The sequence below is a fragment of the Magallana gigas genome, chromosome 4, assembly GCF_963853765.1.
Source record: "Magallana gigas chromosome 4, xbMagGiga1.1, whole genome shotgun sequence".
NCBI lineage: Eukaryota > Metazoa > Mollusca > Bivalvia > Ostreida > Ostreidae > Magallana > Magallana gigas.
Window position 1 is genome coordinate 9,864,812 of NC_088856.1, and position 144,179 is coordinate 10,008,990.

The 144,179-nt window shown below is 33.3% G+C and overlaps 3 protein-coding genes and 2 long non-coding RNA genes across 8 annotated transcripts; 2 read left to right on the plus strand and 3 right to left on the minus strand.

Annotated features, from left to right (window-relative positions):
* The first annotated feature begins 5,343 nt into the window (after nucleotides 1-5,343).
* On the plus strand, nucleotides 5,344-57,858 carry LOC109620982 (uncharacterized). 4 transcript variants are annotated; one of them, XM_066081232.1, is made up of 5 exons: nucleotides 24,784-24,845; nucleotides 26,073-26,131; nucleotides 26,351-26,646; nucleotides 47,845-48,348; nucleotides 57,010-57,858. In XM_066081232.1, the coding sequence occupies exons 2-5, from the start codon at nucleotides 26,100-26,102 to the stop codon at nucleotides 57,471-57,473; spliced, it is 1,296 nt and encodes a 431-aa protein (XP_065937304.1). In that variant the 5' UTR covers nucleotides 24,784-24,845; nucleotides 26,073-26,099; the 3' UTR covers nucleotides 57,474-57,858. The 4 variants fall into 4 exon arrangements, with proteins under 4 accessions (XP_065937303.1, XP_065937304.1, XP_034306274.2 ...); XM_034450383.2 differs by lacking the exon at nucleotides 24,784-24,845 and adding an exon at nucleotides 25,763-25,973 and having other exon boundaries at nucleotides 26,073-26,260; XM_034450382.2 differs by lacking the exon at nucleotides 24,784-24,845 and adding an exon at nucleotides 25,763-25,973.
* On the minus strand, nucleotides 40,827-43,566 carry LOC136274432 (uncharacterized). Its single transcript, XR_010712754.1, has 2 exons — nucleotides 42,892-43,566; nucleotides 40,827-41,123 (listed from the first exon to the last, which is right to left on the minus strand). It is a non-coding gene; the product is annotated as an uncharacterized lncRNA (long non-coding RNA).
* Nucleotides 57,859-58,337: 479 nt separating the features above from the next.
* On the minus strand, nucleotides 58,338-62,053 carry LOC105329777 (universal stress protein in QAH/OAS sulfhydrylase 3'region). The gene is made up of 4 exons (XM_011431195.4): nucleotides 61,837-62,053; nucleotides 60,699-60,794; nucleotides 59,812-59,918; nucleotides 58,338-58,793 (listed from the first exon to the last, which is right to left on the minus strand). Exons 1-4 carry the CDS (start codon nucleotides 61,922-61,924, stop codon nucleotides 58,599-58,601), a joined length of 486 nt encoding a protein of 161 aa, XP_011429497.3. The 5' UTR covers nucleotides 61,925-62,053; the 3' UTR covers nucleotides 58,338-58,598.
* A 775-nt stretch (nucleotides 62,054-62,828) lies between these two features.
* LOC105329790 (uncharacterized) lies at nucleotides 62,829-68,417 on the minus strand. The gene is made up of 5 exons (XM_066081234.1): nucleotides 68,232-68,417; nucleotides 68,040-68,101; nucleotides 67,597-67,835; nucleotides 63,342-63,492; nucleotides 62,829-63,044 (listed from the first exon to the last, which is right to left on the minus strand). The coding sequence occupies exons 2-5, from the start codon at nucleotides 68,098-68,100 to the stop codon at nucleotides 62,932-62,934; spliced, it is 564 nt and encodes a 187-aa protein (XP_065937306.1). The 5' UTR covers nucleotide 68,101; nucleotides 68,232-68,417; the 3' UTR covers nucleotides 62,829-62,931.
* A 621-nt stretch (nucleotides 68,418-69,038) lies between these two features.
* LOC105329778 (uncharacterized) lies at nucleotides 69,039-73,211 on the plus strand. Its single transcript, XR_004596894.2, has 5 exons — nucleotides 69,039-69,138; nucleotides 69,578-69,658; nucleotides 70,508-70,525; nucleotides 71,391-71,459; nucleotides 71,842-73,211. It is a non-coding gene; the product is annotated as an uncharacterized lncRNA (long non-coding RNA).
* Nucleotides 73,212-144,179: the final 70,968 nt, after the last annotated feature.

Sequence of the window (144,179 nt, forward strand, 5' to 3'; positions counted from 1 at the left end):
TGCTATAATTGATAGACATTCATATGAATATTAATAAGATAGCAACATGTTGATAATCATTCATTAGATATAAATAAAAGATACAAAGTAAATCGTTTCTGGCCAGTCTATACCCTTTTTAAGCGATAAACGTGATGATATTTTCCATTCCGTTCCGTTTTCCGTTCCGCGTTTTAGCAACACCCATACATATGTTTTTCCGTATGCAGAAAAGGATTACGGTAGTTAAGATCAGCTAAAGGAATTCATTATTGTGTTTTAATTGGATTATCATTATGATGTTGACCAATTTAGGTAAGCATAATACATTTAGTAGCAGAAGCACAATATAATAAGATGCCAGCATGGGATTCCTGCCAGCATACATACGCATGTATAAAAGTTCTACTTTCACTTTCTAAATGTAATCTCCCTTTGACAGCATACTGTATCATCATCTTTTAATATTTAAATAAGCTTATCATCGTTACCTATCCTATCGCATTTGTAAAGTTTCTGTCATTTTAGTTGCAAAAGTTATTTTTTTCATTTGTCAGACTGCATGCACTGTTGAGTTGACCCCATATTGACCCTGTATAAACAATTTCTTATTAAATTTGTGTATTACATATGTAAGTAAGTGTAGACACTTATATTTTTTATATGAGTAATAATAGGAAGGAAGGAGTATTTCTTTCTTAATGTATTATAATGCATCAAATACAATGTAGGTCATGACCTTATTGGACTGTTCTGACCCCATGAAACAGGAAAATACAAAATATCTTCTAAAGTCATTATGATGCATCAACTGGTGTAAAGTACATTAATGACCCCCAGGTGTTGTCTTTAAACCCCCCCCCCCCCATCCCCCCCGCCTTTTAATATGAAATAGGAAATGATATGATACACTGTATATTTTGTTAACTTCTGAGATCTGAGATCCTCATCCCTAAACCGTTTAATTATTTTTGCTCTTTGTGTCATTGCGCGTAAAATTGTATTGTAAGATTATGCCCCCTTGGAGACACCCTGACATTTTAGAACTAGAAATAATAATGTATTTTATCTTATTCATATGTTATACAGTAGTGTTTGATCCATGTGGGTAATTCCTAGCCTAATGATGTCACTGCTTTGTTTAGGAGACTTTACAATTGCCCCAAATAGGTGAATACACATGGAAGTGATGCATATAACACTTTGTTTATAAATCTTAAAAATTGAATTAAGCAATTTCCAAAATGTTAATGTGAATCACGAGAGAAAAAGCAATCAAGAAATGATTTAAAATTTGCTACTGTACACATGTAAGAATGTATTAAGAAGACTGAATCTTTATAAGCAGGTTAGATTTGGGGGGGGGGGGGGGGGTGAATGTGGAGTATAAACATTTATAATTTGAATCATTTATTGTTATTAATTAATTTTAACTTGTCAATGAATACTACTTATTGATCCCAAGGTAGAAATATGACCTCTGATCGTATCTCAATATATCATTTGTCAATTATGCAAGGTGTAATGTAATTTTTTTTAAGAATAACATTTTTTACCAGTTTATAAAAGTTTTTAGACACCCAAATTATATTTTGATTTTAATAGATTATTCGACAAGGAAGGGGGGGGGGGGAGAACAGTTTATATTTGAGTTTGTTTGGGAGTGGGGGTTCCAAGTCATATATTTGACAATTTTTTAATGTAATTTAAAATAAGACTAAGCCATACTACAGTCATGAACATGAATAGTATAGAACAAAACACAAACTAATACATGTACATGTATATATACATAGGAAGTATTACAAAACAGATGATTGATCTATATCTGGGTTCTTAAATTGAATCATATATCATGTACATATTATATTATTGTTTCTTTGTTCAAGGCATTTAAGATGGTATGTAGGTCATGATCCCAAGTGCTCTTCCTGAAATTATCAAATATCATAAAAACCATTGAGATCCCCACCTTAATCCAAAGATATTATTCCTTCTTAGGTCATGCAGGCGCATCAGATCATTATGGCATGTAAGTCATGACCCTAAGGGGTCATCCTGACCCCCTTAAAATCAGAAATTGTCAATTATCTTTAAATTATTGATGTTTGATGATCCTATCTCTATTTAATCTTTATTAATTATTAAGTCTCCTGCATGAAGTTTGGAGACTTATTGTTTTTGTACGGTTCTTAATACATGTAGTATATATTCTTCATCTTCTTTTTCTTCTTTCCCACTCTGAACTTGTTTCTCAGAGATGGCTGAACATAATTGTACAAAACTCTAGGATGTGATAGGCCTGCAAATCTAGTTGTGCACACTGGTTTGATTTTTCTCATTTTGGGTTAGACAACCACTTTTCGGGGGGGGGGGGGGGGGGGGGGGGGGGGGGGGGGGGGGGGTGTCAAAAGGGCGGGAGTCTAACATTGAACCTTGTAGGAAGAATCATAGACTCTATTGTAAATGGTAACTTGAAAACGGACAAAGATAATAATATAGGGTTTTCATAATCATATATTGGCTGTTACTGGCAATATATAGGGTTTATTAGATCTGACCCCTGGGGTCATCCCCACCCCCCAGGAATTTGAAATTACCATATATCTCAGAAACTGTTATAATCATGACCCCTAAACCATATATATTCATGTTTCTGATGTCAAGGGGCATCAAATGTTATGTAGGTCATGGGCCCTGTGGGTGGTCCTGACGCCCTCAAACAGCAAGTCCCTTAATATCTTCAAAACAGTTGAGATCCCCACCCTTAAACCATATATATTCTTGTTCCTTGTGTCAAGGGGCATCAAACGGTATGTAGGTCATGGGCCCCGGGGTTGGTCATCACCCCCCTTGAACAGGAAGTGCACGAATATCTCGAAAACGGTTGAGATCCCCACCCCTTAACCATATATATTCTTGATCCTTAAAGGGCATCAAAAGGTATGTACCGGTAGGTAATGGGCCTCAGGGTTAAATTTAATTTTTCAAAACCGTAATGCACATCTATGGAACAGTTCCTTTCATATCCCAAGATATGATGTGTCTATCCATTAAATCATAAAAGGAGTTCTAGGATCTATGTTTTTTTTTAAGTGATAAACGTCAATTTTCTGCTACATTTTGACTCCCTGGATGAAATTTAAATTTTGAAAACCTTACTGCACATCTATAGAACAGTCCTTATCATATCCCAAGATATGATTGTCTATCCATTAAATCATAAGAGGAGCTCTTGGATCAATGTTTTTTTTTTTTTATTGATAAACGTCAATTTTCTGCTACTATTTGACTCCCAGGATGAAATTTAAATTTTTAAAACCTTATTGCACATCTATAGGACAGCCCCAATTATATCCCAAGAGATGACGTAGCTACTCCAAAAGTTGTAAGAGGAGTTCTGGGAACCATATTTTTTTTGCCAAAAAACGTCATTTTTTGTTGCCCACTGATCCCCTTAATTAAAAAAAAAATTCTGGAACCTGATCATGCCTCAATATGACACCCCCAATCATATTCTAGAAGATCATTTGGCTACTGCTTAAAAAAAATGACGTTTTTTAAACCAGTTTTTTTGTAAAAAAACGTCATTTTTTAGCCATTAAATGACCCCCGGGACAAAATTGAAAATTCCGAAACCTTATTGCGCATCTATAGGATACCCTAAAACATATTCCAAAAGATGATTTGTCTACTTTTGAAAATGTAGGAGGAGTTCGAGGAAGAAGGTTTTTTGTGAAAAAACGTCATTTTTTACCAATTATTTGACCCCCAGGACTAACAGAGAATTTTTGAAACCTTTTTACAAAACAACATGATACACCAAATCAAACTCCAAGAGTTCAGTTTGCTGGTTTATAAGATGTAAGAGCAGTTTGAGAAAGTAAAACGTGACAGACGGACGGACGGACGGACGGACGGACGGACAGACGGACGGACGGACGGAACAGGGTAACAACAATATACCCGAACTTTCTTTAGAAAGTGCGGGTATAATCAATGTATCGCTTACCCCTCCCCCCCCCCCCCAAAAAATGCATTATACTAAAGGATGACTGCACTTAGCACCATATTTTGAGGATTTTTTGGTCGCTTCTGTTCCGGTTTTTTTTCTTAACCTAATATTGTTTATTTTATAAAAGAGTCTTGTAAATTCCCAACATAAATTAAGATTTTAGACTGTGATACAATAAAGTCATACTATGTTTTTCTCCTTACATTTTTCGAAAAAAAGATAATTTTTGATTATCTGCCCTTGATCGAACATTAGATTGATATCAAAATACATGATAATAAGAGGTGGAACTGACATTATCAGAATGATACTAAAAGTAGACTAGCATGAATAACAATGCCAAGTCTAAAAGCTCACTCTTTTAGATCACTCTTTCACCATGGCCCGTATTATTCTATATGGTACACGTAAACTATTTACTATGGTTTCAACAATAAGACCACGCCCAGAAAACTTTAAAACTTTACGGGGTATGGTCACAGTTTTGGTCAAAAATTATTTTTCTTATTTTAATTTATACAATGTTTCAGTAAGGCATTTTTAATAGGCAGCCAATTTGAGTGTCATTCGTAGAGGTAAAGGCGATTGACAGAGCTTGCAATTCTTTACTTTATTAACAAAGATTTTGTTTGCATTTTGCATGCTGAAGTGAAAATTCCAGTTTTTAAGACCTAAAATAAATGTGTTACACGTAAGTAACTGTTTATTTATGGTTAAGATGAATAAGAAGATAGACAAGTCAGCTTGAAAAAGATTTGTTACTGGTATATTGAATCATATTAATCTTCCTTTGACATAACTTAGACAATGCACAACTACTGTTATAAACCGAGAACAATAGAATAACAGGATCTGACTATGTATGAGGTCAATAGAAAAGTGTGCGTACTCATTATCGTATGGAGATTCAAGAGATCGTGATGACCCCGCCTATGAAAACAAATTCAAACAATATAGTATTGAACGCAATATTACGTAACGTTGCAGTTTGGATGTAGGCCATTTCTGCAATTGAAAAAACAAGTCTTTAAAAAGTTTATTTTCTCGCAAATATTGCATGTCCCGAAGTGTAGTCATTGTTTTAGAAAGAATTGACCATGTAGATATAAAGAAGCGTATAACCTGAATGGCCCAGGAGACCTAAAGTCCTTCAAGAACAAACCAAATGCAATTTAAAAAGATAAAGTATTGATTGCTATCGTATATTAAATTAAATTCTATTTGAGTCAAGCGTTTTTGGACTTGGTTAAATTTTTTTTTTTTAAAAACATACCAGGCTTTAAATTGTTTGGTATCAGACACTTACCACATTGAAAAAACTCAGTATACTGTAATGAAAAGGTAGTTCAAGTCAATACAACAACTGAATGCGTTCCTGTTTAAAGATCATGTATGCGCAATACATTTGTACTACTGATATATGTGTCAGCCGGTAATGACGTTATGAAATTCATGCTGCCATTAAAACACCGGTAAGTTCTGTAATTCCTGTTCAACAAACGAATTTTAAAATGCAAGACTATGTGTAGCTTCTAAACTGTATATGTACGGGAAATTCAGGCTGTAGAGCTTTAGTTTCATTTATGCAAAAACTCTATTGGTCGATAGTCAATAAATGTCACAGTGAACAGCAATAAAAAAAGACTTGTAATACCGCTCCTCTGCAAAACGATATTTCATGAAAATCAAATCTCTCTCTCTCTCTCTCTCTCTCTCTCTCTCTCTCTCTCTCTCTCTCTCTCTCTCTCTCTCTCTCTCCAATTTCTGCATAATTTTATTCCTTGCATTTAACTTCACTGTGTTTTGAAAAAAGGATTTATTTCTATTAACTACAGATTTTCATAGAGAATTGAATGTTTATTAACACATAGCTATCTTAGCAGTGAATGTTTCGCTGATTCGTAACAATTGTATTTGGTTTAATTTGTCAAACAAAGCAGAGCAAAATTCGATTGTCCTTAAAACAAACCAAACAATTTTCAACAGAAATAGATGTACATATCTAGCAGAATGTCACTTTTGCGCCAGTTACATGTTTTAGACATAGCCAACTTTAAGATTCCATACATCATTTTTGCATTTAAAGACTACCGGAATCATGAATGAAAAATAAAATCTCAAAAGTTTCTTCTCATTTTTATGTAAATTTCTTTAAAGTTTTTGTTTTTAAGTACTTTTATTAATACGAGATATAGTATGCCGCATAAGCTTTGTTTTCTGATACATCCATATAAAAAGATCCTAAAATTTATTATTTTACAAGTAGTTTTCAGGCCTAGGCGGCCACTTAAGTACAAAAGCCTAAATATGGACCTTTTGTTTGCATTTTGAGCTTCATTTTGAACTCCATATTTTACCCTGATCTTAAACTCCTTTAAAAATGTAACCTTTGGTAAAAAGTGACCTGCATGCAATGTACAATGCAATGTAATAACAAAAATTAATGCTCGCACGACCGTAAAAGAGCATAGGTAATTATTTTATTTTACATTTTTACTAAATGAACAAACATATATATATGAACATCATTCTCATGTCTTTTTTTTATTGATAGTGTCAGGGGGGGGGGGGGCTTCACAATTTAAGTTTCATTCACACTAAATTTGAGTAAGACAACCTTAGCAGTTTCGGAGAAGAAACACGGAGATGGACAAAACAGGGATCACAGTAGCTTACCTGAGTGACTTACTAGGTACAAGTAACCATATATTGATCATAAAAGTTTTACACTAAGTACAATAAAGTGTTTATTTATTTTCTTTCAGGTTAGTCTTCACACTGTGTTTTGTGATAATTCAATTAGGATTTCTTATATATTTCACTTCGCTTATTGATCCAAACTATGGAAAGGATAGCAGAGTACGTTTCAAAAATAAATATACCGAAACTCAAAGACTTAAAAATATACTTCATGGGATGCAGAAACTGTTGACTTTGGTACACAGGAAAGCAAACGTTGGAAACAGCCGGGAGGAGTCTTGTGATATTGAAACAGCTCTATTATTTTTGAAAAACAATAATGTGTCCGAAACAGTGTTCACTAACACATTTGAAGGTATTTATTCACCTCCAGAGGCACTGTACTTTATATTGTATATCCATAAATCAATAAAAAATTTTCGTGAAAAAAAAACAGCTCATAGAAATCACCATTTGATTTCTTCTATGCAGGTCTTTAACTATTAATGGTATGTACTGCCAATAGTATTTGCTTTTGCTACAGCTAACTATTTAATAAGATATCAGCATATTTTAAAGCATATCCCCATTACACAAATTATTCAAGAACCAATTTTAAGCTTGTATTTATTTTCAGATGTCACACCTTTAGGGGGTACAGACTGGGGCTTTAGAACACACATACCTTGTTCAAACAAATCCTCAGCGGTTAATGACGCCGGTAAGGAAGTGCCTCGGAGACAGTTTATACCTTCGTGTTTCAATGATTACGTGACATTAGAAGTGAGAGAAAACTTTAATGAGTCTTTGCCATTATTTAAGTTTCCTGATACGTGTCTCAAAAAAATTATAGATAAATTTTGTACCACACCTTTCTTAGTTCCAAATATTATACACTATATATGGTTGGGAAAAGGGATATTTGATTTCATGTATTTTGTAAGCATCTTAAGTGGACATAAAAAACAACATCCTTGCTTAATATTTCTGTATTACGACACGTTACCCTCGGGTGAATGGTGGAATCTTTTACTCCTGCATGTGCCTAATATCATACCAGTAAATGTGACTCCTCCATCAGAAATATCAAACCAGAAGATCCTGTATGTACAGCACAAGTCGGACATACTTAGGCTTCAAATTCTCACAGGTATAATTGTATGACTTTATCACGTGATGTTGTTCCAAGAACTTTTTATGTTTTAAGAATTTATGACATTGGTCATCCACAGTACCTGTACACTGGAATATTCAAACTTTCAAATAATCACTAATGCATGTAAGTAAAACATCCACTTTATATAAGTAAACGGGTTTTCTATGTATTTCAGGAAGGCAAAATTATTTTCTTGGGTACGCGTGGAAATAAAACAAATTTAAATGGATAAACCGGACTTTCTAAAATTTGAACATATTTGTTGACATTCGAAGACGTTTTATAGTATTCCTGGATTGACAAGTGCCACAAAAGTAGTGAGCGCAAGAAACAATGTTTTTTTTTCAACAAATGATATACAGGATACAGAGTTATTTTCGCCGCGTGTAGTGTTTGCCCTTCTACACTTGCAAACAATTTCGTCCCATCTTTAATTCACCCAGGCACACTGGTGTTTAAAAAAAGAGATAATTTGAGACAACGAGTGCGAAAGGAGTGAACATCAAACGTGGGCGAATAATTAACTGTCGGGTTTAACTCTGAAAACATTGACCAAAAATTATGCTTTGTACAGAATTAATTTTTTTAAATCCATCAAACTTTTAATAGAAAAAACTGCTAGATTCATTTATCAATGAGTTATAATAAAACATTTCCATGGTATGAATACATGCATTACCAACCCAGAAGTCAGGACCATCATTAATTTTTTAAGAAAAGAAAATTTCAAACTTATACTTTTGTTGTACAGTTGTTCTTTAAAAAATTGGTATCCAAAATAAAATTCATTTTAGATCTAAGAAAGAACATGGTCATTTGCGTTTTTAGGTTTTGCATAACCGTTAACACTTTATGCAAACATTTATATAACATAAAAAGTACCAAGCAGCTATCACTTCAGAATTGTTTTTCAGAGTATGGAGGGATTTATCTTGATACCGACCAACTGCGGTGATTATCGCTCGTAAAAACTCGGCATTTATCAAAAAATGGATGGACAGCTACTCTGCTTACAAGCCAAACGCATGGGGAGAAAACTCGGTAATAAATGCAACCAAACTGGCCAAACAGAACCCGGATCTCATTCATACAGAAAAACATTACTGTTCATTTTATCCACATCCTAACTATCTATCTAAGCAAAATTACAAATGGTCACATAGCTATGGACTCCATATATACAAGCCAGGACGTGTGGAACAGTTGAAACAGTTAAACTTCTCCAGCATAAGAAAACTGAACAATACGCTTGGGGCTGCTTTCCGGTTCGTTCTATTTGATAATAAAGAACTATGTTTGTAATTTTCAATTTATAATTTTCAAACTTTCAAAGCACACATATACAACTTTTTATTACTATTCAAAAGTGTTTTGTTAGAGCACAATCTATGTGATTTTAAGTGTACCGATATGATTTGTATGAAAATTAAACACGATTAAATGTTACAAATACTAAATAAAATATCATCCTTTTTTTTTTATAACAATACAATTGTTTTGATAAAATTCATTTGACTGATGGATTTTTGTAATTCAATAAACAACTATTAAGTATGTAATTTGTTTTCATTGGTATTTTTTTTATCTTGAGTCAATCTTGAGAGGCTAAACGAGTAGTTTTTATGTTGGAAAATTGATTTTAAGTGTACTTAAAATGCTTTATATATATATATATATATATATATATATATATATATATATTGATTTTTCAATTTTGCCTTACGAGTTATCGTACTTTTTAATAACTATTATCAAGAAGTAGAGAATGCTCCAAGTGGCCACGTAATGTTGGTGTCATCGATGAAATTAAAAGCGGGAATTCTAGCGCTGATTCACTTTCTTTCAGGACGCTGCACGGGTAACACCTTTGAATACTGATTCTGTTCCTTCGGACCATTTCCTTAAAAATCCACCACCTTCCCTCCACCTTTTCAGTGTTAAATTTTTTATATTATTTTCTTTATTTTTCTTCTTTTTCATGCATGTATTTTTTGTAGGTGTACAAAGCGTTTTCAGACCACAAGGAATTTGTTTGACGATATTACGTAACCAATTTTCGATTTCAGTTTCTCAATACCGTCAATTAATAAAATTCATATTCGTATATGATTATTAATTACTATTCGGAAATTAATTATAATTACATCATATTAAGATTTTAAGATCAAATGCAGAATTGTGACATAATTCAATTAAATTTCAATTGTAGTATTACGTAATATTATTTTACATAATTTTACACAATGTGTTACAATTAAAGTCACGCTGATGGCAAAAAGCAACATATACAATGTCTTGTTTTAGTTATATATTATGTATCGAAAGATGGAGGTGATGGTCATACGTCAAGTAAACTACATAAGCTATCGCCCCTTCATACGGAAATCAATTATTATGAATAAAGAGACAATCATAACACGGAGTGCATAGTTCGTAGTTGTAACGTTATTCAGACATCATATAGTGTTCCGACACTAAACGTGTAATCACTGCTCGTTGGTTGAAAATCAGAGTCCAATAACTAGTCAAAATTTAGTCGTGATTAAAAACAAGGTCTACATTACATGTACAGCATTACCTCAAAACAAATATAATTGATACAGAAAATGAACGAAAGCCATGTAATGAATTGATTCAACATCACCCAAAGCAAGCGAGGGTCTGAAGTTTAACTAAGACGGATCGGAGTGGGCTTGATATACAGATAGTAGAACGAATGAACGTAATAGTATAACGATTTAATTTTAATTATAATATTAACTTACCCCCATAAAAACTTAATTCTCATCCTCCTCATTACATTTTCAAGGGTGTGAAACTTGTATAAAAGGTGACGTTCACTTTCACAAAGATAATAAGATTAAACGCCTCTCTCTCTCTCTCTCTCTCTCTCTCTCTCTCTCTCTCTCTCTCTCTCTCTCTCTCTCTCTCCTTCCTTGAAAGATAAAACTCTGCGCCATCCAGTCGCCTTTAAGGTCAAGATCTATTAAATGAAAGGTGCCTACAGGTTTATGAAACTCAAAATGTATATATATTTTTAATAACGCTTCATAACAATATTTTTGTTTCATAGGGTATACCGGGGCTAAATGTTTTGGTAGATGCAATGAAAAATCATGTTTAAAACAACCATTTTCTATGAAATATGAAGGATAAAAGTAACAAATCTCGGAGTTTTGTTCATTTTTGATTAATGAAATATACCTAGAATGCCTACAGTCTCTCCAAAAATGGCAATAAACAAGCTCTTGACCTCCTCTTTAAAATGATGTCAAATTAAATATAGGTACCGGGATTACTTTTCCCATGATTAAACATAGAATGTCAAAATATTGTATTATTTTATACATAATTCCTTTGTAGCCGTAAAATACGGGAAAAGATTCATCAAACCAATTATGACGTCGATCATAATGGTTCTAACACCAAAAAGACAGTCTGGAATCATTTACTAGATCTTGACCTTAAGTTATATTTCAGTTTCCTCTCTGTTTAAGCTTTTTCCTACGTATTGGAAAAAGTTTCCTTAAACAGTGTATTTTGTTTGTTTTATATGCATGTATGATTATCAGAAGATTTACATTCTAATCAAATGCACTACTTGTATAATTTCATAAGAAAAAATGATGAGTAGGTTTTCTCCAGCGATGGTCAAAAATTTAAAATGTCCCTGCACGTTCTCACTTGAACATGTTTATTTATTTCGCCATAAAACTGACATTTTTACAAGGCCTTTTTCAATTTGAAAACGCCGTATTTGAAGAAAGTCGATAAAGCAACTCAATTTAATGTTATTACAAATATTCTTTTGCAGAGGAGACTTTGTTACAAGTAGCTATTTTTATTCTAATGAGGTAAGATAAGTAACAATATTTGCATGATTATAATGACATTTCTCTAAAAGCTTGAAAGAGTAATACCGGTATTTGAACACTCGGTTGAATTTACGATTTTGAACCAAAGCAGGGTTATTAATGAAGTCTGTCACTAATACGTACATTTGTAAAAGTAATACAGCTGGTAAATTGAAAGAGAGCAGATTAGGCCAAACACTTTATCATTACATGTAAATTACTCTCCGACATTTTCCAATTTTCTATAGATAATGGTAGTCTACCTTCTAATTTTCTTTTGCTATGACTTAAACAGTGCTTCAAGTTCGTCGCTATTTTCTTTCATTTTCACAACTTATGTGAACTGTGCTTTGAATGCATTCTGATGTTGTACTAGCTTAAGGGTTGAATTACAAAGTACGTTTAGTAATCGACTTTACCTTCCAATCACAAAATTCATTGACCCTCTATGTTCTGCCTCTAAAATTATAATTTTATGTGTTCAGTGTGACTTTACTAGTGTCTTCATCCTTAAAGATGACTTGCGAGATACAACACAAAATTGATTATTCAGCGGAGGTAGTTTCATTTTATTAGGCTTTAGGCCAGTCAGACTGATAAAGCTGTCTGTTATTCAATCAGCCAGGAAAGATGAAACTTGTGTGAAAGCATCCTCAGGTAGTGTAAATTCAAAGTTGTGAAAATCATGACCCCTTGAGCTAGGGTGGGGCCACAATCGGGGGTCGAAGTTTAACATAGGAATATATAGAGTAAATCTTTAAAAATCTTCTTCTCAGAAACTCATCAGCCAGGAAAGCTGACACTTGTGTGAAAGCATTTTCAGGTAGTGTAGATTCAAAGTTGTGAAAATCATGACCCCTGGAGCTAGGATGGGGCCACAATGGGGGGTCGAAGTTTAACATAGGAATATACAGAGTAAATCTTTAAAAATCTTCTTCTCAGAAAATAAGCAGCCAAAAAAGCTGTAACTTGTGTGAAAGCATCCTCAGCTAGTGTAGATTCAAATTTGTGAAAATCATGACCCCTGGGGTTAGGGTGGGGCCACAATGGGGGGGGGGTCGAAGTATTACATAGGAAAATATAGAGTAAATCTTTAAAAATCTTCTTCTCAGAAACTAATCAGCCAGGGAAGCTGACACTTGTGTGGAAAATTCTGAAGAAGTGTAGATTCAAAGTTGTGAAAATCATGACCCCTGGGCTAGGGTGGGACCACAATGGGGGGGGGGGGGGGTCGAAGTTTAACATAGGAATATATAGAGTAAATCTTTAAAAATCTTCTTCTCAGAAACTAATCAGCCAGGAAAGATGAAACTTGTGTGAAAGCATCCTCAGGTAGTGTGGATTCAAAGTTGTGAAAATCATGACCCCTTGAGCTAGGGTGGGGCCACAATAAGGGTCGAAGTTTTACATAGGAATATATAGAGTAAATCTTTAAAAATCTTCTTCACAGAAACTAATCAGCTAGGAAAGCTGAAACTTGTGTGAAAGCATTTTCAGGTAGTGTAGATTCAAAGTTGTGAAAATCATGACTCCTGGAGCTAGGATGGGGCCACAATGGGGGTCAAAGTTTAACATAGGAATATTTAGAGTAAATCTTCAAAAATCTTCTTCTCAGGAACGAATCAGCCAGGAAAGCTGAAACTTGTGTGAAAGCATTTTCAGGTAGTGTAAATTAAAACATTGTGAATGTCATGACCCCCGGGGGTAGCGTGGGGCCACAATGGGGGGGGGGGGGTGTCGAAGTATTACATAGGAATATATAGAGTAAATCTTTAAAAATCTTCTTCTCAGAAAATAATCAGCCAGGAAAGATGAAACTTGTGTGAAAGCATCCTCAGGTAGTGTACATTCAAAGTTGTGAAAAGCATGACCCCCGGGGGTAGGGTGGGGCCACAATGAGGGTCGAAGTTTTACATAGGAAAATATAGAGTAAATCTTTAAAAATCTTCTTCTCAGAAACTGATCAGCCAGGAAAGCTGAAACTTGTGTGAAAGCATCCTCAGTTAGTGTAGATTCAAAGTTGTGAAAATGATGACCCCCAGGGGTAGGGTTGGCCGCAATGGGGGGTCAAAGGTTTAACAAAGGAATATATAGAGTAAATCTTCAAAAATCTTCTTCTCAGAAAACAATCAGCAAGGAAAGCTGAAACTTGTGTGGAAGCATCCTCAGGTAGTGTTAATTCAAAATTGTGAAAATCATGACCACCGGATTTAGGGTGGGGCCACAATGGGGGGGGGGTCGAAGTTTTACATAAGAATATATTGAGTAAATCTTTAAAACTCTTCTTCTCAGAAACTCATCAGCCAGGGAAGCTGACACTTGTGTGGAAAATTCTGAGGAAGTGTAGATTCAAAGTTGTGAAAATCATGACCCCTGGGCTAGTGTGAGGCCACAATGGGGGGTCGAAGTTTAAGATAGGAATATATAGAGTAAATCTTCTTCTCAGAAACTCATCAGCCAGGAAAGCTGAAACTTATGTGAAAGCATTCTCAGGTAGTGTAGATTCAAAGTTGTGAAAATCATGACCCCTAGAGGTAGGGTGGGGCCACAATGAGGGTCGAAGTTTTACATAGGAATATATAGAGTAAATCTTTAAAAATCTTCTTCTCAGAAACTCATCAGCCAGGAAAGCTGAAACTTGTGTGAAAGCATTTTCAGGTAGTGTAGATTCAAAGTTGTGAAAATCATGACTCCTGGAGCTAGGATGGGGCCACAATGGGGGTCAAAGTTTAACATAGGAATATTTAGAGTAAATCTTCAAAAATCTTCTTCTCAGGAACGAATCAGCCAGGAAAGCTGAAACTTGTGTGAAAGCATTTTCAGGTAGTGTAAATTAAAAAATTGTGAAAGTCATGACCCCCGGGGGTAGCGTGGGGCCACAATGGGGGGGGGGGGGTGTCGAAGTATTACATAGGAATATATAGAGTAAATCTTTAAAAATCTTCTTCTCAGAAAATAATCAGCCAGGAAAGATGAAACTTGTGTGAAAGCATCCTCAGGTAGTGTGGATTCAAAGTTGTGAAAATCATGACCCCTTGAGCTAGGGTGGGGCCACAATGAGGGTCGAAGTTTTACATAGGAATATATAGAGTAAATCTTTAAAAATCTTCTTCTCAGAAACTAATCAGCCAGGAAAGCTGAAACTTGTGTGAAAGCATTTTCAGGTAGTGTAGATTCAAAGTTGTGAAAATCATGACTTCTGGAGCTAGGATGGGGCCACAATGGGGGTCAAAGTTGAACATAGGAATATTTAGAGTAAATCTTCAAAAATCTTCTTCTCAGGAACGAATCAGCCAGGAAAGCTGAAACTTGTGTGAAAGCATTTTCAGGTAGTGTTAATTAAAAAATTGTGAATGTCATGACCCCCGGGGGTAGCGTGGGGCCACAATGGGGGGGGGGGGGGTGTCGAAGTATTACATAGGAATATATAGAGTAAATCTTTAAAAATCTTCTTCTCAGAAAATAATCAGCCAGGAAAGATGAAACTTGTGTGAAAGCATCCTCAGGTAGTGTACATTCAAAGTTGTGAAAATCAAGACCCCCAGGGGTAGGGTGGGGCCACAATGAGGGTCGAAGTTTTACATAGGAAAATATAGAGTAAATCCTTAAAAATCTTCTTCTCAGAAACTAATCAGCCAGGAAAGCTGAAACTTGTGTGAAAGCATCCTCAGTTAGTGTAAATTCAAAGTTGTGAAAATGATGACCCCCAGGGGTAGGGTTGGCCGCAATTGGGGGTCAAAGGTTTAACAAAGGAATATATAGAGTAAATCTTCAAAAATCTTCTTCTCAGAAAACAATCAGCAAGGAAAGCTGAAACTTGTGTGGAAGCATCCTCAGGTAGTGTTAATTCAAAATTGTGAAAATCATGACCACCGGATTTAGGGTGGGGCCACAATGGGGGGGGGGGGTCGAAGTTTTACATAGGAATATATTGAGTAAATCTTTAAAAATCTTCTTCTCAGAAACTCATCAGCCAGGGAAGCTGACACTTGTGTGGAAAATTCTGAGGAAGTGTAGATTCAAAGTTGTGAAAATCATGACCCCTGGGCTAGTGTGAGGCCACAATGGGGGGTCGAAGTTTAAGATAGGAATATATAGAGTAAATCTTCTTCTCAGAAACTCATCAGCCAGGAAAGCTGAAACTTATGTGAAAGCATTCTCAGGTAGTGTAGATTCAAAGTTGTGAAAATCATGACCCCTGGAGGTAGGGTGGGGCCACAATGAGGGTCGAAGTTTTACATAGGAATATATAGAGTAAATCTTTAAAAATCTTCTTCTCAGAAACTCATCAGCCAGGAAAGCTGAAACTTGTGTGAAAGCATTTTCAGGTAGTGTAGATTCAAAGTTGTGAAAATCATGACTCTTGGAGCTAGGATGGGGCCACAATGGGGGTCAAAGTTTAACATAGGAATATTTAGAGTAAATCTTCAAAAATCTTCTTCTCATCAGGAACGAATCAGCCAGGAAAGCTGAAACTTGTGTGAAAGCATTTTCAGGTAGTGTAAATTAAAAAATTGTGAAAGTCATGACCCCCGGGGGTAGCGTGGGGCCACAATGGGGGGGGGGGGGGTGTCGAAGTATTACATAGGAATATATAGAGTAAATCTTTAAAAATCTTCTTCTCAGAAAATAATCAGCCAGGAAAGATGAAACTTGTGTGAAAGCATCCTCAGGTAGTGTGGATTCAAAGTTGTGAAAATCATGACCCCTTGAGCTAGGGTGGGGCCACAATGAGGGTCGAAGTTTTACATAGGAATATATAGAGTAAATCTTTAAAAATCTTCTTCTCAAAAACTAATCAGCCAGGAAAGCTGAAACTGGTGTGAAAGCATTTTCAGGTAGTGTAGATTCAAAGTTGTGAAAATCATGACTTCTGGAGCTAGGATGGGGCCACAATGGGGGTCAAAGTTTAACATAGGAATATTTAGAGTAAATCTTCAAAAATCTTCTTCTCAGGAACGAATCAGCCAGGAAAGCTGAAACTTGTGTGAAAGCATTTTCAGTTAGTGTAAATTAAAAAATTGTGAATGTCATGACCCCCGGGGGTAGCGTGGGGCCACAATGGGGGGGGGGGTGTCGAAGTATTACATAGGAATATATAGAGTAAATCTTTAAAAATCTTCTTCTCAGAAAATAATCAGCCAGGAAAGATGAAACTTGTGTGAAAGCATCCTCAGGTAGTGTACATTCAAAGTTGTGAAAATCATGACCCCCGGGGGTAGGGTGGGGCCACAATGAGGGTCGAAGTTTTACATAGGAAAATATAGAGTAAATCCTTAAAAATCTTCTTCTCAGAAACTAATCAGCCAGGAAAGCTGAAACTTGTGTGAAAGCATCCTCAGTTAGTGTAAATTCAAAGTTGTGAAAATGATGACCCCCAGGGGTAGGGTTGGCCGCAATTGGGGGTCAAAGGTTTAACAAAGGAATATATAGAGTAAATCTTCAAAAATCTTCTTCTCAGAAAACAATCAGCAAGGAAAGCTGAAACTTGTGTGGAAGCATCCTCAGGTAGTGTTAATTCAAAATTGTGAAAATCATGACCACCGGATTTAGGGTGGGGCCACAATGGGGGGGGGGGGTCGAAGTTTTACATAGGAATATATTGAGTAAATCTTTAAAAATCTTCTTCTCAGAAACTCATCAGCCAGGGAAGCTGACACTTGTGTGGAAAATTCTGAGGAAGTGTAGATTCAAAGTTGTGAAAATCATGACCCCTGGGCTAGTGTGAGGCCACAATGGGGGGTCGAAGTTTAAGATAGGAATATATAGAGTAAATCTTCTTCTCAGAAACTCATCAGCCAGGAAAGCTGAAACTTATGTGAAAGCATTCTCAGGTAGTGTAGATTCAAAGTTGTGAAAATCATGACCCCTGGAGGTAGGGTGGGGCCACAATGAGGGTCGAAGTTTTACATAGGAATATATAGAGTAAATCTTTAAAAATCTTCTTCTCAGAAACTCATCAGCCAGGAAAGCTGAAACTTGTGTGAAAGCATTTTCAGGTAGTGTAGATTCAAAGTTGTGAAAATCATGACTCCTGGAGCTAGGATGGGGCCACAATGGGGGTCGAAGTTTAACATAGGAATATTTAGAGTAAATCTTCAAAAATCTTCTTCTCAGGAACGAATCAGCCAGGAAAGCTGAAACTTGTGTGAAAGCATTTTCAGGTAGTGTAAATTAAAAAATTGTGAAAGTCATGACCCCCGGGGGTAGCGTGGGGCCACAATGGGGGGGGGGGGTGTCGAAGTATTACATAGGAATATATAGAGTAAATCTTTAAAAATCTTCGTCTCAGAAAATAATCAGCCAGGAAAGATGAAACTTGTGTGAAAGCATCCTCAGGTAGTGTACATTCAAAGTTGTGAAAATCATGACCCCCGGGGGTAGGGTGGGGCCACAATGAGGGTCGAAGTTTTACATAGGAAAATATAGAGTAAATCTTTAAAAATCTTCTTCTCAGAAACTAATCAGCCAGGAAAGCTGAAACTTGTGTGAAAGCATCCTCAGTTAGTGTAAATTCAAAGTTGTGAAAATGATGACCCCCAGGGGTAGGGTTGGCTGCAATGGGGGGTCAAAGGTTTAACAAAGGAATATATAGAGTAAATCTTCAAAAATCTTCTTCTCAGAAAGCAATCAGCAAGGAAAGCTGAAACTTGTGTGGAAGCATCCTCAGGTAGTGTTAATTCAAAATTGTGAAAATCATGACCCCCGGATTTAGGGTGGGGCCACAATGGGGGGGGGGTCGAAGTTTTACATAGGAATATATTGAGTAAATCTTTAAAAATCTTCTTCTCAGAAACTCATCAGCCAGGGAAGCTGACACTTGTGTGGAAAATTCTGAGGAAGTGTAGATTCAAAGTTGTGAAAATCATGACCCCTGGGCTAGTGTGAGGCCACAATGGGGGGTCGAAGTTTAAGATAGGAATATATAGAGTAAATCTTTAAAAATCTTGTCAAACACTAATCAGCCAGCAAAGCTAAAACTTTTGGGAAGCATCCTCAAGTAGTGTACATTCAAAGTTGTGAAAATTATGACCGCCAGGGGTAGTTGGGGACACAATAGGGGGTCGAAGTTTAACAAAAGAATATAAAGAGTAAATCTTTTAAAATCTTCTTCTCAGAAAATATTCTGCCATGAAAGCTGAAACTAGTGTGGAAGTATCCTCAGGTAGTGTAGATTCAAATTTGTGAAAATCATGACACCCGGGGGTAGGGTGGGGCCACAGTGGGGGGTCGAAGTTTCACATAGGAATATATAGAGTAAATCTTTAAAAATCTTCTCAGAAACTAATCAGCCAGGAAAGCTGAAACTTGTGCGAAAGCATCCTCAGGTAGTGTACATTCAAAGTTGTAAAAATCATGACCCTCGGGGGTAGGGTGGGGCCACAATGAGTGTCGAAGGTTTACATAGGAATATATAGAGTAAATCTTTAAAAATCTTCTACTCAGAAACTAATCAGCCAAGAAAGCTAAAACTTGTGTGAACGCATCCTCAGGTAGTGTAGATTCACAGTTGTGAAAATCGTGACTCCCGGGGGTAGGGTGGGGCCACAATGGGGGGTCGAAGTTTAACATAGGAATATATAAAGTAAATCTTTAAAAATCTTCTTCTCAGAAACTAATCAGCCAGGGAAGCTGACACTTGTGTGGAAAATTCTGAGGAAGTGTAGATTCAAAGTTGTCAAAATCATGACCCCTGGGGTAGGGTGGGGCCACAATGGGGGGTCGAAGTTTAACATAGGAATATATAGAGTAAATCTTTAAAAATCTTCTCAGAAACTAATCAGCCAGCAAAGCTAAAACTTGAGTTGAAGCATCCTCAGGTAGTGTTAATTCAAAGTTGTGAAAATCATGACACCCGGGGGTAGGGTGGGGCCACAGTGGGGGGGGGGGGGTCGAAGTATTACATAGGAATATATATAGAGAGTACATTTTTAAAAATCTTCTTCTCAGAAACTAATCAGCCAGGGAAGCTGAAACTTTTGTGAAAGCATCCTCAGGTAGTGTAAATTCAAAGTTGTGAAAATCATTACCCCTGTAGCTAGGGCGGGGCCACAATGGGGGGTCGAAGTTAAACATAGGAATATATAGAGTAAATCTTTAAAAATCTTCTTCTCATGAACCATAAGACCAGGAAAGCTGAAACTTTTGTGGAAACATCCTCAGGTAGTGTAGATTTAAAGTTGTGAAAATCATGACCCCTGGGGGTAGACTGGGGCCACAATGGGGGTCAAAGTTTAACATAGGAATATATAGAGTAAATCTTTAAAAATCTTCTTCTCAGAAACTAATCAGCCAGGGAAGCTGACACTTGTGTGGAAGCATCCTGAGGAAGTGTAGATTCAAAGTAAATCGTTAAAAATCTTCTTCTCAGAAAGTTATCAGCCAGATGATTCTTTATAATTTTTAAGACTTTGGCCCCAGGACAATTCTTTGGCCTCACAAGAAGGTTCAGAGTTTGATGGACGTTTATATCCCATATATAAACTATTGTTAAGGATCTTTTCGAGAACTGCAATACTCAACATATGATATGACTATAAAATAATCCTGTTAAAAAGGGACTAATGATTATAAACATAAGAATATACAGGGGAAAAATGGATTTTATTTATACAGGATCTACATGTATTATTGTAAATTGTCCAGATAGTTTGTATTATGACTCCATTAAGCTGATTTTATCATACCTATTGTTCCTCAGGTGAGCGATGTGGCCCATTGGCCTCTTGTTTTTTAAAACTCTGTATAACAGCGAACCCGTCCTGTAATTATCTCCCGTAACTACTTTAGTTATCCACATATTAATCAACATGATTTACAACATTAATGGAGTCTCCTTCAATTGTGCAATTTTTGACATGATAGAAAATTTATGTTTTATGTGTAACAGCTGAACAAGTAATAAGTTCATTGTATTCGTAATCCTTGGCAGCGTTAGATTTAAAAAATGCTTAAGATATGCTAATCATAAACGTTGCAATGTGTTCCATAAAGTATTACTGTGAACTTCACCAGCCTCATGAAGCTACATGAACCAAAGAATTAAACAGTGAATTAAAACTCTCCTTGTTGAATAAATGTACATATAATTGTTGGAATAGCTTGTTTCTGAAAAAAATGGAACTGAATTTCAGGCAAATCAAGTAAACGCATACCGTAAGCAAATATTTCTAGCATAAAAACAGCAGGGGTTATCAAAGGTCACCCTGTGAAGCTATACAAAGCAGTCAATTGATCTGTGACTGAGGAAAACACTTCAAAGTGATTTGTTTGCATACTGTACGTCTGGCATTTATTCGCCTCTATCCACCCCTTTCAAGTAACATTCAGTTATTTGAATGGTATGTGTAAATCTTGGGTTAATGGGGTTTGGATCGAGCAAGCCTTCCCTTTTATAATTATTGTGATTGTTTTCACTTTCCTGATTTTTACCTTTTGTGCTTCATTTAAAGGTTGCGGTGTTTGTGCATTTACTTTCTGCTACTTTTAAAAAGTCACAATTTAATATCTGCATATGTATGCTCTTTATCCATGAAGAAGGGAAACACGTTTGGTAGATGAATAATGAATAAACATGATGTTAAGTTTTAATATTCGGAACAATGCTATATATGCATTTGATGATAGAAAAGAATGACAAATAATAGCTTCGGATACGCCGAACCCGTTAATGAGATAAACCATTGATTCAAATCATATGCCCATTTGAAACTCATCTTTTTAACAGTGTCCATCTGTGACCCTAACAGTTACTATTCCTTATTACTCAAAAAAACTGTTTACTGAACCATTGTTTGTACCTGTCTAGCCGTGGATTAAATTGTGTCTTAATATTTTACCCAATTACTTCGTGGTTTTCAATTTAACGTTAAGACTTCATACACGTGCCTTACTTACATAGCGTTTTGAGGTTGGGATCAGTAAATTTTGATGAAGGAGTTATGTAAGTTTTTTTTTGCTTTGAACGGGATCTCCATATTGATGTGTTGTAAATGGTGTGAATTTACGTCCCTCTCATCATCGATCACATTTTAACAAAAAGTTGTACTTCCCAGCCTACCATAGTTTTATCTTATTGTGTCTAGAAACCTGTTTTGTTTTTAAATTATATTCATTCCGCTGCATAGAAAAAGGTAAGATTTAAGTTTATGCTTTAAAATGTGCCAAATCATTACAATTGATGATGATTTATATTGGGTAATACAGTTCTGAAACAACAACATAAGTTACTGGTAATATAGCTTTGGGTCCCATATTCATTGTAATCAAAACTTTGCCCGTAAATAATATACACTAAGCAGCCTAGTATAAAGATTGAATAAAACATTAAGTCATTTAACTGATGGAAACTTTTACTAGTTTCTTCGGAAATGTCATTTTCTTAACATATTACTATAGTATGTTAATCATTATGCATTAACTTTTACATTTTTTTTTCGCTGATCAATCTACACGTACCTAACAACTATTAGAAGTCTTATTTGTAAATCAACTAAAGTCCATGTCAACCTGTTACCGAGGTTTCTTTTTAAATGAGTAAACGTAAAAAAATCATGTACACACGACAGAATAAATAATCGTTACCATCTGGGCTGAGTCTTGTAGGGATGAAACTTTCTTTAATTTGGTGTTAACCACACAACCATTCTTGATGTTTTTAGGGTACATTTCACATGCTATGATATACTATTATTCACAATTATGCTGTTTTAGATATCATTGAATACACGTCTTGCTAACGTATTCAGCTTTTTTGAGATGATCAGTCAGAGAACCTAGACAAAAACAGAGATTTTGATATTCCCTGTTCTTCATAGCCGTCCTTATTTTTTCTTTCACGATATAAGCCTGTATGGTGAACTCTATTTTTCTTCAACGTTTAATTCTTTACCACCCTACTTCTCTAAAAAGTTTTTATATGTCTGCAAAAACCAGTTTATCATCGAACGGATTACAGTTTAAAGTGACCGAGTCTCAAAGTACAGTAGCTCGATTTTGTAGCTGTTTTGCAAAGGTGAGCGCAATGAAAACCCCAACACCAATTCTATTCTTTTTAAATTAATTTTTTATGTACATTACAAATGTTATCAAATTTTATGGATCATCCTGTATGTAATGAGACAAGCTGTAATTCAAGAATTGATACATTTGTTACATTTTCTTCGTTTTCAAATGCAACACTGTAATAAAACAAGAATTCTGATAGAATTGCATAAGAAATACATGTTCCTCACCGGTTTGTTTTATTATATGAAAGCTTCGAAGCATGCAACTATTTAAGAACTGTAGGAGATGTTATACTTTAATAAGATATTAAAAAAAACCCAAATGAAATTCAAAATATATATTCTACACCAGATTAAAAACAAACTTAATATTACTTTAATTGCATGATATTTTCTTTGGAATTTTCTACTTTTAAGTTTAATGATAATATATGACAATTTATACTTTGATAAGGAATAAAAGAACAGAGAAAATTCAAACTGTTCAGTTAATATTGAAATTAGATAGAAAGTGGGTAAAAGAATATTCTTTATTTTATTTCCTGTAATAACGCCAAGTCCATTGAATATTTGCTAGTAGAAATTTGTGAAACAACGCACTGTTGGGCTCATTATCATATTTTACCGTCATCTGTGCGCCGAATCAAACCAAACATTTAAACAGCCCAATGCCATAACGAACCCAGTTGTAAAGATAAACAAAACTGCCAGCAAAATTTACAACACAATAATTGACACTATTTTTCAGAACTTATTTTTTTTGGTTAGGAATGATAAAAATAATGATACAAGTAACGCACGATATTATCACTGAGCATATAGTGGCCTCATCTGTTCAATACACACCGAACCCGATAACAAACCTGAACATTAAAACTTGAAATATAAAAAAATAGTTTTCTCGAAAATATGTCGACCAGACGCTACAGAAGTGTAAACTTGATCTTCTGTTTGACATTTTGAGGCTTTTCAGCAAGTTACATATGTTTATTTATTTCTCAAACGAATAAATAAAAAGAGTGTGGAAAACTGAAGTGGGACAGACTGACAGACGGACGAAATGACGGACGCAGAGGAAAGCTTGAGTCCCTCCTGTGAAACCTGTGACTTAGTTGACTTGAGCCCTTTTCACTCCCCTGTGGAGCATAGGTCATATACAATTCTTGTGAAACCTGTAGAGGACTAATATAAAAAAATTAAGATAAATAAGTAGAGGAAGCCAAACGTAGAGTATACTTCTTTAATTTCAATGGTAGCTACTGTTAAAAATCTTGAAAAAAAAAATTGAAATTATATTTAAAAAAAGTAAATTATTTTTTTTTCCTACATATTCTATAGCTATAAACTATCATTAAGTAAAAACAAAAAACTCATTACGCTTTAAAATTTGAGAATTTCCCCATTGTTTATACAGATTTCTTCTTTTATTGGGGATATTAAAATAGAAGACAACAGCCATCGAGCCCTCTAAACCTAGGTTTTAAAAAAACTACTTCACAATGTATTCTTTAAAAGGGGAGTGGTCAGGATTTTGGTTATTTTGTTTTTATTTTCGTTGTTGACAATGCTTGAGTAGAGTAATGCATTTCTTATTATCAACCAAACTTTGATTGTGTCAGTTGTAGATTAATAAGCAAGATACAGAGCTCACAATTCTTTGTTATGTGAACAAGGCTCCTTCCATGTTTTTGTTAATTTGGTTCGATGTACCAGTATTTAGAAGGTACAATTTTATTCAATATGTATCGTAAAATTAAAATGTTGTTTAAATTTCAAGAAAATACACATATACCATTTTGACTATGTGTGCATATAAAGTACCAATATATTTATTTAATCTTGTTTCAAAAAATAATTATTACTTCAACATTATGGCAAATTTCGAAGATTTAGTCAAAAATTGAAAAAAAATGAAAAATAGCTAATTTTCTCATAGTTTTTTGAAGAGGAAAATTTGTCCGCAGCCGTCGCCCACAACACAATACATTTTATGTGATATCACATGATAAGATTATAACACGAGTGTCAATGTGGGCGACAGCTGTGGACATAGATCTCTATTTTTAAAAAAAACCAGTGAGAAATATGTTTTATGAAAAATTCGAGAAAATGCACTATTTATGACTTAAAAACTGCCCTTGTGAAAGTTTAATCAGGTAACTTTTTATTGATTCTTGATTTTTTTGGTATTGTTGTGTAAATAAATGTTACATTTCAATTTCTTGTGATAATTTTAATAATCACCCTCAAACAGGACAAAATATGACTGAAGCTGTACCTAGTTCTGTCTTTATAACATGAAAAAAATAGTTCTAGCGTTTGTAACATTCAGTTTAGGTCTAAACTAGGAATTTTAAAATGCATACAAAAACATTATATGAGCTTTGTTTACATTACAAAGAACTGTGAGCTCTGTATCTCTTATAACTCGATGACTTTCAAACTTTGGTTGGCTATTAGCAATACCTTACCGAAGCATTATACTCATTAAAAACGCAAAAATAAATTTCAACCCAAATCGTAACAATGCTCTTTGAAAACATGGTGCCTTAAATTTTTGAATTATTATTCAGATATGTTATCATAAGATTTTAATTCTAATCAAGACTTCAATCACTTACTCCACTTACATGCATATTTAAGGTAGTTATCAGTAAACATTTGACATTTTCACATCTGAGCGTGATTATCGTATAGACTTTCATAAGATACATGTGATTCAAATAGTAAAAATTGACCGCTGTCTTTATCGATCAGATTTTAAACAGAACAGATTAAACTCACTAGTCAACTATACTTTTGTCTACTGTATACAGGGTTATTTCTCGCCCCATGTTATTTTCGCCATTCTACACTTGAAAACAGCTTCGCCCATTTTGAATTCGCCCAGATACAGTTATTTTAAATGAAATAAAATTTAAGACATTTTATCTCATTTAAAATAACCGTGCATTCACTTATATGAGTATTTATGTGTGTGTTCTTCCTGTTCCTGCTTAACATATATAACACCGGAAGTAACAGTTCTCTATATGTATTAATTAAAAGGAAATGTAAATGCTTGTCACATAGATGAGGCATGCTTTTTAAGTAGTATACTTGTATATCTATCTTTTAAAATAATAAGTAATGCTAGTATAGTAATATATCTAGATACTCGAATGTGGAAAAAAGAGGACTATATTGGCCATAACACGCACCTTTATCACATTGTGAAACTTAACCGCAAACTTTTAGATGTGACTGAAGTCGGATAGGATTATATGCTTAAAAACAAATACCCGGTAACAGTTTTACAAAATTTATTTTTGTTTATGCTTAGCTTTTGTTGTAGATAAAAAAAAACCTGTTAAAATAAACTCTTCTATTTCATGATTTTGTAGACATTGATCAAGTCAAAGGAAATATACATGTATGTAATGAAATCCAGCTGGCGAATGAGGTAATGTGATTATATTTAATTTCACGGAGTGAGTTTTTAACAACACTTTCTAGTCATCTTGATGCTTCAATGGAAACTTGTGAATTTCACAGAGCGTACTGATATTATTACGATCAGCAGTCATCTGCTGTAAGCTTTTTAATGTTCTATTGAATGACATGATTTGTTATTATAAAATGATAGCGTCAGTTATTTAATATCACTTTCATATCTTTTTAGAGTTGTGTTCGCTTCGTTTCTTGTGATATTTGTGATTATCCAATTCATACATATTCTTGTGGCCACGCAATCCAATCCAAAATACAAGGCAGAAAACGAAACGTGCGTCACAAATGAGAGTAGAGAACTTACGAAACTGAAGACTAGGTTATTGCGAATGCAGAGTCTTTTGACTTTGGTGCACAGAATAACAAAGGGCGGGAAACGTCAAGAAGATTCATGCAATATCGAAACAGCTTTGTTGTTGTTAAACCAGAAGAAAGCGTCAGAGACAATTTTTACCGATCCATTTGAGGGTATTTATATATATGTTGAGTAGTTTAAAAACATATTTTTATAAAAATGATAATGCTCACTTTTCTACATACGCCAGATTTGAGTTTTCTTCGATTTTTTTTTTTGGGGGGGGGGGTATTTTTTTTCATTCTTAATGTGTAGTTCTTCTTGGTTTTTTTGTGATGTGTAAACTTTTATTCTTATCGTAATATTTCTTTTTTTGTATTATACAAATGAGTATTTGTGTATTGTTTATTTTTAAAGATCTCTTGTTATGGTTTGGTGAGAGGGATCTAATAAATTTAATACTTTTCTTCTCGATTTGGTTAATGCATGGATTTTTGCAGTATAAAATGAATTTGGTACTTTTCAACGACAAGTATAATTACATTTAGTTATTGTTTTATAATTTAAATTATTTAATTAAAAAACTTCATGAAAATTTAAAGTTATACATAAGCACCATCATGAGCTACCGAACTTTTTTTATAATCATCGTTTATGAATCACTTTCAGTCCATTTTAAGATTTCGCTAAAAGCTTTTGTGATTTAGTGCAAACCATTCGAAACACCTCGCGCAACGCCTAGTTAGCTATAGATATGATATTATACAAATATTGACTGGGGTTGAGGGCAACATTGATTATATTAGCCCCCGAGGGACGAAATATTGCCCGACGCGAAGCGGAGGGTAATACTTTCGTCCCAAGGGGGCTAATATAATCAATGTTGCCCGAAAACACAGTCAACATTTGTTTTGTTATATGAAGAAACAAACCAATATTTAAGAAATTATTGAAAAACAGATCGCCGTAATTTTCTCAGCTCAACAAAGAATTCACGAATTCAGTTTGGTGCAAAGTTCATTGCCAAATATCCTCAGCATCAAACGTTCACCTGTGATATTCCGCCGACCGTAAGAATTAACATACAGATGTTCTACCTGATTTTACTTCACAGTAATTCGCAAATCCTAATATCCATTATGATAGCAAACCGTCGCATTGCGCGTCCGTTGTTTACTTGCCTTGACTGACTGTCTATTATGACGTCACCTTGTTTTGGAGTCGCGAAGAATTATTTACGTCATCGTATACGAATCAACAAATCAGAGACGATTTTTTGAAATAGAGGGAATGTTCTCTAGATATTATTCCTAGCCAGTCAATATCAAAAAAATATTGACCGGTCAATATTTTTCGGACGAGCTAATATTACAATTATTGACTATTCGTCTATATAGAGTTATATAGTGAGAATATACTACTGAATATAACAAATGATTTTATTAAATGGCATTTGTCTTATGAAAACAAAATATAAACTAATCCTTACAATGCAAGTTAAGATTTACAAAATATATTTTATGAAGTTTGCAAAAAAGGAGACTTTTAAAATATATATCAAAACTAGAGCAAAGCTCGTTGCAAAGCAACGAGTGGGTCTTCCGTTAATATCGGAAGTAAAGCTGGAAGTTCCTGTATGAAGCAGAGCCCTTAAACCAATAACAAGAGTAACTAAAATAAAAAGATGAAAAAAATCGAATTATTCCTGGTACGACTTAACAAAATACGAATGATTTTACGTACGACTTAACAAAAACCTTTCTGATTTCAAGAACGACTTAACAAAAAAATCCGAATGTGTTCAAGTACGACTTAGCGATTATTTTTTGTACGAGTTAATTTTACTTTGAACATTACGCTATTTTTTAAACCAAGGACGCGGAATCAAAATTTCCGGAAAAATCAATTTTTAACCCCCGATATCTCTGTAATGCATTCTCCGATTTTCAAACGGATTTCAGATTCGTGTTCAGCATAACTAACTCTACAAACCTCGTAAACATTTTAAATTAAAACGAAAAATTCGAAAATTCGAAAATTTTAAAACTCTTCCGGTTTAGACCGGAAGTGACGGAAACTAATTTCCAGTCTTATGTCCAAATAAAAACGATCATTGCTTCAACACAGAAAATTCCAAGTCTTTATCTTGAACCGTTTTTGAAAAACGCCCTGGACAAAATTACTTTTTTAAAATTTAAAAATTGACGTAACGTAAAAACGGAAGTGATGTTGTAGTTGAAAATTTTAAAACTTTGAGGCACAATAATGCTTCATAATCCCTGAAAGTTTCATGTAAATCTGTTGAAAACTTTTCGAGATATTAAGCTTTGAAAAAGTCAGAAAAATAAAGAAAAAGAAAAATAATAATAACTAGAGCAAAGCTCGTTGCAAAGCAACGAGTGGGTCTTCCGTTAATGTCGAAAGTAAAGCTCGAAGTTCCTGTAAGAAGCAGAGCTCTTAAACCAATAACAAGAGTAACTAAAATAAAAAGATGAAAAAATTCGAATATTCCTGGTACGACTTGACAAAATACGAATGATTTTAAGTACGACTTAACAAAAACCTTTCCGATTTTAAGAACGACTGAACAAAAAAAATCCGAATGTGTTCAGGTACGACTTAACAATTATTTTTGGTACGAGTTAATTTTACTTTTAACATTAAGCTATTTTTCAAACCAAGGACGCGGAATCAAAATTTCCGGAAAAATCAATTTTTAAACCCCAATATCTCTGTAATGCATCGACCGATTTTCAAACGGATTTCAGTTTTGTATTCAGCATGACCAACTCTACAAACCTCATAAACATTTGAAATTGAAACGAAAAATTCGAAATTTCGAAAATTTTAAAATACTTCCGGTTTGGACCGGAAGTGACGGAAACTAAATTCCAGCCTTATGTCCAAATAAAAACGATCAATGCTTTAACACAGAAAATTCCAAGTCTCTATCTTAAAGCGTTTTTGAAAAACGCCCTGGACAAAATCACTTTTTTAAAATTTAAAAATTGAAGTAACGTAAAAACGGAAGTGACGTTGTAGTTAAAAATTTAACATCTTTAAGGGACGATGATGCTTCATAATCCCTGAAAGTTTCATGTAAATCCCTTGAAAACTTTTTGAGATATTAAGCTTTAAAAAAGTCAGAAAAATAAAGAAAAAGAATAATAATAATAACTAGAGCAAAGCTCGTTGCAAAGCAACGAGTGGGTCTTCCGTTAATGTCGGAAGTAAAGCTGGAAGTTACTGTAAGAAGCAGAGCTCTTAAACCAATAACAAGAGTAACTAAAATAAAAAGATGAAAAAAATCGAATATTCTTGGTACGACTTAACAAAATACGAATGATTTTAGGTACGACTTAACAAAAACCTTTCCGATTTTAAGAACGACTTAACAAAAAAAATTCCGAATGTCTTCAAGTACGACTTAGCAATTATTTTTGGTACGAGTTAATTTTACTTTGAACATCACGCTATTTTTTAAACCAAGGACGCGGAATCAAAATTTCCGGAAAAATCAATTTTTAAACCCCGATATCTCTGTAATGCATCGTCCGATTTTCAAACGGATTTCAGTTTCGTATTCAGCGTAACCAATTCTACAAACCTCGTAAATATTTGAAATTGAAACGAAAAATTCGAAAATTCGAAAATTTTAAAACACTTCCGGTTTGGACCAGAAGTGACGGAAACTAAATTCCAGCCTTATGTCCAAATAAAAACGATCATTGCTTCAACACAGAAAATTCCAAGTCTCTATCTTGAAGCGTTTTAGAAAAACGCCCTGGACAAAATCACTTTTTTAAAACTTAAAAATTGACGTAACGTAAAAACGAAAGTGACGTTGTAGTTCAAAATTTGACATCTTTAAGGGACAATAATGCTTCATAATCCCTGAAAGTTTCATGTAAATCCGTTGAAAACTTTTTGAGATATTAAGCTTTAAAAAAGTCAGAAAAATAAAGAAAAAGAATAATAATAATAATAATAATAAAAAGAAACAATAGAATAACAAGAGGGTCTTCCGTTGGAAACGGAAGACCCTAATAACTAGAGCAAAGCTCGTTGCAAAGCAACGAGTGGGTCTTCCGTTAATGTCGGAAGTAAAGCTGGAAGTTCCTGTAAGAAGCAGAGCTCTTAAACCAATAACAAGAGTAACTAAAATAAAAAGATGAAAAAAGTCGAATATTCCTGGTACGACTTAACAAAATACGAATGATTTTAAGTACGACTTTACAACAACCTTTCCGATTTTAAGAACGACTTAACAAAAAAATCCGAATGTGTTCAAGTACGACTTAGCAATTATTTTTGGTACGAGTTAATTTTACTTTGAACATTACGTTAATTTTTAAACCAAGGACGCGGAATCAAATTTTCCAGAAAAATCAATGTTTAAACCCCGATATCTCTGTAATGCATCGTCCGATTTTGAAACGGATTTCAGTTTCGTATTCAGCATGACCAACTCTACAAACCTCGTAAACATTTGAAATTCAAATGAAAAATTCGAAAATTCAAAATTTTTAAAACACTTCCGGTTTGGACCGGAAGTGACAAAAACTAAATTCCAGCCTTATGTCCAAATAAAAACGATCAATGCTTCAACACAGAAAATTCCAAGTCTGTATCTTGAAGCGTTTTTGAAAAACGCCCTGGACAAAATCACTTTTTTAAAATTTAAAAGTTGACGTAACGTAAAAACGGAAGTGACGTTGTAATTAAAAATTTAACATCTTTGAGGGACAGTGATGCTTCATAACCCCTGAAAATTTCATGTAAATCCGTTAATAACTTTTTGAGATATTAAGCTTTAAAAAAGTCAGAAAAATAAAGAAAAAGAATAATAATAATAACTAGAGCAAAGCTCGTTGCAAAGCAACGAGTGGGTCTTCCGTTAATGTCGGAAGTAAAGCTGGAAGTTCCTGTAAGAAGCAGAGCTCTTAAACCAATAACAAAAGTAACTAAAATAAAAAGATGAAAAAATCGAATTATTCCTGGTACGACTTAACAAAATACGAATGATTTTAAGTACGACTTAACAAAAACCTTTCCGATTTCAAGAACGACTTAACAAAAAAAATCCGAATTTGTTCAAGTACGACTTAACAACTATTTTTGGTACGAGTTAATTTAACTTTTAACTTTATGCTATTTTTTAAACCTATAGCGTGGAATTAAAATTTCCGGAAAAATCAATTTTTAAACCCCAATATCTCTGTAATGAATCATCCGATTTAAAAACGGTTTTCAGTGTTAAATTCAGCTTATTTAGCTCTTCAAAATACATATACTTTTTTTATTTGATCAAAAAATTTAAATTTTCGAAAAATTTGATTTACTTCCGGTTTCAACCGGAAGTGACGGATTTTGATTTCCAGCCTTATTACAGAGGTAAAACGATCAATATATAAGCTCTAAAAATTTCAACTTTCTATCTTGAATCGTTTTTGAAAAAAGCCGCGGACAAAATGACTTTTTGAAAATTTTAAAAATGACGTAACGTAAAAACGGAAGTGACGTTGCTATAGAAACTTTAACATCTTTGAGCCATTATAATTTCACATTATCTCTGAAAGTTTCATTAAAATCGGTTCTAAACTTTTTGAGTTATAAAGCCGAAAAGGAGTCAGAAAAAAAAAGAAAAAGAACTAGAGCAAAGCTCGTTGCAAAGCAACGAGTGGGTCTTCCGGTAATGTCGGAAGTAAAGCTGGAAGTTCCTGTAAGAAGCAGAGCTCTTACGCCAAAAAAAGAGTAACTTAAATAAAATGATGAAAAAATCGAATTATTCCTGGTACGACTTAACAAAATCCGAATGATTTTAAGTACGAATTAACAAAAACCTTTCTGATTTCAAGAACGACTTAACAAAAAAATCCGAATGTGTTAAAGTACACGCTATTTTTTAAACCAAGGACGCGGAATCAAAATTTCCGGAAAAATCAATTTTAAACCCCGATATCTCTGTAATGCATCGTCCGATTTTCAAACGGATTTCAGATTTGATTTCACCATGGCAAGTCCTACAAGACTGTAGTATTGTCTAATTTTGTTCAACAAAATGAAAATTTGCAAAAATTGGAACTACTTCCGGTTTTGAGTAAAATCGATAAATAAAATTTTAAACCCCCCAGTACACCATAGAATTGATACATTTATCATCAGTAAAAGTTTCGAAGCGATATCTGTAAAGCTTATGGAGAAATCCTCCGGACAAAATCACTTTTTCAAAAATTAAAAATGGCCGTCAAATTTGAACGGAAGTGACCTAATTGCTGAAACTTTAACATTCTTGAGGCATGATAACTTTACAAAAGCTCTGAAAATTTCATGGAAATCGGTTGAATACTTTTTGAGATATACAGCCGAGAAGGAGTCAGAAAAAAAATAAAAAATAAAATAATAATAACTAGAGCAAAGCTCGTTGCAAAGCAACGAGTGGGTCTTCCGTTAATGTCGGAAGTAAAGCTGGAAGTTCCTGTAAGAAGCAGAGCTCTTAAACCAATAACAAGAGTAACTAAAATAAAAAGATGAAAAATCGAATTATTCCTGGTACGACTTAACAAAATCCGAATGATTTTAAGTACGACTTAACAAAAACCTTTCTGATTTCAAGAACGACTTAACAAAAAAATCCGAATGTGTCCAAGTACGACTTAACAATTATTTTTGGTACGAGTTAATATTACTTTGAACATTACGCTATTTTTTAAACCAAAGACGCAGAATCAAAATTTCCGGAAAAATCAATTTTTAAACCCCGATAACTCTGCAATGCATCGTCCGATTTTAAAACGGCTTTCAGTGTTAGATTCAGCTTAATAAGCTCTACAAAACACATATACATTTTTAATTAAATCAGAAAATTCATTTTTTCGAAAATTTTGTTTTACTTCCGGTTTCGACCGGAAGTGATAGATTTTCATTTCCAGCCTTATTACAGAGGTAAATCGATCAAATCATAACCATTCAAAATTTCAAGCCTCTATCTTAAAGCGTTTTTGAGAAAAGTCCGGGACAAAATGACTTTTTGAAATTTTTAAAAATGACGTCACGTCAAAACGGGAATGACGTTCTCTTTAAAACTTTAATATTTTTGAGGGACGGCAACTTACAAAAATCTCTGAAAATTTCATCAAAATCGGTTAAACACTTTTTGAGTTATGAAGCAAAAAAGGAGTCAGAAGAAAAGAAAAAGAATAATAATAATAATAATAAAAAGAAACCGAAGAATAACAAGAGGGTCTTCCGTTGAAAACGGAAGACCCTAATAATAACTAGAGCAAAGCTCGTTGCAAAGCAACGAGTGGGTCTTCCGTTAATGTCAGAAGTAAAGCTGGAAGTTCCTGTAAGAAGCAGAGCTCTTTAACCAATAACAAGAGTAACTTAAATAAAAATATGCAAAAATCGAATAATTCCTGGTACGACTTAACAAAATACGAATGATTTTTAGTACGACTTAACAAAAACCTTTCCGATTTTAAGAACAACTGAACAAAAAAAATCCGAATGTGTTCAGGTACGACTTAGCAATTATTTTTGGTACGAGTTAATTTTACTTTTAACATTACGTTATTTTTTAAACCAAGAACGCGGAATCAAAATTTCCGGAAAAATCAATTTTTGAACCCCGATATCTCTGTAATGCATCGTCCGATTTTAAAACGGATTTCAGTGTTAGATTCAGCTTGATAAGTTCTACAAAACACATATTCATTTTTGATTTGATCAGAAAATTCATTTTTTCGAAAAATTTGTTTCACTTCCGGTTTGGACCGGAAGTGATAGATTTTCATTTCCAGCCTTATTACAGAGGTAAATCGATTAAATCATAACCATTGAAAATTTCAAGCCTCTATCTTAAAGCGTTTTCGAGAAAAGTCCGGGACAAAATGACTTTTTTAAATTTTTTAAATTGACGTCACGTCAAAACGGACGTGACGTTCTTTTTAAAATTTTAATACTTTTGAGGGACGCCAACTTGCAAAAATCTCTGAAAATTTCATAAAAATCGGTTAAAAACCTTTTGAGTTATGAAGCAAAAAAGGAGTCAGAAGAAAAGAAAAAGAATAATAATAACTAGAGCAAAGCTCGTTGCAAAGCAACGAGTGGGTCTTCCGTTAATGTCGGAAGTAAAGCTAGAAGTTCCTGTAAGAAGCAGAGCTCCTAAACCAATAACAAAAGTAACTAAAATAAAAAGATGAAAAAAATCGAATTATTTCTGGTACGACTTAACAAAATCCGAATGATTTAGGTACGACTTAACAAAAACCTTTCCGATTTCAAGAACGACTTTACCAAAAAAATCCGAATGTGATCAAGTACGACTTAACAATTATTTTTGGTACGAGTTAATTTTACTTTGAATATAACGCTATTTTTTAAACCAAGGACGTGGAATCAAAATATCCGGAAAAATCAATTTTTAAACCCCTTTATCTCTGTAATGCATCGTCCGATTCAAAAAAGGATTTCAGTTTTGAACTCAGCATGAAAAATACTGTAAGATTCGTACGTAGTTTTAAAATTGAAAAACATGAAAATTAAAAAAAAATGGTTTTGCTTCCGGTTTCGACCGAAAGTGTCCGAATTGAGTTTCCAGCCTTATGTCATAAGTAAAACAATAGTTCTACCTTTTCTGTAAATCTCATAGCTTTACCTTAAATCAAAAATGAGAAAAGCTCCGGACAAAATCACTTTTTAAAACGTGAAAAACGTCAATATCTGACGAAATTGATGACGTCATCAAATAATTTTTTCATATCATAGAGATCTTTCAGATACACATTAAACCTGCAAATTTCAAAACAATCGTTGGAAGCGTTTTTGAAATATTTGAGTTGGAAAAAAAATAAAAAGAACTAGAGCAAAGCTCGTTGCAAAGCAACGAGTGGGTCTTCCGTTAATGTCGGATGTAAAGCTGGAAGTTCCTGTAAGAAGCAGAGCTCCTAAACCAATAACAAGAGTAACTAAAATAAAAAGATAAAAACAATCGAATTATTCCTGGTACGACTTAACAATATCCGAATCATTTTAAGTACGACTTAACAAAAACCTTTCTGATTTCAAGAACGACTTAACAAAAAAAATCCGAATGTGTTTAAGTACGACTTAGCAATTATTTTTGGTACGAGTTAATTTCACTTTAAACAAAACGCTATTTTTTAAACAAAGGACGCGGAATCAAAATTTCCGGAAAAATCAATTTTTAAACCCCGATATCTCTGTAATGCATCGTCCGATTTAAAAACGGATTTCAGTTTTGAACTCAGCATGAAAATTACTGTAAGATACGTACGTAAAATTTTTAAAATTGAAAAACATGAAAATTCAAAAAAATTGGTTTTGCTTCCGGTTTCGACCGGAAGTGTCAGAATTGAGTCTCCAGCCTTATGTCATAAGTAAAACGATAGTTCTACCTTCTCTGTAAATCTCATAGCTTTATCTTAAATCAAAAATGAGAAAAGCTCCGGACAAAATCACTTTTTAAAACGTGAAAAACGTCAATATCTGACGAAATTGATGACGTCATCAAATAATTTTTACATATCATAGAGATCTTTTTGATACACATTACACCTGTAAATTTCAAAACAATCGATGCAAGCCTTTTTGAAATATTTGAGTTGGAAAAAAAATAAAAAGAATAATAATAATAAGAATAAGAACTAGAGCAAAGCTCGTTGCAAAGCAACGAGTGGGTCTTCCGTTAATGTCGGAAGTAAAGCTGGATGTTCCTGTAAGAAGCAGAGCTCTTAAACCAATAACAAGAGAAAATAAAATAAAAAGATGAAAAAATCGAATTATTCCTGGTACGACTTAACAAAATCCGAATGATTTTAAGTACGACTTAACAAAAACCTTCTTGATTTCAAGAACGACTTAACAAAAAAAATCCGAATGTGTTTAAGTATGACTTAACAATTATTTTTGGTACGAGTTAATTTTACTATTAACAATATGCTATTTTTTAAACCAAGGACGCGGAATAAAAATTTCCGGAAAAATCAATTTTTTAAACCCCGATATCTCTGTAATGCATCGTCCGATTTTCAAACGGATTTCAGTTTCGTATTCAGCATGACCAACTCTACAAACCTCGTAAACATTTGGAATTAAAACGAAAAATTCGAAAAATCGAAAATTTTAAAACACTTCCGGTTTGGACCGGAAGTGACGGAAAATAAATTCCAGCCTTATGTCCAAATAAAAACGATCAATGCTTCAACACAGAAAATTCCAAGTCTCTATCTTGAAGCGTTTTTGTAAAACGCCCTGGACAAAATCACTTTTTTTAAATTTAAAAATTGACGTAACGTTGAAAAGGAAGTGACGTTGTAGTTGAAAATTTACCATCCTTTAGGGACGATGATGCTCCATAATCCTTGAAAGTTTCATGTAAATCTGTTGAAAACTTTTTGAGATATTAAGCTTTAAAAAAGTCAGAAAAATAAAGAAAAAGAATAATAATAATAATAATAACTAGAGCAAAGCTCGTTGCAAAGCAACGAGTGGGTCTTCCGTTAATATCGGAAGTAAAGCTGGAAGTTCCTGTATTAAGCAGAGCCCTTAAACCAATAACAAGAGTAACTAAAATAAAAAGATGAAAAAAATCGAATTATTCCTGGTACGACTTAACAAAATACGAATGATTTTACGTACGACTTAACAAAAACCTTTCTGATTTCAAGAACGACTTAACAAAAAAATCCGAATGTGTTCAAGTACGACTTAGCGATTATTTTTGGTACGAGTTAATTTTACTTTGAACATTACGCTATTTTTTAAACCAAGGACGCGGAATCAAAATTTCCGGAAAAATCAATTTTTAACCCCCGATATCTCTGTAATGCATCGTCCGATTTTCAAACGGATTTCAGATTCGTGTTCAGCATAACAAACTCTACAAACCTCGTAAACATTATAAATTAAAACGAAAAATTCGAAAATTCGAAAATTTTAAAACACTTCCGGTTTAGAACGGAAGTGACGGAAACTAAATTCCAGCCTTATGTCCAAATAAAAACGATCATTGCTTCAACACAGAAAATTCCAAGTCTTTATCTTGAACCGTTTTTGAAAAACGCCCTGGACAAAATTACTTTTTTAAAATTTAAAAATTGACGTAACGTTAAAACGGAAGTGACGTTGTAGTTGAAAATTTTAAAACTTTGAGGCACAATAATGCTTCATAATCCCTGAAAGTTTCATGTAAATCTGTTGAAAACTTTTTGAGATATTAAGCTTTGAAAAAGTCAGAAAAATAAAGAAAAAGAAAAATAATAATAATGAAAAAGAAACAATAGAATAACAAGAGGGTCTTCCGTTGAAAACGGAAGACCCTAAAAAGAAACAATAGAATAACAAGAGGGTCTTCCGTTGGAAACGGAAGACCCTAAAAAAAAGAAACCGTAGAAAAACAAAAGGGTCTTCCGTTGAAAACGGAAGACCCTAATAATAATAAGAAGAATAAGAAAAAAAAGAAACCGTAGAAAAACAAAAGGGTCTTCCGTTGGAAACGGAAGACCCTAATAACTAGAGCAAAGCTCGTTGCAAAGCAACGAGTGGGTCTTCCGTTAATGTCGGAAGTAAAGCTGGAAGTTCATGTAAGAAGCAGAGCTCTTAAACCAATAACAAGAGTAACTAAAATAAAAATTCGACTTAACAAAAACCTTACTAATTTCAAGTACGACTTAACAAGTTTTTTTTGTACAAGTTAATCTTACTTTGAACATTACGCTATTTTTTAAACCAAGGACGCGGAATCAAAATTTCTGGAAATATCAATTTTTAAACCCCAATATCTCTAATGCATCGTCCGATTTTAAAACGGCTTTCAGTGTTAGATTAAGCTGAATAAGCTCTACAAAACAGATATTCATTTTTGACTTGATCAAAAAATTCAATTTTTCGAAAAATTTGATTCACTTCCGGTTTTGACCGGAAGTGACAGATTTTCATTTTGAGCCTTATTACAGAGGTAAAACGACAAAATCATAACCATTGAAAATTTCAAGCCTCTATCTTAAAGCGTTTTTAGAAACGCTGCGGACAAAATGACTTTCTAAAATTTTTTGTTTAAATGACGTAACGTAAAAACGGAAAGGTCGTTTTCAAAGAAACTTTAGGATCTTAGAGGCATAATAGTTGCACATAATCTCTCAAAGTTTCATCTTAATCGGTTATAAACTTTTTGAGTTATAAAGCCGAAAAGGAGTCAGATACAAAAGATGTCACCTTTGACCTTCCAAACTGTGCTTGTTGCACCATCAAATGTCAGAAACTTAGCAATGTAAAGTTTATTATATTTCTGTGAATATTTCCTATGTAAAATTACAATGAATAAACATGCTATTCCATCTAACTGTGAAATAGTTTCTATGCTATCTGTCCATAGTGAATAGTCAACGAAAGTATTCACCAGCAGCATACAATTTCCCTGTTTTAAACTCGGAACACCTCTGGTATAATCCGATCACAGCATTAAATTCAAAGTCCGATAATTCTAATTTGTTTATCATCAAGAAATTCTGCATCGCCAACAAATAAAGTTTTCTTCAGGATAATAATTAAGATATCTATAGCTATTTACTGACAGAAAGACAGACTAAGACTGTTGTGTTGTGTGAGGATGACAGACAGTTTATTGTCCCCCTCAACAGCAACTATTTCACTTGGCTTCGCCCCATGAAATAGTGGCTGTCTTGGAGGACAATAAACTTGCTATCATCCTCATACCCAGTGAATAGGTATATAATGTCCCATCCACATAAATTTCGAGTTATATAACCTCCCATTTGTAACCTGCAATTTCACAGTGTAAAGTCAACACAACAGTCTTAGCCGCAAGTTTCACCATTCAATTCGCATGTACGTATTAAACATTAGGGGTTTTCATATTGCATACCAATTCCAACAAGGGAGATCCCTCTAATGATGATCATTAAAATTCATTTTATGAATCTTAGCAACACTCATAAGCCTTCAATTGTGCAGCATCTCTTAAGGTGGCTCAAAACACCTTGAAATATTTTCTCAAATCAGCAGAAAATTACTTGATTATGATAGATATCATAATTGATAAGAAGTGTTTAAGTCAAATAGGCAAAAAATATGCAAATTTGGATGAACAATTACATTTTCAAAAATTTAATTCAATAAACAGTAACAAAAGCTCCAGGCGGACTAAAACTCAAACGCTTTAGAAACCCAATACTTTAACCATTAAGCTATGACGGTATACAACCCAATCAAACGATATTAAGAGTTCAACAAAACATTTAAATCGCCATCTTGTGAAGTAGTGTCTTAAAAAGTATAAGTCTAGGTGTAGTGATGTACCTTAATTTTACAAAAATATTAACGGGTACTTTATCCGAATGGTCCCTTGCTACCTTTAACTTAGTACATTTTATGAACAGATGTCTTTGTCTTAGAATAAGAAAGCTAATGCAATTCTGAGAAAAAAGTATACCACATATTGACAATTCCATTGAGGTTTAATAAACATATGGCCATTTAAGTGAACCCACCATTTCCAATTTCTTTTACTCAACACAGATTTACAGGGTTCTCCTTAGTAAAACATCTTTACCTGACCTTTTAGAGGTCAATTGTTGTTCAACCACCTTTAATAAGAAACCTTATTCAATACAACATACATCTACATGATATAATCTTGATAAAAGCATCACATAACTTAGAAATGCCCTTACATGTATACCCACCCCCTATCTTTTGATTTTCATAAAAAGTCATGGTTTGAAATCTTTTACCTAATTTTCTGAAACTTGTGGCAATTTCTATGAGTCATTTCTCACACATATTTGAAAACAATCATCAATGATACTAAAATTTGATCTTTTTATGTTTCTTGAATGATTTATAGCATTTTAATAATTAAATAGACAAGTATTCCTGCATGTGATTTCTTTTTTCCATGAAAAACAGTAAGTTAACAATCATATTTATTAAATATCTAATCTATTCTGGTTTCTAGTCTCTTTTTAACCATGATAAAACAGTAAGATCAACAAGTTCAACATCTGCCTTATATAAAATTAAATTCAAACACACCCGGGTAGCTGGAGGCGGCGGAGAATTCCATTATAAAATGTTCAAATTTGACATGTTTTTTTCTACTTTTTTTATGCATATATACCTTAAAAGGATGAAAATAGATTGTTTCTTGCTCATTTCAAAAGTAATTATCATTGCTGGTGTTATTCAAAAGTCAAATGTACATTTACATATCCTACATGTAATCTTATGGAGAAAATTGGAAAGAGTTTGGGTGATTTTTCAACTATGTAAACACATCTAAATATCTTTATAAAATAAAAAATGAAGGAAACATAATTGCATACTTTTATTGAAAAACAAATTTTCACAACAATTATATTTCTTTAAACAGCCTTAATTTTGTTTTTCATAATTTCTTATCAAACATGAACAAACCACAATAGGACATGATGCTTTCTTAAAGTTCCATTATTGTTCATGCATTATCCGATTTAATTTGAATTACCGGTAGATAGTCTGTAGAACACAAGGAATATGCATGTGGGTAGAGGTGACAGGTTAACCTCAAGAGCTGAAACCACAAGAATCAACAGGTAAAAGCCATGTGGTAACAAGAGTCTGCTTTAAGCTGAAATAAAAAAAAAATAAATTAGCTGTGTTAACATACATGTACTTGTAATAGCTGTGTTTACATTAACATATACATAATATTTTTGGAAAAAATACACTGACCATGCAGTGTTATAAGTATGACATATCCAAATATATGACATTAACATTTAGCCAGTACAAAAACAAAAATGTGCATATCAAGTCATAATATCATAACATTAAAATAATTTCTTGGGTATAGACATATCAGATTGAGAGAGAGCGAGAGCAGGAGTGAGCGAGAGAGTTTGTTTTACTTGAAAAGCGACAGCAATATTTCAATTCATAAACTACAAAGGAATATTACCAATCCAAACAGTGTCAAAGTATAAGCTTCTGCTACGTGTATACCATGTTTTGTCAATTCTACTGGGGTTTATTGCGAATAAATTTAGCGAGGGTTTTTTTTTCTTACGAATTACATGTTTTAAAAACAATACTATGTATAATGCGCATAAAAATGAGGGATTAATAATACATGCTCATTTTAAAATTCAATGCACTTTGGATTTCTTTTACAAGATCGAGATATTTTTGTCATAAAATTAAGATGCCCTCTGACAGTTTCATGAGTCTTTGCCAAGATTAAAAGAGAGAGAGAGAGAGAGAGAGAGAGAGAGAGAGAGAGAGAGAGAGAGAGAGAGACAGAGAGAGATCTGAGGCACATGCAGTAAAAATTATTTACATACTATGTAGATGTGATATGCATGTAAAGCTTACCTATAATGAATCAATATGTATAAAAGATAATCTAATCTCTCAAATTACAATGATTCTGTGAAATACTTATATCTTGAGAAGACTGTTTAATAGATATCATGGAACATTGACCTAAATTCTGAGCTTGATATAATATGAAATTTGAGACTTTTCATCTCGCACTCTGTTTTACATGCCTGTTACACAAGCAATAACCATATAGAGAGCGAGACAAAAGGTCTAATTTTAATTAGATTGAATATTTACTTTGTCAAATATATTTATTTAATTAAACACAAGCCTGAGTTTTTTAATTTATAAATTCAGTGAAGGCGATATTGTAAAGATCTGCTATATTTAAATATTTGGGTAAAGTTATCATCATGCATACATGCACTCTAATTACAACATTCTATTCTTGTGTACCTTAGGACTCCCACCGCTTTTAATTTTAAATTCTTCATGCAATTTACTACTGATATCCTTTCTTCACTTGCCTCGGATAGTCTTTTAAACACCATCACCAGTCCCGTAAATTCATGTGGTCCACTTTGTTTACATGTAAAAATGGCGACTCTCGATCTCGATGTAAATTCAACATACTTGATTTCCCGAGGTCGGTAGCGTGTTTCGGAGAAAGTCTGAGGCAAATAAAGAGGCGATATCAGTAGTAAATTGCATGAAGAATTTAATGGTACTAATTGTTTTCACAGAATTTGCGTATAAATAAGGTAAATCAGTCCAAAACTAGCGCACGTTTTTCTGCGCAATAAATATACATGTACAATTTTTTCAATGGGTGGCCCTGTAGCTCTCCGGTCTGTCATTATTTTTTCCCGGAGAGCTACAGTTCTGCAGCTACCGTGAAAATACACTGGACAGATAATATTCCGAGATTCCGCTGACTCTAACGCCCGCTTTTATATTGTGACGTACTTCAAAAGCGGAGGTTAGAGTCAGAGGAATCTCGGATTAGATTGAAAAGACTAAGTGCAAATACTCTGAAAAGAAAAAGTAAATATGACATATCCTGTATTGAAACATACCTTTATAATCTGTCATACGTTAGTTGAGCTGAAATTTCCACTATCGACGTCTTGCAGGCCTTGCTTTTTTTTAAAATGTAGACACACCGCTATCAGCTGTTTGTTCGCAGTCAAAACATGGCGAGTTGAAATGGGGAATCGTACGATGATTATTTCGATTAAAACTAATAAGACTAATAAAAACTAACAACGTAATTATCGATCGAAATAACTAAATTGTATCGATAAACACTTTAATTAACTATTAAAAAACAGAGTCCGGTTTTATGACCTGCACGAATTGTTTTCAGCAGGAGTTACTTTCAGTGTGAATTTTACACTATTTTTAAACCAAGAACACGGAATCAAAATTTCCGGAAAAATCAATATTTAAACCCCGATATCTCTGCAATGCATCATCCGATTTGAAAAAGAATTTCAGTTTTGTATTAAGCTTTGCAAACTCTACAATATGCATATAATTTTGTGTTTTATATATAGTTTAATTATCAGTACGAATTGTTTTCAGTAGAAATTACTTTCAGTGTGAAATATGCACTATTTTTAAAACCAAAAACACGGAATCAAAATTTCCGGAAAGATCAATTTTTAAACCCCGATATCTCTGAAATGCATCATCCGATTTGAAAACGAATTTTAGTTTTGCATTTAGCTTTGCAAACTCTACAACATGCATATAATTTCATTATTCGCTCAAAAAAATGAAAATTCCGAAAAATTAGAATCACTTCCGGTTTCGACCGGAAGTTACAAAATATTTTTTTTTGTAAATTTGCCATAAGTAAATCCGCAGATTTACAATCACAGAGAATTTCAAGTCTTTATAAACAACCGTTTACGAGAAAAGTCCTGGACAAAATCACTTTTTGAAATTTTTAAAAATGACGTAACTAGAAAACGGAAGTGACTTAATGACTGAAAGTTTAAAATCTTCAAGGGACAACTATTTAACATAATCTCTGAAAATTTCTTGCAAATCGGTTGAATAGTTTTTGAGATATAAAGCAAAAAAGAAGTCAGAAGGAAAAACAAGAAGAATAATAACTAGAGCAAAGCTCGTTGCAAAGCAACGAGTGGGTCTTCCGTTAATGTTGGAAGTAAAGCTGGAAGTTCCTGTAAGAAGCAGAACTCTAAATCCAATAACAAGAGTAACTAAAATAAAAAGATGAAAAAAATCGAAATATTCCTGATACGACTTAACAAAATACGAATGATTTTAAGTACGACTTAACAAAAACTTTTCCGATTTCAAGAACGACTTAACAAAAAAAATCCGAATGTGTTCAAGTACGACTTAACAATTATTTTTGGTACGAGTTAACTTTACTTTGAACATTACGCTATTTCTTAAACCAAGGACGCGGAATCAAAATTTTCGGAAAAATCAATTTTTAAACCCCAATATCTCTGTAATGCATCGTCCGATTTTAAAACGGCTTTCAGTGTTAGAGTCAGGTTAAAAAGCTCTACAAAACACATATTCATTTTTGATTTGATCAGAAAATTCATTTTTTCGAAAAATTTGTTTCACTTCCGGTTTCAACCGGAAGTGACAGATTTTCATTTCCAGCCATATTACAGAGGTAAATCGATTAAATTACAAGTATTGAAAATTTCAAGCCTCTATCTTAAAGCGTTTTTGAGAAACGCTGCGGACAAAATGACTTTTTGAAAATTTTAAAAATGACGTAACGTCAAAACGGAAGTGACGTTTTCAGAGAAACTTCACAAACTTTGAGATATAATAAATGCACATAATCTCTGAAAGTTTCGTCAAAATCGGTTGTAAACTTTTTGAGTTATAAAGCCGAGAAGGAGTCAGAAAAAAAAATAAAAAGTATAATAATAAAAAGAAACCGAAGAATAACAAGAGGGTCTTCCGTTGAAAACGGAAGACCCTAATAATAAAAAGAAACCGAAGAATAACAAGAGGGTCTTCCGTTGGAAACGGAAGACCCTAATAAAAAGAAACAATAGAATAACAAGAGGGTCTTCCGTTGGAAACGGAAGACCCTAATGAAAAAGAAACAATAGAATAACAATAATAACTAGAGCAAAGCTCGTTGCAAAGCAACGAGTGGGTCTTCCGTTAATGTCGGAAGTATAGCTCGAAGTTCTTGTAAGATGCAAAGCTCTTAAACCAATAACAAGAGTAACTAAAATAACAAGATGAAAAAAAAATCGAATATTCCTAGTACAACTTAACAAAATCAGAATGATTTTAAGTACGACTTAACGAAAACCTTTCCGATTTTAAGAACGACTTAACTAAAAAATTCCGAATGTGTTCAAGTACGACTTAACAATTATTTTTGGTACGAGTTAACTTTACTATGAACATTATGCTATTTTTTAAACCAAGGACGCGGAATCAAAATTTCCGGAAAAATCGATTTTTAAACCCCGATATCTCTGTAATACATCGTCCGATTTTCATACGGATTTCAGTTTCGTACTCAGCATGACAATTACTGTAAGATACGTACGTTTAATTTTTAAAATCAAAAAACATGAAAATGGAAAAAAATTGGTTTTGCTTCCGGTTTCGACCGGAAGTGTCCGAATTGAGTTTCCAGCCTTATGTCATAAGTAAAAAGGTAGTTTTACCTTCTCTGTAAATCTCATAGCTTTATTTTGAATCAAAAAGGAGAAAAGCTCCGGACAAAATCACTTTTTAAAACGTGAAAAACGTCAATATCTGACGAATTTGATGACGTCATCATATAATTTTTTTCATAGCATAGAGATCTTTTAAAAACACATACAACCTGAAAATTTCAAAGCAATTGATGCAAGCGTTTTTGAAATATTCGAGTTGGAAAAAAAATAAAAAGAATAATAATAATAAGAATTAGAAATTGGTTACCGTTTTGAAATTTCTGGGAAAAATCGTTTTGATATCCGGTCCTAATACTCCTTTTAAGGTCTAGATAACAAACAATACATGGTTGTACATTGTTAAGCTCAATATTTTGAGCATCTTTTGTTCAATATGATTGCTTAGAAAAATTTTCCTCCATTTTGAGATATTGAGCATCAAAGTGTTGGAGATTCTGGCCCCTTAAAATCCCTATTTACGTAACATAGGAATAAATGATTGCAATGTGTAGGTGAATACCGTTAGAATGAAAATATTTGCTTCTTTAACGTATCACAAAATATTTCACAGTAAAGTTATCATTAAAAGATTAAAGAGCCCCTCAGCCCCTTATTTGAAGGGCCAGCCCCTTTTTCATGATTTCAAATGAAAGCTCTTGTCAATTCAAACACTTTTTGTTCAACAAGTAATTACAAATTTTGTACCGTTCTCGAGATATCCTGAGAGGGTCGTTTTAGGGGCCGAACCTGTAACTCCCTTTAAGGAGTGCATAACAAAGAAATTATGGTTGATTATTGTTAAGCTCAATATTTTGAGCATCTTTTGTTCAATATTGCTTATCAAAATTTTCCTCCATTTTGAGATATTGATCATCAAAGTTTTGGACTTCTGGCCCCTTAAAATCCCTAATTATGTAACATAGGAGTAAATGATTGCCATGTATAGGTGAATACCGTTAGAATGAACAACATTGCTTCTATAATGTATCACAAAATATTTCACAGTAAAAAGTTATCATCAAAAGACTTTAGAGCCCCCTCAGCCCCTTATTTGAAGGGCCAGCCCCTTTTTCATGATTTCAAATGAAAGCTCCTGTCAATTCAAACACTTTTTGTTCAACAAGTAATTACAAATTTTGTACCGTTCTCGAGATATCTTCAGAAGGTCGTTTTAGGGGCCGACCCTGTAACTCCCTTTAAGGACCGCATAACAAAGAAATTATGGTTGATTATTGTTAAGCTCAATATTTCGAGCATCTTTTGTTCAATATTGCTTATCAAAATTTTCCTCCATTTTGAGATATTGAGCATCAAAGTTTTGGACTTCTGGTCCCTTAAAATCCCTAATTATGTAATATAGGAGTAAATGATTGCCTTGAATAGGTGAATACCCTTAAAATGACCAAAATTGCTTCTATAACGTATCACAAAATATTTCACAGTAAAAAGTTATCATCAAAAGACTTTAGAGCCCCCTCAGCCCCTTATTTGAAGGGCCAGCTCCTTTTTCTTGATGTCAAATGAAAGCTCTTGACTTAATAAAGATTTTTTGTTCTACATGTTATAACAAAATACCATCGACGAAAGAGATATTGAAAGAAAACCACGAAAAATCACGACGCTTTTTTAACTGTAATTTTCGAGCTCGGGCGAGCTTCGGCGCTTTTGATCACATAAAAATATATTTACCACATGTCAGATCTACAACCTTTTGTCTACAATCCCTGAAATTTTTAACTCAATATCTTAAATCGTTTAGGAGTTTATCCCTGGACAAGCCGACCCTCTGAAAATCGTTAAATTGTAAATATCTCAAAACCGGAAGTGACGTCATCATTAAAAAAAAATTCCAATAAGGTTCAGATTATAATCTATCAGACCTGAAAGTTTCATGTAAATCGGTCGAGTAGTTTTAGAGAAATCGCGTACACAAAATTGGTTGGAAAAAAAATAAAAATAATAATAATAATAGGGAAAAAGAAACCGAACGAAAACAATAAGGTCTTCCGTTGGAAACGGAAGACCTTAATAAGAAAAAAAAGAAACCGTAGAAAAACAAAAGGGTCTTCTGTTGGAAACGGAAGACCCTAATTATACAATACAAATGAAATTAAGTACAGAGAGGCTTTTATAAGATAAAATTATTTTTTTAACAATACAATGGATGAGATCAGATATGACAATTTAATGAATTTTTCAATACCATGTGTAAATACATAACCCATTCATTGATATATCCACATTTAAATGAGTACATTCTGTTACGTTAAAAAATGTAGTAAGCTTTGCACATGGAATATCAGTGTGAAATCAATACAATTTTTTAAAATGTTTTACTTTCATTTTTTTGTGAAGACTTCACACCTTTGGGAGGTACAGACTGGAGTTTTAGAACAAACATTCCTTGCTCAAACATATCATCAAAGTTCAGGAAGAATGGGCGGCGGCGCCAGATCATACCCTCGTGCGATAATGATGACGTGAAATTGGAAGTGAAAGATAACTTTAATCAGACTATTCCGCTATTTGGGTTTCCTGACAGTTGTCTGCAGAAAGTCATCGACCAATTGTGTACAACACATTTCTTAGTTCCAAATATTCTACACTACATTTGGTTGGGAAAAGGAAGTTTCGATTTCATGTACTTTGTAAGTATCTATAGTGGATACAAAAACCAGCACCCGTGTTTGATATTTCTGTATTACGACACACTACCCTCAGGCGAGTGGTGGAATGTTTTACTTCTATCCGTTCCAAACATAATTCCAGTCAAGGTGAACCCGCCATCAAAAATAGGAGGCAAGCAGATCGTCTTTGTACAACACAAGTCAGACATACTAAGGCTACAGATACTTACCAGTATGTATTAACGTGTGTACACTGTACATGTAGCATCAGTCTTATTATAATTAGATGTTCCGAATTGTATCACTTCTCAATCACAAGTTGCGGGGGGGGGGGGCAGATTCGGAGCATCTAAATTTAATTAGATTTGTTAATCTATATGCAAAGTTAGATAACTCTCATAACTCTTTCTATTATGTTATTGTAACTCTCCAGTTTGGGGAGTTAGTTTTGGTTATATTAAATGGATGAAACCACATGGTGTAAATTAGTGATTGTGTGTGATTAACAAATGGTAGCAGAGCGTGGCTTTTCAAAGGAGAGAGAAGAATCCAAAGTTTGTGAATGAAGACTTAGAACTGTGAGTGATTATATTTCCAGTATTTCAAAGTGAATTCCTTGGATTGGAATAGATAGAATAATGGCAACAAAAATTAACCCCCCAAAATACAGTCAGTCCAAATCTTACGAGTTGTACAAACAAGAATTACTTGCATGGAAAGAGATTACAGAACTAGAGAAGAAAAAAAGGGGAGTAGCAATTGCTTTAACTCTACCAGAAGATGACGACTCTAAAATTCGAGAAAAAGTGTTTGATCAAATTAAATTGGAAGACCTAAAGAAGGAAACAGGACTAGAAACTTTGATAGAATTTCTTGATAAACACCTTGCAAAGGATGATCTGGCAGACAGCTTAACAAAGTTTGAAGATTTTGAGGATTATAGACGAGCAGAGAGTCAAACTATTGTGGAATATATAAGTGTGTTTGATGCAAAATATAGGAAGATAGAGAAAAAGGAGATGAAATTGCCACCTGAAATCTTGGCCTTTAAACTATTACGCAGGGCTAATATTTCAAAAGAGGAGACCATGATTGTGTTGACAGGGATGAACTATGATGAGAAAGCGACTTTATACGAACAAGCGAAAAGCTCTTTGAAAAAGTTCAAAGGTGAAGTGTGTGACTCTGGTACTTCTCATTCATCAGGACCAAGCATTAAGTTAGAGCCTGCTTTCCTTGCTGAGAATGAGGAAGCCTTGCTCGCAGCTGGGTATGTACGAAATAATGCTCATCGTCCTGGATTTTCTGGCGGTAGACGTGGTGGTCGTGGTCGAGCCTATGATAGCATGAAGCAGCAGGGATATCGTCAGACAGAATACACTCCATTTAAAGCACCATCTGGTCAAAGGCAGGGAGGACTTAAGAAGGACATAAATCCTACTGGAAGTGATGGTAAACTATTGACTTGTAAATCATGTGGCTCTTACAGGCATATGATTACAGACTGTCCACATAGCTGGGAAAACATGGCTAAAGTGAACACATTTAACACAGAACATGCAGTCCTGTTTACTGGATTTCAGAGGGAAGATATGTCTCGTTTATGTGTGGATGCCCAGAATTGTGCGGTGCTTGACAGTGCATGTAGCAGTACAGTCTGTGGTCAGACGTGGTTCAACAACTATATTGAATCATTAAGTGGCGAAGACAGGAAGAAGATAAAGGGTTCCGACAGTAAGAAGGTGTTTAAGTTTGGAGGAGGAACTTGTCTAAAGTCCAACGGAGAGTTCAGCATTCCAGCTGTTTTAGCAGATAAATCTGTAACAATTCAAACAGATGTTGTAGAATCTGATATACCCTTACTGCTGTCGAAGGATGCCATGAAAAAAGCTGGCGTAAAAATGGATTTGGAAAATGATACAGCCACAATCTTAGGAAAAGAAATTGCACTGAACTTGACAACAGCTGGTCATTATTGTGTCCCAATCGATAAGTGTGAGACTGTGGCAGTGTCAGATGTATGCAAAGAGGAAACACAAGCCAGTGAAAAACTTTCTCAGGAGAAACTTCTTAAATTACACAGACAATTTGCCCATCCACCGATCAAGAAGCTTGTAGCCCTCTTGAAAGATGCCAAAAACTGGAAGGAAGAATACTATGGAACATTATCATACATTGAGCGAAAATGCGAAATTTGCAAATTATTCGCCAGAACCCCTCCAAGACCAGTGGTTGCTCTGCCCTTGGCAACAGCGTTCAATGAAAAGGTTGCAATGGACCTGAAAAAGTGGAATGACAAATGGATTTTGCACATTATTGACATGTGGTCTCGATACACTGTATCCGTGTTCATCAGCAGGAAGAAACCAAATGAAGTAATAGATGCGTTAATGAGGAACTGGATAGGTGTATTTGGAGTGATGGGGGCAATATTCACTGACAATGGAGGAGAGTTCAGCTCAGACGAAATGAGAGAAGTGATGTCTATACTCAATGTCCGCACTTGTACTACAGCAGGAATGAGTCCTTTCCAGAATGGTTTGTGTGAAAGGGTCCATGCAATCACTGATAGCATGTTAATCAAGCTTGAAGAGGAATATGGAAAGAAAGACTGTCAAGCGCTACTCTGTTGGGCAAATATGGCACGCAATTCTCTTCAGATGTGGAATGGATTCAGTAGTCATCAACTTGTTTTTGGAACCAATCCAAACCTACCTAATATCATGACTGAGAAATTACCAGCACTTGAGGGTACCACTACCAGTGAGGTATTTGCTAAACATCTGAACGCCTTACATTCTACTAGAAAGGCTTACATTCAAACAGAAGCAGAAGAAAGAATACGGCGTGCTCTGAGGAGTAAAGTTAGAGCATCTGAGCAAGTTTTCAGTAATGGTGACAGTGTTTTTTACAAACGAGAAGGCAGAGAAAGATGGCTAGGACCGGGAAAAGTCGTCTTTCAAGACGGTAAAGTGGTTTTCGTACGTCATGGTAGTGTTTTCGTGCGTGTGTCACCAAACAGGCTTTGTAAAATCGATGACAGTCCTTCCAGAACAGAAAATGACGAGATGAAGAAAACTGCTGAAAGTGAACATTGCAGTGTCCATAAAGATACCCATCCAAATGAAAGTGAAAATGGAAACAAGCTTTCTGAAATTATAGCCAATAAGGAAATTGTCAGAAATGTAGACAATGCTTCAGGAAATGTTCATCTGAAAGCAAATGATAAAATAATTTATAAATTAGATTCAGAAGAGCAATGGAGAAGAGCAACTGTTCTTAGCAGAGCTGGAAAAGCAACAGGCAACAACAGGAACTGGTACAACATTCAGGATGACAAAAGTGAGGAAAGGAAAAGTGTTGACTTGAGTAGACTCCCTTGGAAAAATACTGACAGTGATGTACTTGACACCCAGACACCTGTCCATGAACTAGAGGTCAATCTTAGTGACATCAGTGGGGGAGAAATGAAACAAAAGAACATAAAAGCAGCCAAAGAAGAGGAGTTACAGAAACTGTTAGATTTTCATGCGTATGAAGAAGTTCCTGACAGAGGCCAATCAACAGTGTCAACAAGATGGGTTATTACTGAAAAAGACGACAAAGTGAAAGCAAGGCTTGTTGCAAGAGGATTCGAAGAACAAGACATGATACAACGGGATAGCCCTACTGCAAGTAAAGCAGCAATACGCATCTTGCTCACCATCGCAGCACATAAACAGTGGACCATCAAGACCACAGATATCAAGTCTGCCTTCCTACAAGGCAAAGAACTGAGCCGTGATGTTTATCTCAGGCCTCCTATCGAAAGTGGAGTCTCTGAGGGTATTATATGGAAACTCCGACACTGTTTGTACGGTTTGAAGGATGGGGCTAGACAGTTCTACTTGAGTGTGAAAGAGGAACTTGTGAAACTTGGCTGTAAGCAATCCAAATTAGATCCTGCAGTCTTTGTTCTACAGACTCATGAACTTAATGGCATTATTTGTTGTCATGTCGATGATTTCTTGCATGCTGGTAATGAAGCACTCGAAAAAATCATGTCACATTTACGACAAAGATTCTTGGCAGGAAGAGTAGAGGAGAAAAACTTCAAATACTTGGGATTTCAAATTAATCAAGAAAATGATAAAATTATCTTGGATCATACAGACTACGTCCACTCCCTTAGAAACTTAACTATGGATCCAGAAAGAGCCAAACAAAAACATGATATACTATCCATAGAAGAGCAAACCTTATTTAGAAAACTCGTTGGACAATTAAATTGGGCCGTACAAACCTCCAGACCAGAGCTCTCCTTTGAAATGGTAGATCTCAGTACCAAGTTAAAAGAATCCAATGTCAGTGATCTCCTTCATGCGATCAAGGTTGTAAACAGGTTAAAAGATATGAAATCTATTGTGTGTTTTCCCAAGTTAGAGAATCCCCACACAGATTGGAAAATGGTAGTATTCACAGACGCTTCTCTTGGTAATCTCAACAACGGTGTAGGAAGCACTGGAGCACATGTATTATGGATTAAAGACAGAAAAGGGAATTGCTGTCCTATAGCTTGGCAAACAAACAAAATAAAGCGGGTTGTAAGATCAACTATTGCAGCCGAAGCTTTAAGTCTACAAGAGGGATTGGAATCTGCAGCATTCTACAAAAAACTCTTAGAAGGAATCATTGGTCACCAATTAGCAGTGGAGGCTTACATTGACAATAAAAGTGTTATTGAGTCTCTTAACTCTACCAAACTTGTTGATGACAGAAGACTCCGAATAGACATTGCAGCAATAAGTGAAACTGTAAACAATGAGAAAAATACCAGTGTGAAATGGTGTGCCGGGAAGAACCAGTTAGCCAACTGCATGACAAAGCGGGGAGCATCCGGACTTGAACTTTTACAGATTGTGCAAAGTGGAAAATTTATTCAAGATTGATAACTTTAAAGTCCCATATTTTGACCGAATTCATTTTCACCTTACTTATTGACAATATTAACTTTTTTAAATTAAACCTTTTCCAAAAGATGAAAAGTATAATTAATGTTAATCTATATGCAAAGTTAGATAACTCTCATAACTCTTTCTATTATGTTATTGTAACTCTCCAGTTTGGGGAGTTAGTTTTGGTTATATTAAATGGATGAAACCACATGGTGTAAATTAGTGATTGTGTGTGATTAACAAGATTGTTTTAGCTTCTGATAGTCAAAATCAAAATTGTCTTGTGTAGTACGTAAATTACGTATAATTATGTGGTGTTACTCTCAACTTTTGAATTGTAATATTGACCACAGGTTCGCCGTGGTCATTTTTTAGTTTTTGGGAATTTACTATTGAGGGAACAGTGTGTCATTTCCAACACAGATGTTCGCTGTCGTCTGTATAAACAGCTTAATCAGGTGTTAAGTTATATCTGGTACTGGTCCGTTAATATTTAGGAAATTTAGTGTCCAATATATGCGGCTGGGTATGGCGATTGTAAAATTCCTTACAGTGTTTCCCATTGAACTTTTATTGGATGACAACTTTAAGGTTCTTCCAATAAATTGTGATCCAGTTGTAAAACAATTGAGTTGTGATTCTACCAGAATTATAAAATTCAGGATCTACGGGTCAAAGGAGTCTGTGAAAGCGAATTTTAATTTCGTAGATAAAGTTGCATTTTCCATTTTAACTTCATTTCTCTTCTTCTTGACAATAAAACCTAGGCATGGACTTGGGCATGAAAAGAAAAGGAGATCGTGAAACTGTTTTCTACTTGAGTTGTCAAATCAGTCACCTTCAGTCCCTGTTAATTTTTGTAATTGGTTATTTCAGTGTAAAACGCATTATAAGATATTTCCGATACTACAGCTGTCGCATAATCATGTTTCATAATAGAAGGGGCACACATGTCAAATCTATATAGATAGACAACATGATCTAATATTTACATTCAATTTCTTTCCCCCTATTAGATTGCATTGATAGATTTGACTGATATTTACGCATAACACAGAAGACCCAATGACCAAATCTGGTGCGTATGAATACGTCCATTCTTCCTTCTGAACATGACTGACTCTCCTCCCGACTTCAAACCGGATCACGACCTGATATTATACTTGGGCTGATTAAAATTTCATGGATGTAATATATTTTTTTTAAAGATTTATATGAATTCAATTGATTAATTTCTTAGTATACCAAAAATTAATTCATCAAATTACAGAATGAAAAATAAAATTGTGGTATTAGAATTTAAAACGCTGCGCTGTGTCATCATAATTCGGCTGTTCCAATGGCTCTTCAGTTAATTGCGCAGTACTCGTTGAATAAGGCCGATATTTTTAAAAATAAATCTTATTTTCGGAAAGAGAACAGGTGTTAAAAAAACGTAAATATAAGCATTGAATCATTTTTTTTTTTGGAAAGATGTGGTCTCATAACTGCAACGGTGTGTGCAAACAATTTTTTATAACCCGCTAGCGCGCGTTATTCAATTTGTATGTACACACCGTTACAGTTATGAGACCACATCTTTCAAAAAGTAACGATTCAATGCTTAAATGTCGATCTTTAGTTGCATTACGTTGTGCATTTAGGCACACCTGTCAAAACTATATCTAGATATCAATATAATAAATGTCGATCTTATATTGCAATACGTTTTATTCATTTAGGCAATCGATAAGTACAGGTGCAACATGTTTTTGAATTATATATTTGAATACAAACGACCAATGGGCCACATCGCTCACCTGAGCAACATTGGCCATGACAATATAAGCTTTATGGAGTCATAATACAATTTATCTGGACAATGTAGTATAACACATGTAAATCCTGTACACAGAAATCCATTTTCCCCTGCATATTCTTATGTTTATAACAAAGTCCCTTTTCTAACACATGTTTAAAATCGCAATTCTCACAATATTCTTAACAATTATTTATACATTGATATGGAATATAAAACTACATTAAACTGTAAACACTTTGAGAGGCCAAAGAATCGTCCAGGTGCCAAAGTCTAAACAAATTTAAAGAATCGGGAATTTGTCAAAATGATTGCATATACAATGTAAGTGAAACTTTAATTATTATTAAAACGTTTCAGTTTTTGTTAATTAAAATGTTTTCTCAATATTTTGATTTTAACGAATTTGAATCTACGCTACCTAAGGTTGTTTTCACTAAAGCTTTTTCATGTCAAATGATTTTTAGAAGATCGTTAAAGATTATGCTCTATATATTCCTATGTAAAAACGTGTCCCCCTACCCAGTCCCTTCCTGATGATGCTTCCACACAAGTTTCAGCTTTTCTGGCCGATTTGTTTTTGAGAAGATTTCTAAATTTTTTTCTCTATATAAAAATGAAATAAAATTCATCCCACTTCCATTGTTGTCCCACCTTACCCCCGGGGATCATGGTTTGGACAAACTTGAATCTACAGTACTTGAAGATGCTTCCACATAAATTTCAGCTCTCCTACCTGATGAGTTTCTGAGAAGAATTTTTTTAAAGATTTACACTTTCTATTCCTATGTTAAAATCCCCCCCCCCCTATTCTGGCCCAACCCTACCTCCGGGGCCCATGATTTTCAAAAAAGTTAAATCTACACTACCTGAGGATGCTTCCATATAAGTTTCAGCGTTTCTGGCTGATGAATTTCTGAGAAGAAGATTTTAATGATCTAATTTATATATTCCTACGTAAAAATTCGACCCCCATTGCGGCCCCAACCTACCCCTGGAGGTCATGGATTTTACAACTTTGAATACTGTATATACACGTCCTGATAATGCTTCCACATAAGTCTAAGCTATTCTAGCCAAATGGTTCTTCGGTTTTGAAAATTTCTCAAATTTTCCAATAATTTTCAAATATCCCCCTTGAAAGAAGATGTGGTCCCTAATTTTCACAACTTTGAATACCCTTTCCATATGCGTGGTTTGTGCCAAGTTTGGTTGAAATTGGCCTAGTATTAGAAGATGTTAAAACTTTAAAAATTTTACGGACAAACAGACAAAATGTGATCAGAAAAGCTAATACTTGAACTTCAGTTCAGGTGAGCTGAAAATCAATCTAGGTTTGTCTGGTGTTTCATGATTTGAAATTTTGGAGTTTGACTTGTATCACAACATTACTGTGGAATGCTGTCTATTTTCAATGCATAATGCATAGGAATTGTTTGAATATTTCGTTGGTGTTTTTTTTTATTAAAAAGTATATATGTATTGATTTAATGTTGCGCAGATGAACACATGTTTGCTAGGTAGTTATCTTCTTTTAACTCTCTGTATCGAAATTTATTTTTTAGAAAGAGAATGCATAAGATGAACGTGTGCCAATCCCTCAACTGATAGGTCCGGAAATATGACCTGATAGCAAAACTTTGCCACTCAGTTAATTTTATCGAGTCCACATTGAGTTGTTTTAAGTTGACTGAATGGCAAGGATTATCTTGTGATGGGACTAGAGTCTGATAAAAAAAAAATTGAGCGTTCAAAAATCAAGTTTAATGCACCTCACTACACTTAAACTTATAATTTTTACGACACAATGTAACAAGATGGCGATTTAAATGTTTCGATAATAAATTGATTGTATCGATTAATTTAGTTGTATATCATCATAGCTCAGTGGTTAAAGAATCGAATTTGAAAACCGCAGATCATGAGTTCGAATCCGTCTGGAGGTTTTGTTAATGTTTACCAAATTATTTTTTTTAATTTTAATTTTATCCATAATTGCAGATGTTTAACCTTTTTTACTGAAATAGTTTTTATCCATCATGCTATCTATCATAATAAAGTAATTTTCTGCTGATTTGATAAAGTATTTAAAGGTGCAGTGAGCTAACTTAACATAATTTATATTCTTGGATTAACTATACGCCAAAACCATTTATTTCAGAGTATGGAGGGATTTATCTTGATACCGACCAACTGCTGCTTACATCCTTGGACAAGTTTCGGAACAGAGAGTGCACCATGGGAATGGCGGCGGACGGTTATTTCGGAAGTGCGGTGATTATAGCTGGTAAAAACTCAGCATTAATCAAAAAATGGATGGACAGCTACTCCGCTTACAAGCCGAACTTATGGGGAGAAAATTCGGTAATCATGGCAACCAAACTGGCCAAACAATATCCTAAGCTTATTCATGTAGAAAAACATTACTGTTCCTTTTATCCGCATCAAACTTATCTAGCTGATCATAATTACAAATGGTCACATAGCTATGGTATTCATATATACAAATCAGGACGCGAGGAACAGTTGAAACAGTTAAACTTCTCCAGCATAAGGAAACTGAACAATACGCTAGGAGCAGCTTTCCGGTTCGTTCTCTTTGATAATAAAGAACTGTGTTCGTAATTTATCAGTAACTAAGAGGAAAAGTATTATAAAAAAAATTGGAGCATGCAATAATTAAAATGTCTTCTCAAAACAGAACTGAGAACAAAATAGCTTTTTTATTGTATTACAAGCATTGTAAACCATTGTGGCGACTTCATTTCACGATTTACTTCCGATACACTGGTTTGCGCCACAACTTATTTTCGCGACCAAGCTCTATCAAAACCCGTGTTGTTATAACAACCATAGGAAAAGGACTGGTTCGCGTCGTGAAATATTCGCGACGACGAAACTTGGACACGAGAAAATTTGGTTCAAAGTATTTGTTAGGTTCACTGAAAGAGCAGTAACTCCAGCTTTAGAAAACAATTGAAATTCAAATTAAATTGTTTTTTCAAGAAGAGGTATATATTATTCTCTTGTTCACTTAGTTGGGAAAATGCATAGATGTGTGCATGAATTTTTGTTCGATAGATTGATAGAAAACCATGGCACTGAAAATCATTGATTTCGTATGCTTCTTCACCATTATAACACATTATCTACATTCGTATTCCAAGTTTTCCGTAAATTGAGTATTCACGATTCAAAGTACAATTCTGTTCAAGTTAAGATTATAAACAAATGCACTTATGTAGTATTTTCTACAGTCCCTACTTTCAGGCAAAAACAAATTTTCAATGGATCTAGTGACCTTAATTTGTACTTCAATGTAATTAAATAGGTTTTCTTGTCAATACCTTACAAAGAAAATAAACAAAATCCGGATAAAGCTAATCGGTCACTCATCCAACGTTTATACAAACCCAATTATAACAATGTATGATTGTCCGATTATAGTATTAAGTGGCGATGTATAATCAACAATAAATAAACAGTTGATTGTCGTCCTAAAATAATGAAATCTTTATTTCAACACAAACACTAATAACTCACTACAACAAACTATAGCGGGTCTTTACACAGAGATACACTCAAAACGAATATAGATGTAGCATCTACTCTCGCGGTAATAATAATCACCTGTACACTATCCGATTACAAGTAAAAACATACAGGTATGAACACTACTAACCCTTCATAAGGTGTTATAGAAAGTATACATGTATCTGAAAAATACACATTGTTCATTGGTCGGCGCGCTCAGTGACGACACACAATGACAGGTACGTGGGCGTGGTGTAAGATGTAGTCACTGACACTACCCAGTAAGGTGCGTCGAACGCTCCCCATACCACGAGTTCCAGTAATAATCAGGTCGGCGTTCACTTCCTTGGCAATCTTACAGATCCCCTCTCCTGGACTGGATGAATGAACACTCTTTACTGTGCCGTTTATCTGAAAATGAAGAGGGCATTTGAAAATGATATAAGGGAAGAAACTGCTCTGGTCATGGTCATCAGCAGATGGGAGCACTTTGCCTTGGAGAATTAGGAGTGAGAACCTTGTGACATTCAGACTGAGTCGTAATCACTATCGAATCAGTGACACATATACATACAGGTTTCAACTCATGCTTTATTACATTTTTTACTGAATTAAACACGTGACACAAGTCGCTAGTAATATGAAATATCAATGACGGATATAAAGTTATGACGGTGTAATAAGTCGCATTTCTCAATTTCCATTGCAACTTTTTACCTCCCCCCCCCCCTCCCCCAGGCAAAATCATACACATGTACAATAAATCGTTATCGCTAGTTCCGAGATATTTATAATACTTCGTTATAAAAACTTCAATATGATTTGCATCCACTGTTGGTCTAAACAGGAACTTGTCAGGGAGAACAAAAACGGCGTGTATACCGGGAATGTTATGTCAAACCATTCAAAATTAACCTGAATTCTCGCGTGATTATGTACTCACTATTTTAACTGCCTATTTTAGTCGCCGCAGTTAGTAGCTTACAAGCAAAGTAGATCATTTTACTGGCATTATTTATCTTTAAATTTTCGAAACCATGAACATTTTAAGTGGTTTTATTCTCAAACTAACGAAATTATTGATTATATAAATATTATGCTTGTACATCTATTACACAATGATGAGGATAATTCATTTGTCAATGAGGTTTTTTTTATTTCCCAAGGGCACTGCATAAATTATTGGGCCTTTTTAATTTAAAATAGTGATTGCATAATCACGTGTATGAAGTATGAGATCCCTGATTTATTTACATAAACACTAACCATGATATGCGTATTGAAAGGGACAGTCAACACACATTTGCACCCATCACTATAAATCTTATTTTAGAGGTGAACGCAAAAGGGTCGCTTTTAACACACTCGAAATTACTGGAGTGCTAACTATGCATAACACTTCAATTCAATATGCACATGTCTTGCCTACCTTAGAGTCCCGGAGCAGTTGAGCAAACTCCTCCAACTTCGCTGTCACTTTCTCCTTCTCCTTCTCTAGGATAGCAAACAGGGTGTCCTTATCGAAGCTATAGGGAGCTGTAAATTGTACAGAAGAACACCCTTTTATCTTGATGATAATTACAAAACACCTGTATATTATACATCTGACACGGGATGCATGCTGTCTCTCTCTCCTCTCCCTCTCTCTTTTACCTCTCTCTCTCTCTCTCTCTCTCTGTTCAAAAATGTCTGTTTATAAAACGTGTAATGAAATTAATACAAGTTAACATCCCCCACTGTGAATGGTTTGGTTGAACTGACATGTCACAGATAGCTTATATATACATGTATATCGTGTAATAAAACAAAATATAGGTCAATTGGGCAATCTCCCTACACAATGTATAAGGTATCGCAGAAATGACATGCCACACTGGTCAGAACTTGAATACCTTGGTATCCAACCCATCGTTAAAAAAGACCCGTACCTTTGTGACTATTTACATACATACCGTAGACCATATAACACACTAAGCTAGCAAGAGTATCCTATATAAATTTGAACTGTCATCTGCATACGTTACATCAAAGGAATTAAGAATTTACAACTCCGCCGACTCTAAAGGGGCATTGTTCATTCGAAATATTGAAACGGGAATTTTATGTGGATAGACGAAATAAAATTTTGACTGTATGTATTAGATAATTAACAATGTACATGTATCCAAATTTCGTACTGATAGTACAAGGGTTAGAAGAGATATATATGCAGTCTAAGTTATCAAGTTAGAATTGAATTAGTGCTTCACTTTTCGTGTATATTACAAGTATTATGACAGCCCGATACACTGTTATTATGACCTATTTTATACTTACTGGCATACCACTGTTGGGAGTTTAGGATTTCGTGCATTTCCACGGCATGGACCAGTACCACTTTGTCTGTGTCTTTGAAAATGTTGTTTTTGTACCCTAGAGAAAGGTCACAGAATAAAATGATATATATGTCAACCCCCGAAATTAGCAAAATATCTCATTATTGAGAAATCAAGCAACTGAAGGTACTAACATAGTTGTATAAAATGTAACGCGACAAAAGTATTACATCACTGCAGTAGTAAATACATGTAAGGAAAGGAGTCAAAGGAAAAAGATACTTCGATTTGAAGCAGGTGCGTTTAAAATCAAACTTCAGAATTAACTGTGTGCTTGGTGCAATTCTAATTTACGCCAGTGTCAATATCGTTCATTCCCATGGTCTTTGTTTACATCGAATACAGCGAGTTTACACAGATGGGTCGATAAGGAGAAAACGGGTTTCATCTTAATAGGAGGATAATTCCCAGTAGAGGTTTTCCCATTATATTTCCACGGATATCGATCAACTTTTTCCGTCTTGAAATATTGGTTCTGCTCAAAAATAAATTAATTATTTAGTTGTGACTGACAATTCCCTTCCTGACAGTGTAATTTCGCGAGAAAGGACCAGCTGATCAAAGTGTTATCCGTTATTTGTTAACAAACTGCGTAGTTTAAAAAATATCCACGAAACTCGATATCTTGTCGTCTGCTGAAAACATTTCAACGATGTAAATGTCAGGTAGATTTGCTTTCACACAAAACCGCTTCATGTTCAGGTTGATGCTCCACAATTTTAATTCTTCTCCTCTTTACCTTATCATGAAATTATTCGACACTGTTTGGTGATTTTTTGTTCACCGATGGCAAAAGAGTATCATATTTTTTTTATATCCAGTGTGTCTGACACATAACACGTTATATATATATATTAAAATCTAGAGTGTAGGCTAGCATAAAATTATCTTCAATTTTTATCAAAAGGCAAACGTAAACAAACATTGCACGCAACAGCTTACGATTAGGCTACTATAAGAGTACAATACGATTTAAAATTTTAAAATTGCTGACTATTACATTAATATTATCTACAAAGACGAATGTCGAATCTAAACAACCGACGAGCTACACGTGTTAATATGACTAGATAACTTACAATCGAATGCATTTCTGGCTTGTTCACTTCCGTCTATGGCAATCACAACAGTTTTTCCCGAGTCCGTTTTTGCTGCCTCGTCCGCCATGTCGACAGTTTAAAAGTCCTGACCAGAATGAATCCCCGGCGAACTAGATCTGTCGATGGGTAGATAAAACGGTCTATGTCGTCTGTAAACAAACTCTCGCGGGGTGAACTCGCTGGAGTGGTGAACTCTGACACGGCGCGACGTCACAAAACAGCAGCAGAAAGCAGTGGCGGATCCCAATTAAAATGCTTTTTTATAATAGCGATGTTTATTTTGCATGTCTTTATAGATTTTTCTTTAAATAAAAGATTTAAATGAATGTTAACTTTTAAATAAATTATAAATAAAAATGCATTGATTAGCGTATTGTAAATTTCTCTTTTTTTAATGGAAGAATAAATCAACTTTGTCAGTCAATATTATTGGCAGTGATGACATCCTCTACTGTCCAATGTGTAGAGTAAACGCTAAGCAAGACATATATGAGTGTACATAAGACATTAAAAATTTTAAAGAAATGCACAAGTCAATAAACCTTCAATTTCATTTCTTTGGTTTAATTTTTTAATTTTTTGGTTTAATAAATCAACCTCGGCAACTTTACGGGTGATAATTATCATGGAAAAAAAAATATCTTAAAAAACACATTAGGGTTAAGTATTTTTATATATATTATGACAAAGGAAATTATATCATTTTATCTTTTGGATGTGCAAGACCTAAAAAATGCAAGAATTCCAAATTAAAATGACTTAATTTGTTAACCATTGAGTCAGCAACAAAACAAAAAGTGAAAAAAAATATTTACATCGGAGAGTAGCATAATCCTTTTATTCATTATTAATGTGTCATGTATTATTTACTAATAATTAGAAAATTTAATCAATGGCCATGGATTCCGATGAAACAAATAAAATTACGATAAAATAAAATTACTGATATTACATTTTAATGTTCATCTTTTTGGTAAATGCAAATTTAACTGACATAATTATATTACAAGTTAGAAATTTAAAACAAAACAAATATTCAACCATGATGACAATGTTTGTGGCACTGAGAACAACTTATTTTTTATCCTTTCTCTTTTTTCGAAACAAGCAAATTCCAAATCCAACCAAACTTAAAAGCACTACGAGCCCAATGGATCCCCCGGAGATGATTGCTATCAAGTCTTCAGCTGGAAGATAAACATTAAGTTTAAACAATTGAAATGCATGCAGAATACTGTAATATTTTACTTTCCAAATATAAGACAAAGGCGTCGGAACGAAGGGGGGGGGGGGGCTATTTTGCAAAGTTACATGTAATCACAACCATAACCAAAATCCTTTTTTTTTTTGCGTGTCAATATTTCTGATAAGTCTTACCCACCCACCCCCACCACACACACACACACACACACACTTTCAATTTGCTTCCGACGCTACTGTTCTATAAAGATGAGTGTTGATATTTAAAAGTATTGATTGCATACTGCTGAAGGTTGCTCCAGTAGGTATAAGTTTTAATTTAAATCTCGCCCTCTCCAGATTGGAAATGGTGGGAATAATCTGAAGGTAGAATGTAGAGTTTTTTTTCATCTGGAGATTGTATCGATCCTCAGCAAGAGCAGAGCAGTTAAACCTCTGCAAAACACACATATATTTCACTTCAGTATCCTCAATTTTGATGTGTTAGAAAAAGCTGCAGGTCTGTAGCTCTACGAGGAAATTCGGTCACAATAGCCAAGGTTCCTCCCGAAAAATAGCGGTGTTTGTTATTACGGCGGAAACGATTAAAACTAGCGCAATTTTTACGCCATAAGTTGAAATTATTTGATATGGGAGGAACTGTAGCTTTATGGCATGCCTATCCCAATTTTCCATGTAGAGCTACAATCCTGCAGCAACGTTAGAAACTAACAAGATACAATTCCAAGTGTTCCAGTTACAGCTACATTTTGTATCTCTTTCAAAATTGTTTTTAATAAACCCCAGTAAATGAACAATAATGTTGAACGTTTTAGTGAATTTTAATTCACCCTCTTTACATGTATTTGGATTTTTCCAAAGTAATAAAAACTAGTAGGCTAATTGTTCGAGAACAATTAGAGGTCTTTCCACCTAATATTAATTAATTTCTAGATTGCCCAATAAGGTATACAAAAAATTATTATACCTATGACACATGTTGTTCTATCAAATGGGAAAACCACGATGCCATTAATTGATAAAAGGTTTTTAAAGAGATTTGTTATTATTATCAAGCCATTTCGTTAAGAATTCCATGTTGTATATATCGTAAAGATTTATCAAATTACTTTTCTGAATTTTTCTCCACTTACTATGAACAAAACTGAGCCACGGTAATATTTTTTACACAATCATATAAACAGTAAACCTAACAATAGAAGAGAGTGTTCTACAGGCTAGCTGTCTTTGAATAAAAATGAATGGGTTGACTGTAAAAACAAGTTCCACTCGAGTAACCACAAGACTTGATGTGATAACTGGCTGACCCAATTGAATACCTTATTGCGCAATCCAGCAAGCTATTGAAATCCTTACTATAATTCTGTATTTCAAATGATATGAAAATTCATTAATTAACAGACTTCCAAATGACGTTGACCTTTGACCTTTATGTCATTTTGTTTGGCCAAGGTAGACGCTTCTATTCCAAGTGGTCCGAAGTCTGTACGACAAATAATAAAAAAGTTGGAAATGATTTTATAGAAATTTAAAAACTTTCAGGGGCAATAACTACTAGAAGGGGGCCTCAGATCCTTTCGGTATGAATTGATTGAAGAACCCTCCAAGTGTACTGAATACATTGGTAAAAATTCCAAGTCTCTATCTCTTATGGTTTCAGAGGAGAAGCGATAACAAGCATTTCGTACAATAGGGGCTATAACTCTGTAATTATTCAAAGGTATGAGCCAAGGGGCTATATTTTAAAATGTCTTAAGATGTCCTACTACATCCATAAAAAAGTTTTTCTCTACCACCCTAAACAAAAGATATATAAAAACGCATTAATTAACAGCTTCTCAAATGACCTTGACCTTTGACCTTTATGTCATTTTGTTTGGCCAAGGTAGACGCTTCCATCCCAAGTGGTCCGAAGTCTCTATGATATATAATAAAAAAGTTGGAAATGATTTTGTAGAAATGTAAATACTTTCAGGGGCAATAACTACTACAAGGAGGCCTCATATCCTTTTAGTATGAATAGATTGAAGAACTCTCTAAGTATAATGAAGACATTGGTAAAAGTTCCAAAACTCTATCTCTTATGGTTTCAGAGGAGTAGCGATAACAAGCATTTCCTTCTCAAAGGGCAATAACTCTGTACGTTCTGGGAGTTCTTTGACACAGGGTCAATTGGTACCATAACTTTTGATGAGCAATTACATAAAGTTTAAATTGTTTGGATAACTCTAATAATAAAAAAGTCACTCCGAGCTAAATAGAAAAAAAGAAGAAGAAGAAGAAGAATAAAAAACATAAAGAAAACAAGAGGTCTTTCACCTGAAAGGTGGAAAGACCTAATGACTGCAGCATCATAGGTATCTTGAAAAACTAAATTTGAATACTCCCCATTAATTAATGTGTATTCTTTTTTTAAAACTCTGCATTACTCGATATTTGGGTCACATTATTACTTCAGGGTTCGTGCTTTCAACAGTATGAATTTACATAATTTAAAGTTGATTTAAAAATAATATCACAAATGTTATATGATTTTTTTAAAGGAGATAAAATAAAGCAGAATGTACACAATGTAATGCTAGGTTCCAATCGTCGTGCGATCTGTTACGAACATTAAAATTGATCAATCGTAACTGATCATAAACCTAGTCTATAATTTTAGGGTAAGATACGAGATTCTTTGAGTCAATATGCCATTATACAATTTGCTGAGCTTTGATACGGTAAGATAATGTCAAGGTATTATATATATCAGGTGATACGACCTGCCACGATCTCATTTCCCGTTTAGATACGAGGAAATGCGTTCTGATACGACTGTCCAAGTAGAGTTCCTAATTAGTATGATAATAAATGCGATTCTTGTTACGATTAATAAGTAAAATGATCACGATATGAGATACGATTTGACCCCAACAGCGTATCAATATAGCCCAAATGACCATTAGTTAATCATCGCAACTGAACGCAGCGCAGCCTGGTGTTTGTTTCCACCAGGATTGATCTAGATCATTGGCCTTTTTTTTGGGGGGGGGGCACGATCAAATGCGTCGTGCTGCACTTAATAACGATGAAGTGTCATCTGATGCGATGATAAAGAACAATAACGAATGAAAATTAGTCGTGTAGACCGTAGTAACTTTTTTAAGAATCAAAACATTTTCTACGATTAAACATAATTGCGACGACAGACCTCAAGATCTTGTGAGATTTGATGTCATTAATACGATTACTCTACGATTAAGACTGCAATTTCGATCGGTCTGCAAATCATGATAATTGGAACGTAACATAAGCATGGTTTCTGACTTATTATATACAAAATGATAAATGGTTGTCCTTTTTAAAAGCTAACATTTCTCCAAATTTTTTTCTTTCATAAACATTACACATGGGCCCAGCTATAAGTTTATTGGCAAAATATAATAAGATCAATATATGGAATTTTGAGTATATCGCGATACCCCTATTGTATCATCTTCTTTGTTATAGATAATTTTATAAAAAATGTTCCCATTTACATTTTTTAACAATACTCCTGCAGCTCCAATATTTGTCAATGCACTCGGAATAAACGATTGGAAATATTGCAATCTGAAGCTTTAAGAAACTATTATGTTCAGCGGTAGACCTTTAAAAAGTTCATATAATTACGTCCCTTCAACAGATGAATTTTTGTTTTTTACAAATTGTATATCTCCTTCACAAATTATTATGCAAAGTTTGATTAAACGCGTCTAAGTGGTTCTGGAAAAGAAGTCAAACCATTAGATCATAACATTTTATATGATTGAAAAAATTTATAATAAATCATACGAGTATATAGATGAATTTCTGACTTTATCATGAGATGAAGGTGGCACGGGACAGTTATTTTGAAACATTTTATTATAGCCAGGGGATGTGTGTCTTCGGAACTCTGTAACTAGAATTTCCTCAGTTCCCATTCAGCACAAATACCTTTAATTCACTCTTTATAAGGCCAATCACCAATTTCTGATGAAAATTACTAGTCAAAACCTCTAAAATTTTCTACATACTGGTTTTTATGAGATGTTGACCCTTTAATATTTTGCTAATTTTTCATGATTTTCCAGCTTTTTAGACCTCCCCCAGCAAATTCCCTACAAAGGGTTGACCTTCCGTACCGTGTGCATGTAGCATCATCACATGTCAGAAACTTACCGGTGTATAGATTACAATGTCCCATCCACCTACTTTTCGTGTTATTTACCCTACCGTCTGTAACTTGCAATTTCACTGTGTAAAGTCAACACAACAGTCATAGCCGCAGGTTTCGCACTTTGCTTCTGATTCTCATGTACCTTAGCCTAGTAACCGAGGCCTTCCGAGTGCATGCGGAAGGACTCGGGTACTAGGCTAAATGTACCTAACATATGGGGCCTACATATTGCATATTAATTTCAACAAGAGACATCCCTCTAACTAATGATAACCATTAAAAATCATTTCATGAATTTTAGCAACACTCATAAGCCTTCAAGTACAGCAATTCTCAATTTTACAAAAATATCTTACCTTTAGCTCTTTTGAGGTAAGCGTTGACCGATATAGTAATGCTATAGCACAGTCTGGGTCTTCGTGATACAACGGATTGACCATGAGTTCATACGTCACAAGGTCAGGGTCATTGAAAGTAGAAAACGCTACATAGTTACATCTGATTGGTCCCCCTTCATATGACGCAACAATCACTTCTGAATTCAAAGAATTCAGGTGGTGAGGAGGTGTATCACAGGAATGTGACTCAAAAAATACTGAAACGAATTGGCAGTCTCAAATAAACATCTTGAATAATCAGCCTTATAAAATATATAGTATACTATAAAGAATATTACAAGTGTATTGCTATTTAAGATAGTAAGAGAAATAGAGATTTTACTAAGAGGAAGACATTCATAATTTTAAGCTCATCATCGTTCGAAAATAGATATTTGACAAGAATTGAATTACCAAATTACCTTCAAACATGTTGTAAGCCTCGTTTCTCTTTATGACTAGAATAAACACCAACAGTAGCATGCTTTAAATAAAAGAAAAAGTAATGGTTTAAATTACGATTATTACCTATTAAATTACAATGACTCATCGATGCAATAGATGTTGAACATATGGAAATTATATGTTTAGTTAAAATATAAGTACATACATACCTCGTATTGTATCGTTAGTTCCCCCAATTTATACAGAAGCGAATCCTATGCATTATTATTTTCCCAAGAACTTCTCATTGGAGTCCTGCATTAAGTTTTGCACAAATAGTTCTTTTTGGAGTCCTATATCTTTATTTTCAATTACAGAGAGCCGTGTTAGCAATCAAAGACCAATATAACCATAGGTTTGGGGGTTTTTTTTTCAATCCGAGAGATATTGCTCAAATGATCATCGGTTTGATGAAACCTACTTTTATTCATACGATTTGCTTAAGGATAAAAACCAAATCAAAATGAGTCTATCATGAAAAATTCCAATAAAGACAAATTTAGGTTAAATAAAAACTTGTATTAGTGCATGACGTTTTGTGGCGTTTTTAATCTGTCTAAGGCAAAGTTCTTTTATAATCAACATGAAAAGTAGAGCCTTGCACAGAAAATGTGAAGGTAATTTTGTATCAGTGTACATCATCTCAACATTGAATTTTATCACCTGTAGGAAAATTGATTTGTTACAGAAATTTAGATTCATCAAAAGGTCTTCTATTGATATTTAATTTTCTTATTTGTTATTTCATTCCAGGAAAAAATTAGTATCAAAATCTGGTAGGGATGTTAAATTCTTCAGAAGGTATAGGTATATATTTATTTCTTGTAGTTAAACTTTATACATGAATATCATTTTTTCCTAGCGTGTAAGGTTCTTTTGGTGTAGTTGACAAATGTTTTGTACAATTTCAACGAACCCAGAATTAAATGCATACATATTTAGATCAGGGTTTACTTTTCAATTCAATTTCGTTGAAAATATAGTTTCAGAAGATGAAGTTTCATAGGGATTTTCCTATTTTACTTTCGTTTTATCTCCGCTTAGCTGCTTCTAATGCGTCTCATCTGTTAATTAAAGGTAAGTTGAGTGAGATATATATTCGATGTATTTTTAAAGAAAAACGACTTCAATTAAAATGATTGACGAGTTTTAAACATTTATATCGCGATTTGTCTGAAATAATTATTTTACTGTTTCATATTTTATTGTTATGGTTTTATAATGAAAGATGATATAATGATGATGTAAATACTTCTCGCGATCTCGGTTTTGTGAATTTTGATAACTTAGAGGCCTATATTGTATTATTTATATGAGATGAACAATTTGTTTTAAGTACAAATTAAGTAAAAAGAAAGAAGTCGCATACAATATTGAACGAATTCTGAGTTTATATGCATTATGCACGAACACGTAATCCTGAATTTATGCTAAATCTTACTTGCAAAATGTTTTTTTTTAATGTTTCATAGCTTTTCTTTTACTTTCATTTTTGCTCCAATTTTTGGCGTTGAAGGCTCCCCTAAGCAAATCAGTCCTCGCTCCCTTCATCTTTAATTTATTCTCATCACAAACTCCAATTCAACAGATATTAAAGGTGTGTGTTTTGGAAAGAAATATTGTATGTTACAAAAGAGTTGAACAGTGTGTGAGAAAAGATTTGGTAGATGTCAGAAATTGTTACGCCAAGCGTGTACAAAATAGATACTATACTAGGCTGTTTAAAAGTACAATTGTACTTTATAGTTTTATTTGGATGTAAGGTATACAGAAGCGATACTGTGTGCCATTATGTTACTGAATAGAAAAGTAGTAAACATAAACCCAGATTTAAATAAAGATACGGCAAAACAGGAACTTGGCCGTTCATGGCTTGCATTTCATGACGAAATCACGCAAGGTAGTTACATGTAACATTGTGTATAGTTTGATGAAAAAAAGTCTTTGTCCTACACAATTTAAGCATAGTAGTATTCATTGCACCTAGAATCGATTGTCCTATAACTGAATATGTGTAAAAATATAAAAAAAGATTTGAAAAAATATATGATAAAAACTCTAAGGGAAGCAATAAGATCCAGTGGCTGTCTTAAAGGACAACATGATTGTTGTCCTTTTAAAAACTCACTCGCATTGATTTTTAACTGAGTTTTATTGATCATGATTTAAAATGTAGTAATCTAATTTTTTATTAATGAACCAGACACATTTCGAAGCAATTAAACTGATTGTTAGATTTATCAAAATTAAATCCTCATTCGGAGTATAATTTTTTAAAATCTTAATCCGAATCCATATGTGTGTGCTAAGCTATGTTTGTTAACAATTATAACAATATAATCTCAGTTTTTGGGGTTTTTTTTGTAATTAATAAGTAGGTCATATCACCGCTATTTAAAAGAAATAACATCGCTATGATTTTTAAAGAAAGTTTATTTTGTTGTAGATCAACATGCCCCATGAAGTAAGATTTTATAGATACCATCTATTCCTCTGCCTAATCAAACATTTATATCATTAATATATAAAAACTATTCTACTGAATTGTTTTACTACCTCTTCAAAATAATCAAAATTTAAATGAGTATTGACAGTATTTAAACACTTTTAGATTACAAAGCCTAATATTTGCTATTTTAATTTTTTTATTCACTTCAATACATATCTTACAGTACATATCTTATATTACACAGGTTAAATTTAGTTCAGCTGTGAATAAAAAGAATTGCTATGTTCAAAAAATATTCATCCCATATTATCTATGTTTCATATGAAATAATTATGAACGCACGCTCATGAAACATTTAATCAATTATGTGCACTTTGAATGTAGCCCTTTTAACAATTTAAGTTTTACGGGTTTTTTAGTGGAGAATGTTTCCCTTTATGTGGACGATCCCCGTGTGTATATATATATATATATATATATATATATATATATATATATATATATATATATATATATATATATATATATATATATATATATTTCTTACAGTCTTTCTGTTTCTGGAAATAATTATGTATCAATATCTCACTTCGTGTTCTATCTTTGGATATTTGAAACCAGTATATTTATTGATCATTCAATAATACCCATTTGCATACTTTACTCACTTTTACCCAATAATTGCAACAATGATAGCTACCTTTTACCCATATGAATCATTATCACCAATGTGTTAACGTGTTTTGTGATTTATACCATACCATCAAACAAAACTTTATGCAATGAATACAATTATACGAAGGATTACATATAATATAGATAATAATTAAAAGATCAATTTTAATAATCATATTACTACCAAAGGTTTTATATTTTAAAGTTGTCTATTGATGATTCCGAAGACGCGGACGACACGCCTGTTTACAAAAAAGACAGGAGGTTTAAATTGGTAAGAATGAAAGACTTGGCATATGTTATTTACATTTTTCTTGACTATTTAAACAATTTAGATCTTGAAAATAAGCAAGTCTCAAATTATCATATTGAACAATAAAACTATGTTCTTGATTAGAATACATGTATGGTAATGCTTTAAAGGGACATGGTCACGATTTTTGACATACTGGTATTCCATTGTTTTTTTTATTTTATTAGTTACAATGCTTTAGGAATGCATTTCTTATCATCAATGAAATCTGAGAATCAGTCGTTGAGTTATAAGCAAGATTTTAAGCACAAATAAACAGTCGAGAAATTGTTTTCCCGAAATCTTGGCCATTTCCCTTTAAACTATAAATGTTTATCTTTATATTTAACTCTTTTTTTTATAGAAGATTGGAATCGTCGTCCTATTTGCGCTTGTATTAGCAACAATTGTGACAGTCGTTGTTGGAATCATCATTGGACACATACACACGTAATACAATAAAATGTAGCTCCGATTTCATTGTTTGTATCTCAGTCAAAATCTTTAGAAACAGAATATTGATTTAACATTGTCCTTTGTTTTAATCCTGCTGTAAATGAAAAAAAAACTGTTTCGGGGTTTTGGTTTGCAAATGATAATATTTTTTAACGGGATTAAGTAAAATATCTTGTGATGACATCGTATTACAGTGTAAAATTGTAAATACTATCGTACAATTAATTAATATTACAGGAAATATGGCAAAAATGTAATTTGAATTTTGTTTTTGAATTTTCCTAAAATGTAAAACCTACTTCGCACGTTAAAAGAAGAATGGATCAATTTGTCATTCAATAATGTTTTTATTTTTATTTAAATTTGCTAATTGATAGGTAACATCCGCGGTGTTCCGCAATAGTGAATATGATACAAGATTTTAGTTTTAGAAGTTTATAGATTCGACTTTTAAATGACAGCATTGCTGTGGAATTTCAAAAATCTTATTCATAAATCCATGGGCATCAACCTTGCATTGATTTAGCTGACTGATTACGCTAGAAAAATGGAGATCTTTAAAATTGTAATCAGAAAATGTGAAAACGGCACACATTAACACAAGTATTAAAATCAAGTTTAGAAAATGCATGTTAATGATTTTATAGATCGATTATCCTTTTCATATCAATTTCTTATAACAGTTATTATTTGCTATTTTATTGAAATGATAAGTGAAAACTTTTGATATGATGATCGATAGTTTACCTCATTGTGATTTTTATATGTTTTTTCACTTTGGGCAGTAAAGCCAATCAATATATGATAATGATGACTATAATGCACAAGTTTACAATACCTAGAATTCGTTGAGTTTTAAATTGAGGGTGAAACCCCTAGTTAATTGTGCCATAGTTCCACAGTTTATAGTTCTATAAATATTAAATGTATACTACTTTTATCAAACACTGAATGTGCCATCTGTTAATACATGAAGTCGTAAATATAAATAGTGTAGAAGTAAGACCTGTTGAAAATGATGACATACAGCAGAGATCAAATATATATAATGATATGTGTATATCAGATCAACGTGATATTTCATTGTTATGTCACAAAAGAGCAAAATGAATATATATTTTAAGACTGACCAAAGTAGATGAAAGATATGAACCCAAGAATTGAATTAATAGCAATGTACTTTGTAATTTGAAGTAGTATTCGCTTAAAAATAAGTTTTTTTAATTAATCTTTTTCTTTTTTTAAATTTAAATTTAATGCATTTGTTGTCCAAATTATTCCGTGACTTGTATATGTATTTGCATTCAACATAAAAACAGTTTGGTTCTTGGTATTAAAAAATACAATATTCATATCCGTTTTGTGCTTTGTTCATTTCCAATTCTTTAAACAGTCAGCCTGCATTTAATACAGGAGTTTTACCAGAAGGCATTTTCTTACAATACCCATATGACAATTAAATTATGAGAAAATTTTATTTCATTGCGATAATTCAGACCAAATTTAAATCCATACAGGATTAACACAGAGATTGTAAAGTAATACCTGGGATTTCAAAGTTTAGTTTACTTTTCAAAACATTTCTAAACATGTTGTCAACCTTTTGCTTGACATTTGATTTGGTCATTTCGCTTGAAACCAATTTTAGATCTCATGGTACTCCTAAAAAATTACCAACATGCACTTCTTCCAATTTTTTATCACTTGTTACATTTTTGCGCTTAATCGTTCTTATAAGTTCTGTTATTAAGAAAAACAACAAAATGTGTTTAAATTGCCTAATATTTTATTTGGATAAGGCTGTGTAAAATAAAAAGACTTGTACAATATCATATTGTTTAATACAGTGAATGCATTCACTATTATTCAAACTACAGCAAAACATTGGATTTAGACACAATGAATAGTTTTTAGCCGTCATAAATAAATTGAATGTTGTGCATATTTTGATGGCTACCTTATTTGTAACATTTAGACTGTTTTTCATTATTTTGAAAACAAAATTGTTCAAAGGATCTCAGTAGTTTTACAATGATTTCTAAACAACTTCTTCGGTTTATAACACTCTACATACTTTTAAAAGTTGTTATTCTTCCGGCAAATAAATAATTTGTTTTGTTTTTGCAAGTCCCATATATCTATTATAAGCACTTCAGCTCAAATGAATTCTAATGTTAACAATGACTTATCAGAAATATTGACACGCAAAAAAGGGATTTTGGTTATGGTTGTGTTTACATTAATCTTTGCAAAATAGCCCCCCCCCCCCCTTCGGTCCCGACGCCTTTGTCATATATTTGGAAAATGAATATTACAGTACTCTGCATGCATTTCAATTGTGTTCACTTAACGTTTATTTTCCAGCCGAAAACTTGATAGCAATTGTGATAGTTTGACATAGTTTTATTTTTAGAATTATTCAGTTATTCATTCATTCTTTTTTCCATCTTTCACTCTTTGCGTTGCACTAATACTAACAAGTGTGTGTAAACTTAAACACCCCTATTATTAATAATGGTATAGTCAGTTTAGGTTATTTATTTCAGTGGTTTGGATTATTCCATTTGAAGATGGGTATTTTTATATTTACGGTTTGTGATTGGTCAGTATTGGTCACTACTGATAGAGTTTGGCGGGAGATATTCTTTTGTATTCTGGTTCTGTAATTCTTTAATTGCAACCAAGACTTCTAGCCAGACAGGTGTGTTTCAGACTGAGACAAAGCATACAGACTCAAACCTGTCAAGTCATATAATGAGCCTGATCCGCTGATTGATACTACGTATATGCAGTGTCGTGCACCTAGTTCCATAAATTGGTAACTATCTGTTGAAATTCATTATTGTAAATAGTTTTCATATAATCTATATATTAGAGTGATGTTTCTAAGAGTTGGAAATATTATTTAACATAAAATTCAGATTTATCGTGTATTGCGATTAAATGTAAAGCGATAAAATTGACCTATAAGTAAATGTATGTTATACATGTTTGTGTTGTTATAGTGGTGTGCTTATATGTTTTATGTATTGTTTTAGGGTGAAACGATTAATGCGACGTAACGCTCAGAATAAAAAATATATAGAACCCTACAATCGTCTTGGTGTTTTGTTTTATTCGTCCAAGAACGGTTACAAAAATGGCGCCCAACGTGGGGCTCGACAGCGTACCATCTGGCGAGGAAATCAGCTGATAGGTCAAGAGTGAAACAGAGTAAGTATTATGATTTAAAGGTAAGAGGTATAGATCTTCATGAAGGAGATAGAGTTCTTGTCAAGGTTGTTGCTTTCGATGGTAAGCACAAGATAGCTGATAAGTGGGAGGAGGAAGCATACATCGTATTGCGCCAGCCAAACAAAGAAGTACCAGTCTATGTAGTACAGAGAGAAGATGGAACCGGAAAGAAGCGAACTCTTCATCGGAACCTCCTATTGCCAATAGGATGCATAGACCCAGAGTTTCAGGAGAAACCAATTCCCAAACCAAGAGCCAATAAACAGAAGGACACAACACAGAATGAAGAAGAAACAGAGTTGAAGCAGCAAAATGATGTGGCAGATCTAGATATCAGTGATAGTGACTCAGAATATGAGATCCAAGTTGTAAAGGTACCTGTACAAAGAACTCCTATAGAGATTTCTAAGAAACCAGTTAGAGTTGTAGAAGAAGAGGTTACACAGCCAGAAAGGGAAGCCGCGGAAGACCCTGCACCCCAAGATGAGGAGGGTGATGGCTCTGAACCTGGTGATGAGATAGGGTTAAGGAGATCTGCAAGAACTAGACGACCGCCAAAGAGATTTGCCGATTACCAGCTGTATCAGATTTGCGACAGGCGAAGAGAGGAGTTGAGTATTTTGAAGCAAATTTTAGAAAACACAAATCGGTCAGAGGAAAGAAATATTTTATTAGGTTGCATTTCAGACATTATTAGCAAATTGTAGATATATTGTTTTTTATGATCATAGCTATTTCAGTTCTCAGTTGGAAATGACGAGGACGTCATTTCACAACTGGGGGGAGTTTGTGATGGTTTGACATAGTTTTATTTTTAGAATTATTCAGTTATTCATTCATTCACTTTTTCCATCTTTCACTCTTTGCGCTGCACTAATACTAACAAGTGTGTGTAAACTTAAACACCCCTATTATTAATAATGGTATAGTCAGTTTAGGTTATTTATTTCAGTGGTTTGGATTATTCCATTTGAAGGTGGGTATTTTTATATTTACGGTTTGTGATTGGTCAGTATTGGTCACTACTGATAGAGTTTGGCGGGAGATATTCTTTTGTATTCTGGTTCTGTAATTCTTTAATTGCAACCAAGACTTCTAGCCAGACAGGTGTGTTTCAGACTGAGACAAAGCATACAGACTCAAACCTGTCAAGTCATATAATGAGCCTGATCCGCTGATTGATACTACGTATATGCAGTGTCGTGCACCTAGTTCCATAAATTGGTAACTATCTGTTGAAATTCATTATTGTAAATAGTTTTCATATAATCTATATATTAGAGTGATGTTTCTAAGAGTTGGAAATATTATTTAACATAAAATTCAGATTTATCGTGTATTGCGATTAAATGTAAAGCGATATAATTGACCTATAAGTAAATGTATGTTATACATGTTTGTGTTGTTATAGTGGTGTGCTTATATGTTTTATGTATTGTTTTAGGGTGAAACGATTAATGCGACGTAACGCTCAGAATATATAATATAGAACCCTACAATCGTCTTGGTGTTTTGTTTTATTCGTCCAAGAACGGTTACACAATCATCTCAGGGGGATCCATTGGGCTCGTTGTGCTTTTAAGATTGGTTGGATTTGGAAGTTTGTGTCGAAAAAAGAGAAGGGATAAAAGATAAGTTGTTATCATGCATGAATATTTGTTAAATATTTTTGATTTCTAACTTGTAACATAAATATGTCAGTTAAATTTGCATTTACCAAAAAGATGAATATTAAATTGTTATTTCATAAAAATGACCGCATGTATTTATTGCGCACAAAAACGTGTAGTTTTGGACTGATTTACCTTTTTTTATACGCAAATTCTATGAAAACAATTAGTACAATTAAATTCTTCATGCAATTTACTACCGATATCGTCTATTCCCCCTGCGTCAGACTCTTTGGAACGCGCTACCGACCTCGAAAAATCAAGTATGTTAAATTTACATCAAAATTGAGAGTCCATATTTACATATAAACAAACTGCACCACTCTACTTTACGGGGCTGGTGATGGTGTTTTAAAAAAGCGTATCAGAGGCAATTTAAGTGTAGTAAGTTACATGTTTCAATGGTTGGAGGAACCTTGGATTATCTATACCTTATTTCCATGGGCCAGAATTGTGAACTGAAAAGAGACCTGCACGTCTTTAACGGTCAGTCTAACTGTTTCAGTTATAATGCACACGAAATGCATACAGCTTGTTTAACAAATATGCATTGTACAGGCTATCAAATTGGATTTCTTAAAATAGAACAAATAATGGTATTTCTAAATACTGTATACAGGTAAATATTTGCCCCCGTTTTATTGTCGCCCCTTTCGCCCTTGTTGTCAGCGGGGCGAAAATAACCCTGTATACAGTATGCAATATCACAGTTTTTCAAATTTAAAAGATTTCTTAACATTTTATCATTCTTGCCTTGCCCTTTAATCAGAATCTCGTCATATGGAAAATAAAATTAACTGTTAAGATGACGGTTCTCTGGTCTACAAGTATATCAAGTTTTTCATTTGTGCAAAAAAAAAAAAATTAAGAACTTTTTAATTCAACTTCAAATCAGTGTCAGTGTGTCGGTATTTAGTACGTCGTATTCCTAAATTTTGTTCTTAAGCTCAAATTTCACTGTAATTTTTGTCACTGTTTTGAATAAGAATTTAAGATAAAGGACTGTTTTGAAAAAAAATTGCCCTTCCCCATTCAACTTCCCCTTTTTATGCATGCATCATATTCATATAGACGTACAACACTAAATATGTTTATTGTTTACAAATTAATGTTTAAGGTTAACTTCCAATCTCGTGTAAAAAAAAAAATCCGCTTGTGTATTGTAACGCTTCTACCATCGTTTTTTATAGTTTTATTTAGATGATAGACAGTGGTAATAACTACAACAAAACAAAGACGAACATAAGCACATATGACAAGACAACGACATCAAATGTTTTCTTTTAAAGGTAATAAAATAGTAAAAATGCATAGGCTTAGAATAGTCAGAATGTACAATTATGAATTTTCATTATTATTAAACTTATTAAAGTTAATTAATTTACTCCATTGTGGTTCAAAACATGAAAAAGATTGTCAGTCACTGATGTTTCTACTGTGTTTCCTCACGAACCGCACGAGACACACTGAGTTCCACAAATCACAACACATGGATATAAACGGAACATACACAAATTTCACAACACGGACAAAAACGGATAAACACACAAAATAAGCCGTGTATCGCATTTATTTGCATATTTCAAACCAAAGTTGTCAAAAATAAAATATCTGCCCAATGGTTACCTTGTCCTATTGCTATCCTGGCTTTAAACATTTTTGTTAAGTAATCCTTTGTTCTTTAAGGTTTTACACGATAAAACACTCGAAATCAATCTAATAAGTTACTTGTTATAAATAATAGATAGAAAAAACTGTCCATTCTTAAAAATTAGGGACAGAGACAGGTACAATTATTAAATTATTTGAGGGCTACAGGTAAGTTGGAAACAAGAATAAAGGCATCTAGTTTGCAAATAAAGAAACAGATTTAACGGTTACCACCCTCAGAATGAGACATGTACTAGCATGATACAGCAAACACTAAAAACTGAATATCTATAGAATAAAATATCTCTACCCCATTTTTCAGAATCACGAATCAAAATTAATCCACTTTCTGATGTCGGTCTACATTCCCTGGAAAAAGTTCATAAAAAATAAACCTTGACTGTGAACCTCCTTCACAACCCTGGAATGCATTTATTTTTTTTTTTTTTTGGTTGGATTAATCATTTCATCAAATGATTTTGTAGGTCATATAAAAATTTGGCACAGAACTTCCCACCCACCAAATCCAGAATATCACTGAGAACAGTGTCAACATGTACAGTACCTGTTTTACATCCTGAAATATTGTTAAATAAGAAACGCTCTCCCCAATACTATGGAGGGTAATCGTGTTTAAAAATCGAGACATCCGAATATGCAATCGTGTTGATGTGTGAGCCTGAGTATGAATGAGTGTAATTTTGATCGTATAACCTAACAAACTCAGGGATAAACACTTTCGAGTTGACCCCACAGACCTTCAATCTTATTTTCCCTACAGATGCTTAATTGCAGCTGCAAAATGCTGTTTGTTATTTAAATGTAACCTGCTACTATAATACACACTTTCCATCTGTAATCTTTGCATTTGTACTTCCGTTTTCTGAAATATCACGGCTGACATCTTACAAATTGACAAATATAAAGTCTACAAGTTTGTCGAATTTTGACATGACCATATATGGAAACAGTTACGTCACTGATAGAAAAAGGCTAGCTGCAGGTAAAGGCATGCCGTAATCGCCGGAATAGGGACGGAATAAATAAAAAAAAAATTAGGTAGGCCTATAATCATATTATCTCTGGATAACAACATTTCATAGAAAGTATTATTTTTCGGAAAATTAAATTATGAGATTGGTGTGCATTTTATCAAGAGAATGTATAAAAGATGCGAGTAAAGAATTTGAACGGCTTCAGATATCCTCTTCGAACTGAAAACAAATTACATTTAATTGTTTGAAAACACGTGTATAAAGATATATACGCATTTTTTTCATAGGCGTCGGAACCGGGGAAAAAAAATTGGGCAGGTAAGATTTGAGTTATAGGTATACCTACCCCCACGGACTAGGATTTTCATGTATTTGGGAATTCTTGTCAAGATTTTTTATGATTAGTTTAGCCACCCTCCTTTCAATTTGCTTCCGACGCCACTGTTATTAGAGTACATGCAACAAATTGTTAAAGTATAGGCCTCGGCTGAATGAAGAATGTATCTCCAAATGCATCCTTATCGTTACCATAAAGTTGTGACAAGCCCCCCCCCCCCCCCCCCCCACACACACACACACCGCGAAAAATTACACGGGGTCGGTCAGCTGAGTTGTAAAGTTATCGATAAGAAAAACAAACTATTTAAAGACATTGGTTTGAGATTTTGATTAATGTGAGACGGAAGAAGCGACACTCTCTTTAAAAAAAATGAAAAAAATTCCAAAGATAAGGTTTACTGTCGTGAATTAAAATGTGTATAAATTATTTTAAGAAATGTTTCTTTGCATTGTCGGCAATATATAGGGAAAAAGGCCTATCATGCAGGTAAAAATTGGCATTTTTTTTTATTATTTCAAGCAATTATTACGGGATATGAGCATGACGTCCTGAATGTCGGTTCAATACAGACTCACTTGGAGCTACAGTGCCTCCCATAGTAAAACTTCAATTTACGGCGCACAAAAAATATGCGCTAGTTTTTTATTATTATGGAAGATTGTGTTATTATTTATCTTTCACTTACACAACAAACAAAAAAGGTATAAATACATGTAAAGTAACATAAATTTTTCTGCGAAAAATTACAAAATCTTTGCAGGTCGTTTATTCTAACTAATTCAGAAAAATAACAAGAGTAAAGCTGTCAATGTGACAGCAAACCGGGTTTTCTTTTGTGTGAACAGTATCCATAATCCATTTGTCAATCCTGAATTGATAAATACTATCCAAAGAAATGGGGTACTCTATATGCAATTTTTTTGCCCAAAATGACTAAGTTCAACAGCTGATATTTTTTCATAAATTATCAGAAATCAAAATCCTAGCAATTTGCATACCTCTGATATATGTATAATTGATCTGCAAAAGAACAACTTCCTATCTTAAAAACTGTTCGAGGAGTTATCGGTACAATAATGGTACCTTTTTGAGAGCCACTCGCCCGCCCGCCATTTTTACTATTTCAATAAACCCGGTTAAAAATTCTCTCCGAAAATTCTTAGAATTCAGAAGCAATGGAGTTACATGGGACCTCACGGCGGTCTTCGAACCCTATGCCGCTCGAAATATATTTACCCCCTTAGGAAATTTCTTGATCCGTCTCATTTCTAGAAAAGAGTTCGCATTAACTTATATTCCAGTTTAATTACAAGTCAGATTTTTTTTGACAAATAAGATATTAGGTATTTCCTTTTATAATACCATGAGAATTATATCACGGAAATTAGCGCATTCGTCACATCGGCAACGATTTCTTTCTACATGAACCTTTTCCTGTTTAATCCAGTTTCAATCATACCTCAAATTTTTCTCTAAAAATAATACCGGTGTTTTCGATAGAAAAGGTGTCGTTCATTAAAAGCTTATTGCAACAGTTTAGCTGAATATAATGTTTATTTTTCGTCCATTCCGCCGGTTACGGCATGCCTTTTTCCGCAGCAAGGCAGTTGCCATCTAAGGTCATGTCAAAATTTGACAAACTTGTAGACTTTACATTTGCCAATTTGTATCATGTCAGATGTGCTATTGCCGAGCCTGAAGTTACAAATGCAGAAACCACGGATTGAAAGTGTGCAAAGTTGAAGGTTTAATTAACTAATGTAAACAATAAAGTTGCAATTGCAAATTGTGCATCATGCAAAGGAACTGAGTCAAATCTTACACGTGTTTATGCCTGAGTTTTATAGGTTACACGATCAGAATTACACATATTCATACTCAGGCTCACACATCAACACGATTGCATATTCGGATTTACAAGTTTGCATGTCTAAATTTTTGAACACGATTACCCTCCATACAATACAAAATGAGATGTTGTTGATAAGAGGAGTAAATGAATATCGAATTTCACGGCACAGCTTTATAAAACCCTTGCACATTCATGAAACTGTCAATTAAGAGTACATCAGAAAGTTCTTTGCAATACTTGTTTCCTTGTTCAAAGTTACAAAACATTTTTTAGCATTTTAAACAGGTTTACCTGATACTCTCCATTCCTAAAGCCAAGAATGAATGTTTTAAGTTGGCTATTAGCGTCAAACTGTCGATTCTGTGAGAGAAAGAACTAACCTCGGCCTTACGGACCTCGATAAGTTCTTTCTCTCACAGAACAGCTAACTTTCGGCTTATATACTTAACATTTCCAGACACGTATCATTGTTATTGAAAGTGGGAGGGGGAGGGGTAGACTCATAAAAAAATCTTGACATTAACAAAACAAGAGGCCCATGGTGCCACATCGCTCACCTGAGCAACAATGGGCGTTCAAAAGATATTGTGCCATATGGTCGGTAGAATAACAAAAAATAAATATTGTCAAGTATTCGAATATTACACTTATTTTTGCATACACGTAATCTTTGACATTGTACCTTCATGAAATACTATTTTTTAACAGAATAAGAAAATCCTACGTAATATATAAAACTAAACATTTGGTAGGGGTACACTGTTAAGTTGTTAACTTCCAATTCCCTATATTTTCGTTCTGCCCCCCCCCCCCTCCCCCCGGCCTCCACTTTGTAAAGCGATCAAAATATATGAGAGCATATAGGTACATTTTTTTCATCAACTACTTACTAGTTATTGTATTTAAAAAATATAATAGTTATTGTATTTTATTTATAAAATCCTACATGTATAGATGTGAAGAAGAAAATTGTACCTCAATTCCTCAAATTAAAAACATTTAAAAATTTAATTTGTCTTCTCCATTATAATTAGATGACTGATATTTACCTCGCGTACAAACCAGGATAATTTTCCGCTGTGATATTTTCTTAGGAATAGCGATAATTACTTTATCCCCACAACAGAAATGTCAGAACTATGGAATTTTTTTTAAAGATGTCGTTTTTAGACGGAGGCTCTTTGAGCCTCCTCTATTGCTACCGGTCAGCTCACATGTGACGTCGATAGTGGATTTGACGGACACCACCTAGCGGCAAAAATTGCAATATTCGTTTGGGATTCATATTTCAATATTATTATTGAAATAAATATCTTATTTGCAATTACAATAAATAGAACTATATATACTGCGATTAATAAACATACTTTCTCTCGAAAATTTTAGTCCACATGTCAAATTCCAAGTAAGTATGAATATGCATGAGTTTAAGAATAGCAATGGTGTGTAATCGTCTAGTGGCTATTTATACTTTTTATACAGTTCCATGTCCGTGACGTCAAAAAATGAGGATTCCTCAAGAACCATCTTGTGTTGATTCGACCGAAATATTGAATAATTATGAGATTCAATGGATAAACACTGCGTGGTTCTTAGTCTGTATCGTATATGACTTGCGCATTATCAATTTGTCTCCTGCGGAGATTTATCTTTCTATGTAAAGCTACACTCCCGCCCCCGGTATCGATTAAATAAAATGATTATTCAACAAGTTGAACCACTGCTATGTGAACTTGAGTATTCCCCCAATTAAGTACAGACAACCGTGATCGTAACATGGCACATTTTATAGTTAAGTTTTACTTGGCATGCATACTAAACCTACTATAAGGATAGTGAAACAAATAAATTAAACATCCAGATTACACCCTTTAACGCACCCCCCCCCCCCCCACACACACACACACATTCAGTGTGTGCATAGGTAGAGTACCCAGGCCAAGTGCTGTGAAGCTTGATTAATCCTGCATTGTCTGGCCAACGCTGTCGATTTCAAAGTAAGTTGGGAAGTCAGTGTGTTTTTGCAAGCTGATAAGAGAATTTCGCGTGAAAAAAGTGTAAAAACATTTGACAGAATGTACATATTTTCTTTTAAAAGTGAAGTACGGGGTATTACAAGATCTACCTCGGTATATTATTTTAAATTTAGCTTTAAAGAGATATTACAGCGAATTCTCTTCATCTTTGATATTTCCCTTTTTAAACATAGTTAGATAAAAGAATAGAAGTCGTGCATATACTGAAAGATTGAATCTTTTTACATCAAAAAAAGCTCGCAATTGCTTGTTAAATATTTTTCCGAAATTCTGAATTTATATCTCTAAAATTTTGTTTACACCACTAGTAAAATCTGTATAAATTCGTAACGTTTTCATCCCTTGCAGAAAGCCACGATGAAATGTTTACGGTTGATGCGCTAAGCTGTTGATCAAAAGGCTGAGCTAGCAATATTTACTTTTTGGACCGCCTGAAATGATTGAATCAACGGTAATTTTAAGCAAAATTGAGCAAAATGAGCTGTAGCGTCTCTTATATATAAATATTTCATCTCCATAACTTTTTGAAACTCTTAGAAATATATTTGATCACTCTCTACAATCGAATCGTACATTCTGCAAAAGAAAAAGAACAACAACTATGCGAGATTGAGATCATGCATGTATTACCTACATGTAACATTAGGGGTTTTTAAGCATGAACGATTTTTTAATATGAAAAAAGTTCACTGTTCAAAAGTTTTTTTTTCATTATATATCATAAACTTTAGTATATATTTGTAACCAGGTATATTGTAAATCATTAGGTAAGTAGTAACTAACAAAATATTTTTTTGTTTGTAATTTGTTTTTGCATATTCCATGAAAGAGCATGAATATTTTAGCAAAGTAGTTTCTGTCCTGTAGTATTTAGTATTGCAAACTCTTAATTGATACTCTAAACCTTCTATACCTTAAAATTTGAAGAAGAAAAAATCATTATTATTTTTGGGAGTTAATTTTTATCAACTCTCCTATGCAGTTACTCTGGCAAACCGGAAGTGAAACTGTGTTTGGACCTAACCACAGATCATCGCCGCTGACAAGACTTTGTTCTCGAAAATAATCGATAAATTCGATGTAAAGCATTCTGAAGCATTAAATATTCATTTATTATAGTTAAATATTGCTTGGATCCGTATAATTTTCCAGAAATATTTACATTACTGATACATAGTTTGATGGAATTTATTCTATCTTAAAATATTACGCAACATGATTCATATGATGTTTTCCTAGAAATCTGAAAATTGTCCGAAAAGCCCGAAAATTCATATAATGAAAATATGCATTATTCAATTACGGATAAGAAACTACTAGGCATGCGAAATTACATATCGTTGATTTTAAGATAAATATCAATCGATGAAATCAACTCCCGTCGGTACTTCAATACTTGGAATTATTAGATTAATCTCCTCCGCATTGATGCCTCCGTCTCTCAGTTCTTTCAGTACTTTGATTATTTACTCGTGTCTGAAAAACTATCAAAATTGATGTAGATTTCACATTATTTATTGTATAAAGAGGGGGCCCCAGAAAGTAGGTATGTACAGAATATCATTCTTTTATTTTGTTTGTACAAGTATTTAACATACTCTAATTCATATAGAATTTCTAATGTTCAACCAAAATTTTAGCGTCAATCGTAGAATTATAAGCAAGATACAGAGCTCACAGTTCGCCTAGATTTGAGTCATATTTTGTTCACATGAGTTTATTACATTCAGCTTAAGATTTTTAACTTGGTATTTCCTATTCAGCATTTAAAATGGAAAACAAGAATGGCCTAAGATTTTCAATTCTTTTATTCACTCAAGACCAGTTCACTGGTATTTGAGGTTCAAAATCAGTTTATACAAATGTACACAAACACAGTCAAGGATCACATGTACAGTAGGAGTAATAATGACGAAAAAAGGTTAAGTTTACAATACAATAAGTTGTTAAAGTTGGTTTTTAGAAGAAGAGACAAAAAAGTAACAAATTTGTCAATATTTATTAAGAAAATTTTCAATCTTTGGTTTTTAAGATACAATTCTGAGCAAATCTCTGTATCTTGCTTTTAATTCGAAGCTTAACACTCAAATATGGTTAGTAAATAGAATTTGTTAACAATTAAACAGAAGAAACATGCACTATTATAATAACAAATAAGAACACAATTTTTTTTTTCGAAATGAATCATATATATACATGTATATACCTTACATATTTCCGTCAGATATCAAACTCTATTTAAACTGAATAAATTCGAGAAAATGCCGAGCATCTCAACAAAACCTATTGCCTTAATCTACCATTAGGCAAAAGATAATGCCGAATTACCGATAGAATGAATTGTATTTCAGTACTTTTTTGATACATCAGATTTTACTTAATTTGCGCAGGTAAACAGTTAACTGTTTGATTTACCGAAGTCTCTGTTTGATTTGATACGTAAAAATCACGAAATACAGACGATAGTTCCCAGGTTTCAAAGCATAAATAATGAAAACGAAACGAAAATCAGAACAAGCTAACACCAATGTCATGTGTGAAAACTGTCAACGCATTGAAATATTTAGCCTCAATTTACTTCACAAAATCGGCACCAATATATTTTGCATGTTTCAAATATTTTCCTTCATACGCGAACTGTTGCATAACAAGCAAATTCATCATAGTCAGATCGACCCTTTTTCGTATAATGTCATGGCTGCTTTAAACAAAGAACCTCGTTGCAGAAGTATGGAATACAAGTCTTGGTAAAATGGGTATGCAAACCCGGGCCAAGGAAAAATAAAAGCCGGGGCAGATCGGCAATCGTCAATTCCAAATACGCATTATTTTGCAGCAATATTTACAGCGAATACAAATCTACTGGTCCATCAAATATCCTGAAATGTTAATGAGATTGGCAGATTATTAACTGCCAATCTTTTGTTTTGCCCAGGCCAAGTCTTGCCTACCCATTTTACCGGATGCCGAACCCGAAGCTGAAAAACGCCTTTCCTTTATCATTAGTTTGGTAATAACTCAGATTTGAAACAGAATTAGCCCTTAATTTTTGCAGTTTATATTTTCCTTCCCATAAGGATAATTTATGCTAAACTACGTTGAATTGGACTCAGTAGTTCTTGAGAAGAAGATTTTTAAAAATGTACCCCCCTTTTCTACAGTTTCAAGGTTTTCTCCGCTTTGAATACAGATCGGACTTTTATTTCTGCAATTTATATTTGCCCTCCCATAAGGATGCTTTGTGCCAAATTTGGTTGAAATTGGATAAGCTGTTTTAGAGAAGAAGTTCAAAATGTAAAAAGTTTACAGACAGACGGACGGACGGACGGACAGACTACGGACAAAATGTGATCAGAATAGCTCACTTGAGCTTTCAGCTCAGGTGAGCTAAAAAGGGAATGGAACTTTCCAAAATCTTCAATTTCACTCTTTATTTACATATTTCCATTCCAATTGTTTACAAACTCACAAAAAGTGGGGAGCCAACTCCACGATAATTCAATTTTCTATATGTAAATTTCAGAAAATTAGTTGCTGCGGGAAAAAATAAGCGAGAGGAGCCCCCCCCCCCCCGCCCCCCGCCCCCCCCCCCCATGATACGTGCCTGATTAGTGTTAATATTCTAATATCCCATCAATACACAAGTGCAACTAACATTTATTTCATTTATTATATTATTATCATATATATTAAATATATCATTATTAAGTATTGTAATACCAACTTTGAACTCATAACATAATTATACAATTATAGCAAAATCAGTTTAAAATCAAATTTTGTTAACATTACTTAACATTCCTAGAAAATTTTAATTTATCCTGTTTAATTTTTTTCAACTGAAAATAGCTCCATCATAAATTGCTAAAGAAATTGTAGTACGTATTAAATACATTCCTTCTTGTGGCTTTCAATGTAATTCTTTGGTTTAATCAAGTTGAGTACATTAAATCTATTCAATGATAATGTCCTGTGGGTTCCGCTTTTTTAATGTCTTCGTCCAGTCAGTAAACTTTTTCCTTCTGAGTATTGAACACCTAACACTAAAAATAAAGGTAAAAATAAAAAAAAAATGTAATGTAAATGAAACTCCAATAATTGACTTTTCAATTTGTTTTGGTGTATTTTTGCAAAGGTAAAGTCTGAAGTTTTAATAGTTGTCAATTTGTTCGCGAACGAGGATGATATACAGTTTCAGTTGATCGCATGATATATTAGAGCAAGTATGAATTCACACATAATTATTTATTGTGAAAGTTCTTATAAAAGAAGGTCCATAATACGATTAAATACATTTGTGTTCTACATTCACTTTTTGGGAGTTGATTTTAATCAACTCTCCTATGCACTCACGCTGGCAAACCGAAAGTGAAACAGTGTTTGGACCTAAGCACAAATCATCACCGCTGACAAATCTTAGTTCTTGAATATAATACAAAAATTCGATGTAATGTATGCTGAAACATTGTTTTTCAAGGAAACTTATCTAAACACTTTGGAAATAGTAAGATTTTATATAATACGAACAATTTGGATATTTATGTAGTCTCATGTATTCCTACGCCAGAGTTTAATATAGTCTCGTTCAACCAAAAGCTCGACTGTCTCCGTAAATCTCCAACAAACAGAGAGACTCTCTTGCTTGTCGGAGATTAACGGAGACAGCTGAGCGTCTGGTTGAACGAGACTGGAGTTCAATATCAACAGCGCTTGGATCCATACAATTTTTAGAATTGTTTCGATTACTAATACATAGTTTGATATCTATCTTTAAATATTACACAACATAATTCATATTGTACATTCTTGTCTGAAAAGTCTAATTAAAATTCATGTTATAAAAAAGTGCGTAATTTAAATACAGACTATAGAAACTAATTGCCACGCAAGAAATAAATGATAATCGATAAAATCAACTCCCGTCAGTACTTCAGTACTTTGATTAAATCTTGGAAAAACCACTGTATATTGACGATAAAAATACAAATTTTTCCTAGACTGTCAAGTTCAAATTAAGAGGGATGTACGGCCATATTGTATATTTAAGGACGAAAATGTAAACATTCGAATGTATATTTGAGGACGAAAATGTAAACATTCGAATGTGATGAACATCTTTACACCCGCCCTAGTTCTATGTTCTTTTTTTCATTAATAAAGTAAATTCATTTTAAAAATGTAGCAGGGATCAAATAATTGTTTTAAATAAAAAAAAGTATACATATATTTTTCGATGAGTTTTTAACGTACATGAGTACCTCCATTGACGCAGACAAATATATGTCGTGCCAAAGGATAGTTACTTAGACCAATTTTTAAGAATAAAGTACCCTTCACTGAGACAACACTACAACTTAAATGAACAAGATTTTACCTTATCTCACCAAATGGTTGTATAGTATATAAAACTACTGTGGAATCATTTAAATTCATTGGGGCCAATTTTCGTGGATTGTTTAAATCTTACAGGTTCGTGGGGACGTAATTCGTGTTTTATCGTACATCTAAAAAAAAGAAAAATATTACTTATAATCATAATTTAGTAATTCGTGGAGGATGTAAATTCGTGGATGAGAGGTACCCACGAATTCCACGAAAATTGAGTCACCACGAAATCTAATGATTCCACAGTATTATTGTATAAAATTTGGTTTTTTAATTATTATCTGCCGTAGCATACATCTAGCTGTGATAAATTGTATAACACAAACCATCTGTGCCAACTTGGCCAACTTCCCTCTTCAGCTTCGTTCCCAATACTATGATAACGATCATATTTACCACATCCAGTAAAACTACAAACAGAGAAAAACATGAGTTCTCTGGATTAAAACTATATTTAATCAAATGAACATAAAAAATGTTAGAAACAAAATAAAAACCCATAAATGAATAACATGTAAAAACTAGGCACGATCTCGTTGCGAGCAACGAGTTAGTCTTCCGTCTGATTATGAATTAATGATAAGGTTATATTAAAATGTTGACATTTAGTACGAGTTAGCTAATAATAATTAACCTTCTTGTAAATAAATTTTTAGACGTACAATGTAAAATAAAGGTCATTTATAAACTTCAATATCTCTGCAATGCGTTGTCCGATTTTAAAACGTTTTTTTTTTTTTTTTTTTGTATTCAGTACAAAAATGTCTACAACACGTATAAAACTCCAAACATCGAAATTTTGAAATCACTTCCGGTGACAACTGAAAGAGACGGACGACCTGCTCATATTAAAATTTGATATGTTTAAAACATATTCTAATGGGAAAAATCGTAATTTTTTTAAATTGAAAAATTTTTAAAACACAAATTTTTCAAAAACGTTGTTTGAGCAGACTGAATGTGACGAACGATCATATTTTTTACGTGATAACACCAATGAATATATAATTTCTGAATATCTCAATGTTCTAATTTAGATCGTATTTAAAAAAAATGGGGGACAAAAACACTTAAAAAAAGAAAAAGAAAAAGAATATTCCGGCCGACGTCATCAACAAAAATGTAAGCGATAAAAGATCTTGATATTTTGTATATAATTCGTGAAAATTTCATTAAAATCCGTCGTTGCACATTATGTGAGATATTTAAGTTTTTCAAAAATGTTAAGAAAAAGGAAAGAATAATAATAACTAGACACGATCTCGTTGCGAGCAACTAGGAGGTCTTCCGTCCGATTTAAGAACTTGAGATACATGTCTGACCTTAACTTTGCTTTTTAACAGCTACACATGATTTGGAAATAAAGGAAAGGAGTCTTCATTCTTTGGACAGAGATTATTTTATTTCCGTTGTGAGCGCTCTGGTTGAAAACATTCAGATCGCTCTTTGTTCCTAATTTGAGGGACCATCCCCATTTTCTTTATATTAAAAAAAGAAAAATGTAATTCTTAACACATTTTGTTCAACAAGTGTTTAGAAATTTGTTTCCATTCTTAAGATATTTGAAATAGATTTGGACCCCTTTTTGTTCCCATTTTTAGGGGTCAGCTGTTGTTTTTTTAAATATTAAATGAAAGGGAATTCGAAACTAAACAGATTTTGTTCATCAAGTGTTAAGACGTCCGTTACTTTTCTTGAGATATCTGAGATAGAGTTTTTCAGGGGCCGATCCCTGATCATGATTTCCTTTTATTGTTACATTTTAACGAAATTGTGAAGCTTAAATATTGTTTAGTAGATCATTTTGAACATCTTTTCTTCTATACTGCTTATCAAAATAGCTTTCTTTTACGAGATAAAGGTGATCAAAGTTTTGATATTCTGACCCTTAAAACCCTTAATTATGTTACACACGAGAAAAATATGATATTGCATTGGTACATGACCATAACGCCCTTCTTTATCGTTAAAAATGAAAAAGAATTTTAAATTCAACGCATTTTGTTTAACAAGTGTTTAGAAATTATATACCGTTCTCGAGAAATCTCGAAAAAATATTTTAAGAGCCAGCCCTATAACTCCTTTTAGGGACCGGCTAACAAAGACATGACGGTTGCATATAGTTCAGCACATTATTCTGAGCATCTTTGTTTATTATTTCTTTTCAAATTTGTTTTCCATTTTAAGATATTGAAGATCAACATATGACTTCTGGACCCTTAAAATCTCTAATTAGATCAAAATTTCTGACTTCCGTCTCCTTAAAATCCCTAATTACGTAACAAAAACGGAAACAATTGTTATTTATAAGTTTATAATGTTTCGATGAACATGATTGTTTCTTAAATATAATAAATATTTCACAATTGAAAGTTATTATCAAACAGATTTCTAGCCCCTTAAAATCTATAATTACGTAACATATGAGAAATCTTTTATTATATGGATGCATAACTGGAAGACTAATATTGTTGGTTTTTAAACATATAACAAAATATTTCTCAGTAAAGTGCTGTGGAAGAAATACTTCAGAGCCCTTTTGGCCCCTAAATTGTGGGGTAACAAAGTAACAAAAGATAAAAAATTCTTTGTACGACTTAACAAAATTAGAATAATTTAAGATACAAATTAACGGAAACCTTGACGATTTTTAGAACAACTTACCCAAAAAAAATTCAAATTTGATTAAGTACGACATAACAATCATTTGAATTATTTTTGCTTTGATTTAATTTAACTTTTAACTTAAGACTATTTTCTTAACCCAGAATGTGGCATCAAAATTTCCGGATGAATCAATTTTTAAACCCCAGTATCTCTGTTATCCATCGTCTGATTGTAAATAGATTTAGCTTAATAAGCTTTACAAAACGCTTTGATTCAATCAAAAAATTAAAATTTTCGACAAATATGATTCACTTTCAGTTTCGACTGGAGGTTACGGATTTCTATTTTCAGTCTTATTGCACAGGTAAATTGACAAATTCATCACCACTGAAAATTTCAAGCCGCTATCTTAAAACGTTTTTGAAAAATGGCCTAGACAAAATGACTTTTTGAAATTTTAAAAACATTAAAACTGATGTTGTCATCGAAACTTAAACATCCTTGAGGCAAAGTAGTTGCACATAATCTCTAAACGTTTCATTTAATTCGATTGGAAACTTTTTTAGTTATGGAGCCGAAAAGGAGCTAGAACAAAGCTCGTTGCAGAGCAACGAGTAATTCTTCCGTTAATCTCGAGAGTAAAGCTAGAAGTTCCTGTATTAGGCAGGGTTTTAAAAACAAACTACAATAGTAAATAAAAGAAAAAGAAAATATAGAAAAATTCTTTGTACGACGTAACAAAATACGAATGATTTCAAGAACAAATAACAAAAACCTTTATAATCTCAAGAACGACTGCATTAAAGAAATCCCGAATGTGTTCAAGTACAAATTAACAATTTCCGAATTATTAATGGTAGGCGTTAGTTTCACTTTGAACATAACACCATTTTTTAAAACCAAAAACGCGGAATCTAAATTCCAAAAAATTTAATTTTCAAATCCCAATATCCCTGTCATGCATCGTCCAATTTTAAAACGAATTTCAGTCCTAAATTAAGTTTAATCAAAGCTTTTTTGCTTTTATGATTAATATAATATCAAATTTTTGCTGAGAAAGGGGCTATTATAAAAAGATTAAATAGCCCTTCTGGTCCCTAATTTGAGGGGTCAGCCCCTTTTTGTTGATTCAAATAAAAGGTCTTGCAAATATAAACATATTTTGTTCTACAAAAAATCAGGAATTGTTAACCGTTCTCGAGATATCTGAACGACTGTGTTTTAGGGGCCGACCCCAAAACTCCTTATCGGGGCCTCTAACAACAAAATCTGAGGTATCATATCGTTATAAACATTATTTTGACCAACTTTTGTTCTACATTGCTTTTCAAAAATTTTTTCCTTTTTCAGATATTTATAATCAAAGTTTTGAACTTCTGGGCTGCGTTTTACAACAGAACTTACGACTAACGACCAAATTAATGAATGCTTATTCAAAACAGACTCTTTAATATTTCATTCTCATGGCTGTAAAATATTACATGAACATCAAAGAAGCTGTATAAATATGGTTCTGTCCAAGTTTTGTTCTTTAAATATCATTCCATGAGACTGAAAATATTACGACTCCGTCGCAAGTTCTTCTGTAAAACGCAGCCTTGGCCCCTTAAAACACTAATTACGTAACATATGACTTAGATATGGTACTGTATAGATGAACAGCTATACAATGAATAGGATATATAAACGTATTATACCTAATTTTGCTCTTTTATCCTAACACAAAACATGAAAGGCCCATCTTGATCCTTAATTGGAGGAGCCAATCAATTTTTCTTAATATCAAATGAAAGATCGTTTAACTTTAAACACATTTTGTTCAACAAGTGTTTAGAAATTCATTACCGTGTGAGAGAAAGTTTTTTGGGCCAATCCCTTATCCCCTTATAAGGGCCGTTTAAGGACATTTTGAAAGTTGAATATTGTTTAGTATAGCATTTTGAGCATCTTTTTTTCCATACTGCATTTCCAAAGATTGTTCTTTTCTGATATATGGCTGATTAATTTTTCGGATATTTGACCTCTGGAAACCTTTAATTACATAACGCATGATGAAATCATTACATTGCTTGGATACATAACTGTAAGATAACATATCTGCTTTTATGACCTTTCACAAATTATCTTTCAGTAAAGAGCTCAAGATGAACAACTTTAGAGCCGTCTGGTCCTCTAACTTGATAGACAAGCACCCTTTTCTTGATATCAAATGAAAAATCAAATATCAAATTATATCTGGGTGATCAAAATTTTGGACGTTTGACCCCTTAAAACCTAATCACCTAACTACGTAACACAGGATAAAATCAATAGATTCCTTGGAAACATAACAGTTGAGATTAATTCAAAATTTGAAATTTTCTTTAACTCTCGTGATTATGAATGATAACAGTTGTGAATGGAATTGGTGACCTTTTTTTTTTTTAGAATAAACATGTATTGAAAATAATTCATGAACAGGATCATGCACGTGACAAAGAACGTGTCTTACACATGTAAATCTTAATGTTAAAGCTGCTTAGTCCCCATTTTCAATAAAATAAGTGTACGCTATTAAACGATGGTTTAAACAGGCTAAGTATGTGGGCAATAATATACGTTGCAGTAGTTTTTTCCCGTAAATTAAGTCATATTTCAATAAAAAAAAATAATGTACATGTTGAACCTCGTTGAATCCGGATATGTGTATTCCAGAATGCTGTCCAATCCGGCGACATTATTTTGACATTTTTCTTTCATTTTTGTTTAAAATGATGTGCAATCCGGATCCTGCCTATTCTGTAAACCGGCGTTATGAAAAAAACTGACTGCTAATAATAAGTAAGAGTTATCTCCCGTAGTCCGGCCACTTATCGATTGACTTCTGCGAGATAGTAAATGCTCAATTAATTTATCGACCAATTTTTCTGTCGTTGCTATTGATTTAAACAAATGTGACTATAGATCCAAACTAGCAACTCATTTCAGTTTTTACCGTTAAGTCTTGTTATATAAAATACGCATTTTTGCCAAAATTAGATAATTAGGTTATAGTTCATCCCATTTTTTAGGCCTTGATTCAGGATACTGCGGGAGTAAGACTGTCGATATCGTTTGTTATCCCCGTTGCATGGTTACACGTACAGATTTGCATATTATTCTGTCAAAATGCTCAATTTTTTTTATAAGATTCTCATTCTTATTAATATTTATCCATTGTTCCCTGCATCAAAACAATTCTCGCCATTAGGTATTTCAGCCATCCGTTGACTTGTTAATGTTTGTTAAACAACTTCTGGTTAGGCGTGCACTTTTCAGGTAAATCGAATGTTTTGAATTTATCAATAAAGATGATTTGATTGAAAAAGTACTTCCATCGTATGTATTCCGTATTCCGTAATTGATTTATTGCCCGGGTTTTCCGAAAAAAATTAAAATGAAAATTGGTACCGTTAATAAAATCGATGAAATCTAATATATTTCAGAAGAATTGAAAATTGTACAAGAATATGCACGATCGAGACCTACTGCATTTAATACTAATTAATTCGCAACAATGTCCTCTAAATCGGGCGTTGCCTTATCCGGCCAATTTTTGAGAACCCCCCTCTGAGGCAAGGTTTGCTGTATTTCGCCTCATGTTTAGACTAGCTCCTTAGGTCGAAGCTAGTATGATTGTATTACGACTTTGACATCTGTCCTTTTTATATGATCTATCATAACATTTAAAATATACAGCATGACTATTTAAAAGAACAAAAATAAAGCAGTGTACATTTGTTGATTAATAGTTTTTAAGTTTACGTTGTTTATAATCGATGCTAAACATGCAGAATGAATAAAACCAATCATTCGGAAGATGAAACCAAACGGTTTTCTTTTCTAAACATTAACATGATGTATTTTTTTTTTGTATACCCAATTTTTTAAAATTACTTTGAATATTTTAAACGTTAAAAGGAGAGCAATTCCGTGTAAATACGTCTATAACCTCTGTAAGATCATTCATTTGGTTTGCATGGAAAATTATTTGATACTGTAATGGCCGACAAATCGGAACATGCAACTTAAATAGGCACCTAACATTGAAGAGAAATATCCAGCGGATCTAAATGTTAAAATATTCTTATGATAAAATTTTGTATTTATGGCAAACATAGATTTATTATTTTTTATCTCCTTCAATATATAATTGCACTTTTGTTTGTAACTCTTTGTCGCCAAATCTGTCAAAATTCGTGGTCGTTTTACCCTCTTGTGTAAACCACGCTGAAATGTTCACAATCCTTGTACCACTTAAGCTGCCTTTTCTCGAACGCTTTTCATTACATGTAAATATATTTCAACTGTTACTTTCTACACCCTGCTTAATTCTCTCTCTCTCTCTCTCTCTCTCTCTCTCTCTCTCTCTCTCTCTCTCTCTCTCTCTCTCTCTCTCTCATAACTCATAAAAAAATTTAATATTTTGTTAGCCATATGAATTATGATGTTCGATTGGAATAATCCTGTTGTGAATAGCTCCCTTTTTGTTGAAATGGGTACTGTAATGCATTATATTCTCAGCAGCAAAATGTCAGATATGGACACAGGTGAATGTATTTACATTTCAACTCGTACGACTGTAAAACGCTGTATTATATTCATTGATGTGAGTTTTTCTTTATTTTACGCACTATGATTTTAATCAATGGTTTGATGCATCGTTAACCAATATAATTGAAAATTTAAATAATTTAACAACGAATCAATGTGTGATAACGTTTACACGTAAACACGAGAAGCATGTGTCCTAGACTACAGCGAATCGGTTGTCCACTTGCGCGGCGTCTCCCAGACCGTGTTATGTAAATGTACCCTCAACGTGCTGGGATTGAAATGTTTTCAGTTTAATAACTGAATTTTATTTTCCAACAATAACACTAATTTATGACATATACAAGATCACAATGAAAGCCTTATTTCATTGACAGTCATATACTATCTATATATTTTTTTTAAATTACGAGGCCAAAACAGCATTACTTCGTAGGTAATGGTATAATATTTTTTTCATTTACTCTTTTAATTTATATATGGTTAAAATCGAAATTCTTTGTGTTTGCAGCTACATAAATAAACACATGTGTGCATTACAGCAAGGCGCAAATTTTGTGTATCGGATAACGGTAGATCGCTCGCTAGTCCTGCCGCGACCTGTTTCCTCGGCCGCGGGCAGTGGATCGGATACGTATAATTGTTTACATAAATGCAGCTCGGAATCCAGCTAGATTTTAAATGCGACTCAAATGCATTTCATGAAAGCGGTTCTTTTACCCATATCGTGTTTCCTTAGAAAAGAATTAAACTGTTTAGACAGTTTCCGAATGTAAGCTGGTACACTGTCTATGGTACAATGTAGTAGGTAGAGGTATAATCTTTTTTTAATTTACTATTCAAATCGTTAAAATCGGAATTATTGAGTTTGCAGCTACATAAATAAACCCATGTGTGCATTACAGCAAGACGAAAATCTTGTGTATTAGAAAACGGCAGACCGCTCGCTAGTCCAGCTAGCCGCGACCTATTTCCTCGGCCGCGGGCAAAGATGTTCACTTACACAGCTCGGAATTCAGCTAGATTTTAAATGCAACTCAAATGCATTGCATAGAAGCAGTTTTTTTTATCCATGTGTTTCACTAGAAATAACTAAACTGTTTAAACACTTTCCGTATGTTAACTGGTACCCATTATGTCAGTTATACGCACACATACCACGTTTATTTGTCAAATAAAACACATATACATGGTAACAAGTCTAGCTGTTTACTCTCATATTACGCAATAACCGAACAAAATATTATTGTTACGGCATTAATAGATCATAATGAACAACTTTTGCAGCGACAGCCATCTTAAGAAATCTTAACCGTTTTTAAGTTACAGAGCGATTACCTTCAAGAACTCTAGGTCCCTAATTTGAGGGGCCAGCCCCTTTTTTCTTGATGTCAAATGAAAGATATTTTAAGCATATTCTTTTTTTGTTCTACATGTCTTAACAAAATATTTCCGAGAAAAAAAGATAAAGTAAGAAAACCATGCAAAATCAGAACACTTTTTTAATTTCATTTTTAGAGCCATGACGTGCTTCTGCGCTTTTTGCGCTGAACAATTAAAAATGCCCTATTGCAGATCTACATTCTTTTGACTATCATTCCTGAAATTTTGAACTCTTTTTTAGTTTATGAGATCCTTCGTGGTCAAGCCGACCCTCTAAAAATCGTTGAATTGTTAATATCTCAAAACCGGAAGTGACGTCCCAATTAAAAAAATATCCAATAAGGTTCAGAGCAATATCTATCAGATCTGAAAGTTTCACGTAAATCGGCACAGTAGTTTTTGAGAAATCGTGTACACAAAATTTGTAAGAAAAAAAAGAATAGGGAAAAAGAAACTGAACGAAAACAATAAGGTCTTCCGTTGGAAACGGAAGACCTTAATAATAAGAATAAGAAAAAAAAAGAAACCGTAGAAAAACAAAAGGGTCTTCCTTGAAAACGGAAGACCTTAATAACTAGACACGATCTCGTTGCGAGCAACGAGGAGGTCTTCCGTCCGATTTTTAGAATATGGAATGACGTTGTTCTTGATCTTCGTCAACGAAACCTATCAGGAAAAGGAGGCGGGATCTAAGAGTATTGGGTGAAAAACGATCTATCCCTTTAATGTCCCTTATTTAAGGAATCAGCTCCTTTTCATTCATTAGTTAAAGGTATTTTTGTGTACCGCTAATAAGTGTTTAGAAATTGGTTACCGTTTTTGAGATATCTGGGAAAAATCGTTTTAGTATCCGGTCCTTATACTCCTTTTAAGGTCCAGATAACAAACAATATATGGTTGTACATTGTTAAGCTCAATATTTTGAGCATCTTTTGTTCAATACTGCTTTCCAGAATTTTCCTCTATTTTGAGATATTGAGGATCAAAGTTTTGGACTTCTGGTCCCTTAAAATCCCCAATTACGTAACATAGGAGTAAATGATTGCCATGTATAGGTGAATAACGTTAGAATAAACATAATTGCTTCTATAACGTATCACAAAATATTTCACAGTAAAAAGTTATCATTAAAAGACTTTCGAGCCCCCTTAGCCCCTTATTTGAAGGGTCGGCCCCTTTTTCTTGATGTCATAAGAATGTTCTTGTCAATTCAAACACATTTTGTTCAAGAAGTGTTAGAAATTCTGTACCGTTCTCGAGATATCTTGAGAGGGTCGTTTTAGGGGCCGACCCTGTAAGTCCCTTTAAGGACCGCATAACAAAGAAATTATGGTTGATTATTGTTAAGCTCAATATTTTGAGCAACTTTTGTTCAATATTGCTTATCAAAATTTTCCTCCATTTTGATATAATGAGGATCAAAGTTTTGGACTTCTGGTCCCTTAAAATCTCTGATTACGTAACATAGGAGTAAATGATTGCCATATATAGGTGAATACTGTTAGAATAAACATAATTGCTTCTATAACATATCACAAAATATTTCACAGTAAAAAGTTATCATTAAAAGATTTTAGAGTCTCCTCAGCCCCTAATTTGAAGGGCCAGCCCGTTTTTCATGATTTTAAATGAAAGCTCTAGTCAATTGAAACACTTTTTGTTAAACAAGTAATTACAAATTTTGTACCGTTCTCGAGATATCTTGAGAGGGTCGTTTTAGGGACCGACCCTGTAAGTCCCTTTAAGGACTGCATAACAAAGAAATTATGGTTGATTATTGTTAAGCTCAATATTTTGAGCATCTTTTGTTCAATATTGCTTATCAAAATTTTCCTTCATTTTGAGATATCGAGCATCAAAGTTTTGGACTTCTGGCCCCTTTAAATCCCTAATTACGTAACATAGGAGTAAATGATTGCCATGTATAGGTGAATAACGTTAGAATAAACATAATTGCTTCTATAACGTATCACAAAATATTTCACAGTAAAAAGTTATCATTAAAAGACTTTCGAGCCCCCTTAGCCCCTTATTTGAAGGGTCGGCCCCTTTTTCTTGATGTCATAAGAATGTTCTTGTCAATTCAAACACATTTTGTTCAAGAAGTGTTAGAAATTCTGTACCGTTCTCGGGATATCTTGAGAGGGTCGTTTTAGGGACTGACCCTGTAAGTCCCTTTAAGGACCGCATAACAAAGAAATTATGGTTGATTATTGTTAAGCTTAATATTTTGAGCATCTTTTGTTCAATATTGCTTATCAAAATTTTCCTTCATTTTGAGATATTGAGCATCAAAGTTTTGGACTTCTGGTCCCTTAAAACCCCTAATTACGTAACATAGGAGTAAATGATTGCCATATATAGGTGAATACCGTTAGATTAAACATAATTGCTTCTATACCATATCACAAAATATGTCACAGTAAAAAGTTATCATTAAAAGACTTTAGAGTCTCCTCAGCCCCTAATTTGAAGGGCCAGCCCCTTTTTCATGATTTCAAATGAAAGCTCTTGTCAACTCAAACTCTTTTTGTTCAAACAAGTAATTACAAATTGTGTACCGTTCTCGAGATATCTTGAGAGGGTCGTTTTAGGGGCCGACCCTGTAAGTCCCTTTAAGGACCGCATAACAAAGATATTATGGTTGATTATTGTTAAGCTCAATATTTTGAGCATCTTTTGTTCAATATTGCTTTTCAAAATTTTCCTCCATTTTGAGATATTGAGCATCAAAGTTTTGGACTTCTGGTCCCTTAAAACCCCTAATTACGTAACGCATGATAAAATCGTTATACTGTTGGGCTTCATAACTGTAAGATAAACATATTTGCTTCATAATTTATTACAAAATATCCCTCGGTGAGGAGCTATAGATTAAAGACCTTAGACCCCTATAGGTCCCAAATTTAAGGGGCCAGCCCCTTTTTCTTGATATCAGCTAAAAGGTCTTGTAAATTTACACTTTTTTTACATTACATGTTATATCAAAATATTTTCCAGAAAAGAGATAAACAAAGAAAAGCACGAAAATTCACGACGCTTTTCATATCTCAAATTTCGAGCCCTACCGAGCTCCAGTGTTTCTTGTGCTAAACAAACAGGAATGGTTTTGTTCGGATTAACAATCTTTTGTCTATCATCCCAGAAATTTTGAAATCAATATCATTTGTAGTTTAGGAGAACACCCTTGGACAACCAACCCCCTAAAAATCCTTTAAATACCAATAACTCAAGAACTGAAATGACGTCATCAACCAAAATTATTTCCGGTAAGATTCAGAACATAGTTGGTCGGATCTGAAAATTTCGTGCAAATCGGTCAAGCTCTTTCTGAGATATCGCTTGCACAAAAATCCGTAAGAAAAAAGAAGAAGAAGAAGAACTAGAGCAAAGCTCGTTGCAAAGCAACGAGTGGGTTTTCCTTTAATGTCGAAAGTAACGCTTGAAGTACCTCTAAGAAGCAGAGTTCTTAATCTAGTAACAAAAGTAACTTAAGTACAAAAAGATAAAAAAAAATCGAATGATTCTTGGTACGACTTAACAAAACCCGAATGGTATTAAGTATGAATTAACAAAAAACCTTAACCTTTTCAAGAACGAGTTACCAAAAAATCCGAATGTGTTTAAGTACGACTTAACAAATTGATATAAACTACATTTAAGCTACAAGTTAACTTTACCTTGAACAAATATCTATTTTCTTAATCCAGAATGCAAAATTAAAATTTCTGTAAAAATCAATTTTTTACTGCTTATATCCTGCATTCAATCCTCCGAATTAGAAATGGATTTCAGTTTTAAATTGAGGTTGATAAGCTCTTTCAGCATTTATGATTAATGACAAAATATTGCTCCGGAAAAAGTTAAGCTTTTGAGCCTTCCTAGCCCCTAACTTGAGGGACCAGTCATATTTTTGAATCAAATAAAAGGTCTCGTAAATATAATCATATTTTGTTCAACAAGTGTTCAAGAATTGTTGACCATTCAAGTTATATCTGAAACACTGTGTTTTAGGGGCTGAACCTTTAAACTCCTTAACAGGGCCACCAACCAAAATTTTTGTTTAAAACATAATTCTGACCAACTTTTCCTCTTCATTGCTTTTCAAAGGGTTGACCTTTCGTACTGTGTGCTTGTTGCATCATCAATTGTCAGAAACTTATTGATGTATAGTTTTTTTTTATTATACCTCTGTAAATATTTTCTATGTAAAATTACAATGAACCAGACAACATTGAAATGGTGAACATTTCAAAGGGCCCCGCTGATGTTATTTAAGAGAATTTTGCTTTGACCTTGACCTATAAATTGAAATTTTTCCAGCTGGCATAGAACTTCTAGATCAATTTCATTCCCCCTAACAGACAGGCATTTTGGTGCAATCTGACCAAGATTAAGCATATCTTGGATATAATCTACTGTCTAAAACTAATTTTAAAAAAATCTGCTATGACCTTCACATTGACTTGGTTCAAGGTCATTGTACGCCATTAACCAATAAGCTCTGTTTAGGTAAAATATTAGCCAAATAGGGGCTTAAAGGAGAGTATATGTATGCTCTTAAAATATATGGATTTTTGTGTGATCTGATATGACCTTGACACTTGATCTACAAATATCATTCGAGGTCATTGCAAATCCTTTGATCAGAGGCATCATGTGGGTGAAGTATGAGCCTGATTGGAGCAAAGGGAGAGAAGATATACTCCGGACAAGGATTATTTTTTATATAATTCTGCTATGACCTTCACAGTTTACCTTGAAAATAGGTTCAAGGTCACTACACACCCTTTACTCAAAAGCTCTGCTTATGTGAAGTCTTAGCCAAATAGGGGTTAGTGGTAAGTATATAAGCTCTGAAAAAAGGATTTTTGCATGATCCGACATGATCTTCACCATTTACCTAGAAATTTCATTCAAGGTCACTGCACATCATTTAACGATAGAGACACTCTGTGAGTATTAGCCAGATTGGACCAAGGGGAGAGAAGATATGCCCCAAACAGGATTTTATATATATAATTCTGCTATGACCTTAACCTTATACCTAAGAACATGGTTCAAGGTCACTGCACATCCTTTACCCAAAGGAACCCTGTGGATGAGGTATGAGCCAGATTGGGCCAAGGGGAGAGAAGCTATGCTCCGGTCAAGCAATCTCGGATGGACAGACGGACATCAACTGATAACTAGAAGGCGCCCACATAAACATGCTTTTTATCTAATTGGAAATATTATCCATGCTATATGCCCATGGTGAATAGTCATCAAAACCATTCATCGGCAGAATTTGATTTCCCTCCTTTTTAAACTAGGAACACCTCTGACCTAATCAGATCACTGCAGTAAATACAAAATTTGATAACTCTAATTTGTTTATTATCAAGAAATTCTGTATCGCTGACAAATAAAGTTTTCTTTGGTATAATAAAATACAAATTAACTGACTATTCGGACAATAGCAAGTTTATTGTCCCACTCCACAGCAACTATTTCCCTTGGCTTTGCCTCATGAAATAGTTGCTGTTTTGGGGGACAATAAACTTGCTATTGTCCTCATACCCAGTAAATAGGTATATAATATCCCATCCACCTCTATTTCATGTTATGTAACCTGTGTTTGTAACCTTCAATTTCACTGTGTAAAGTCAACACAACAGTCATAGCCGCAAGTTTCACAATTTATTTATTTACTGCTTCTCATGTACTTAAAATTAGGGGCCTTGATATTGCTTACCAATTCCAACAAGAGGGCTTAATATTGCTTACCAATTCCAACAAGAGACATCCCTCTAACTAATGATAATCATTAAAATTCATTTCATGAATCTACGCAACACTGATAAACCTTCAAGTACAGTCACTCTCAATTTTACAAAAATATTGATGGTACTTTATCCGAAACTGTTCCTTGTACCTTTAACTTAATACACTAACATTTTATGAAAAGACGGTTTGTCTTAGAATAAGAAAGCTAATGCAATTCTGAGAAAAAGAATACCACATATTGCCAATTCCATTGAGGTTTAATAAAAATATGGCCATTTAAGTGAACCCACCATTTCAATTTTTTTTTAGTAAACACAGATTTATAGGGTTCTCCATAGTAAAACATCTTTACCCGACCTTTTAGAGGTCAATTGTTGTTCAACCACCTTTAAAAAGAAACCTTATTCAATACAACATACATCTACATGATATAATCATGATAAAAAGCTTCACATCACTTAGAAATGCCCTTACATGTAGACACCCACCCCCCATCTTTTGATTTTCACAAAAAGTAATGGTTTGAAATGTTTTACCTAATTTTATGAAACTTGTGGCAATTTCCTTGAGTCATTTCTCACACATATTTGAAAACAATCATCAATGATTCTAAAATTTGATCTTTATTTGTTTATTGTATGATTTGTACCATTTTAATTAACAAATGGACAGCTGTCCTGCTTGTGATTTCTTGTTTTCATGAAAAAAGTAAGCTAACAATCATATTTAGTAAATATCTAATCTATTCTGATTTCTAGTCTCCTTCTAACCATGCTAAAACAGTAAGTTACAACCTACAAACACTACTGGCTCTAAAAACCCCTGTCCGTATGAAAATCCCCTGTCTTCCCCTGTCACCCCCTGTGTTTTCACTGTCATCCCCTGTACATCCCCTGTGTGCCACTGTACAGAGCCCCTGTATACCCTGTCATCCCCTGTGCGCCCCTGTACACAACCCCTGTGTGCCACTGTAAGCCCCTGTCACCCCCTGTACGCGCCTGTCATCCCCTGTAAGCCACTGTCTGCCCCTGTGCATGCCCCTGACATCCCCTGTACGGTCTTTAACTGCTCGCTAAGTAAATAAATAGCTTTTAATTAATTCAGATTTTTAAAAATTTATATATAGCATTCATGTTTTAGATAGTGCTTGTTTTTCTTTGCATTTCATAAAGGGCAATATTATTACAAGCGTGAATAATTTTGACTTAACATTGACACAAATCAAGATATACTTGTTTACCGATAAACCGCTTATTTTATTACATGCATTTAAACAAATGACCATGTTCTGTAATTTGTAAAAATAAAATAGAAAGAAAAAAAGAAAGAAAAATAAGTGGAGGAGTGCGTGAAATCTGCAATGTTCTGTGCCATGTAACCTGACTGAGATAAAGCGCATAATAACACAACATGATCAGCACGTGCAGATAACCACACACCGATCGAAATGATGAAATGATCACCTATATTTTGACTGTTTTGACCAGTGTAATGATGCATAGAATTAAGCAGCCTTTATGAAGTTCATGTAAATCGCTGATATTTGCTGTCAGTATTGTTGTTTTTTTTTAATAAATCATGAGAGAGAGAGAGAGAGAGAGAGAGATGATTTTTCTTCGGAAAGGGGGATTAGACCGGTCCATTGACACTTTTAACTTTTATCAGCTAGTGTGCATTTTCCTGTTTAGTAATTTATATGCATTTTTGTATAGAATTGTCCACATGATTATACACTGTAGAGCAATGATACCGTTAATGAATGATTTAATGCATGACTGTATGCAAATGCCGATAACGGGATACCATTTAATTTACACACATGCATCATATTAAACAATGGTCCGGATTTTGGATCAGAACAATATCAGGCATGAATCTAAATTTTATTTCATTTGAAAAATGAAAAACATAAAAGAGCAATACACAGTTTTAATTCATATCACTGTGCCAAATAATGTTCTGAATTTAAAGCTCTTCAATCTTTTCATGTTTGAAATTCTCAGAACTGAAAAATTGACATTTTCAATTTCTTGTTTCTTTACTTGACAGACTGGGAAAAGGGTTATAAGGGGTGTTTAAACAACATATTGCATTATTGTGTAGCATTACCGAGCATCCAGACCTGAGGACGTGTGTGTATATACAAGTACTCGTGTGTCTGTCACCTCATTGTTCCCAGTCTCGCTACCGTGCACTGCAAATTGTCAAGAAGGGCTGTATACAGTATATAGCTATTATATAATCACTGACCGACCATTCAGATCTGAGGAAGTGTGTGTATATGTACGTGTACACGCGTGTCTTTCATGTCTTTTTACCTATCTCGCTACCGTGAACTGCAAATTGTCAAGAAGGACTGTGTACAGTAGTTATTATATAATATCTGACCGAGTGAAATAATGTCAACATCGTCTCCTTTGAAAACTGTAGCTTCAATCAGCTAGTTGTTAATCATGTGTCTTCAAGTTTTTTGATCAATTGATCTGGTGTACGTAGTATAAAACATTGATGAATTAAAAATCAATTTGACAGCTAAGTTAATCTAAATAATTATAGAGAATTTGTTTAATATAAAAGTTAATAAGAATTGCATGTTTCCTTATTAAGAAATTAATTCCCAGTTAAACTATTAGTAACATTTATTTAAAAATCAATGCAATCGCTCTCTCTCTCTCTCTCTCTCTCTCTCTCTCTCTCTCTCTCTCTCTCTCTCTCTCTCTCTCTCTCTCTCTCTCTCTCTCTCTGTATAAACTCCATAGACTAAATGTATAGAAAACACTATATATATATATATATAGTTCTACATTTACATTTATGTTGTGTATGTTCTGACCAGGGCTGCGGAATAATAAAGAATAGGTAATAAAAATTAGGATTGCATGTTTACTTATTAGGAAATTCCCGGGTAAACTATATAATTAATAAATTCAATTCAAAGTCAATGCAAACTCTCTCTCTCTCTCTCTCTCTCTCTCTCCCTCTCTCTCATTTTCTCTCTCTCATTTTCTTTCTCTCACTTTCTCTCTCGCTCTCATTACTGATCACGGTTTTTTAAAATTATCTCAATATTAGGAAATTCCCGGGTAAACTATATAATTAATAAATTTAATTCAAAGTCAATGCAAACTCTCTCTCTCTCTCTCATTTTCTCTCTCTCTCTCTCTCATTTTCTCTCTCTCTCTCTCATTCTCTCTCTCTCTCATTACTAATCAGGGTTTTTTAAAAATATCTCAATATCTATAAAACCTACATGTATAGAAAACACATTAATTTTACATTTTCTGACAGATTTCTGTTTACTGGCAATTAATTAAATTATCTTTGATATCTTCCACTTTGCAGTAAAAAGAGATATGACAATTAGATTTTGGAAATTATTGAAATTGATTATGAGATTAAAACAGCAGTTTAAATTCAATTCAAGAGTCCAATAAGCCGGTCAGAAACGTATTGAACAAACACACTAAAATATTTCTTAGACAAACTTATATAAGCTATTGAAGCTTTATTTTGGTATTCACTGGAAATTAATGAAGGTATAACCAAGAACTTGGTTAGAACAAAGAAGAAAGGTGTACTCTATCGTTATATAGCTGATTATAAATTCTATATTCTGACTGATTTATTGGTTTTAGGTCGCTCCTATATGTTTAGATATATACAAAACCATGTGCCGCGCTTGATCCTAGTTTGTAGTGTGTTGTTTATTACCAAGAATCATATGATTCATAGGCTTAAGATATTCATAAGTAAAGTGTACATATATCTGTAGACAACTTAAAAACTGAATAATTCACTCTATGTTCACTCTATGTTGTATGGTTATGTCTGTTTTTCAAATATTAGGGAGGAGCGATGTTCCCGAGCTCCAAAGGACTATATGCCCTGAGGGCTTGCACACCTAATATAAAACATAATTCCCGCCCTTACCTGAGGTTTACCACCCGGTGAATCTCAAATCTCTAGTTGTTAGCATGATTTTTGAAGTGTCAATAAATTATCAACTAAAACATGTGATTTCTAAAATTACGATAACAGTGTGTCTTGTGATTCGGCGCTGTTGAGTGCAAATATGGACTTATAGCTCAAAATATAACATATGTGATTTCAATAGTTGAATTAAGAAAATGATATTAAAAATAATCCAGTCAAAAGCCGTACATGAATGCTATATATAAATTTTTAAAAATCTGAATTAATTAAAAGCTATTTATTTACTTAGCGAGCAGTTAAAGACCGTACAGGGGATGTCAGGGGCATGCACAGGGGCAGACAGTGGCTTACAGGGGATGACTGGGACGTACAGGGGGTGACAGGGGTTTACAGTGGCACACAGGGGGATGTGTACAGGGGCGCACAGGGGATGACAGGGTATAAAGGGGCTCTGTACAGTGGCACACAGGGGATGTACAGGGGATGACAGTGAAAACACAGGGGGTGACAGGGGAAAACAGGGGATTTTCATACGGACAGGTGTTTTTAGAGCCAGTAGTGAAATTAGATATCTGCCTTAAATTAAAATTAAATTCAAACACACCCAGGTAGCTGGAGACAGATCGAGTTGATTTCCATGAAAAATGTTCAAATTTGACATGTTTTTCTACTTTTTTTTTATGCATATATACCTTAGAAAGGTAGAAATAGGTTGTTTCTTGTTCATTTTAAAAGTAATTATCATAGCAGATGTTATTTCAAAGTCAAATGTACATTTACATATCCTACATGTAATCTGAAAGGGGCATGGTCACGATTTTGGTCAAAAATTATTTCTCCGATTTTAATGTTTATAATGCTTCAGTAAGGCATTTTTAATACCCAGCCAAACTTTGAGTGTCATTTGTTGAGTAATAAGCGAGTTACAGAGCTAACAATTCTTTGCTGTGTAAACAAAGCCTTTGTTTACAGTTTGAATGTTGAAGTGAAAATTACAGTTTTAGACCGAAAATAATGTGTTAAACGTTAGGAACTTTTTGTTTATGCTTAAAATGAATAAGTAAAAGACAAATCAGTTTGAACAAGATGTTTACTGGTGTATTTAACATATGTAAACAAAAACAGGGCACGAGCCTTGTTTACATTACAAAGAGTTGTGAACACTGTATCTTGCTTATAACTCTACGATTGACTCTCAAATTTCATTTTATTATTAGAATTGCATTCCTAAAGCATTGTAAATAATAAAAACAGAAAAATAAAATTTGACCAAAATCGTGACCATGCCCCTTTAATGCAGACAATTAGATGGGGGGGGGGGGTTGATTTTTCAATTATGTAAACACATCTTAATATCTTTATGAAATAAAAAATAAAGGAAACATAATTGCATACTTTTATTGAAAAACAAATTTTCACAACAATTATGATTTTCTTTAAACAGCCTTGATTTTGTTTTTCATAATTTCTTATCAAACACAAACCACAACATGGCATGATGCTTTCTTAAAGTTCCATTATTGTTCTTGCATTATCCGATTTAATTTGAATTACCAGTAAATAGTCTGTAGAACACAAGGAATATGCATGTGGGTAGAGGTGACAGGTTAACCTCAAGAGCTGACCCACTATAATCAATAGGTACCAGTAAAAGCCATGTGGTGCCATGTGGTAACAAGAGTCCGTTTTGAGCTGAAATAAAAAAAAAATTAGCTGTGTAAACATACATGTACTAGTAATAGCTGTGTTTACATTAACATATGCATAGTATTTCTGGAAAAAATACACTGACCATGCAGTGTAATAAGTATGACATATCCCAATACATGACATGACATTTAGGCAATATTAAAATTTTTTCTTAAGTATAGACACTTATCAAATTGAGAGAGAGATTGAGAGAGAGATTGAGAGAGAGAGAGAGAGAGAGAGAGAGAGAGAGAGTTTATTACTTGTAGTGCAACAGTCAATATCTCAATTCGTAAATTACAAAGGAATATTACCCATCCGAACAGCGTCAAAGTACATGTATTAGCTTCTGGTATACCATGTTTTATCAATTCTACTGGTTTGTTTTTTTTTGCAAATAAATTTAGCAAGGGTTTTGTTTCTTTTCTTATAAATTACATGTTTTAAAATATACTATGTGTAATAAGCATAAAACATGTATGAGTAAACTTAATAAAGAATTTTTAATAGATTATATTTCACAGAATGTGGTACATTACATGTATGTCAATCTTTATAAAACTAGCTTATATTTCGTGCGCCATAAATTGCAAGTTTTTTGTAAATATCATTTAGCTTGCATGGTAGCTGTATATGGTCTAACCCAAAGTTTCTTCATAAATCTACAGCTGTATGTACCACATATATGTTTTGTCACAAGTATGTAAATTTTTTTTAAAAATACCAAAATTCCAACAGTTGAAAGTAACTCGATGAATTTTTCATTCTCTGATAAGTTCATTGTGTTTCGTCTGTGCATATATATCATTAGTCTGCTACAACAGCAGACAATCAGTGGTAAGCTGAATCCACTAATAAGAAAGTTTGTGGTTTAGGAGCGGGTAAATTGTTTATGCATAATGTAGCTGACACTGACTTGAATGCGATGCTGTCAAGAAAACCACACCAAATAATATCAAGAAACATAAATATTCACTTAGATGTATTGTGTTGTAAAGTTAACGTTTTTAACACTTATTGCATCTTGCAAAACATGTGATGACTCTTAATCATCTGTAAGTTATATATGTATATCTGATATGGCATACTCTAAAACCTGGCCTGGCCTGGCCTGGCCTGATTGGCCTGGCCTGGCCTCAAAGTTGGCCTGGCCTCACTTTTGGCCTCAAAATTGGCCTGGCCCAAAATTTTGGCCTGGCCTCATAAATTGGCCTAGCCTCAAATTTGGCCTGTACAATAATTTTTGGCCTTATTTTTTTTTCACATTTTTTTCTGATTTTTTTTAAATTTTAGGATAATATTGATTTTTTCTTCAAAAAATCATGATATATGGTCTCAAACACACATCATTCGAGGGGGGGGGGGCTGTCACTGCCCCCCCCCCCCCCACTTTTTCTCGCAACAACAATTATTCTTAATTTAACAAAAATAAACTTGAACTTGCCCCCCTACCCCTACTTTTAAGGAGGAGGAATAAATAAGATTACAGGCATAGAGGTGTTTTTTTTGCTTGTCAAGATTTGTTTGGATACGGCTGCACCCTTACTAAAAGGATGCTACGTTCCCTGACTGTCTAACAGAGAAGTTATTAATTGTGGCATGACCACACTGTATGAGTCATTCACAAATGAATTTAAGATAAAAGTGGGAATGATGCAGGCAATAAATCTGCCCTCAGTGTAAGGCCAGCGACAGAAATGGCTGGTATCAGAGATCTGTCAGTGTATAAAACTGGGGCTTTTCGAATGTTTGACAGGTGTTGTTTATTTTACTCAGAACAATACACATAACGAGGAATCAAGGTAACTTTGTTTTAATGCTAAAGTTGACATGCTTGATTAATCAACAAATCATGTCTTTAAATTCAGACAACAATATTGTCTTATTGCCCTAAATGCCCTAAATAGGTATTTATATTATCAACATTATCATCAAAACATGTTCAATAATTGTAAATTTCATCAAATTCAAAGAGTCAAAGGTGATTTATCACACTGTTAGATGCCGGTAAATATTTTGACATTTACCAGTGATTTAACTTTAAATTTGTATGCCCGCTGCTGACAGGTATTGGCGATGTGGGAGCTGGAGATGGGTTTTTAAATCCTCAGGACAGTGAACGAGAGATGGTATAAAGTATGGGTTTTGGCTTTTGATGCATTTTTCAATCAGATGAAAATAAACATTAGATGGTGCTCCCTCCTTCACTATTCCATCTTTTCCTTTGTATTTTCTTTTCATTTTTGACACTACCACTAAATTTCTGGGAGAAGGTGGCAGTATATTATTTTCTCTGAATAAAACTTGACATCCAAAACATCTGGTCACAAGGGGATTACAATAGTCAAGTAATGCAACAACATATGACCCAACAGATGGATTTGGTAGTGCAGGAATATTTTGCGTATTCTCATCTACTCTAGGTTCAGAATATTTTTCTAATATGTCCTTTTGCTTGTTTGGATCTCCCCCTTTTCTGCGGGATGTGGCTTTTGAGGCTTTTTTCTCCCTGGAAGCTGGCATGTTAAAATTTGCCAAAGAAGTATTTTTCGGTTGTTTACTTTTGTTATTAAACCAGTTCAGGAAATTCTGCAATTGTTGCTGGTATTCAGCCACAGCTACTGTGTGTGGGCATATTTTGTGTGTAACCCATTTAATGCAATTAGCATCGCACACATACTGGGATTTATTTCCTGCAATGGAAACATGGTGTGGTGTGGTCTTGGCATATGAATTTAAGACAAAGAACAATTTTCCTTCGGATCCTGGAGCCTGAACGACATTTCCTTCACATTGAAGTAATTTTCCTGCTTTCGCGAAAATATCCTTAACAACAGTCTGTGATACTGTGGAAATATGAGAGCATTCAGGGGAAACAGAGAGATTACATTGATCATAATCTAACATTTTCTCTTGTTGATTTTTAACTGGACCATTAAAAAATCTACTCTCATGTCTGATTTTTTGTTGTTTAGTCATTTGATAGTATTTTTCTTCATTAACTTGGTATTCTCTATATGGTTCAGAAATTGAGTATTCTCCTCTTCCTAACGCTGCCAGCCTGGCCTCATCATACTGGTGTTGTACAATATTTTGAAGGTGTGTTACGCAGTCTTGTACACTCAATTTTTCTAATTTGATGTCTCGCTTAATAACGCTATTTGCACATTCATTTGCATTTTGGTTGTACATTGAAGGAGGGTACCCTAAGCCACACATTGTCCTCAAATCCGCCGTCATGCAGTTTTTTTTTATCAGATCCGCTTTGTACATGACAAAATAGTTGAGGAATTGTTCACCATTAATATGTCGTTCAACCCATAAAGCTTTTTTCAATTCGAATTTCTTGTCGAATTCTTCTGCGTTGGAACAGTCCACAAGACCCGGTACCTTTTCTGATTAAATCGGTTTTCCAAATATATCATATATGTATTCTTTACTTATGTGTCCTTTTATGTTCAGGTCACTGAGTTTCCTTTTTATGTTGTCCTTCATATGTATATCACATAGAAGGTGTTTTGAAGTTGTAAAACAAGAGTCAAATGCATCTGAAAGATTTTTCTCTCCATCACTACCATAAACTAGCACTCCTTGAATATTTGGATTATACTTAATCATGTTTGACGGCAATGTAAAGTATGAATCAAAAAGTCTCCTTTGGTGAATCAAAGCTGGTCCTATGAAAACAGGATTGGTCTTCTTTTTTGTTTCAAGCATTAAATGTCTGTATGTTGTTAACGTGAGAAAGTATTTTCCAACATTAAAAGTTGCATCAACTCCAAGGACTGACAAATGTTCAGCATTTGTGCAGAAACGTTCTATATCAATCAACTGTTGTTTAGTGGCCATGAATACAGAAATTCAGGTGACGCGGACACGTCTCTGACAAACGCCGAGTCTTTGTCCAGCGCCTGTTCCTTACTGACTTCCATAATGTTAAGGAGAGGATCATTATTTTTTTCTTCCCTCATTGCATACTTGAAATTACTTACTTGTTGTCGGTTTTTCACATGTTGTCCCGGCGCAGTTATTTCATGAATCCCCCCCCCCCCCCCTGTTGCGATTAAATAGTGTGCACAATTTCTTTTGGTTTTGATTTTTTGTCAAGTTCATTTCTTATTTTATTTTTCACAGACTCAAAGGTTCTGTGAAATACTTTTCCTTTCTTGGAATTTCCATGTGGACGTGGAATAACTTTATGTTCTTCATTTTCAAAGTAATACTGCAAGGCTAGAGGGCTGATGATCTCAAACATTTCATCCCCAGTGTATTTAAAGGCAAAGATTACAATTCTATGAAAATCTGCAGAAGATGAATGTCGGTACGACAGCCTTGTGACCTTGAATGATGTACCGGTATTCTGATCTTCACACACTGCATCCATCTCATCTACTTCAGTAATCCTTTCCTCTAAAAGTTTGAAATAATGAACCTTTGTTTTTGTTTGTCTCCATACTCCACATCCATCAGAAAGAACGTCTTTGTAATGGCCTAGCTTTTTTGTGTCTATAAAAAATAAAGCATTCATATTGACACCTAAAGGCACACGTGTTGCCATTGCACCGTTGTGGGCTATCATTTCATTTAAAATATCTTTGGTAAATTAAAGACTCCGGACCGAACACCTTTTCTATGAATGGGAAGAGTTTTGTCATCCATGAAATATTCTCTGTCTTGATGTTCTTCTGTACCAAATATTTCCGTCAAGTTTCTTTTTGTATTTGTACATGATATTTTTAAATCCTCCATTTCACTGTCTGAAGAGAGTGATTGAAAGGGCGTAGAAGTTGTTTTTCTTTCCTTTGGTGATGGGGTTCCTTCATCTGAACTTGGAATTACAATCAATGACGCAGGGGATTTCATAAGGTCTACATGTTCAGGTGTTTTCTTCTCATTTTTCCCTGCATTTAAAACATGAACAATACTTATTTTTCCTCAACGATTAGCTTTTCTTTTTAAAATACTGTAATGTTGTAATTATTTTATTTAGCTTACAAACCTGGTTTCTTTACAGGAGAATCATTCCAAACATCGGAGTCAGAATCCTGAAAACCATTAAATCAAAATCCATTTAAATCAATCGTAAATTAAAATGCAAATACACATGCATGGATCTAGAGGGGGAGGTCCAGCCCCCCCGCAAATTCAAATTTCTTTAAACAGCAGCACGTCGGAAAATTGCAAAATTAATAAAAATGTGAATCTGTTCAACTCTCTTTTTAGTACAATTACAGTATAATTTGAATAGAAAAAATGGTTATTTCATTCATGATTCTCTTTTTGTGAAATTAACTTAATCATTTTATTATAAGTGTATCATAAATAGTTTCTATTTTGTTTTTACAGAACAGAAGATACTTCATCTATGTTACCCTTTTCCATACTTCGCAGGACTTCTCTTCTTCTCTTCTTCTTTTGGCAGGGTAGAAATTGAGTGATATTTAAAACCATATTTGTTATTTATCATTGGTTCGCCTGGATACCCGTCCCCCCAGTCGCAAACATCCTCATCCTTCAAGTTGTAATTTTTTTCATCCTCCCAGTTGCAACCTTTTACAACTTCGGCGTAACTTCTTTTTTCCATAATTTAGGTTAGGTTTCAGTGGAAAAGTTAGTGAAGTGATTTAGAATGGCAGTGTTTTCATGAAATGATATCTGTAAACTTTTACAGACATTTACCATTATCATTGAATAGGGGTGGACTGATATGATATATTTTGGCCACCCTTGATTATTAAAAAAACATGTGTGAAAAGTATTCAAGGAATTCAAAATTCAAAGTTTAGCATGCAAATAAAGCATTAGATTTTAATTATTATCTGGTTTTTAACAAATATTTATTTCTGAAATGAACATTTTGATAAAACAAAAATGGACCATTCCATTGTCTCTGCAACGTTGAATGCTAAATCACGGAAGAGGTTTTCATCACTCTGACAACAATAATAGAATGCTTGGGTAAGGCTGAAAAATTTCATGGGAAACTCATTAATTACAGGAGTTGTAGAATTACTGCTGAAGTCAGAGTTACATTTTGCAGCCAATGACCTTTAACAACTCATTAAAATCTGACCCCAATGTAGCAGATTAGCGACAGAAAAGGTTGATATCGAATTTCTGCTGGAGAGAGAAAATTGGGCTTGATCAGCATTGACAGGTAATGTAAACAAACTGCATTACACAGTGATAATGATTTAATGGTATGTCCCAGTTTACAAATAATTTGGATATCATTCAGGTCAGTCTCTTAAAATGATATTCAACTTTTAAATGGGAGATGGGGTGGGGGGGGGGGGGGGAGGTGTGGCGACTCTTAGTTTTATAGTTAATCGCTTTTGTATTGACATCATCTATTCCTTAACAATAGTAAGAGCAATGCTGTACATGCATGTCATAGGTAATTTTTGTGTGTTTAGACATGGATTAAATTTATTAAACTTGAACAACGCTCACTTGTCATATTTTTTTCATATGATTATTCCTTAAATACGAAAAAAGCATTGAAATTTCAATTTTAAAATGAATTTAATAAAAATTCAATTTAAGTCTAAGAAAATAAGAAAAAGAAAAATTTGAAAATTAGAGGCCAAAAATTTTTGAAGAGGCCAAACTTGAGGCCAGGCCAAAATTTGGGGCCAGGCCAATTTTGAGGCCAAAAGTGAGGCCAGGCCAACTTTGAGGCCAGGCCAGGCCAATGGGGCCAGGCCAGGCCAGGCCAGGTTTTAGAGTATGCCTATCTGATATATATATGTACAAGATGGGGGAAATAATGACGGAACAGACTGGGATTCGAACCTGGGCCCCCTGTCACATATATAAAGAATTATTTAAACAATGGTGTTCAATAAAATATAACACTTGCAACCTTCAGTTTTTGTCTGTAATTAATCAATATTGGCGTGCGATCAGTTCTCGCCGAGTACCATTTGTCACCAGTGCATTGTTATGTCATTTTATCAACACATAAAATAATGCACCAGCAAGAAATGGTCCTCGGCGAGAACTTCTCTTCTTCTCTTCTTCTTTTGGCAGGGTAGAAATTGAGTGATATTTAAAACCATATTTGTTATTTATCATTGGTTCGCCTGGATACCCGTCCCCCCAGTCGCAAACATCCTCATCCTTCAAGTTGTAATTTTTTTCATCCTCCCAGTTGCAACCTTTTACAACTTCGGCGTAACTTCTTTTTTCCATATTATAGGTTAGGTTTCAGTGGAAAAGTTAGTGAAGTGATTTAGAATGGCAGTGTTTTCATGAAATGATATCTGTAAACTTTTACAGACATTTACCATTATCATTGAATAGGGGTGGACTGATATGATATATTTTGGCCACCCTTGATTATTAAAAAACATATGTGAAAAGTATTCAATGAATTCAAAATTCAAAGTTTAGCATGCAAATAAAGCATAAGATTTTAATTATTATCTGGTTTTTAACAAATATTTATTTCTGAAATGAACATTTTGATAAAACAAAAATGGACCATTCCATTGTCTCTGCAACATTGAATGCTAAATCACGGAAGAGGTTTTCATCACTCTGACAACAATAATAGAATGCTTGGGTAAGGCTGAAAAATTTCATGGGAAACTCATTAATTACAGGAGTTGTAGAATTACTGCTGAAGTCAGAGTTACATTTTGCAGCCAATGACCTTTAACAACTCATTAAAATCTGACCCCAATGTAGCAGATTAGCGACAGAAAAGGTTGATATCGAATTTCTGCTGGAGAGAGAAAATTGGGCTTGATCAGCATTGACAGGTAATGTAAACAAACTGCATTACACAGTGATAATGATTTAATGGTATGTCCCAGTTTACAAATAATTTGGATATCATTCAGGTCAGTCTCTTAAAATGATATTCAACTTTTAAATGGGAGATGGGGTGGGGGGGGGAGGTGTGGCGACTCTTAGTTTTATAGTTAATCGCTTTTGTATTGACATCATCTATTCCTTAACAATAGTAAGAGCAATGTTGTACATGCATGTCATAGGTAACTTTTGTGTGTTTAGACATGGATTAAATTTATTAAACTTGAACAACGCTCACTTGTCATATTTTTTCATGATTATTCCTTAAATACGAAAAAAGCATTGAAATTTCAATTTTAAAATGAATTTAATAAAAATTCAATTTAAGTCTAAGAAAATAAGAAAAAGAAAAATTTGAAAATTAGAGGCCAAAAATTTTTGAAGAGGCCAAACTTGAGGCCAGGCCAAAATTTGGGGCCAGGCCAATTTTGAGGCCAAAAGTGAGGCCAGGCCAACTTTGAGGCCAGGCCAGGCCAATGGGGCCAGGCCAGGCCAGGTTTTAGAGTATGCCTATCTGATATATATATGTACAAGATGGGAGAAAAATTGACGGAACAGACTGGGATTCGAACCTGGGCCCCCTGTCACATATATAAAGAATTATTTAAACAATGGTGTTCAATAAAATATAACATTTGCAACCTTCAGTTTTTGTCTGTAATTAATCAATATTGGCGTGCGATCAGTTCTCGCCGAGTACCATTTGTCACCAGTGCATTGTTATGTCATTTTATCAACACATAAAATAATGCACCAGCAAGAAATGGTCCTCGGCGAGAACTGCTCGCACGCCAGTACTGCCAGTAGTCAGATTAAAAAAAGAGAATATAAAAATTACATTTAAAACATTAACAAGGACAATTTAAGTACACATCTTAATTGCTAAACAAGAAAAATTATGTGAACTGGTACGCATAGTTCTAACTTGTAACTTACATGTACAAGTACATGTACCAGGTACCCGTTGGTCTGCTAAACCTCTCTAATGATACAATGATCGGCATCATAAAAATATTAAAGTCATGTTTTAACTCTGGAGTATACAATTTAATTACTTGATGTTATGTCTACAGGGTATTCATGTCTACATTTAAAGTCTTCCGCACAAGAGTATATCATGTGTTTCTAATTAGACCCTGCTTTGAATTTTGAGTTGAAAATTCACAAACTGTTTTTTTTTAAAATAGATAAATTTGGTCATCCTTTCCAGTCTCCCATGCACCTCGAGCGAGAAATATTTGTTACTTCATACGTGATGCACACAACATAAGTAAATCTATGTACTAACTATATTTGTATACTGTATGTATGACTTTCGCCACATGTGGATTTTGTCAATAAATTGAATTGTAATTCAAACAAAATCCTGGTAAAAAGTAAAGGAAAAAAAACAAGTAAAAGGTAAACATTTGGGATTCAACTCTGTTAAAAGGATTTATATTGTCTGAACTAACAAAATAACATACACAAGTGACAGTGTGCACGTACTTACATGTACACATCTATAGACTAAATGTTAACTAGTTTACATGCTGACATTTTAACCACTAAAGACAAGAAAGTTCAAACTTTAAAATGAGTAAAAAGACTTACCTTCTTCAGTAACATCCCAATAAATCACACTTTCAAATGTCCATCTTTTTTCTGTTTTTACTCGTAACTCTTATCAGCTTATCAACAGCTGATCAATGTAAACGTAAACATCTGCCGACAGTAGGCCTACTGTGACTGTCAGAATTTCCTCGTAAACGATTCAAACGGTTCAAACAAGTATGAAGAATATATCCTTCCTTAATATACAAATACGAAGTAGTGTTCCCGGTACATGTTCATGTGGTACGAGTTAATTTTACAATGAACACGGAATCAAAATTTCCGGAAAAATCAATTTTTAAAACCCGATATCTCTGTAATGAATCGTCCGATCTAAAAATAATCTAAAAATTACCGTCAGATACGTTTGTTTAATTTTTAAAATTGAAAAACATGAAATTTCAAAAAAATTGGTTTTGCTTCCGGTTTCGACCGGAAGTGTCCAAATTTAGTTTCCAGCCTATTGTCTTAAGTTTATAGGTAGTTGTATCTTCTCTGTAAATCTCAAAGCGTTTTCTCAAGTCAAAAATGAGAAAAGTGAAAAACGTCAATATCTGACGAATTTGATGACGTCATCAAAAAATGTTTTCGTATCTTAGAGATCTTTTATATACACATACAAGCTGTAAATTTCAAAGCAATCGATTCCTGCGTTTTTGAAATATTTGAGTTGGAAAAAAAATTAAAAGAATAATAAGAATAAGAATAAGAATAAAAAGAAACCGTAGAAAAACAAAAGGGTCCTCCGTTGGAAACAGAAGACCCTAACAATAGAATAACAAGAGGGTCTTCCTTTGGAAACGGAAGACCCTAATAAAAAGAAACCGAAGATTAACAAGAGGGTCTTCCGTTGAAAATGGAAGACCCTTATAAAAAGAAACCGAAGAATAACAAGAGAATATTTAGAAGGTCTTCCGTTGGAAACGGAAGACCCTAATAAGAATAAAGAAAAAGAAACAATAGAATAACAAGAGGGTCTTCCGTTAGAAAGGGAAGAACCCTAAAAAACTAGAGCAAAGCTCGTTTGCAAAGCAATGAGTAAGTTCTTAAACCAATAACAAGAGTATCTTAAATAAAAAGAACAAAATCGAATAATTCTTTGTACGACTTAATAAAATACAAATGGTTTTAAGTACGAATTAACAAAAACTTTTACGATCTCTAGAACGACTTTCCAAAAAAAAAAAATCCGAATGTGTCGCATTACGACATAAAAAAATCGAATTATTTTTGGAACGAGTAAATTTCACTTTGAACTCAACCATATCTTTTAAACCAAGAACGTGGACTCAAAATTTCCGGATAACATCTGTATTTAAACCCTGATATCTTTGTAATGCATCTCCGATTTTCAAACAGTTTTCAGTGTCAGATTCAGTTTGAAAAGTTTTACAATATACGTATACGCTTTCAATTTGATCAAAAATTCAAAATTCCAAGCCTTTATCTTGAAGCGTTTTTAAAAAGCCGCGGACTAAATGACTAATTGAAAATTTTAAAAATGTCGTAACGCAAAACGGAAGTTACGTACTCAAATAAACTACAACATCTTTGAGGCATAATAGTTGCACATAATCTCTGAACATTTCATTAAAATCTGTTGAAAACTATTAAAATGATAAAGCCGAAAAGGAGTCAGAAAAAAGATAAATATAATAACAAGAACAAATCTCGTTTAAAAGCAACGAGTGGGTCTTTTGTTAATGTTGAGAGTAAAGCTAGCATTTTTTGTAAGAAGCAAAGTTCTTTAACCGATGACAAGAGTAAATAAAACAAAATAATAACAAAAAATCGAATAATTCTAGGTACGACTTGACAAAATCCGAATGATATTGAGTACGAATTAACAAAAATATTTTAAATTTCAAGAACGACACTACAAAAAATCCGAATGTGTTTAAGTACGATTTAACAATTTTTTTGGTAAGAGTTAATTTCACTTTGAACTTACACTATTTTTTAAACCAAGATATGGAATCAAAATTTCTGGAAAATAATTGATTTTTAAACCCCGATATCTCAGTAATGCATCGTCCAATTTTCAAACGGATTTCAGATTCGTATCCAGCAAAATAAACTCTACAAGCATCGTTAATATTTGAAATTCAAACGAAAAATTCGAAAATTTTAAAACACTTCCAGTTTCGAACGGAAGCGACGGAAAGGAAATTCCAGCCTTATGTGCCAATAAACAATAATTTGATCCAGAGGGTTGGATCACGTCTCTGTGTCAGGCGCGGACCATCAGGCCAAAGAAGACGCAAAGCTTCGAGTTGGATCTGATTTTCCAGTCCTAATTTAAGGGGATGACATGGGTTCGGAAGACCAGTGTGGTGATACAGAATATTTTTTCACATTCTGTTAAATTGACAAGATCGGGGGAAGGAAAATTGATGTATTGATAAAAATAATCTGTACTTATATTTAAAGACATTGGCTTGAGATGATAGTCCGTAAAATGAGTTCAGAATGTATCGGGCAGATACATGATACTTCATTGCTCAATTTCGGTATAAAATATATAAATGAATATGCATAAATTTGCGTGTTCATGTTGCATTTTATTTTATCAAAGACATATTGGTAGTATATCTAATTTTATATTGTGAACCATGAAACGATTTTATTGATTTTTAAAATATTTCTGAATAAATAATGAACGGATACAGAAATAAATTCCTTATACATGTTCATGTTTATCAGAAAAAAAATCACACTTTTATATCCTATATGAACAAAGTTACAAGTAATTACTCAATGTTTTAGACATAACGCGTTCTTTCTTTAAAATTACAAACAAAAAGTCCAAAAAAATGTCAATAGCAAATTGAATCATTCTTTGAGTATTATGAGGTGACAATATCGGTCGGGGCGTGGTCAAATAAAATTAAGCTTAAAGCATTATTAAGCGCACATTATATATTACCACGCGGCACAGCCAATACCGTTTTTTTTTGTTTTGTTTTTTTTTTGGGGGGGGGGGGGGGGTGCTTATGTTATAAAAGACGCTCATTTTGTGTTACTGATGGTTTGTGAAATTATTTGGTTTCAATGTTCAAAATTGTTTTGTAATGTTATCTTAGACAAAGACAGATAAAATGTTAATATATAAAAAATAATATTATTTTGGATCAAGTATGTGTATGTATCAATCGTACAAAATAAACAAAATTCAGTTCTTGAGTTTACGAAATCGATTTAAAAAAGCTGACAGTGAAGTTCACTGAAAAAAAACTTCAGAATATTTACGCTTTTACTTTCTTTTCACTGAAAGATAAATAAGATTTGATTACTATAATTCTTTTGGTTTTGATTTTAAAAAAATACCATTTAGAGAATGGCGCATGTATTAGTATTTATCTGATTTTCATATTATTTTCATTACCTGCAGTAATTCTCGAGGAAATGACAGCTCTCTTGCTTTCCTTTGCCTTTGTTTCTGACTCTGATTTTTTGATTGCAACCTGTTAGAACATTGCATTGTGAAATGTTTACAAAGTTTGTGAATTACTATATGTACTCTATCTCAAGATATCATTAACTCAGAGTTTGCTTGTTTACCTGATATTTATAAATACCTCAGGGCTCAAAAGATGTTCATTCAAAAATAAGAGAAATCTACAAGATTCTTCCTTTGAAACCTCCATTCCAGCATATACGACTTTAATGTGATGTTTAGACTACGGAGATTTTGTATTGCAACAGACCAGGACAAAAACGTCAAAAAATGGGCGAGGTTTTCCGAGTGACTTCCGTGTAAAGAAAAGATGCAAACATTCCCCATAACAAATATCCGTAAGAAATCAATATCTGTTCCTAAGAATTTTTCCGCATGATAATGTGTGAATGAAATTATTTTGGATATTTTCCCTTTTCATCTATTTCAACTTCTCTTCTCTCATAGATGTGTAATTTTGTTATTTAAGTCTATCCTCCTACGCAGTTACTCTGGCACACCGGAAGTGAAACAGTGTTTGGACCTAAGCACAAATCAATACCACTGACAACACTTAGTTCTTGAAAATAATCAATAAATTCGATGTAATGTATTCTAAAGCATTGTTTTTTAAGGAAACTTCTTTATTAATACCTTGAAAATAGTCATATTTTAAATGGTAAGCATAATCAAGATATTTATTGTAGTCGTATGTATTCCTAGGCTTGAGTCTTTCAATCAGACGCTCGACTGTCTCCGTAAATCTTCGAGAAGCAGAAAGTCTCTCTTGGTTTTCGGAGATTAACGGAGACAGCCGAGCGTCTAGTATAGAGTTCAATATTGCTTCGATCCATACAATTTATCAAAAATGATTCTATTACTGATACAAAGTTTGATGGAATATAATATATATAAATAATAGATATAAATAATTTCATCTTTAAATTTTACACACCATGGTTCATATGAAGTTTTTCTCGAATTTTTTTTCGCAAATGTCCGAGAATGAATGTTTTAAACAAATATGCGTAACTCTAATACATATAAGAAATTACTAGCCAAGCAAAATAACATATCATTGATTCTGAAATTAATAATCTGTACAAGAGGCCCAATGGGTCACATCGCTCACCTGAGCAACACCGGCCTTATATGGGCGTTCAAAGGATATTGTGCCGTATGGCCCCTCGGGAGATTAACTACAAATAAATATCCGCATTTTACACTCATTTTTGCATATACTTAATCCTTGACCTTTACTGAATACCATTTTTACCGAAAATAAGATTATATTCAATATAAATAACTTAATTTTCAGTTAATGTTCACAGTTAACTTCCAGCTCTCTTTATTTTCTTTATTTAAGCCACCCCCACCCCCCCCCCCCCCCCGTCACTTTAAAAAACGATTAAAATACATGAGAGCATAAAGTTACATGTTCTCCCTCCACTGCTTACTAGTTATTGTATCTTATTTTTAAAAAATCCTATATGTGAAAGAAGAAAAGTGTACCTTAAATGCACCAGAATAAATTTGCTCGATTCCTCAAATTAAAAACATAGAAAAATTTCATTGGCCTTCTCCATTATAAACGATTGTCGTTTACCAGGTATGAATTCATTTCGTATGACATTTCATATCCTTACTTATATACATATCCTTGTATTTATACCTTTTATAAATAATACGTTTTTTGATTCTGTAAGCTGAATGACAATATTTATTAAATCAGTCTCTGTACTTCTGTGTATTTGGGGTATTAGTCCAACCCTCTGACCCACTTACTACCGTTTTGTAGAGGATCTGTTTAGACAAACATTTTTATAATAATTTTAACATTTATTGCAGAATTATAAACTATTAACAGCTACTGTAATATTAGAATTAAAAGTATTAAACATCGTTTTTCAATTACAATGTATCTGTCTGAGGAAATTCAGACTAAGTTACCGATCACAAGAAACTGTTTACAATGCGGTAGTGTTGCACATCTTCACAGTGTTTTTAGGACTACTGAATATACATGATATATATTTAAAATAAGTATGGTTTTCTTTTAGTTACATTATTTATTTTAGTCAATCTCAAATGGAAAAAACACACTCAATTTTGGAAAAAAAGATGCCTTTTTCACAGTGGGAATTGAACCAGTTATCGGCCCCAATTAAAGAGAATCGAGAGGCCCGGTTGAGCATAACCTCAGCTTTGCGTACAAACATACAGTAGCATTGTGCGCAAAGCTCTGTATCTTGCTTATAACTCGAAGCTTGACTCTCAGATTATCAGTTTATAGTAAATAAAAATTTGTAAACAATTAAAACAAGAGACAAAGCACTAAAACAAAGAAAAAATAAATTTTATTTCTCATCATATATATACTTATGTATTTTTAGCAGCGAGAATAATCTTCGTTTAGATCGAAATTGCTGAGTATCTTAAAAAAACATGTTGCATTAATCAACCATTACATAGAGATCATACCAAATAACTTGTACCAATATAATGAAAATTATTTTATATGTTGTTAGTGCATCAGGTTTCGCGCATGTACATGTTAACGATCAGCTGTCTGATTTACCGGTCTAACGTTACACGTAAACATTTCAAATTCTAAAATAAAGACGATGGTTCCTCTCAAATCAAAACAAAAGAAACTAAACATGCTAAACGAAAATCAAAACAAGCTAAAACAACTGTCACAAACGAAAGTGTCAACGCATTGAAATATAATTACTTCACATAAACGGCACAAATATATTTTGGATGTTCAAATATTCCCTTCGAATGTAAACTGTGGCACAAGAACCAAATTCATTTCAGTTCAAGATGGCTGATTCTAACATAGTCTGGGGTTCGATATATGAAATATTGAGCCCGAAGTTAAACTAATTGACCCCCATTCTCTTTGTCTTATTATTATTTTCGTAAATTGCTCCAGTTTGAAACAGAATTAGCCCTTAATTTTTGCAATTTATATTTTCCTTCCCCTAAGGACGATTAATGCAAAATTACGTTTAATTTGACTCAGTAGTTCCTGAGAAGATTTCTAAAAATGACCCCCCCCCCCCCTTTTTCTACAGTTTCGAGGTTTCCTCGCTTTAAATAAAGATCGGTCTTTCATTTCTGCAGTTTACATTTGACTTCCCATAAGGATGCTTTGTGCCAAATTTGGTTAAAATTAGCCGAGCGGTTTTAGAGAAGAAGTTCAAAATGTAAAAAGTTTACAGACGGACAGACAGAGAGCGGACGGATGGACAACGGACAAAATGTGATCAGAATAGCTCACTTGAGCTTTTCAGCCCAGGTGAGCTAAAAAAAAAGATATGAAAAACGCCAGTAGAACCAAAATATAGTATTTTCTGTCACTGAACGGACAACATTGAGGCTAACATGCAAATTAAAACATAACATTTTTTAACAATGGAATATATGTGAAGTACAACTGCTGATAAAGCTGGTACTTATTTTCTAAACAATTAAAACTGTTTTGCATTGAACAGTTTTATATATAGGCAAGGCTATAAAAGTTTACCTCCAATTTTCCATAATCATTTACTTTAAATACATTTTATAACATCAAATATTCATTCTCTTGTGGAGATATCGTTCATTTCTAAACAATGTATAATTACTCAAACAACTTCATATACAAGTTCAAAAAAATACTTTCACTGTTTTAAGGATTACGTTTACTCAGGGGCGAATAAAAATCCACTAATAGGAACGAAAAACTACTTATTATTCATTGTAGCCCCACTATTGTGGTGCTATTTTGCACTTTCAAATAACTAGGTCAATGACCTACTTTTTCTTCTAGTGACCTTTGAATGTTTTTTGAGAAAAAAAATGTCAAAATTTGTCATAATTGTCCACCATTTTCAAGGTTTTCTTTATTTTGTAATTATTAGAAATGATAAAACAATTTGTAGTTTGGAAAATGTTAAAAAACGAATACGGTAGCTTTACTAATCTTATATTTAAATAAATCGTTTAAAGCTCATATTTTATGTTTAATTTAGTCCAAATTTCATCTATCAATTTCCAAAATTGTACCAATTTTTGATCGAGTTTTACAAAAAACTGACTAATAGGAGCACCAAACCATTGATTGCCTAAAACCGTTTTTATTGTCTGTTTTATGTTGACATTGACATTATATAACGTCAATGATCAAAATTTCGAGTTATTTTATCTTGAATCGATTTTATGTATTTTAAAGATTTTTCCAATCGCGTGCCAGCCAGTGATATAAACTTAAAGACGAGTAAATACAACTATGAAATATGTAAAATGACATGAAAAAACATATAGAAACTTAATTTTTGCAATTACCTTGCAACAGAAAGTTTTGAAGAAAAATAAGAAAATAAAAAAATTTGTCTGAATTTCATCTGTTTAAATAATAATCTACAGTGGTAGCAACGTTATTGTTGACAAACGACACGCACGATTATGATACACGAACGATCACGCACGATACACGAACGATTACGCACGATACACGGACGATCACTTACTTACTGAATCTTCATGATACACGAACAAAAAAGATAAAACTCGCAACCGAACGATTCTACACCATTAAACACGAAAAATCATAATTTTTAAGATTAGAATTAAGGAAACGTATTACTTTAATTTGTATTACTTTATGTTTGTGTGTTATTTAAAAGCGGCATGCACTTTAGTCATGCGCTGTTTTGTATTTTACGAGTTAACACTTTTACACATCCATACACAAATATAAAAGAATCACACACAAATTAAATGTTTTGTCTCCATAACGAATATTAACTTCTATCTTAAGTTAAAGAAAATTACGTGCAATAGAAATGAAGATAATGCATAAACTACACGAAATTATTTACATACGAGTTGGCTGTTTATGTAATTTAATTCTTTTACGTACGATTTAATTATAAGGGGTACAGGTAAATTTGTAATTTGTTCCATATAGAATTTCGATTTTTCACATCCAATATTTTCATAATTTAAGTACATAATTGATTTATTTCTATTTATTCTCAATTTTAAAGCGTCTATATAAATTTTATTTCAAACAAATGTGTATACAATCTACTAGATAATAATGCGTATCGTATTCTCATTTGAACGAAAACCGTTAGGAATAATCGTTTAGTTTAAAACGGGGAATGGGTAAGCTTGGCTGCTTTCATTCAACGTGTCGCTTTTGCTAATATGATTGAAATTATTTGTCAAGACACAATTGATGCTTGATATAGGCTGATTATAAGATTAAGCAAAACTAACTCGAACGAACAAAGGATTGAATGAGTTATGGAAATAAAAAAAATGTATTTAACGACGAAAGAGAGAATGAATGTTAACAACTGTCAATGTTTTTATATAAAAAAAGTTTTAAATTCACATTGTTTTACAAAAACTACTTGTCTTTGTTTTAAGAATAAATCCTGGCATTCCGTAAGAAAAATTACAAAACGAAAAACCGCACGATCACGCACGAACACGCACGGTAAAAAACGCAAACCAATTTTCCTGATACACGTTCGATCCCGCACATTACACGAACGATCACCCACGTTACACGAACTATTTAACACCATCGGTTTGTCAACAATAACGTTGTTACCACTGTACTTTTGTTGGAGCATATCTTTCTCAAATAAACAAATCATGAATATCAATATCGATATTAGTTAATAACGTTGTTATTTTGTGTTTTTAAAACAACTTTGGACATCAGATATTGAACTTTGTAAAAATATTTTTTGAAATCTCAAACCCTGAGTAAACGTTATCCTTAAGTCATGTTAGATGTTTTCAATTGGGTTCTTATTTCATTGATATCTGTATCTTCCTGAATCAAAATTATGGAATGGTTAAATCTTAAGATCAATGGAAGAAATGAGGTCCGGATGATGAAGATACATTTGAATTTAGTGCAGGAAAGTCTGTTTCAGTAAATAGACCAATTGTGAATTTTGATTCTAAAAGTTAGACTAAAGACATTTATAGTTAACATATTAGTAATAAAGTATATTCTCCGCCACACCGCATTTTATATTTTGTTTTGGCTAATAGCTTGTGGGGTTTTTTTCTCTGACAATGTCTTCGGGGGGCGGGGTCTTTTTCTAGCTATTTACTTGTTGACATCCGCAAAGTGTTTATTATATTTTCCAAGTGGCTGTATATTTTGATGATTAGTACTGCTCATAATTTCGTTAGAATTGGAGTCTTCCTATTTCCATTTATTTTTATAAACGGACATGTTCAGAAAACCTAATAAAATATTTACAAATTGACAGTGTTTTGGTCAATCGTCTACACACTCTAAAAGTACGGCAAGCAAGTTCACATTGACGGCGGAAAGGGTAGAAAATACGTTAATGCAAAACAAACCAACTTAAAACAAAATCAACAGCCTCTTATGCAAAAAAAAAACAACAAACAAGAGGCCCATGGGGCCACATCGCTCACCTGAGCAACAATGGGCGTTCAAAAGATATCGTGCCATATGGTCCCTTGGTAGAATAACAAAAAATAAATATTGTAAAGTATTCGAATTTTACACTTACTTTTGCATACACGTAATCTTTGACATTGTACCTTCATGAAATACTATTTTTTAACCAGAATAAGAAAATTCTACGTAAGATATAAAACTAAACATTTAGTAGGGGTACAATGTTAAGTTGTTAACTTCCAATTCCCTATATTTTCGTTCTGCCCCCCCCCCCCCACTTTGTAAAGCGATCAAAATATATGAGAGCATATAGGTTCATTTTTTTCATCAACTACTTACTAGTTATTGTATTTTTAAAAAAATATAGTAGTTATTGTTTTTTATTTAAAAAATCCTACATGTATAGATGTGAAGAAGAAAATTGGACCTCAATGTGCTAAATTCCTCAAATTAAAAACATTCAAAAATTTAATTTGTCTTCTCAATTATAATCAAATGCCTGTTATTTACTTCGCGTACAAACCAGGATAATTTTCCGCTGATATCTTCTTAGGAATAGCGATAATTACTTTATCCCCGCAACAGAAATGTGTCAGAACTATGGAAACTGTTTTAAAGATCTCGTTTTTATTAACTCGTGTCTGAAAGACTATCAAAATTGATGTAGATTTCACATTATTTATTGTATCAAGAGGGGGTCCCAAAGAGAAGGTATATACAGAATATCATTCTTTTATTTTGTTTGTACAAGTATTTAACATACTCTAATTCATATAGAATTTCTAATGTTCAACCAAAATTTCAGCGTCAATCGTAGAATTATAAGCAAGAAACAGAGCCCACAGTTCGCCTAGGTTTGTATTGAGTCATATTTAGTTCACATGAGTTTATTACATTCAGCTTAAGATTTTTAACTTGGTATTTCCTATTCAGCATTTAAAATGGAAAAAAGAATGGCCTAAGATTTTCAATTCTTTTATTCACTCAAGACCAGTTCACTGGTATTTGAGGTTCAAAATCAGTTTATACAAATGTACACAAACACAGTCAAAGATCACATGTACAGTAGGAGTAATAATGACGAAAAAAGGTTAAGTTTACAATACAATAAGTTTTTAAAGTTGGTTTCTAGAAGAACAGACTTTGAAAATTTTCTTAATAAATATTGACAATTTTTTTACTTATTTAACCTTTAGTTTTTAAGATCTGTGTACAAACATAGAATTGTGAGCAAATCTCTGTATCTTGCTTATAATTCAAAGCTTAACACTCAAATATGGTTAGTAAATAGAAATTGTAAACAATTAAACACAAGAAACATGCACTATAACAAATAAAGAACACAATTTTTTTTTCGAAATGAATCATATATATACATGTATATACCTACATATTTCCGTCAGCGATATCAAACTCTATTTAAACTGAATAAACTCAAGAAAATGCCGAGCATCTTAACAAAACCTATTGCATTAATCTACCATTACGCAAAAGATAATGCCGAATTACGATAGAATGAATTGTATTTCAGTACTTTTTTGATACATCAGATTTTGCTTAATTTGCGCAGGTAAACAGTTAACTGTTTGATATACCGAAGACTCTGTAAAAATCACGCAATACAGACGATAGTTCCCAGGTTACAAAGCATAAGTAATGAAAACGAAACGGAAATCAGAACAAGCTAACACCAACGTCATGTTTGAAAACTGTCAACGCATTGAAATATTTAGCCTCAATTAACTTCACAAAATCGGCACCTATATATGTTGCATGTTTCAAAAATGTCCCTTTATACGCAATCTGTTGCACAACAAGCAAATTCATCATAGTCAGATCGACCCTTTTTCGTATAATGTCATGGCTGCTTTAAAAACGAAGCTCGTTTTAGAAGTATTGAATACGAGTCTTGGTAAAATGGGTATGCAAACCCGGGCCGTGGAAAAATAAAAGCCGGGGCAGATCGGCAATCGTCAATTCCAAATACGCATTATTTTGCAGCAATATTTACAGCGAATACAAATATACTGGTCCATCAAATATCCTGAAATTTTAATGATTGGCAGATTAATAACTGCCAATCTTTTGTTTTGCCCAGGCCAAGTCTTGCCTACCCATTTTACCAGATGCCGCACCCGAAGCTATTAAACTGATTGAAACACGTCTTTCCTTTATTATTATTTTCGTAATAACTCAGATTTGAAACAGAATTAGCCCTAAATTTTTGCAATTTATATTTTCCTTCCCACAAGGATAATTTATGCTAAACTACGTTGAATTGGACTCAGTAGTTCTTGAGAAGAAGATTTTTAAAAATGCACCCCCCTTTTTCTACAGTTTCAAGGTTTTCTCCGCTTTGAATACAGATTGGACTTTTATTTCTGCTATATTCGCCCTCCCATAAGGATGCACTGTGCCAAATTTGGTTGAAATTGGATAAGCGGTTTTAGAGAAGAAGTTCAATATGTAAAAAGTTTACAGACGGACAGACGGGCGGACAGACGGACGACGGACAAAATGTGATCAGAATAGCTCACTTGAGCTTTCAGCTCAGGTGAGCTAAAACCGATGCAAAACAAACGATCACCGATGCAAAACCAAAAGCTTTCCACTAAATGAACACTAGATGGCGTGCAAAGATATTTCAGGATAAATCGTATCCTAGAGAAAGCGTAAACCGGAGAAATTGTACCCACAAATTAGGTTGCATTTTCTCCAGAAGGAAACGTTCCTTGGAGAAATCGTACCAAAAACTGATATAGTTTTTAAAACTGTTTAAAATGCAATTTAAAAAAACTAATTCAATAAAGAGTTGTATTATTTTTGCGTGAATCAATTGTTTACGTAATCACTTACAGATTACATTAATGATTAAACATTACAATCAGATACCTCAAGGCAAGTTGCATCGTTGTTGAAAGTGGAAGGAGGGCAGTCTCATCCTAAAAACCTTGACAAACAATTAAGAAAAAGACTTTGCATTTGTGTACTACTTCACGCAATTTCACTTTTAATTTGATTTTTTTCGCTTTCATTTTTACAAAATCTTCAAATATTAACGGATGTCAATAATGGGTTTCATGAGGTAAGAGATCAAAAGTTGTTCCTTGATTAAAATCCTTAATACTTCGGTTTTTTATATGTAAGTCTAAGAAAAATTGTTTGCTGCAAAAAAAAAAAGTGGAAGGGGGCAGCCCCCTTCCCCTCCCCTACTAGCACCCCTGATGCTACATTCATGCAATAGCTGTGTTTACACACAGCCAAGCATCCCCTGAGCATTTAAACTTGTCGGCAATAAATCAATCGTTACAGTTTAATTAAAATCGTTTTAATGTAGTTAAGATTGCATTTTAATTGGAAAATTAAATTATTAAATAATGATAAGAGTAATATGCTGGTTTTGTGGGGTACTACTAAACAAAGAACCCTGGAGAACTTTAGAGAACTCTAGAAAACTTTGGCGATTTTTAAATATTCAAAGTGTTTGGAACGTATATTTGCATTTCATATGATGAGTTGTTTTTTAGTCTAAATGTATACTTAAAATATTTGGTTTTAATTAAATATTAATTATTTCGCGCAAAACATTAAGTTGGGGGAGACTAAATTATTAAATGGATCTCGATCCAGAACAGTTTACAAGTCAATTACTTTTTTTGAAGGTCTTCATAAAGTCTTTAAACAAAACCAATCAATTTAATGTATGGTTATTTATCGACACTTTGGAAAAATATTGTATATCACATATTCTGGAACAGAATTTCTAATTTGTTGATAGTATGATGATTTGTTAACACTCGTGAATCTAATTTACCGTATTTTGTACGGGTAGAGGGGGTTGGCTAATCAAAGATACAGGTCAAATACCAGTGCATCACTTAATTGATTACAAGATGAAGGTCCCTTCATTTTTTTTTACAACCATAAGATATTCAGCAACTTTGGGGAAAGATCGGTAAAATAAATATGCTCTGTATAAGTACATGCAGTGTTATTGAAAAAATCAGCTTGCCGAACAAAAATTTCTCCATTGGTATGTTAAAGAATCTATGTGTTTCAACCCTCTTTTCGTATTTTAATCAAATAAATCACTTGAATAAAATAATATTAACATTAACACGAACATCTAATTATTATAAACTTGAAAATAAGCATTCGGATGTGGGTTAATTTCCTCGCACTGATCTTCTAAAAGACTATATTGGTTTTGATAAACAGAACTAAGGTATCCTTTTTCATATCATATTTGCAATAAGCCAAATGAATTATACTATACAATGATCCCCATTATTCATATCTATAAACAATCGCAACTTTCTGGGCCTTTCTGGCAAGCTCGGAAAAACACCTCGAATGTATTACCTAAGCGTCCATGACAACCCCCCTTTTTATAAAACTTGATATAAATTCAACACATTTTAAGATCTGTTGAAATGTGAGTTACATTTTATTAAAATCAATTATATACCCTAAAATATACCACAGAGGTGACTTACAATGCTGTCTAGCCGATATTTATTATAATGGGAAGCGACTCCATTTTTGTATAAAATTCTAACATCCGGTGATGTTAATACATTCGAGGTGTTTTTCCGAGCTTGCCGGAAAGGCCCGAGAAGTTGCGATTGATCTATAAATCATATTATTTCGGGCATAGCCCAATATACTAGATAAGAAGTAAATTTGCTGCATACTCAAAAAAGGAAAATGCAGTCGCTAAGCTATGAAGTTTATGTCATATTTGGATAATTCAAACCTCCCCAATATTTCTTTCTGTGTAAATTGTCGATATTGTCTTATGAAAAAAAAATTCTCCATTAGAAATTGTTTTTCAAGTTAGCTGAGAATGCAATTAGATCCTTTTACATATACATGTACAACATTAAGATCAAAACAATCATTTATTGTATATAAAACTATCAACTATCTTCATTAAACCCTGAATATTCATTTTTCAACGCACTTTGAACAAAATTTTTTTTTTCAAAGTGCGTTGACTTGGTCCGAAAATTCACGCACTTTGAAACAAAATTTTAAGGTGCGTAATTTTTCAAAGTGCGTTGTAACACACGTTCCCTATAGATCAAGGGTACGTTTACCCCAGGTTGTACGTTTTCTTCAGGGTACGATTTTCCCTAATACGTCTTTGCACGCCATCAAGCGTCAATTCAGTAAATGACCGTTGGTTTTGCATCGTACTCGATGGTCTGTTGATTTTGCAAAAAAGGCTGTTGATTTTGTTTAAGGCTTGTCAGTTTCATATTTCAGTATGTTTTTAATAATTAGCTGTTCTCTTTACATCAACTTTTTTTTTACCATTTACGCCGCCCGTAAACTATGTTTCTACTATTGACCTTCAACTTACACATATGGCCAACGCTTACAGTCAGGACATATTGTAAGGTCACAGGAAAGCTGTTTGTAAGATTTAAGCTTTTAAAATTACAATTTAAATTACAATTTATGGCAAAGGCAGGAAATATGCATATTTTTACAATAACCCTAAATTTGCCTTAAAAATCTCGAGTCAAAATCAGGAAACATCGTAATTGTGAATTAAAAGATTTCATTATTCTCAATAAAAAAGATATAGGCTGGACGCGTATTATGCACATTTCCATCCAGTCACCTTCAACTTGTCCAAATGACCTTGAATCAAAATCATTGCATACCCTAAGGCCTTGAATTAAAATCAAGGCATACCTGAAGGCAATTGCAATCTTAGTGTGGAGTAAGAACTTTAATTTTTTTTAAAATAAGAAATATAGAGAATGTACACAATTTATGCCCCTTTTCTTGTAATGGTTTTGAACTTGCTTTAATGACATTGAATCAAATTCAAGACAAATCCTTAGGTCGTAAGCAATCTTTGTGTAAAGTAAAAACGTTCGATGTTTTCTTTTATTTTCTAAGAAAGACTGATATCTTAATTAAGATATCAGTCTTTCTAGCTTGCTTGAACATGAACTTTATATAGAATTTTAAATTTGCCCTAATGAGATTGAGTCAAAATAAAGACACATGCCATATTAAGCAATCTTTCTCTGAAGTAGCGACTTCCAATATTCATTAGAACATACGGACAAGGTGATTTCTATACACCCACTTCTAACTTTGTTTGCAGCGGATAAACAAATTCAAGGATTACTATAAAATGTTGAAATTCTTAAAAATGTATGTATTCAATAATTGACAGATGAGCAATGCATTATATATTAATACAGGCATGATCCCTACCAAATAAAACAAGTAGCATATGATAACGCAAAAGTAGACAATCCTTAGCCCACTCGACCATAAAAACCGCTTAAATTGTTGTTGGTTTTTCTCTTTCCTCTGCAAGTAAAACAATTTTGAATTGATTATCGCTAAAATGGCTAAGTACGTTTTTATAAACTTTAATGATGGAAAAGTGTCACCTTCAAGAGAAGAAACCTTTTCACAAACAGTTTATTAAATTTATTTTAATTTTATAATTAGATGAACTTTACTTATTATTTATTTGATAAACCGTGAACACTCAACAAGACATTATAAGTTTCAGTTTACGGGTTCGATTTGATTATTCATTGTAAAGTTATGAAAATGATCATGTCTTTCTTTTTATAAACAAATGTTTATAATAAGGTAAATACTTTTAACAGATTCATTGTTAAGCAATGTAAATGATCACTTCTTTCTATTCCTGAACAAATGCTAATAAAGTTAATACCTTTAAACAATTAAATAACATGATATGAATTTTATGTACATATCTTTAAACCATCAAAAGAAATAAAAATACTACAATTGCCGACGACGAAGTATAATGTTTTGACCCATCCATTAGTCAGTCAGTTTGTCAATCTTGCTATTTTTTCCCTAGTAAATTCGATTTCATATTTTTTGCGGGAGAGTTGGTCACTGTGAACTAGCAGTTTTTGCAATTTCCAAAACCTTTCCTATTTCATCATTTTTACGGCAATTTAGGACCCTCTGAACTTGAAGTGTTGACCGCATATTACATAACTATTCATGTAGTAATGAACAGTTTGTTAGCACATCTCCACGTTAACCATGAACTGAATTTAAAAAGGAAATGAAATGAACAGTTGAAATCCATTTTTAAAGAACTTGGCAAATCGAATCATTATGTTTTATTCATAATTCCAGGTTTTTTTTCTTGGGGGATGTTTTTTGTGTTTTGTTTCAGCAATGCTACTTACATCGTAATTTACTATAACTGTTTTACTGAAATTGGGTGGTAAATATGTGAAATATATTTAAATTTGGGACATAAACTGTAACCGACGACTGGATATACACAATCCTTTTTAAGACAATGCTTTACATAGGAGTTACGTTTTTAATAAGTCTTGAAAGATTTTTTTATCATGTAAAAATACTTTTTGAATAGTATTTTATTTTATCATGTTAATTTCATGTTAATAATTAGTTTAATTTACGTTAACATATGACATAAAATGTTCAATATAATTAAAAACATACTCAACAGATAACAGATTATCTATTAATTCAGCTCTATACGCAGCCTCATACAATGAAACTTGATATATGTACATACACTTACAAGTATTAGATACCAGCCAAGGACGAACCACGGAGCGTTCAATGATACAGCTAATATGATTCCAAATATTTGAAGACACTTGACTGAAGTTCCATCCAAAAATTCCATGACCATGATACTCAACTGTAAGAAAAAATAGTAACTATTTGATAAATGTCATGCCCATTAGCTCAGTTGTAAAAGCTGCTAAATCTATTTTTTATATCACAGAACCAATAATTATTTTATATAAACCGATTAAATATTGATACGATAAAAAACTTTCACTTATGACCAGAATGTGTCACTTTACATACAAATATCAAACTAATCAAGGTGAAAGATAATATTTTGTTCTTGGTAACTTACACATAAAATATTAAAAGATATGGGGAAAATTGTACAAAAGTTTTTTGAAAGGTAAAGGTAACCTGCGTTATTGTTTTTACGATTGCCAAATAATTGTCTCGAAAATCGGTGCGAACTTTTAGTAGGCAGCATCACGTAAAACCCTTTTCCGGAAAATTTTGTTTTGTAAACAGATTTGGCATTTATTTTCTACGTAGAGTATTGATATGATGGTTGAAAACTTACTGAATGTGTTGTCAATAACCACATTATTTTACACGCTGTACATTCAGGCAAAACAGTTTTGAAGAGAGTGCTCAGAGATAACCCGAATTTTTTTTCTTTAAAATCACAAATTACAGATATTCTTTCTGATCGAAAGTTACCAAGTTGAACATATTTGGTTAACTTAATATATATCACAAGTACAGTGGACCAACGTGGTTCTTTAATACTCACCATTAATTGGCAGTCCAACATCAATGCCGTGGAAAGCAAAGAGCCAATCGTATATATTTCTAAAAAACCGAACAGAACAATAAACACTGTTACTGATAATTATTCTAGTGCAAAGGTGGTATTTGTGCAACCGCTTAAAATTATATACCAAAACATGGACCACTGGCAGGAGAGTATATGACCACTTTTATTTTTTGTGTGTCTCACCCTACAGGTGAGATATTTACCTTTAAAAAATATCATATAGAAAATATTAATTCCCATAAAAGAAATAATTTTCCTTCAGGATTTAACGCGCGAGTACCCATTATTGCCGAAAATACACAATTTTCTCTATATTACTATGTTCATGTAAGCTGTCATGTACAAATTTCTTGGCAAATCTCTGCACTATTTATTTATTTAATTTGTGGAATAAATTCTATTTTATATTCATCAATATCGACTTACTTCTGGCTGAAATTAAACCCTGTACATGACCTTCGATTTACAGGAAGTTCGAGTTCCCACTATTGCCACTTATATCTTTTCGTTATTTTCCGGTAATTAATCGGTAAAAAGGTCAAAAATTTAAAAGAATCTATCAATATAAGATAAAACGCAATTCAATCAGATTATAAGCAATACTAATATTCTTTTTGATACCCTTACGGCCACATGCACACAAACGGGGAACATGTGCTTCGCATGTCTTCGGACAAATAATAAAAAATTAAAGCAATGTATTGTTTATTTATTAAAAACATTTTAAAAATAAGTTTTAGTGTGTCCAGTAAAAGAAATAATGTGTGTGAAAGTTAATAGCAACGCCTCTGATTTACACAGCAGGTGCGTGTGGATAAATCTTTGATCCGCCTCAGGTTGCAAACAAAATGGCGTCTTACAAACAAGCAGACGCTCGGTTTTCTTTCTCGAATATTGTGTAGTATGAATTGTATCTTGCGTACTTTTGTCAAATATTATAACAAGGAGGTAAATATTCTTCGAATTTGGACCTGGACAAAAAATGCCCTGTCATCAAAGTGGATTACAAGTCAAAGAATCAGTGGCATGTGTCATCGCACGGATACAGCTGAGATACATGTACGTTTGCATAGGCTTACCTTTGTTAAGATGGGTTCCGAACTGTTTGAAGTAGATTTTCTTCATTCCCTACTCTTATAGTGTCTTAAAAATTCTATTTTTTATTTATTTTGGTTTGTAGCTAAAAACAACGAATAGATACCGGAAATCTTGCTGTTTTTATAACAATCGGGAAAATTGGGTACTCGGGAATAATGGGTACTCGGCAATAATGGGTACTCGCACGTTATTGAACATCTTATAAGATTTTCTAAAAATTCTATGCGAATTATATTTCCCGTAAAAGAAAAATTAAAATGTAGGAATGTGATTCTTATAAGAAGTTTAGATTTCTTATCGGTTTTTAAATGATATGGGAGTTTTGTTTAAACATTATCAAAAGTTTAATTCCTATAGGAAGTTCATTCATTCTAGTAGGAAATTTAAAAAATCCTAAGGAAAATTGATTTACCTATTTTTTTTAAAGGTAAATTTTCACCTGAAGGATGAAATACATTAATAACAAAATTAGTTGTAAACCCTTTTTGGTACATCAAGAAGCATATTTGAAATGTATGCAGCTTAGACGGGTGCAAAAATGCTCCCTTTGGCGCTGGCATAATTATCCGAAACAGTGGTAATGATAAAATAAATTGTGTTGCAAGACTTTACTATATACTCTACGTTTAGAAGGCGGGCCTCATTGAAGAGGATAGTTTTTAAGTTCTTTCGTTTGTCTATCTGTCTGTCTGCTATATTAATGATATTTGCTCTAAAGCTTCCATATATAGTAAGAACTGTAAATTGATCAAATCGTGACACCCATTCCCCCGGGTTAATGGTCCATGGATAGATCCACATTACAAAATTTTTGAAAATGCGCTTCTTATAGTCAATCTGTGATATGATAATAATTATGAAATAATTCTTCGATTGTGTAGAATATTCTATTTTGCTAGACCCGGACGCCCTAGGTAAAAATTTTGCTTCAGGCGGACTTCAAAGCATAATATAAAATTATTATCAATTAATTATTAAAATAACAGGAAAACATGGAAATTATTTCAAATAAAAATATTTGCCAATACATTTTCCGTAGGAGGGTTACAACGTTTTACGTAGAATAAGTAAAATATACTAAACCTTTTCTTTAACAATGACATCACTACCTTATAATTTTTCCTTATAATTTCATTTGCACTGGTCAAAGTCACAGTGGCCGACGTTTGGTATTTTATATAGTTTTTATTAAATGATTATTACATGATTGACTAATTCCTAGTTCTCTGATTGGCCCATATCCAACTATCTAGAAAAAATAGAATGTTATATTCACCTGCACGTGATCTAGGAGGTCAATATTACATTTAATTTTCTCTACATAGGACTAAACATAGATCGTCCAATAAAACATCGCGTTTCTCTATTTGTTCGGCTATAGCTTCAAACTAAAATTTCCACTTGATAACTCTCAATTTGATATTTTTGTATCAATCTGTTGCTGAATTATATAATAAAATAATTATTGTTGTTTTTGAGGTCAATACGATTATTTAGCTACCCTCGAAAATCAATATTCACCTCGCCTCCGGCTCGGTAAATATCATACTTCTCGGGTAGCTTAATCATCGTTCTGACCTCAAAACAGCTATAATTGTATAATATTTAAATCTATGAATTTGGTATTTTTATAAAGTTTTACTGACCCTGTTTCGACTCTAAAGCGCCTGCAGTTTTAAATTTTAAAACCCCAAAGTCGTTGGCTACAAAGCAGGCAAGTACAATGTTGATAAAACCCAAAACAACAGCCAATATCAACCTTACCTGTAATGTAAACGAAATGAAAAATAGGACAACAAAACTTAAACATAAAATGAAGTGTTAAGTACTGGGAGTCAAATGCATAAGTTCGCGGACATTCGATTTCGTGGATAAAATGCAAATGGCTGCAATGCATTTTTTTAAAAATCAGATCAACTATCAATATGATATTATGTTATGACAGGTTACAGAAGGTTATTAATAAATTAATCGGAAACGAGCAATCGGCTTACATGAAGGGTCGTTATATTGGCGTTAATGCGAGATTAATATTGGACGTATATGAATATTGTACAGAAAAAATTAATAATGGAATTCTATTATTTCTAGACTTTGAAAAAGCTTTCGACTCTGTTGAGTGGATTTCTCTTTAATGTCATTAAAAAATTTAACTTTGGGGATAATTTCATAAACTGTGTTAAGATTTTGTATACAAATCCAGTCTTAAAATTGAAAAATAATGGATGGATATCCAAGTCATGTAAAATGTCAAGAGGAATAAGACAGGGATATCCAATTTCAGCAATGCTTTACATTTTTATAGCAGAAATTTTAGCTTTAAGATTAAAAAACAATAACACAAGAAATGGTTTTCAATTTAACGATTCGTATAAAGAGATTAAATATTTGCAATATGCAGACGATATAACTCTTACTTTAAAAAACACCTCATCTCTAAAAAAGGCATTACATACTGTTGAACTATTTTGCTGCCATACAGGATCAAAAATTAATTTGAATAAATCCCAATGTATACTCATGGACAATTTAAAAGATAAACATGAAATTATAGAAGGAGTGAAAGTAACAAACAGTGCAGTGCGATGCTTAGGAATTCACATCGGTCATGATAAAAATAAATGTAATGAGTTAAATTGGATGAAAACTTACAACGACATGGAAAAACTGTTTGAGTCATGGAAAAAGAGAAAACTAACTATATTTGGCAAATCGTGTGTTGTTAATATTTTAGCTGTGTCAAAATTAATTTACATTGCATTTATTCTCCCACTTCCCGAAAATGATTTTATTAAGAAAGTAAATACAGCCATTTTCAATTTTATTTGGAACAAACATGACAGAATTAAACGAAATACGTTAATAGGAAAAATAGAAGAAGGCAGGATCGGTGTAATAGACATAGAACTCAAGTTAAAAGCACTGAAAGCATCTTGGGTTAATAGATTATCAGTCATGTTTAATTAATGAGGTCATTAATGCTTATTTGAAAAGGGTCAACCTTAATATGAACTTCATATAATCAACGACTGAGAGAAATATAGAAGATTTTACAGTTATTAATCATATTCCTAAATTTTATCAAGAAATATTTTGTTGTTTTAATGGTTGTAAAAAACAAAATAACATTCTTAACATGTCAAACGTAACATTTGTACAACAACCCCTATGAAACAACGAACTGTTTAAGTATAAAGGCAAAACGTTGTGTTTTTTAAGATGGATAAAAAGTGGTATATCATATGTAAAAGATCTTTTTAAGAAAGATGGCAAAATGAAAACACTAAATGAATTATCTGATATTTTGTTGAAAAAATGTAATTGGCTATGTGAATATAATATTTTACGAAACGTAATAAGACAACTATGTGTGAATTTTGATATGACATGTAGTCAATACACAACAAGTAATGTTGACAAAAGTTATACATTTCATTTAGGATGGCATACAATAACAGACAAAAAATGTAAATTCTTTTATGAAAATTTGTTGACTACTACGTTCCAAAAACCCATTTATAAATCTTATTATAAGAACTTGTTTAACGTTCAAAAAGAAAACTGGAACAACCAAATTTTATATTTTTTCTTAAAGTCTTTTCATTATTGACAAACAATAATGAAATGATCCAGCTTAGTATTTTATCATGTATAAAGTTTAAAAAAAATTGCTGGCCTTCCCCATAAAGCTTTAATTAAGTCAACATGGCGATTCAAAATGGCAGACATCCAGATTTTAAATTTTTTTCCTAAAAATTTTAAACTAAGGAAATCGCATAAAAAACAATAATAATTCAGTTCAGCAAAGTTATTTTTGCATATGAATTAAGGCGGACTTAGTCTGAAAAATAGGCTTGCTATGACAAATCAAAGTACTGAAGTACTGACGGGAGTTGATTTTATCTATTATTGTTTATCTTAAAATCAACGATACATTATTTTGCTTGGCAAGTAGTTTATAATCTCTGTTTGAATTACGCACATTTTTATAATATGGATCCTCGGACTTTTCCGACAAGAACTTTTATGAATCATGTTGTGTAATATTTAAAGATAGAATTGATTTCATCAAACTATGTATCGATATTCGAAATATTTCAAAAAGTGTATGGCTCCAACCAATAATGAACTCTAGTCTCGTTCAACCAGATGCTCGGCTGTCTCCGTTAATCTCCGACAAGTAAGAGATACCAGGTCACGTGAAAGTTTGATGATGCGACCTCTAAATATAGACTCACTCTCTGCTTGTCGGAGATGTACGGAGACAGCCGATGGTTGAACGAGACTATCTTGATCTATGTCGTAGGAATACATAGACTGCAAAAAACTTCTAAATTGTTCGTACTATTTTAAATCTGACTATTTCTTAGGTATTTATAAATAAGTGTCCTCTAAAAAAATACTTTAGCGTACATTACATCGAATTTATCGATTATTTTCAAGAACTAACTCTTGTCAGCGGTGATGATTTGTGCTTAGGTCCAAACAGTGTTTCAGTTTCGGTTCGCCAGAGTAACTGCATAGGAGAGTTGATTAAAATCAACTCCCAAAAAATCGCTAATTAGGTCAAAATGGCGGTCAAATTCTATAACTCTCATAAGTCTTAAAAACTGAGGTAACAAACGATTATAAATTAGTTCAGCATAGCATTTTATCATAACTAAGGTGTGGTGAGTCCAACAAAATATGTTGATTACGATAAATAGTTAAAAATAGTGGACAGTCTGATTTCATAATTTTCGTTTCACAGCCTCTTTAATGGAAAAAAACAATAACAATACAAAATCACAAATAGGTCTAGCAAACATATTTAACAATAATTAGGTTGTGCCAAGTTTGATGAAATATGTTGGTCTTCATGAAAATGACGTTAATTTTGTAAAAATGGCAATTCAAGTTGGTGTATACTAGTAGCCAAATTCCATTAATCTCTATATTTACATGTACTACTAAAGGCCTCTTAAATGGGGAAAATATTTGAATATCGTAATTTCAATACTAATAATGTAACTGACAATCAAATTTGAACACTTGTATTGATAGAAAAAACTCCACCAGCTTTTTTATTTGAAAAACATTTTTCTGTTTTCCCTTATTGATTTAAGATTGTGATTTGAAATTTGCAAGTGTCTTTACCCGGGAAGTAGGCACGTTTACATTCACACGTAAAAGTTCTGCAACCTGTGAGACAGTTGCAAGCTATCAAATCTAAGAAAGCTTTGGATATAAAATCTTAAGGTCATTAGTTCCAGCAACAAACAACCATCACTTAATTTGTTTTATCCCATCTCGGCTGGGCGTGGTAATATGGGCTTGCTTATATATGCCTGTCTCCCTACCATTACCTTGGTGTGTTTGTTTCATTAGCAACGGAAGCCAAATCCTAAGTTCGGACATATTCTCGGGCTTTGATTTTAGGAAGAAAGCAAATTAAACCGTGTCAGTGGGCGATGTGTTATGGTTATCCATATAACTAAAGAAGTTCTCGAACTCATTGATTTTCTGGTCAGTTAATTCCCCTTTCATACTTGTTTCTGTTCACTTATTATGTCGATTTTCTAGATATGCTGTAGAATTAAGAAGTTATGTCACACCATATCTGTGAATGAAATGAACCATGTGCGAATTCAAAGTTCTATAAAAGGGGAACATTTTCTCTTCAACAACATTGACAGGGGTGTTTAGCGGCTTTCAAGAGCTTCATACATCCATCAGCAAACTTAGTTGTGAGGATATGTTGCAAATTAACACATGCATAGTCTAGCATAAAAAAGCCTCAATTTTTCCTCTAAATATGGAGACGCATTGCTATACTTTCCTCAGCACATTTGGCCAAACACATGTTAATAATTTTGCAAGAGGTGCTTTTATCTTTAACGAAGACATAGACAGCTTGATTCCTTATAAAATATTTAGATTGCCCCTCGTAATGTTAAAAAGAATAAAATTCTTTGGGTTGCCCAAAAATATATTGCACATATTTATTACTATATATAAAGCTGGACGATATGTTGATCTCGTTTCATTTTGAATCACGAGCTTTACCAGATTATATGATGATATATTAGTTAGATTTATTTGCTGGAAAGGTATTAAAGGAAGAGACAGACATATACTAAAATAGTTCTTCAGGTCGTACACTGTTCCTAAGTACCTGATTATATCTCTGTTATCATATAAGCTTATGACATCAATGTCTTTAAGGCCTAAAACACAAGTTTTATAGTGCAGAAATATTTCTCATCTCTCAAACTTTGCTTTGTAAGCATTTGCTGTATTTCACGAACTTGCAGTTCGAAGTAATCGGTACATACATAAAGTATAACTTTTAAAAACCCAGAAAGGTTTAGGAACAAGACGG

Bases quoted from the DNA above. Each gene is read 5' to 3' on its own strand.
- LOC109620982 (XM_066081231.1), top strand. From the start codon at position 5,387: ATGCGCAATACATTTGTACTACTGATATATGTGTCAGCCGGTAATGAC. The intron at 5,467-6,759 runs GTAAGTTCTGTA...ATTTTCTTTCAG, and splicing joins ATGCTGCCATTAAAACACCG to GTTAGTCTTCACACTGTGTT. The intron at 7,824-57,009 runs GTATAATTGTAT...CATTTATTTCAG, and splicing joins TAGGCTTCAAATTCTCACAG to AGTATGGAGGGATTTATCTT.
- LOC105329777 (XM_011431195.4), bottom strand. From the start codon at position 61,924: ATGGCGGACGAGGCAGCAAAAACGGACTCGGGAAAAACTGTTGTGATT. The intron at 60,795-61,836 runs GTAAGTTATCTA...ACCTTTCTCTAG, and splicing joins AGCCAGAAATGCATTCGATT to GGTACAAAAACAACATTTTC. The intron at 58,794-59,811 runs GTAGGCAAGACA...CTTCATTTTCAG, and splicing joins AACTGCTCCGGGACTCTAAG to ATAAACGGCACAGTAAAGAG.
- LOC105329790 (XM_066081234.1), bottom strand. From the start codon at position 68,100: ATGCTACTGTTGGTGTTTATTCTAGTCATAAAGAGAAACGAGGCTTAC. The intron at 67,836-68,039 runs GTAATTTGGTAA...AATTCGTTTCAG, and splicing joins GGCTTACAACATGTTTGAAG to TATTTTTTGAGTCACATTCC. The intron at 63,493-67,596 runs GTAAGATATTTT...TGTGTTTTGCAG, and splicing joins TTACCTCAAAAGAGCTAAAG to AGGTTTAACTGCTCTGCTCT.